At 45.8% G+C, this 144,179-nt stretch overlaps 4 protein-coding genes and 1 non-coding gene across 8 annotated transcripts; 3 read left to right on the plus strand and 2 right to left on the minus strand.

Annotated features, from left to right (window-relative positions):
- Nucleotides 1-1,698: 1,698 nt before the first annotated feature.
- Ppcs (phosphopantothenoylcysteine synthetase) lies at nt 1,699-21,129 on the minus strand. 2 transcript variants are annotated; one of them, XM_065432162.1, is made up of 7 exons: nt 20,331-21,129; nt 18,998-19,086; nt 17,082-17,218; nt 12,699-12,787; nt 6,078-6,197; nt 4,840-4,905; nt 1,699-2,826 (listed from the first exon to the last, which is right to left on the minus strand). In XM_065432162.1, the coding sequence occupies exons 1-7, from the start codon at nt 20,469-20,471 to the stop codon at nt 2,578-2,580; spliced, it is 891 nt and encodes a 296-aa protein (XP_065288234.1). In that variant the 5' UTR covers nt 20,472-21,129; the 3' UTR covers nt 1,699-2,577. The 2 variants fall into 2 exon arrangements, with proteins under 2 accessions (XP_065288234.1, XP_065288233.1); XM_065432161.1 differs by having other exon boundaries at nt 12,564-12,787.
- An 8,368-nt stretch (nt 21,130-29,497) lies between these two features.
- On the minus strand, nt 29,498-108,461 carry LOC135902193 (uncharacterized). 3 transcript variants are annotated; one of them, XM_065432164.1, is made up of 6 exons: nt 108,304-108,461; nt 43,662-43,745; nt 43,356-43,456; nt 34,569-34,664; nt 33,344-33,517; nt 29,498-32,008 (listed from the first exon to the last, which is right to left on the minus strand). In XM_065432164.1, the coding sequence occupies exons 1-6, from the start codon at nt 108,352-108,354 to the stop codon at nt 31,423-31,425; spliced, it is 1,092 nt and encodes a 363-aa protein (XP_065288236.1). In that variant the 5' UTR covers nt 108,355-108,461; the 3' UTR covers nt 29,498-31,422. The 3 variants fall into 3 exon arrangements, with proteins under 3 accessions (XP_065288236.1, XP_065288237.1, XP_065288235.1); XM_065432165.1 differs by lacking the exon at nt 108,304-108,461 and adding an exon at nt 58,855-59,289; XM_065432163.1 differs by lacking the exon at nt 108,304-108,461 and adding an exon at nt 47,166-47,704.
- Nucleotides 108,462-110,031: 1,570 nt separating this feature from the next.
- Nucleotides 110,032-113,667, plus strand: LOC135902207 (solute carrier family 2, facilitated glucose transporter member 8-like). The gene is made up of 4 exons (XM_065432184.1): nt 110,032-110,149; nt 111,113-111,910; nt 112,255-112,928; nt 113,084-113,667. Exons 1-4 carry the CDS (start codon nt 110,032-110,034, stop codon nt 113,612-113,614), a joined length of 2,121 nt encoding a protein of 706 aa, XP_065288256.1. The 3' UTR covers nt 113,615-113,667.
- Nucleotides 113,668-124,176: 10,509 nt separating this feature from the next.
- LOC135902194 (solute carrier family 2, facilitated glucose transporter member 8-like) lies at nt 124,177-141,590 on the plus strand. Its single transcript, XM_065432167.1, has 4 exons — nt 124,177-124,276; nt 131,844-132,656; nt 133,942-134,615; nt 140,966-141,590. Exons 1-4 carry the CDS (start codon nt 124,243-124,245, stop codon nt 141,494-141,496), a joined length of 2,052 nt encoding a protein of 683 aa, XP_065288239.1. The 5' UTR covers nt 124,177-124,242; the 3' UTR covers nt 141,497-141,590.
- On the plus strand, nt 130,600-130,674 carry TRNAS-GGA (transfer RNA serine (anticodon GGA)). The gene has a single exon. It is a non-coding gene; the product is annotated as a tRNA-Ser (tRNA).
- Nucleotides 141,591-144,179: the final 2,589 nt, after the last annotated feature.

Genomic DNA, 144,179 nt, shown 5'->3' on the forward strand with positions numbered 1-144,179 from the left:
TTTGGCATGTAAAACCCCAGTATGTTTTTTAGAATTGCCTCTCTGTTGTAAAGACCTACTGTGGTGGCTTGGTGGCTATGGCATTCTGCTGCTGTTCACGAGGTCGTGTGTTTGTTTCCCAGCCCGTGCAGCTGCATTCTGATGGCAGAATGCAGAAATCTCAGTGCACCGTGCTTTGCATGCATGTTAAGAAATGCCAGGTGGTAAAAATAAATCTATAATCCGCCATTACGGTGTTCCTCATTATGCAGTTGCACAGTTCCAAGCCATGGAAGGGACACTAAAGAGAAACACTCTATTTACGTTAGTTTTGCAGAAAGAGGTTGACTACCAGTAGAGAGGTTATACTTCACACCGTAGACAGCACAACATCATAGTTTTCAATGTACTTTCGTGGTGCACTGATTTTTTTCGACACTTGCTAGCTTATGGATGCTTTAGAATACTATGTTTTCCATTTTTACTGATAAACAGCAAACTAGGGCTGAGCAGATACTATGAAAATATGTGACGTCATGGCAAGCTGGGGTGGGAATTGCAAGGTGGCATCACCACCTGTTGTTTATTGTATACATTTATTGCATACATGTTTTATAGCTTATCAAGCCTCCACTCATAGTAAGAGTGGCTTTTTAGTATTTAGTTTTAGTATTTTTATTTTTAGTATTTTAGAAGCACAACCAACACAGCTCTACATATTTTATAATGTTTTACTCTGGTATATATTGGGGGACATTCTTTCTTTTCATACGGTTATAACTGAAAAACTGAAATCAAAGTTGATGAAATAATCAGTTGCATTAATGCTACAGATATCAATACATCAGGATGTTAATTTGGGTCAAATGTGCCTTAAGATCTTAAGTGATATTTACCACAGGAGTGATAAGTGTCAAGCTCTTTGCAATGTCAATGCAATTTACTTTTTGCACAGGGCTGTTGAGAGTCAGCCGGTGGTAATGTGAATAAAGTTCCTGAACATAGCTTTTATTCTAGGAGTGCAAGTCAAATAAATACCTTCAATGTATTTTAAAAATTATTTGTTGTGCACACGTGGCACTAAGCTGCATTGCATTTCAGCACAGTCTCCCCCATGCTCAATGTAAGTTTGCCAGCGCTTTCAACGTGTCTGAATTCCCACAGAAAAGAATTCATTTGGGAGTGTTCGTAACCACTCGTACACCATGCGGCTTACCTCTTCAGCTGCACGGGCACCCATCTTGCAGGCACATTGTGAAATCCGAGCACATCATGTACAATGTGGCAGCTGAACCATGACTGATGCTTACAGTTGCTGCAATGTTTTCCAGAGCTGCAACTCAATGTGCCCGACTTGAACGAGGAGCATCGGCCACAGATGTCACACCTTTTGCGAACTTGTTACGCTATTTGTAGACTTGCTGCTGAGACATACATGCATCACCTTACAAGACCTTCATTCTGTGATGAGTTTCGATAGGTTTCACACCTTCATTATGCAGAAACGGAATAACGAAACGCTGTTCCTCCCTGATGTAAGCTGCTAGTGAGGCGGCCATTTTTAAGCTGTTCCTGTGTGTGTGGTTCTACATGCGCATGATGCTGCCACCTAGTGAACGTCTGGAACACTGTTAGGAACATGTCTACCAACTTATATGCTACTGGCACTTACCTTTTCTTACGGTTTTCGTTTGGCTCACCCTTGTGTAAAGTAAATAATGAGCAAAAGCAACTCCTTTTTATTTGACATGTGTTGAACGTGATGTGCATGATGCACAACGAAAATTGAAAAAAAGAAAGCAGTCAGCAGCTACTGCGACATTTTTCTATACTTTCACTATGGGCTGTGAAAAGCACCCGGCTAGGACATATCTAATAATTTTTCGATATGAAAATCGAGCAGCTACTATTAAAAGTTGGAGAAAACCCTATTGTGGAATTGTTCGTCATTATAAACTAAATCGTGGAACATTATGTCATCATAGAGGTACATTATCACTTTTTTGCATAAAAAGGAGAGATGGTGCTAAGCAATGTCTGTATGAAGTGGATGAGTTCAATATTACAAAACTGCGTACATGTTAAGTCCATTGGCAAAGACTGTCAATAACTTTTAGCATAACCTATTAACCGAAATTACAAAACATGCTGGACATGACACAGATGCCACTAGCTTCAGGGGAAAATGCAGTTGGACAAAATGGGCATTGTATAACAAATGCTAAGCAGCAAAACATGTTTTTTGTTTCTACTATGCAAATCATTTCTTGCTAACTCGCTATAACATATTATGACACAGACCATAGCACGCTATGTTTCCTTTGTGGAAACGACCTGCTTTAGCACATACATGCAAGAAATTACAGCAAATTATGGTAGGCACAGTTTCTCTTGATTAGGCAGATCATAGCAGAACTTATGCAGGTAGCATGCAATAAAACAAAATGGGCATACCAGCCAGGGTATGGATCAAATGTCCTGTATACTATGTGCACATATATGGTAACTACAAAACACAACCTTTTTTTCTGCAACAGGGCATAATAAAATGCAGAAGTGGTGAAAAGTTTCTCGCTGAGCTGTTAGTAATGGCAATCACTATGCTTCTGTGCTGCTGCCACTAATACTTGCTCCGGTCGTGCTCACGGTGAGGTCGGTGCTGGATCGTCTCGCTGAGCTTTTGTGGATGTGTTCCATGTGATATTGCAGGAGCTTCTCCACAATGATCTGCTCAATTTCTATACCAGCTGCCACTTGCTGAGGGCTCAGGTTAATGACCTCATGATCCTCGCTGGTCACGAAGACGACCCTGTGCTTGCGGCTGTGCAGTTCGTTGCCAATCACAAGCTGTGGGAAACGAAGGTTGCAGTGAGTAGTGGACGCGACCACGTAGAAATTTCACAGGAAAAAGACTGTGGATGCTAGCATTCCTAAAGCCATGCCATAGCTGTTTTCACAGGCATCGATATATGCGAGAACCACCATTTTCAAACTGTGGAGTTAGGCAATCTGACCTAACATAAATTTTTAAGGAATTGTCGGATTTAACATCATGAAACTGCACAGTGGTTTGTCGTTTGACACATGACATGCACATGTGCTTATTGTAGAGCACAGGTCCAAACAAAAGAAGGTATGCAGCACCTTTTAAACACAGGTAGTTGCCTCAGCATTTGTGATTCCAAGATGTTATACAGGTGGGATGCAAATGTACATGGCACACTGACAAGAATTATCTGGTCATTTTTAAATAAAATTCAACCTCTATATAATAAAATGGTCGAAATTTCGTTGTATTAAAATTCGACCTTTTAAGCAATTAAGCACAGTTGTCGATCAATTTTTCTTACACGGAAAAGGGCCGCAGAATTTTCCGAATTATCGGGCAATCGAAAAAGGCAAATTCGAATGAGCAAAAAATTCATCTTGATGAATTTGGTAGTCGGTGACGAATGATACAGCTTCATACCGAGTCAACGATACCTTCACATCGACGGTACAAATTAAGCAAAGTCAGCCACATGTCGCCAGCATTGGGATGACACTATCATGAAAAGTGTGGGCAGCAGGGAGCAAATGCTTCATTTGCCTCTCGCGCCAATGAGTCACCGAAACTCGATTACACAACTTTCAATACTAAATGCACGGGAAGACACCTTACATGATGCCACGCCATCACGGCATGCCCACTCTTTGCACACGTGGCGGATTACTCTTAAATTAGGGTGCATGGCTGCTATGCGCTGAGCCGCACTTACAGCCATGCGCAGCCAGCGCCGAAACACGCGCCAGAAATCGTGACCACGCCAAACGCGTCTGCGAAAGTTTCCATTTATTGTCTTGGCATTCCTTTGTGGCAGAAGTGAAATTTTGTTACATTGAAATCGCATATAAACACACTTCCTTATATTGAGGTTCTAAATACATGGTGTTCTGTGGACAAGAGGTTATGAAAAGTTAAATACTTCGTTATACTGAAGTTTGTTATATCGAGGTTTAACTGTATCTAAAAGTTCGGAGTAGAATGCCATGCAAAAACATGCAGCAGAAGAGAGACAAAAGATACAATAAGTGCAAGCTTGCAAACAATTATATTGAAAAGCTCATGGTGCCTGTCAAATGCTCTGCTATGTGTGCCTGGCAGCCTATGTACCTTAGCTTCTGTCCCTCCCTCCCTCCCTCCCTCCCTCCCTCCCTCCCTCCCTCACTCTAACTCACTCACTCTAACTCACTCACTCACTCACTCACTCACTCACTCACTCACTCACTCACTCACTCAAGCATGCAATTCCCTCCCCCTTCAGGCTTTGAGGGACAGTTGTGTAGGGGGTCCTTGGCTTAATACCCACCCAAGTTCAATATGGCAACAACAAAAATTGAAGGTCTCTAAGAGTAAAAATAGTGTGCTTGCTCGAAATTATTTGGTATATAGTAAGCAAACTGAAATGAATTAGTAACAAGAAAAGAGAAAGTAAGCCTTCAAAAGTTTAGGAGGCGCTGCTTTGTAAAACTAACTGTACACGCTTGTTAAGCAGTGCATGTCCACGTACATAGCCAGATGCATGCTTGATTCAATTATGAATATGTCGGTAACGCTGTGGTTCCAAGTGAAAGCTCTAACGATGTGCAAGTGCTTAATTTTAGCCTAATAGTGCACCCGCTTAAGAGAACAAGTAGAGCACCACACTGAAACAAAGTTATAGTGTGTTTTAAGAAATGCATTTCAAGTCGGCACTTGTTCGATTTTTGCCTACTTTTGCCTAGAACAAAGTTGCTGTGTTTCTTATTTTGGTTGTGACACATCTCTGATGACTGTAGTAGCTAAGCTATGCTATCTCTAGTATTTCAAGAAACACTTGCCTTGTGCTTGTAGTTAGCCAAAGCCCTCCTTGCTTTGTCCAGCAGAATGTTGTCATCCGTTTCCAGCTGGGAACAAACAAGAGAACCTAATTTTCACTGTTCCATGGGGAACCCTGCTTGACTTTATTTACACTTCATGCCCGATATCAGAAGATAACTATGGCTTTATGCCTACTTTCAATGAAGCCAGCAATTCACAACATACATTTAATTACAGTGCATGAGCAAATTATCAAAAGAGACATACTCTGTAAACTAACTGAGCTTTCTAATCAGCAGCTCCAAATGGGAAATGTCTAAATGCGTGCAGTAAAGGAATACATGGAGATCAGTACTTCTGCTTTGGATCAAAAAAAATATTTCAGTAAGTTCAATTCGTTCTTGAAAATTTCAAGTTTTGATCAGAAACGTTCAGTGTTCAAGTATACAGGCAGCAAAACAGTGCCGACTATACTTGCAAATTTGGCAATGCACGAAGATTAATTTACCAGATGAAGATAGAAGTATAGAAAAAGCTCTAATAAAGAAAACACCGTAAAAATATTTGCAGGCTTCAGTGATTCAATGATTACTCTATCTCTGAAATGATTTACTGAGACTGCAGTTACTCCCCCCAACTACCTCTAATGCCCTCGACATTGTGCAAAACTCCTGCAAACCTGTACAATGTTCCAGAACTGTATGCAACACTCATCCATGCTGTATGAACTTATTGTAATGAGACCACATCAAAACTGTAGTCAAGCTTTCACGTGGAAAGCTCGGTATAAGCGAAATTGGTGGGTTAGGTATTACATGAAAAGAGAACCAGAGATGTGCATTGCCTTAGCTGCAGTGACATTAGTGGTGTCAAGTTACAAACCATGACATACAAGTCAGTCAATCTTCACCAAAGGGGGCCAATGCACAGTAACAGGCATTAAACGTTAGAAAAGACAAGGACAACAAAGGAGGACAGAACAAGAGTGCTTGTGTTGTCCTTCTTCTTTGTCCCCATATTTTCAAGTGCTTTATGACTGTAACTATATGCTATACCAAGAAAGCCGAACGTCAATCTTGGTCAATAGTCGGTACAGTATATATATATTGCACGTTATATTTATTCAAATTTTATTAAACTTGTCTAACCATTGTCTAACCACCTATGCTGCACCTGTTTCACCCATCTCATATGTGTGTTTGTTCATGCCTAAAGATAATTGAAGATAATTGAAATAAGTGTAAAGGCCAGTAAGTACCTTAAAAGAGACGACGTAGGCTACAGGATTCCAACAGCAGATGAGTGGCTTGAGCATCTTGGGAACCAGATGTAGTCGCAGCTGTAGAGGGCCAGCATCCGAATGGATCTTGTGCTCAGGCTGCATCAAGTCCGTCACGGAGTGATTGATCTTAGTTATGAAGGACACCATACTGAATGACCGCACATTATATTTGGCCACCTCAATTTTTTCAACATCCATTGTGTCTTGAGGCACAAAATGCTGCATTCTTTTTTTTTTTGCATTTCACTGTTGCTGGAACATGGCCTGACTTGGCTCAGTATTAAAATGTGTGACCCGAAAGCTATTTCGTTGATCTACCTTTGGTGGTGTGACACAACACAGCCAGAGTTAGCCTCAGACTTCTTGCATTTCAGAGGTTTCATAAAACAAGACTTGTGCACACCTTCATCATGCACACCTTTCATCAGAACTGATAAAGAAAAGTGATTTAAAGATGGTGCATAAAACACACTGCATCTTTCACAATAAGAATTGCCAAAGCAAAGGTGTTATCGAAGCCTTATTGAGATGCAATATTTCTTCCACAATGTGACTACCTTCTAGAAGCAATGCCAGTGATCATATTTCCAACAGAATGAATCACAAAAGTACTGCACATCTTTGGTTTCATGAGAAGCCATTTTCTACTGCCTTTATGTTCAAGCCTGACGGTGAAATTACTTTCAAAGCATCTTACAGTGTATACATCAAAAACATGGGGAAAATAACAACCAGAAAAACCTGCAATGTAGCCACACTAGTCTTGACACTCCCTCAAGGTTGCCTCAAACACATAAAGTTAATGTGTATAATCAACTCTAGAAAAGCTTCCCATAGCACCAATGCATTGAAATCGGTAACAGAAGGTGCCGCCATGTTGCTACTCTGTGCAGGCGTGCAAGAGCAGATGATGAGATGCAATTTAGATGAAACATGCAATCAACATGATCCTGAGCGTCTCTGTATCATGGCACCATCTTGTTCCGGGCGCCTGTACACCTTTTCATGAATCGTGAATTTTAGATCATGCTTTTTAAATGGCCATCCAATCTTTCTAAAAAATATATAGAATTGGACTTTTTCCATATGTACATGCTATTATGATGTGCAAAATCAGTGATGACGATGAGCCACAAAAAACAGGAGTATATTTTACTGAGCAGAAGGCCCTAGCTGACGGTCATTCTTTGGCAGACAAATCATCCGGTCATCTCGTGCCAGCCACTAGTTATCTGAGCCACACGCCCACTTTGCTTCCTAGGCCTTCCTTCCCTTGCCTGTCTCTAGCCAGCCACCACTCTTCTCATCTTCCTCGACGACCATGCTGCTACAGGAGGGCCCCTTCTAGTGACGGAGTCATGCAGGAAGCTGGAATGATACTTTGAGGAGTTTGGGTCGGGGTGTAGGGAGTTTAAGTGTGTTTGATGACTGCAGAGGACCAACTGGCTCTGGGCTAATTGGCTTATCTGGTGACTGAGGGAGCGGATCCTCAACCAGGGCGGGTTTGAGACGATCGATGGAGATGCTGCCCTGTCGGCCGTTTAAGTCTACCATGAAATGTTTGTCGGCATGATGATTGGCATGATATGGATCGTTGTAAGGGCGTTGCAGGGGCTTCCGTGTGGAGTCACAGCAGACGAAAATGTAAGAGGAAGTCACCAGCTCTTTGTCAATATGGGATGCAGCGTGGTGCTGGCAGTGTAGTTCAGAAGCACGAAGCGTTCAGAATGAAGCTCGCAGCCTGCTGATGTAGTTGGTGGGGTCAGGGCACGGCAATGAAACGGTAGGGTGGAAGAACTTCCCTGGAAGGCGCAGTGGTGCTCCAAAAGCGATCTTGGCAGGCATACAGTGCAGATCCTGCTTCAGTGTAGCCCGAAGACTCAGCATAACCAGCGGTAGTGATGTGGACGAGTGAGTGGTGTCAGATTGCGCTCTGAGTGAGGTATTGATGGAGCGGTGAAAATGTTGAACAAGACTATTGGCAATGGGTTGATATGCCATGGTGCATACGCGAGAAGTGCCTAGAAGGGTCAGCAGGTTATTGAATAGTGCCGATACAAACTGGCGTCCTCTATCAGTTTTAATTTTAATAGTAGATGGTATGCAGTATCGCAAAACCCAGCCTGCAACAAATGCGTTTGCAATGTTTCAGTACAGATGTCGGGTAGAGGGAAAGCTTCTGGCTATCGGGTAAAGTGATCTATGCAGGTTAGGTAGTAGGTGTTCCTGTGTGATGGTGGTCATGGCCCCGAAATGTCAATTTATACCTTGTCGAATTGTTCAGATGATGGAAAAAATGAGCCGATAGGTGCCCTTGTGTGTTGATGAACCTTCGATTGTCAGCATACCAGACAACCACGCGCCCGGGCGCATATGTCTTTGCTGAAGCCCAGCCAGACGAAACATTGTCACCAGATGTTGCGTGGCTCGGATTCCAGGGTGGGACAGTTTATGAAGGGCATCGAAAACGATGCACTGGAAATTGAGTAGAACGACTGGACGTGGGGTGAACATGGACATCACGCAGATGTAAGGTGCCAGGTCTTCTATGAAGCACAATTACCTCTGTGTCGTCTTGTTGCAGGGCAGCAAGTGCAGAGAAGTCGATGCTAACCCGGTTGTTATTCATTGTGATCAAACAGGCACAGCGCAAGACAGCATCTGCTGTGGCATTATCCTTTCTGAGCACGTGCCTTATGTCCGTTGTGAATTTCGCGATGAATGTGAGATGGCGTGTTTCTTGTGGTGAAAATTCGGTAGAATTTGACCGAATGGCGAAGGTCGAAGGTATGCGGTATGTCTTAATGTGGAACTCTCGACCCTCTAGGAAGTGTTTGAAGTGACGTACAGCCATGTACATTCCGAGGAGTTCTCTTCCGAATGTGCTGTAGCGAATCTCAGTGGATGAGAGTTTTCGAAAAAAGAAGGCAAAGGGCTGCCAGACATTATTTGCGAACAATTAAAGCACTGCTCCCATTGCAGCATTGGACGCATTGGTCATGAGGCAAAGTGGGGCTCCTGGTCTCAGATGGACGAGAAGGGTTGCCTGAGACAGCTTGATCTTCATGGTATCAAAAGCAGTTAGTCCTCTTGGGGACCAAATGAGTTCAGTTGCTTTAGATTTGTTGCCCTGGAGCATATCCGTTAGGGGCTGGAGAAAAGCGGCGCAGTGAGGGATGAAGTGGTTGTAGAAATTAACGTGGTTAAGAAACTCTCGCAGTTTGCTGGTGGAAGATGGCTGAGAAAGATCTTGTATGGCCTCGACTTTTAACGGCTAGGGACGGACGCCGTCCTTGTCGACACGGTGACTGATGAAGTCCAACTCGAGTGCACCGAATATGCACGGCGCCCTATTGATAGTAAGGCTGTATTCGGCGAGGCGTTGAAAGAGTTGGCCCACATGTTGGATGTGTTACTCTGCATCGTGACTAAAGACAAGCAAATTGTCGATGTACGCAAAACACAAAGGTAGTCATCTTGTTATTGATTCGATGAATAGTTGAAACATTTGTGCAGCACTGCAAAGGCCGAAAGGCATGCGCACATACTTGAAGAGTCCAAATGGTGTGATGATTGCCGAATTTGATAGTAAGCCTTCACCAAGTCTATCTTGGAGGATATCGTTGCTCTATGCAGTGGTGCAGGGAAAACTGCAATGTGCGGAAGTGGGTAACGGTCCGGCAGAGTAGCATTGTTGAGTATACGGTAATCTCCACACGGCTGCCAGTCTCCATAAGACAGCTCGGGCACCATATGCAGTGGAGATGCGTAAGGGCTTGAGGAAGGCCGTACAATCCCGTGTTCAAGCATGTGTTCTAATTCGATGCGTGCAATCTTGCAGTAATCAGGTGGTAAACTATGAGTTTTAGTGTGGATGGGCGGGCCAATTGCAATGACATGGTGAGTGACGTCATGTCTGATCAGCAAAAAGAAGTTGGCGTGTTGAAGAAAGAATAGGAACTACTCAAGAAGTTTTGTGTAGACTGACTTCGGCAATGCGTTGTTGACCACCAAAAGTGGTACTCGCGAGGCTATACCAATCACAGAAAGGTGTCATAGCATCAACGAGGTTCTTGCAGTGCATGTCAACTAAGAGATTGTAGTTGCACAGGAAATTCGCACCCAAGATGGGGTAGGCAACATTAGCAATTAGGAAAATCCATCGTAATGTCCTGTGGAGGCTGATGTTGTGGGACAGTGCTTGTTCCCCATAGGTGGCAATGGGGGTCTTATTGGTAGCTTGTAGTCTTGATTGGACTTGCCGGCACTTGGGAATCACAGCTGAGGATGGGATGACACTGACCTCAGCACCAGTATTCATAAAAAAGAGTAGACCTGTGATTTTGTCAGTCACAAAGAATAAGCGGCTGACTGGCTTGAGCACCGCTAGCCGCTTCTAGTGGTGCTGCGGGGAGTTTCTCTGAAAACTACAAGGTGCCGTGCACTTTTGCACTGCGTTAGCAAAGGTACGATAGTACCAGCATTCCCCTTACCATGATGAGGGACGGTGAGCGAATTGCACGAGAACAAGCATGGTGTCGAGGGGATAGAGCGGTGATCTGGGCTGACAGTTTGCAGATCTCCTCGTGGAATTCATCATGCAGGCATTGCAGGGAGGGTGAAGCTGGCACAGTGGATGCATCTGAATGTTCCACGAGTGAAACCGTGAGACTTGATGCATCCATGACGGAGTAGGCAAGTTGGGCTAGCTGGGACACGGACAAACTGCTAGAGGTCGCCAGAAGGAAACGTTGTAGGAACAACTCTCAAAGCAAATCTTGAATGAAAGTGGTTGCCTTGTCTCCAATGAGCTGTTGAAAACGCTGCAGGAGCTGTGAAGGTTTGTGATCCATGAGTTCTTCAGTTTGGAGAAACTGATGTAGCCGTTGCTGTTCCAACGCTGCCGTGTGTTTGCCGAGTTTGCTCGTGAGGATGTCGAAAGGGTCTGTCACCGGGGGTTGAAGGATCAGGTCGCAAAGCTCAGTGGCAATCTTGGGCGGCAGTGAGGATACTGAATGGTTGAATTCTGGAGTCTGCGATGTGACTTGCGCGATGGCAAACTGGTTGTTTTTACTTGAGCGATCCAGAGTTGTGGGTCCACTGGCCAGTAATGGGGTCACCTCAGCGAAAGAGTAACCACATTGTGCTGTGGTGCAGGGATTTTTCTATCACTGTCATCCGTGACGGTGGTTCCACGCTGATCATTGGAAGCGGTGCAGTTGTTGTCAGTCATGTCCACTGTCCGTGGTCACCAATCTAGTGGCATGCAAAATCAGTGATGACGACGGGCCACAATAAACAGGAATATATTTTTACTGAGCAGAAGGCTCTACCTAACGGTCATTCCTCGGTGGATTATTCTCCCCGGCCACCTTGCGCCGGCCGCACGTGACCTAAGCCATACGCCCGCTTTGTTTCCCAGGCAATTGCCTGTCCCTAGTCAGCCGCCGTTCTCCTCTTCTTCCTCAGCGTCGATGCTGCTACACTATGTATAAGTGCTTTTTTTTCCATCATATTTTGATTATTTCTTGTGCTTTGAAAATGAGAGTAGCAACATGGTGGTGCCTTTGTGGCTGCCACTTTTTTTGCTCAGTTTTTGCTCTAGAGTCAATATAATAACTCTTAAGCTCATACCTAAACCTAGCAGCAACACAGTGAGCTCTGCTAAGATCTCATGCCACAAGCAGGTCACGCGCTTGTGTATGGACAACCAGAAGAAAAGTTAACACAAGAGTTAATTTACAAATACCAAGTGTTGTACAAAAGGCTACACAGCAAGCATTAACAAATTTTCTGTATGCTCCGAAGTGTTAAGTGTGAACAATGCCACAGCACACTTAAAACATAGCATCACCAAATGTACATAGTCAATTAACGTACTTCATTGTCCCACCCAAAATTGCATAGTATAGGGGCTAAGACAGATGCAGTAGCAAAGGGCTCTGAACTACTTTTTCACCACCATGAGTTCTTTATTGTGCACTCTCAACTTCGGACGTGCACTCTTTTGCATGCTTCTCTTGTTAGAATGTAGATGCCGCAGCTGGGGAGTTCAACATACTTCTGTGTGTTCAAAATTTAGCAAAATTTTAAAATGAGCCAAAATTCATAAACTTTATGAAAAGTTCGAAGAGTTGGCAGGTATGCTAATGGTATTTTAGAGATAATGTATCTTGCTCATACTTTTAGGTTGTGAAGCTAAATATGAAATAAGTATAAAGCTAAAACCTTCTGCTGCTGAGCACAAGGTCACAAGTTGGATTCCCAACCATGGCTGCTACATTTCAAAGGGTGCTGAATGCAAAACTGTTGGTGCACTTAAATTGGGATGCATGTTAAAGAACTCCAGTTAAGGAACCTCAGAAGCATTTGTCATAGCCATACGGTTATTTCAGGACGTTAAAAGCTATCATTTTATTTTTTAAAAACAACTCGACTGTATAATGAGGTTATCTTTCTAACCATGTTTTCTGGGGGCACGTAGAAGTCTGACACAGCAGCAGCCAGGTATAGCAGAGCACGGGCTCCCAAAGGTCTCAGGGCAACAGCACACGCCTTTAACAAGAACAGGTAGTCAGTCAGCGTGGTGAAGCACACCTGCAGGAGGCGCCTGCCACTGCCCTCTGCTGTGGCCCGCTGGTAACCCTCAAGCACGGGTCGCACCTTGGAAGCTGCATCTGCACGCACTGCACAAAACAAGGGAACAGTAATATACTCACTCCCTGCAGATCATTGTTGCCACCAGCTAAATGAACTCCATCTAAGGCAGCAGCACAAGGAAGACGAGGACACAGGAAAACAGATATGGACGCCACGTGTGCTGGGCTAACCTTCCGTGCCCATGGTGTACATGTCTGCTTACTTGCATCCTCGTTTCCCTTGCGCCGCTACCTCAGTATATCGAACCAACTAGCCCATGAGCTAGTGCTCAGCAAAGGAGGCCACTGACTTTGGGGTGTCTATTAAAATAAAAATTATTTTCTCATCCTCGGTAACATAGCAGCTCCATAAATTTTTACCCCCATCTTGTACAAGTATAACATTTCCGACTCAAGCACAGAGACAACACTACATAAAATTCAGCAACTCAAGTGTTGGGTGTGAAGATGATCGAAAGTCATGATGAAGATCAACCTTACTTACTAATAAGTTCTACTACTGTGCCTGCACATACGACATGACAGCCTATACTTAGTCTTATTTTTTTTTTTACGTTTGACACTTCCATGCCACCTACTGCTTTGTGCACAATTCTTATTGCTGTTATCTCCTCTTTTATTAGCAATTGATACCTCTGTGGTACAGGTCAAAACAGCCTTTCTATTGTCTATTTTTTAGCCTAAACTAGAGTCTAGTCACTTTATATGTGTATTTGTCACTCACAGCTGCATCTACCATACTTTAATTCCCACCATTTTGCTTTAATGCAAAAACCGTACATGAGTACTTTTAAAATGACATTCCATGGTGTCAGGGTGACCACTTCATGCAGTGCAAGGGCTGCCCTATGATTCAGTCTCAAATGCGGTGTATTGGGTTGATATAATGATGTGACTCTCTTGAAGCGACACAGGGGTTATGAGAGACGGCATAGTGGGAAGTCGAGGAGTAATTCTGACCATATGGGGTTCTTGAAAGTGCATCCAAAGCTCAGCACATAAGCAATTTTACTTTCTAACACCATCAGAATACTAATGCCATGGCTGGGAATCGACACTGCAAACTTTTCTCAGCAGAAGAATGCCATAGCCACTGTGCCATTGCAGCAGGCATGTTGCTTGCAATAACCATTTAATTTGGGCACACCGTGTTCGAGATTCCAACTATCAGGACAGTAAGGTTATTGCAAGGTGCAAGATAAAGGTGCCATTACAAGATTGACACTGTGCTGAAAATATGTTATATGTTTCAACAAGCATTCTGATGCTATGGAAACAGGTGACATTGTCCATAGACAATGCTTTATTCCCAGCAGTGTCACCCATGCCACTGCAATGAGCATTATGAATTGTGTTCTCATCTACAGGCAAAAACAGCTAATAACCAACATACTGAAATTTCAAGTGTCAGAGAACGCATAACACCAACTACTTGTTTCGCCCATGCAAATGGGCCATGATAGAGCAGTGGCTATGCGTTACAGTGAACACAATACAACAAATGGTTTGCTAAAAATAAAAATGTTTGCAGGTTTCAACATGAATAGTCCTCTTGAATCGTCAGTTTTACCATGTGAACTTTTTGACACACAGCCATGGAACAGCAAGTAAACATCATTTGTATTGTTGACCTGAACCTTTTTCCTAATCCAGACGCCATGCCTTGAATAAGGCAATTGCACTGAGCAATAGTCAAAGTTCACAATGGGAGGAGTGGTAATTGACTGCATTTTACTTATGTTACAGTTTCATGTCCCTACAGAAAACAGCATTGTACAATCCATCAATGGCATAAAAATCATTGGTGAAGTCAGTTCTTTTGCCATTTTCGTAAAGGAGCTTTGGACACACTTGCTGGAAAATCCATTACTGACAAAACAGGAAAAATGATAGAGAGACCGCATTACCCTGTAGTAGAATAAATTACCTGAAGTTGCTATAAGCCTGATTGTATCGAGTACCACGATCATTGGATACATTTTCATTTTTGTGATGCGCTTATTTCAGTCATTATTATGGCTGATAGTTCTTTTCTTTTTTCCTTCTTCTTGTAGTCTCATCTCTGCAGGTCTAATTTAGGAAGGCTTAATTACTGTTGTTGCTTTTCAACCTAAACTTTTTTTATAACTATTCTTCTACTGCTTTGCCAGCTCATGTTGCAATGAACAAAGCACAGGTTTGATTATATTCTATGTGTTTCCAAATCTGAAATGATTAAATGCAAAGTACAAATGTACTAAATAAATTATATCAGCTAAAGGGTGAAAAAAAAAGAGTCAATACAGCAGAATGAACATGTCACAAATGGTAATATCAGCAGATTAAAAAGAATGTGTCTGAGATTTTATACTCTTGGGCAAACAGTCAACTTAATTGCTATTTTAACTTGCACATACATGCACATGTATGTGCATGTCTTGTTTAACGAAGTTTGTTTCTAGTGTACACAAATCATTCTCGGTCACTTGTCCCATCATATCAGCAACAACAGATGAGGGCAAAGATTGTAAATTTCTCACAGCTGCTCCTTCGTCACAATATATTCTATTCTCGAGCTAAAAAAAATAAATAAATAAGGTAAATCAACATGTGAAGAACCGACAGCTCCTTGGAACACAAAGATACTGGAGGAGCTTTGACAAGACATACACAACTTAGTTACGTCAACTTTAGTGATTATAACTTGGTTTCCATAATATCTCTGTTCCAGCTTAACACAATGCACTCCTTGAATGACGAAATATAGTTCTTTAGATTTTAAGAATTCCACAGCAGATACGCTAGCCCAAAAGGAAGACTTAGTTTTAAAAAATGAGGAAAGAAACCCATGTAGTAAAAGGAAGAACAAAGCAACCATGAAGGTCAAGCAGATGGACGACGAGGAAAAGAGGTACACAAGCGTGGCAACATTTACACAAGAAAAAATGCAACAAGGGCCAGCAATGTCCAAAATACAAGGAAAGAATATTTCCACATAATAGAGCTTTGTTGTAATAAAAGCCCTCCACTTCGTCTGTGACATTAAAGGGATGCTATATATAGAAACGTTACCTTAGTTAAAAGAAAGCTGTACCTCAGGAGCTCCTATCTAAACATAAGGCTATGGAGGAATGTTTTTCTTGGCATCCAGTGCACTGATATTTATAAGATATGCTGCATTTAAAAGTAAAGGTTCAACAACTCTTCTGAGGTTAGGAAGTAGTTTCTTGAGTTAGGCCAGTAACTGTTCTTTTACAATATTCTTGAAGGTTACAAATATCTTTAAGAACTGAAGAATCAAGTTGACAACTGTCTTAACTCTGCAATAAAAATGATGCAAAAATTCTGCAAACTGCATTTATTGAGGTGTCTCATGTGGACAAAACTGATGTCCTATACACTGCTCTGAAATATACAACTAATGAGTAGGACTTTCGCAAATCCCTTGTAAGCATTGCAATGATTTCAAAGAAGCTGAAGACATATATATCGCAACTGCCTGCTTTAAATACCCAAACACATTCAGTTTACAGAACTGTGATATCTTTTTTTTTAGTGTAGAGTTACGGATTTGTAAACTGTGTATCAGTCTTTTTTAACTCTACCAATTTATTTTAACTTTTGTAATATATTTAGAATTCTTAAATGAGAACTCTGCTTCCTCAGTTGGTAGGATTCAGACTTCTGTCTTAATTTTAACAAATCTAATTAACACCGGTCCAGCGGTTTTCTAATGACAGCATATCTGCATTTAGCATGTTCGGGAAATTGTATTTGGCCTTAATGTAAAGTTTTTTCTTAAGCTAGGCTGTTAGCTTACCGTGCTGAAATTATGAGTAGGTAAGTCCTACCATGACTTCCCTGTTACATGGCTTGCCACTCTAGATAAATACATAACTTACCAGTGTGAGCTTAAAAGGTCAACTGCAATGAAATTTCACACCACACAAAAATCCTACTTTCAGTTAACGTCAATATAGCACAGATGCAAAACTTTCGTTCGAAATATGAGTGGATGCATCACAGAAAGCTAGCAAAAATAGGCGTTTTTGATATTGAGACCCAGTACACCGCTGTAGCATGACCTGCAAGACCAAGCAGTGCCTGCAAGTGCGCTGAAAATGAAGGCCATTTTCTGAGATCTGCTGCATATCTGCTACAGGTGCTTGACAATTATCAATGCTGCGACTTTGACAACACTGTTACAAAAGTACATATTGATCATTTATAACCAATTTAGCCACAGTCAAATTTCATTGCAGTTGGCATTTAATGATACTATTGTTTATAAAAACAATTCATTTGAGCAGGTGAAAGCAATATGTCAAAGCTATTGGCTCACCTTGAATGCAATTGTTATCACCAGGTGCAAACTGGAGGTAGCTGAGCAGTTCACCAGGCTTGAACCGTCTAACAAATGGTTGCAGGCTCGTTGATCGGAACAGAAACAGCACAGCATAACCTTGATCCAGAAAGTACCTTGAGGTTTGAGCTTGGTCAAGGCAGTTTTCTTCTCACCAAGGAAGAAATGCTGTACCTACTGACACACCATGATGGGCTGTCTGGGTACAACAACAAATTGAGACACAAAGAAGATAAAAAAGGACATTGCAGTGCACAGAGTTAATAGTAGCACTGCAGTGCATGCAGACACACATGTAAAGTGCAATCTTAGTTCAAGAAGCTGTGGCTGAGCTTAGAGAGAAATCAGACTTCGTGCTGTTAGCTTCATAGTGGATTATTTCCTGGCCAGACAGTCCCAAAAGCCTGAAGAAATGGCTAAGAAAAAGAGCAATGAATGCCCATGTACAGCATATGATTAGTCTATAATTTGTTCACAAAGATGCATGTTTATACACAGGTGAAGAACTGCCAGAATGGAAACGGCGATACAAAGAAGCCAGCTGTTTATTTCTATAGTAGTTAATCATGAAATGGCAGGCTCGTCACAATGCAAGCCACACTGTACTGAAAAGAGTAGAAATAGAAAATGAAGTGAGCGCCGGAGATTGCAAGTGAAAATGCTGAAAGCGTGACAAAGCACACAAAAGTGGCCACAGTGAACAAGCGTGCACTGCATAGTTTGTTGACACCTCTCTACTGGTCAATGCTGCATGTAATTCGCCCCAGTGCTGCACTGAAAAAGTGAGTGGATTCAGTTATCAGTTGCATTTGTCAAAGATGTGCCATCATAGGCACTAGTGCATGGAACTTGGGCTCTACACAAATTGACCAACATAGAGTGAGCAAGGCATGGAGCAGAGTGAAACAGGAAAATTACAACTCAGCTTCAACGAGCCCTGCTGATACACAAGTATTACTGCAAAAACTGTTATTTCTCTTTTTTCATTCAACTTCTGTGTCTCGTAAACCTTTACAGAGCTCTGAACTGCAGGAAACAGCTAAATGTGCATGCCTTATTGTTTCTGTAGGGCATGACGGTAAATGCTTTCTTCATTGTAAACTATAAGGCAAGGCATAAGGAGCACATTTAAAACCTGTTTTCTTCAGATGACTAAGCTTTAAAAAGACTTTATTGCATTAGAGCACATGTGCCCTCACATTCGCATTATCACTAGCAGCAGCCATGAAAATAAAACTAAGTCAATGTACTCCTTAAATTAAATTATGGGGTTTTACGTGCCGAAACCATGTTCTGGTTATGAGGCACGCTGTAGTGGGGAACTCCAGAAATTTGGAACACCTGGGGTTCTTTAACGTGCACCTAAATCTAAGTACACGGGTGTTTTCGCATTTCGTCCCCACTGAAATGCAGCCGTCGTGGCCTGGATTCGATCCCGCGACGACCTCGTGCTTAGCAGCCCAACACCATAGTCACTAAGCAGCCACGGCAGCTGATATACTCCTTTCATAGCTAGTACAGCTAATACATGAGTTCTTATTTACTAAAACGCCAGGTTTCCCCAGCACAATATAAAATTATCAGTCTAAGTGTTATAAAGCCCAGTGTTTGTGCTAACTGAAATAATTTTCACTTGTGTGGTGTTATAATTTCCGAAGCACTCCATTAATTACCTGAACTAGGCTGTGAAAAATAACCTTCTGCTCATAAAAGGTTGTCATGTGGCAAAAAAAGCATTCCTATACTTTGCACCAACCCGAAAGGCCATTTAGTGCATTCACTTAATCTTTTAAGAGTTATTTCTTTCTCTCCTTCAAAAAGCAAAAGGCCCTTACAAATTCACACACACACATACACACACATGCCCACACACACAAGCACAGAAGAAAGGATACTCGGCTGATGCAGAGCCTCTGGTTCCTGCGCTAAAATTGTCAACAAATCGCACCGTGTTGTGTTCAAGGGGTACAGTTGTTCCTCCAGACTGCCAGGAAATGCAGACGGTTGGCAGGGCAAAATGACAAAACACATGAATAACAAAGAAACACAGCTTACACAACAACAAATACATCGAATAGAACTAGTGGTGCAAGATGCCCAGATGCCGAAAACTTGGTGTCAGTCATAAAAAGTGCACAAAAGCCACTTTTAAATGCTCGAATGCACCCCTGATTAGCTATTGCATAAAGTTGAGCTTGGGCTAGGTGACACCTCGCATCTCTACAAGACGTCAAGCATCTCACATTGTGCTACATCGATTGTGCACACTGGTTCTCGTTAGACAGTGGAGGTCAAGCCGCAAGTGTTTACTGTGAGCAAGGTCGTTACAGCACCCATGACATGTTTGCCTCACCCAAACCTTGACGAGCACTATTATTTATTATATTTTCCACAAGAAAAATAAATTTAGTGATACGTGCTACATGATTAACACATCTGAATGCTCTACTCCACAAAATGCTGCGTTGCTTTAAATTTGCATTATTAAAGGTGTAACCTCCAAGTGGCCAATTGCTGCTGCCACTTTTTGATGCACTATGCTGTTTCTCTGCCTATTAATGAAATAAGACAGTATATGTCTAGTTCCGCAAAAGCCTTACAGTATTCCCCGTTGGTGCAGTGCCACGAAAACATATGCAGTGGGACCTTTCTTTTACAGGAGATGAACCAGTCCAAAATTTGTGTGTACGTTGTGCTCTCACAAAAGAACTGTGCTGAACAGAGATGTTGAGTTATACATAAGTAATTAAGATGGCAATTTTGCAATAGCAGTTAGAGACAGCAATTAATAAATGCTAGAGAAACCAAGGCATCAGATTTGTTGAGTAGACTAAGTGCTAAATGTCTAAGCATATTTGCAGCGCTGTTAGATGCGTGCTTTGAACATGAAGTCGGCGCTACACGCAAGGTTAAATCAAAGAGCGCATGTGGTTAAGCTCTCGCACGGAGACACGATACAGAAACGAACACTTAATGATGTGCATTTGCCACGATGCGTCGACGAAAACGGTGGAAACACATGGCACATTTCACCCTAGGTTTGTGCTACGTACGCGTAATACGTATGCCGGAATTAAACGTTTTCCAGAAGTAACAAGATAAAACAAACGAAATCTGGCTGCACAAACGTGCTTTATCCGTCTATGGGAAATCGACGGCGGGTCGATGCACTGTTTCGATGCACACACATAAATAACCACAGGCGCGCATACATGTACGTACACCTACCGTGATCAGCACAACGCGCTCGTCGGTGTCCGCAAACGCGGAACAGAACTCATCGATATGCCGTTTCTGCTCGTCGTAATCTGCCGGCGGCTTGTTCGTGCAAAAAAAGGCGTCCCACTGCTCGGTCTCGTTCGATGCCATACTAGCTCGCAAGCACCTAGCGCAGCCGTAGTAGAATGTGCGCCCAACGACAGGGCGCAGCTGCAGCTGGTATCAAATGAATAGCTTTTTCCGCGTCGCACACGCCTCGCCGTCGCACGTCGCCGTTCGCGGTCCGACGTCTGAATTGCGGTCGACTTCCCCTTCATGTCGTCATATTACGATTTTTCTTTCCGGCGCTCGGCCAGCTGATTCGCCGCTTGGCGCGTTGAGTCAATCGAGGACTGCAGCCTCACACTAGTGCCTGTTCGTTTGCACGATGCGCACAAACAGTGATCGCTCTGCAGCGAGTGCGCCCCTGCGCTTTTTTTCTATATATTTTGACGATACCGCAAGCAAGCGCCAAGAGAGTCACACTTATCGAGACGCGCTATTTACACAGTTTGTGAACAAGGAAGGCGATCTCGCTGGCGAAGGCAGGTCACACTAGAAACAAGGCCGCGCGACACACGCTATCTTGGGGCGACCAAGTGTTGATTCAAGGACCAGTCATCGTAGTGGCTACCCTAGACTCCCCGGCGACTGGAGGAGGACTTCATAGGAAGCTGAAGTTCAAAAGGCGGTAGATTTGTAATCGAAATTCACACATACAATATAAACGAAACTAACCGCAGTAGCCGCAATAACCGCACAAAGCTACGGATTGGCTTGTCTGAACTTCTAAAGCAACCTTGGTGGCCAGCATATTAAAAAATTTGGCTTGTTACTTTAAATTTGCCCGGAATGCCGATCTCTTTGAAGAGAAATACCTAAACTTTTACATGCGCAGCTAAACGATACTTTTCCTGAATAAGTTTCATGCATTGTTTTCAGTTTGCCGAAATATAGATGAGGTAAATGCATTGTAATGCACCCTTGTTTCATGCCGCTTTGTACAAGACAAGCAACGCAGGGCTCGCAAGGTAACCGGTGTTACTAGATCTCGTCAACAAAAATAGCCCAAATGAATACTTTAGTCCTTAAAAATGTGCACTTAAAGTACAGTTTCATGTTAAGCAAGCAAAAAAGGTGAAGTGCAACCTCTAATTCTTTAATACATTGCGAGAAAACATCACTTATGTTCAATTCGCAACGCTTCAGAAAAGGAAGGCGAATGCATGTTGCTGAGATTAATTATGGTGTTCATCATGCTATAGGAGAGTCAGCAATAATGAGTTGGTCGCATTCGCGTGGTACTCATACCGCCACATTCACATTCCGCTCGTTCATATCACTACATACCGCATTCAGTACAGCCACGTGGTATCGTAAGCCTTTTTTCACGTCTAAGAACACGCCAAGAAAGAACTGTTTTCGTATGAAAGCGTCGCGAATACATGCTTCAATGCGATCGTCTCTTTCCATGCCAATTGGATGCCTCGTGTTGCCCAGATAATGTTGAAAGGAGACAACAGTTCCATCTGCGTGTCAGGATGAAGGACGTTTTACTATTACGTACATGACTCTATCAGTTCCTGGTGCATATGTCTCACCACCGTTCAAAGAAGCTCAGAACTTGGCATCATTGGAAGGATGGTTGCACGGTTCACTTCTACTACATTTACAGCTCAGTGCCTTACTTTCTGCTGTTAATGCTTCTGGAATGACTGTTAATATATTGAAGAGCTAGACACACTCTCGAAATGCTGTCCAAGTGTGTTGGCCTGGTCTTTAAGGCTGTTGCCTTGACCATTGACTAAAGACAAAAGATAAGTTTGCCGACTGATTAATTTTCGCCGCCTGTTCCATACTTTCGCCTCTTGAGTATAGGAATTTATGCTTGTGGTGTACGTTTCCCAGCTTTCTCTTTTATCAATACCATCGCGTTACAATTTCACGTGCTTGAAGTTTATTAGGCTTTCTGCCGTTGGGGACTGACGTAGTAAGTCCCAGGGTTTGTTTTTCTCCTTACTCGCATGGTGGTGCATTGTTCATTCCGCCATGACATGCGCATCTGTGTAGCCCCATTCGTTGCCTCCAGATCTTGAACTCCAGATTGAACACGGACGAGTAGAGAAAGACAACACGAACGCCGGACTTCAACTACCATTTGAAGTCCGGCATTCGTGTTGTCTTTCTCTTCTCGTCCGTGTTCAATTGTGCGCTAGAACGATGTTTCATGATACATTCAGCTGGTCTTCAAGTGAAGAGTGTTAGTAAAATGGTACGCATGTTTTCTAATCGATCAGATGATTTACCAGCTAGATTAAGGAATTGGTATCACGATGAAGTGTGTCGACTTTGGCGTCAGGCTAGCCGAGATCCAGATATCATATCAGACGTTGAAGCAACCGGTCTTGGCTCATATAACGGCAGGTGTTTAGGCGTGTTGAGGAAAGAATATTTCAGCAGCATTGAGCTGTAATTCTCTAGGTGTCTGGTTCATGCGTAACAGTACAATGGCTAGTGCATTCTCGATTTCGATACGTTCAAACATCGCTTTGTATATCCCCCAGAGCTTGTGCGCACCGATCCTTTCATTAAAAGAGGCGTATAGTGCTCGTACCAGCGTTGGCGGGTTAGTCTCCTCGCTTGTGCGGTACTGTGCCGTATTTTCAGAAGGTCGTCCTGTCTTTGGACGTTAGTGTTAAACGCTACAAAGCCCGTTCACTGGATTTCCATCGGTGCAGAAGATGCGGGCAGGAGTTTATAGAGTTGCTATTTCCAATGCTACCTCAGTTCGAAAGGTGGTTTGGAGTATGATTCCGAGTAGAGAAGTCCTGGGGTGCATTAGAACCTGTGTCCTGCCGCGGCTGTTTACATTACCATGGATGCGCTTTCAGTCGTGTTGCTTTTGACGACTTTCTCAATCCTAACTTTCGTTAGGCAGGTGTCGTCCGTGGAAAGGTGACCATTCTTCCTACAGTTAACGTAGTGGGGCGTCGCTGTGATGGGTTCTTCACTATTATCCCCGTCATCTTTTGACACGCTATGGGGCAGGGTGCGTTCTTATCATGAGCTCTACCGCAAATTGTGCAAGTGTAAGGGTGAGAATAAAATTTACGCAAAAACTCCTCTGGGAGTTACCTAAGTAAACGTATAGCATTGCACCACTTGCTCATCTCCCGCAGGGGCGTCTCATTCAGCAGGCGTTTGGTGAGTTGCGACACCACGTACCCGAGCACACGAGGCTTGGACCCTCCCGCGTCTAACCGTGCGCGGCTTAGCCGTGTTCAGGAAAAAGGGGATCCTGGGGCTTGAGCAAATACCGGGTGTTTGGACTTTTGCGGCCCCTCGGTTGGGGCAACACACCTCTTTGGCCTCCGCTTCACGTAGACGGCACCCCGGAGGCGCGCGAGCACCTGCGATTACGCTGGAATTTACGTCGACTGATGTATAAATAGCTGAAGCGCTAATTGATCCGCAGATAAGATTTTCGACGATCGTCGACTATGCTCACCATTATCGTTGTGCTTTGAGTAACTTGCTTTGCTGAGCACAGATTCGCCCAATAAAAAGTTCGTGACTCGCTGTCCAGTTCTTCACCCCCTCTACAACGAGACTGTATCTCCTACTAAGATCGGCTAACCCAATTTCCTGAAGTCATTATTATCGCTTCTAATACAATAAATGAATTCTTTATCCTGATCTCTGATATCGCTACCTGTTGTTAAGTAGGCCACGCCTATGTGTCCAGCCACCTCTTTCTTCCTTCCCGTGTGCCGCGAGTCCACAAATGCTCCTTACATGCCACTTTTATTCTCTGTTACATCATTTTCATACAAAATTGTCAATAAAGGGCGACTGGTACAAATCTCGCAGGTACGTTTCGGTCGAGCCATAAACGCTAATAACTTATGTCATTCAGCTGCGTTTAAATTTCCCGCCTTATATTCTACTTAAATACGATCACCATGCATGTTTATGAACCAATTTCTTACTGTCTCTATAATTACCCTTTGTGCGTCTTTTCTTAACTCCTCGTGTCTCAATTCTGCTCCTTGCTGGTGTGTCACTACATTCAATACTTAATCTACATTCGCGATTGTCGCCTAAGAATAAAAAAAAATTACCGACGATTACGTTACTTCCTAATGCGAAATTTGAGCGCAGCAAATAAGCTGTTTCACCTTTTCGATAGATTGAGGGAAAGAAATCGAGCAACACATGTATGCGCTATCACGGCGGCGATGAGCCTCCGCTTCGGCGGCGCGAACGGCAGGGTCTTCTCGGCGGCGGCGCTTAGCCTCTGCTTCGGCGACGCGTACTCCTGGATCCTCTCGACGGCGGCGACGGTAAGCTTCTGCTTCGGCGGCACGCACCTCTGGATTCTGACGGCGACGGCGCTGGGCCTCTGCTCTGGCAGCTCGTTTAGCAGCAGCAGCAGCAGCAGCAGCAGCAGCAGACGGAGGACTTCCATCGGTCGTCTCGCTCATGGCTCAGAAAGAACTGGCAGATAATTTCGCAGTGGCGAACGGCAGCGGCAATTTCGGCTCGGGCGGTGCACATATACAGATCCGCCGCCACCGATCTGGCTCTCTGATTGCCACCGCACAGGGCGAACGGCAGCGGCAATTTCGGCTCGGGCGGTGCACATATACAGATCCGCCGCCACCGATCTGGCTCTCTGATTGCCACCGCACAGGGGTTGCATTGGAGGAGGAGCGAAGAAAGGAATTAAGATCGAGCCGGCGCTTTGACAACCGGAGACTCGCAGGAAGAGGGGGGGAGGGGGGCGGCGTGTACACCCAGCGGCAAACGATGGGGGCAGAAGCGCGCGCAGCAAGCGGACAACACGATAAAGGGAGGAGGGAAGAGATAGCAGCGACTGACTGATGCCGCTGACGCCGATAGTGAGTCAGCCCCAGCTGCGGAGTTGGTTTCAGGGACAACGCCGCCGATGCCGACACAAACAATATGATACCCTCGCTTCCGCAGCGCTATAGCCAGGTCTAGCCGTGGGAAGGTGGTCACGTATTCGTCGACGTGCCGGGGCCTACATGAAATAACCGGCGCGTCGGCTACTGAAGAGCACCCTATCCGCTACACAAGAACAGGGGGGGGGGGACCCTTTCCTCCTCTTTCTGCATGGCGGCGACGGTGTTCTATGCAGTCACGTTATCTTGACTCTCTAGCGGCGTCAGCGGCATCCAGCGGTATCAGTCGGTCGCTGTTAGCGCTGGGGGGATGAAAGGGGGGCGGAGCTGTTTACGAGGCCGACGACAACGCCGACGACGACGCGAAACCCAGGAACGGACGCCAAAGAGCTGCGCTCTAAAACTACGCGTGCCGCGAGTCGACGTCGAACCGGTGCTGCTACACTGGCTAAGTGTATCCTATGACGCACAAAAGCGCTGTCGCGTCCTGCTCGGTGCACTTGCCAGTTGATGTCGATGATAGTAAAATGACAGTAGCTGCTTTCAGATCTTCGTTTTTACTCCCGTTCGATTTTCACACCCTGTTTTTCAGCCTCAGGCACCGTGCATTCAGCCACTTGCCCTATCCTAGAATTGTTCCTGAGATCGCTACAATCTTTAGCTATTTGCTTCATGATCCCTGCAGTGCGTCAATTAGTCTTCCTATTATTAAGGCGAACGCCTTAGGTGTCTATATTGGCAGGGCCCTTGGCGAAACTACTGCGTGAGTAAAAACATGTTAAAAATGCTCGGATTGGCGTCACATTCTTCAGGGGGGCTACTGTAAACACCAGGTAAATTAGTGACTTTGAAAAGAAAATTTGGTACATTTCGGTCTGGGTGGCGATCGGACCCTGTCCTCCGGGGTGCGAGACGAGCACGCTTCCCTAAACCCACGGCTGGTCCACGGCTCTCGCTCATTAAAGTTGTGCTTAGTGCGCGCCTGATTGGATACGTCACGTCAAAGCCACCTCACTGACTAGTGCGTGCGTCATTGGGCTCCACACATGACGGTGCCGAAGAGGTGGCGTCACGTCATGAATGTATAAAATGAGCGCGTTGATGACGTTCCGAGGTCTACAAAAGGTATAATGCTTTCGCACACGCACACGTAAGCAGTCTTAAGTGTCTGCCGAATTTTAAGTTTAGTAATTGCTGTCGTGTCAGGTGTTGTTGCGCAGAAAAGAGGGCGCCCGCGCTCTGCGCATTGACGTCACAGTCAGAGCGGCGGCAGCGTTTGTTGGCGAAGGCGATGGGGCCGCGTGCATGCTCTTGTGGCGCGCGAGGACGGCCGCGCAAGTACGCCAATGCGGAAAACGCGCGTGCCGCTGCGTCTTAGTGAGGAGGCCCCCTTAATGGAACACGTCTACTTCCTATTGCGGCTCATCATGTCTTGCAAGAAGTCTAACCCCGATTGTATAATTTAATGCATTACCAATATGTCTTACAAAGAAGTCTAACCCCGATTGTATGTGTTACGAATGTGCAGCAGGCTTTCGCCTTCCTGTGTTACAAGAGCGTAACACCTGCCGAACTTCTACCACTAGGTGCTGTTTCTTCAGTGTGTCCTACACTTGTTGCGTGACTTCGCTTTCAGTTGCCTGAGCAGTTTCCGTGGAAGCGTGCTGATCTGGACTCACTCGTCCGCATCTACTCTTTCTCTCTTATCACCGGTTCTATGTTACCCATGTTGGAATCCCCAGCCAAGACAACCTGACATTGTTTCTGCTCCTCGCTGCTGACAGTTACACCTGAGGCCGCGGTGAACCCTTTGGAGGGGGTCCTGGAGCCCTGCCATAGTCGGCGCCTATGATCACTAACATGTCCGCCACTGTTTTTCGGCGCGGCAGTTTCAGCTTTCTACGATATTCCCGCTTCGGAGCTAGCCCTGTTCGCGGTGCTCGCGCCGAAGCTTCCACCATTGCTTTGCAAAGTGGTGGCCCTCAATTTAATTTCTGCGTTGACTAGCTTATCTTCTACCACCTTCCTTTGCTTCCTCTTCAGTTCCTTTTCTAGCTTCCCGACCCGCTTCGCTAGCTTATCCTTCTCCTGCTCTAAACTGTCTAGTCGCGACAGCAGTACACTCATACTACAGACGAACTCCGTCCCCTATGTCTCGTCTACCGACTCAAACCGCGTTTCTTCCCACGGGATATACACACCCACACTACGTACAACGCCCACGCTAGGGCTACTCTTACCAACCATTACCATGTACTATAACACGGTGTCGTGTTGTTGAAAAATTTAATGAAAAATTAATTGTTACCTGTCTGCACTTAACTGAGAACGCGAGAAGAAATAACTAGATGGCTCGTCTAACAATTTTAAACCAAATGTGCGAGAACTCAACCTTATCGCTTTGGCGCGCTGAGAAGACATGCCCAGTAGGCACATCTGTCTCTTCCGAAGTCACGTCAGAGGAGTCACCTGGCGGCGAGGATACTCGTTTCTCTTCGTCAAGGCTAAGGCACACAAGGCAGCATGCTTCCCAGCGTAATCAGGGAAGTTTTGGAGCGCCCATTGTTTCTTTATCGGACCACGTTACACCTGCTGTGCCACGTATTCACTTAAATGTTACGCGTTTATCTGAACGTATTGAGAGATCGTACTTCTCCTGAATAAATGTACCACGCGTTTACTCAAATAGGGGCGGAAAAAATTTCGTGTGTGCGACTCTGTTCTAATTTCTTTGAAATGAATCAAGGATGACCTTACCAGTCTGTCTGGCAAAATACATTCCATATCAGTGTTAATGCATTGTGTTATTTTTCCTACTTGCTCTATGTAATTGTTAATTGCATGCTGTTGATTTCAGCAGGGAAGTCAGTCACTTGCATAACATTACACCCTTCCCCAACTTGCCTCATTTCCGCCGAGCAGTCGGCCCCTTGAATGCAAATGGCGTTGAGGTTTGCCGCGAGCCGCAATTAAAGGATCGACATGTATAGGCTTCTATGGGACTTTCATTACCATGCTACATATACCTGGTCGAGGCTGCGCCCAGGCTGCTTATTCAGAGTTCCGGAAAAGAGCGAGGATTGCGGAAGCATCTATGAACACAGACCTACGTATGAGATTGTTCGATATATCTAAAAATCCAGTGTGCGTGCCACAATTTCATTGCAAAAGCTACCTAAAATATTTCCATTGCTCGTAGTGCTATCTTCTACGCAGACGAAATAATTGTCAAAGCACAAGAGTATAACCCGAAAATTGAGTATTGAAAGCATGACATGAACACAGCGTATATAGTTTACGTGTCTGCGGGACGCGAAGTAACCTGCGGACGAAATATAAATAGGGGGAGAAAAAGAGCCTGAAAAAATATGCGGAGGCAGGTCAATAGACAGGACGGGTACCCGTAGTGCTAATATGGGCATTGTGAAATTCCGCCATATTGTCAACTCTGAACGGCATTGAAGGCAGGTGCTATTGGGTGCCACTGAGATTCCGCCGTCGATGAGTCGCCGCCGCTTTTGCTGAAAACTTGTACGAAGTTGCTTTAGATGACGCGGCCTCTCCGATTGTCTCAAGGTGCCGACATTACATATTTCTCAATATGGCGAATTGGACAATGTCCAGAATAGTACCCCGGAACTGGAGTCTTCCTTGTCTGCGTACTCTCCTTCGTGCTCATTCTTTTTTCACATTCGTGAACACGTAGGAACTCATTCAACACTTTGCTAAAATGTAACGTTTATGAGTGCCATACAAGCCTTACAACTGTCGGAATCTTGTGTACAACTCGGATGCAGCATTTAGTTGGGCTGGCTGAGAGTAGGAAAGGAGTTCCTCGCAAATCTCTTGAGGACATTGTTTTCCCGCGCGGGAAGCAGTTGTGTAGGAAGGTTACTCGCCTTCTAAATTACCTACAGGACACGGATTTGGCCTCCACATGGTGACCTTAGGAGTGACTATTTGTAATTGTGAGGTCTGTGTCTGATTTATGCGATTTATTTAAGTGTCGCTACGGTGGAGCAATTGCCGGCAGCAACTGCAAGGCTAATCCCACCAGTAGCCTACAACCACTTAACTCAACCAGGCGGTCTAGAAAACGATTGCCACGAGGTTGCTGCAAGGCGCTTCGCATCGACTTTTGTCGCACGAAGTTTCGTCGCACGAAGTGCCAGCTAAGTGTCCAGCGTGTAGGAAAGGAAACAACATAGGAAATTCTTGCACGCAGAGAACGTTTATTTGCATATGAAGTTTATAATAAATACATCAAGTCAATGCGAGTAATAGCATATGAGACCGAAAGAATGTTCTCGGTATAAAACATGGCGTGACAGTACAGCGACCATGAGAGGTAGGCAAGTTGCAGTGATGAAATTAAATTAGGGACTCCTTATGTGATATATGTACACGGATGGGAAACAATCTGGTACAAGCTCAAGGATGCGTAAACTCTTCTAAAAAACAAACAAAAACACGTAATCAGGGCGTCCCTACGCAATGGACGGCGTCATCCTTATTTAGAATGCGTTTATGCTAGTTCACATGCTCGAAAGCATTGTAGTTTCAATTGCTCATTAGAAATCAAAACTGACACAGAACAACGTCAATAAAATTGTGCAGAAGCCTCTTAACGAAAGCTGTCAGTAATGGCAGTCTATAAATAACAATCACGTGTAGCTCGCCAGAAGCCTTGTCAAAAAGTGGTATACATCAGTGTGACATACAAAAATATATGTAGATGATTTAAGAAGCTTGCTCTATAGCAAAATATTGCCATGTCCTCCAGCATACCACATAAAATAGTAAAGTATGACACAGATGTGAACTGTCCAGCTTAAAATATCACAGTGAAATCCACAAGTAACGAGGCTTCTGCATTGGCGCGCACAAGTTTTTGTTTTGCTTGAGCCTCACACAAAGTCCATTGGTCCATAAGAAAAACGAGGACCACACTAATGCATGCAACACAAGCAGACTCCTAATGAACGTCCAGGTCAAACAGCCGCTACCAACCAATATTCAAACGTGTAACACACGTGTGTCCTGGGCGTGAAGCACAACCTTTAAAGATCTGTTATGCATTCTCACAATGCAAAGGTGCACAAGCTACCGACAGCTGCTTCGGCATGTGATCGTTACGTGTAACCTGCAGAGTAATAGGATAATCCATAAGTATGGAGGTCACGTGAGCCCCCATTAAACATCACCGCTTTTTGATGGCATGCGAGTTGTTTTCCGTGTCATGAGGCGAAACTCAAGGCATCGCAGCGTGCCCTTGAACGCTTCTACGTGGCGTTCGAACGGCACATGGGAAACGTGATACAGACACTATTAATGAAGAGTCATGGGGCGCAAAACAATTCTCGACGAGAAAGCTGTACGAGAAAGTCAAGGGAGTCCATCGGTGCAACGCACGTCGCCAACTACAATAGCGCTATGAAGATCTACGTCTCGTTTACAAACACACGTGCCAGTTGTGGGCGCTGAGTATGCGCAGTCCAGGCCCCAGATTCAAGTGCGAGCTGTTAGGACTTAGTATTGCCTGTCAAGCTGGGAGCGTTGCGACAACTCCAGACGAGCCATTCACCACAATAAATCTATTCCCCCAACGCAGGAAATTTCGCATGAAGGAAAATTCAACCTAAGTTCTTAACTTAATTCAACTTAAGTTTTGTGACCTTAATTCCCTGCAAATTTTGCTGCCGCATGTAGCTTCTGCACAACAATCTTCGCTGTAAATGCCGCGCATCGCAAGACGACACGAAACGCCCCGTTTGTTAGTGCTTATACAGAAGCACTTCATGAACACGCTGCAGCAAGCATTCGTCACGTTTCGGCTGCTCCTTACACGCCCTTTGTTTTCACTCAGTGCCTGAACTGATGTCATATGCTCTGAACCGTCGAAGAGGCTGCGGGCTACGCAGCTCACCTATGTCCACACGCATTATATAAACGGCTTCGCGTTATCAAACGATAATGTCAAGTGATGAGTATTCTATGACTAGAACGGCGCTTCGCGCGGCTAACCAGACCCACTACGCACTCTCAGCGCTCCCGATTGGCCCGCGTGTTTGCAAACGAGGCCTAGACCCACACAATGTTCTGTGAAAAGTGACGCTACGTGTGTGCTTTTCCTCGTTTCAGGAAGGGGACATATGTTCACTAGGAGAAGAGGAGCGAAAATAAAGGGATGGCTCGACGCCGCCGAAGGCAGGAGGAACCGACTGCCACAGTGTCACGCTACGGTGTCCGTGCTTCTCCCTGTCAAAGATTTCGACATCGCCCGAGAAGGACACGTGCTTCTTTATGCCGCTGCCCATTGTCTCCAAGCACGAGTCGCTGGCGCTCGCTCGCAGCCTCGATATTCTGGCACGAAGATCAGGGCTGGCGCCTCCGCTGTGGAAAACAATGTTGGCGCCTCCTGTGCCCGTGGTGGCATCCGAAGCCATCCCGTTCGGTATGGGCGTGCTGGTGGTGGGCAGCGGACAGGACAGGATCTGAAGCATGCCGCTGTCGTGGCTACTGTCCCAGGACGGCGGCAAGAGCGTCGGCGTGCAGACGCAGATGCTGGAGCCGATGCGGAGGTGACAGTGGCCGTCGCCGCGGCAGCACTTGGAACTGTGAAGCATGGTGACGCTGCTATTCTTACGCAGGATTCCTCGCGGTGCGGCCGTGACGCTGCCGTTTTTGGAGAGTTCCTCGGCTGCGGACTCGTATGCGCTGTCGCTGTTTTGCAAAAGATAGAAAGAAAGCCAGAAAGAAAGGTTAGGTAGATGTTATTCTCGCCGTTCGTCGTCGACAATGTCTAGCTGTGAGAACAAGATCAAGTTATAAGGCCACGCTGAAAGTCCGGGCACTTCTGCAGAACAAACGAAAAATATAAAAGACAGTGCTCAGCCAATGGCATAATGGATATATCCTATCGCTGAAGATGTGATAGTGTCCTTGCATTTGCAATGCATTGCCTCAAAATTGGCGCCTGGCCTTTTTATTGTGCCCACACTGGATTTGCAGTTTCATGTCAAGTGATGCTTCAAATATTTTTTAGATTTATTCTACGAGGAACTGAAAACATGGCACCCAAAAAAAACCATTCACCTCACGCATGTGTTATTTTTACTTAAATCGTATAGTTTCAGCATTGCAATAGGTTGATGTCATGAGTTTGGATACTTGATTTTAATGACTACCGTATTTGAATGAATATGGTGCTCTATTTTCATCCGCCTCTTTGCCAGAATAAACATGATATAGCATTGGCAAACCTGACCGGAGAACAAGAGAATCTTACGTAATTTCCCATATGAAAGTGCAAAACCATGAACAAGATAGCGAGCAAATTTTATTCCGCTGAGTATTTACACAAGAGTCCAAAATAATAAAACACGATCCCTTTTTGTACCTTAGAGACAATCAGGTTAGCCACCAAACACTTGCATATAAAGCCCGTCGACATGCCTAGAACTAGTGGATTTGGATGTTTAAGTCGAATGGTTTGTCCTGCAGCATATGCGAGTACCTTATTGGTAACAAAACTAGTTGGGCAAGTTGGTTCAGTATTGCAAGCGTGTAAACGCGCTTTACAGCTTTTCACGTGCGAACGAGCAGGTGCTCGTCTTTGTCTAGAGTTTGGTGTGGATGACACTATTGAGTGGTCACACTGCTTACCTTTAATTTTGGATGAAACCAACATTTGGCGTACTTTCGGTATAACGACCACAGACTAACATGCCACAGTAGCAGTTACTAGACGAAAAACAAACAAAAACGCCGCGTACCGCAGTCTCACAGACGCACACATTGTTGCCGGCAGTGAAGCCAAAAGTTGCCTCAAGCAGACTTTCTGGCACTATGATCTCACAGTAGCTTTGGCTGCTCGCGTTGTCGTTTCTGTGTCAAGGGCGTTGTGATCATCTTGCGCAGAAAAGCCTGCGCTCTCACTACAGCACATATCCTCCATGCAGCTAGATTAAGTGCACACAATTCAGTTCCTAACTGGTCTGGATTCGTAGCTGGTACTCGGCAGACATTTGGATCCGCGAAGACGTTGGGTCCACCTACCCAACCTCGTCGAAGACTTCGTCGTGCAGTGCAAGCACAATGGGTGGTTTAGACTCCGGGATGTAGGTGCCTTCTGTTCCTTTGACGACGTCTTCGATTTCCTTCATGGTCAAGCTGGTCTGGATAAAGAGGTGCAGACTCTTGTTGGAGAGGTAGAGTGGTTCTGTCAGGACACTGCGGCAAATAACGAAATGGACGATATTTAGTATTTATACTAACCCACGGGAGGAGCGCAAAAGTGCTTAACAGACAATGGCGGGAAAGATTATTTGGATTTTCCATTGAACATCTAACGACAAGCAAGTGAGCAGGGCCCATTTATGTGGTGTAATTAAGAGGACAAAATTAAGTGGGGAAAACGATTCAACGCTGTCCTGTTTGTTAGTGCTGTATGATGATGTTTGCAACGGGATCTAAAGCACTTCTATTTCGCAAGTTCTTTGGTGAAACAATGGACAGGAAGAGACAGTTGCGTCGTAGCACATTACGTTGCGTTCAGGGCTCCTCGATTAAATTTCTTTTCGTGACTGTTTTCTCGGCACATACGCAAGTGGAATGCTTATATACCTGTGGTGTTCTCGCCCATTAAAACAATCAGTCGCATAAATATACGAATGCACGCTGCCCACAGGTGCCTGGAGATAATATTTGAAGCTCTATACATGTGACCTATTTAACAATGTTGTACTGAACTCGAAGAATAGCGAAAGCGTACGGGGCACTAAAAGGTGCACTAAAACAGACAACAGGACTGCTTGTTAAAGCAGCAGAAGCACACATTACGCAATTACGCTTTAATTCAGGAACGACCATGATTAAGAAATGCTCACAATAATAAGGCACCGATGTTGCGGCTAGTTTGTTGGACAGCTTTTTTGGTTTCGCGTAGTGTTATCACTATTTCTGTCTGCGTTCATTGTGTCATATCGGTCGCGATAATGAGCCTATACCGACTGACCAACATTGAAGCCATTCTGAAAGCGGCGCATCTGCCTCGGCCGCCATACGTATACTGTCCTTCCCGACACTCAGTTGATTGATTTTTGTACATATTAAGTGGAAAATAAAGCGCTGCCGCTATAGCGTCTGTGTTAAACTCCAATAAGGCAGCTGACGAGAAACTGAATAATGCTCGAAAGTAAGATTGTCAAGGTCTACCAAACAATCGGAGACCTACTGGGTGCGATGTAGAGACGTTTCTAGAAAGATGAAACTACAAGCTTACTTTCTCAAGAAAGACTCGAGGCCAGCACGTCGGTCTTCTATAAACTTGTCGTCAAATCTTTTCATCAGCGTCTTCGATGGAAGGCGGGGTGGAGCCCTGGGCAAAACGAAAGAGAGCATTAATAGCAGTCTCCATGAGAAATTTTGGCTGGACGGTGTGGTCATTATCTTGCTCTTCATTAAGACATTTAGCCTCCAAGCAAATTAACTACGTATCTGTGTTGCTCACTCAGCATAATTACAAAGCCAGAAGCTGAACGGGACGTCGTAGCAGCCATACATTATTTGCAGTTCTTAGACGCCCTTATCGCGTGATGTAAAATCACCAATCACCAGCGACGTCAGAAATAATGACGTCTTAAATTGCATCGCTGTTAGGTAGCCCTTGGGTGAAGCTGCGCACACTAAGACTTACATGAAGCAGCGCGCAATAAGAAAATGCATTCCGCACGCTTTCTGGCAACACAAATTTCCGAGAATAAATAACTTAGAGCAGACGCTTGCTGACAAGTCAGTCCTGCGAGCCAATGTAGTTAACACAAACGGTCTGGCATGCATGAGAGACGAAAGCAGCGGCTGCTACAAAAAGTGCATTACTTCACCATTCGCGAGCCGCACTGCTAGCACGAGCTGAAAGATCAGCAGAGGGTCAGAGAAACTTTCGCAATTCGTCGCAGCTGACCTCATGTGCCACTCGGTCTTCGAAGGCGGATTACCATCTAATTAAATGATATCGCTCCATTTGCAACGTCATGTGCGAAAGGCGCCTATGAGAAATGGAGCACTAATTTGTGTTACAATGTTCTGGAGCACTAGCCGTAAAACTATACAATGCGTTGCACATTAGCTACAATTTTGTTGCGGTATGCGTTAAAAAATTCGTAGTAAGGTGCGATATATAGTTGCACGGTCCCCACGCATTTTTCTTTTTCTTTAATTCACATGGTCGTTATATTAAATGTCCTGTTTCGTTTCTAGATGTTTCTCGCTGCCAGCTAGGCGTTGCCAGTCAAGCCTAATGTAGCTTTGATATGCTTAGTTTGAGCAGTCATTTCCGCGCAATTATTGTTAGCCGCCTACTACTATCACATACCTACTCAGTTCAGAGTGGCACCAACTTCCTGGGCGTTAATAAAACTATGTTTGATCGCTTTTTACTCGCGCAAAAAGCGTGTCAACGCGTCTTGTAAAGAACGGCGGGTTGCACAACAAGATTGTCACCTTGCCACCCGATTACGACAAGGGGTGCAAGACGCGCACCTTCCGCTCTCCGCCGCTGCAGCTGCGAGGCGTTCAAAGAAGCGACCTTTGCGCTGGAATCCGCCGCCTTCCTCCAGCCCGCTTCGACATTGTGACAAGACGAGTTTGGTGTGTGGACAATGATTCCAGAGTTCCTCAACGCGGCGCTGATTTGACACGCCTGAAGAAGCTACCGCGGGAACGTCTCAATTTTGCGCTCTCACGGTTCCGCATGTTGCCAAACAACGAGCGTCCCCCGAGCGGCGTCGATTTTCCGGAACGGCACCACCTTCAACGCCGTCGCTTGGGCTTCGGAATGTGTGTGCCTTTGTGTCTGTAAACTGGTCTTCAGAGCAGCTGCGAGTTGGTGATGTGTAAACGAACAGCCGCCGCGTCGTAGGACCAGCGGATCGAGTGTATAAAAACTGTGGTTGTGCGATTGTTGGACACACTTCTCTTGAGCAGTCCTGTTAGACTGGTTCACTTCTCTCATGCAGTCCTGTTGGACTAATACTATTTTTCTCAAGCAGTCATGTTAGACTGAGTTAATTTCTGTAAATAAACCCCTTTTTCCTCGTTCTCGATGAGAAGCAGTTCTTCACTTCATCAACGATCTCAGCGTAAATAAGTTGGACGACGGCATGGGCCAGCTACCTTCGAATTCATGCCGTACTCCAATCTTGGCAAAGGACCACGGACGAAGGGATTGAGCCCCCAGTCCTGACAACTGGCTGACAGCGGTGGGATGGACTTTGCGACATGGTGCTGTATCTGCGGTGAGTGCTTGGTTTTTGCTTTGACTCTCTAGGCTTCATTTTGTGGTTGTTCTGTTTAGAACAGTAGGGAAGCTAGATTGTTGTGTGTTAGCTAGGTTGTGTTTTCCTAGCTAGATTTAGAGAGCAGAATCAAGGCAGTAAAGCAGCAGTCATGGAGTTAAGGACATTGCTGAGAGACGAGTTGTTGATTGTTGGTGAGGAACTGGGCCTAGATGTACGCAAGGAAATGCTCAAATCGGAATTATTGGAGCTAATTTCCAATCAGGCCAGTGAGCAAGATATTGAAATGGGATTGGAACTTCTCAAAAAGAGAGAGAAACGGGAAAAAGAAAGAGAAGAACGAGAGAGAGAGGAACGGGATAGAGAGAGAGAGGAACGCGATAAAGATCGCGAGATAACAAAAATGCAACTTGAACTTGAAAACAGACGTTTGGAGTTGTCTCAAGGAAGTGAAGGCGCTCTGGGACGATCAAGTGAGGCAGAATCGTACCGCATGGACAGGCTATTAAAGCCATTTGAGGTCGGGACCGACATAGGCTTGTTCCTAAGCAATTTTGAAAGGACTTGCGAAAAGATGAACTTCGGCCCGAGTACATGGCCACAGCGGTTGCTGTCTATGTTGCCGTGTGAGGCGGCGGAAGTAATCGCCAGATTGAGTGTTCAGGATGCATATGATTATGCAAAAGTTAAGGCTAGTCTCCTGAAGAAATACCGCCTTTCAGCCGAAGCTTTTCGGCAAAGGTTTAGGAGCACAGGCAAGAAAGATAGCGAGGGCTATCCGGAGTTTGCATATAGCTTAAAGGCCAACCTAGTCGAGTGGCTTAAAAGCGCGGAAGCGTACGACAGCAGAGACATGATCATTGAATGCATGTGTCTAGAGCAGTTTTACAAAACCATCCCCCAAGCTGTGAAACTGTGGGTGCAAGACAGAGGTAATGTAAACACTGTGGAAAGGGCGGCTGAATTAGCCGAAGAGTACGCAACCCGTAGAATGTTGAACGCCGAGGAGGGAAACTGGGACGGTCGAAATGGACCGCGGAAACCATTTCCGTTCAAAAAGGGTGCGCAAACTAGACGATCAGAGCCTGTAGACCTGGCGGAAAAGCCCACAGAAAAGAGCGAGGAGAAACTTAACGGAGAAACCGCACAAAAAGAACAGAAAAGAAAATTCGAATCTGTTAGACCAATTCGCTGTTACAAATGCCACAAACTGGGACATATAGCTGTAAACTGCGAGAAGCCTAGCGTAGTTTTTTCCTACGTGGAGGAAAAAGATGAGAATATGGAACTTTTAAGTCCGTATCTCCACAACCTGCAAGTTAATGGAAAACCATGCCGAGTGCTAAGAGACAGTGCCGCCACGCTGGACATTGTCCATCCGTCTTACGTGATGGTAGAGGACTTCACCGGAGAAGTAGCATGGATAAAACAGGTTGTAGAAGAACACAGCGTATGTCTGCCCATGGCCAAAGTCAAAATCAGTGGACCATTCGGGGAGCTAGAGACTGAGGCTGCAGTTTCCAAATTTTTGTCACTGCAGTATCCCTACATCTTTTCGAATCGTTCGAATCAGTTACTGCGTGACAGAGGGCTCAAACTGGGAGAGGGCATAGTACAGGCATTGACCCGAGGCCAAGCTCGTAAGATCGCGGCGCTTTCGGCTGAAAATGCTCAAGCTCCTCCAGCTGAAGGAGAAAAGGGGATAGCTTCAATCCCCGAATCCGAGCTAGGCCCGAGGGACAAAAGAACAGTTGAGGAGAGCCTGCCAGTTGACCAGCTCAATGAGAGCGTAGCACTAGAGTGTCAGAGTTCTAGCCTGCAGGAAGAGCATGCAGACGCGCTCCCAAGCGAGACAGGGTCGTTATTATCACCGGCCTCAAAGAACTTTGATCAACTCTTACGCGTGGATAGAGAGTCACTGGCAGCTGAGCAAAAGAATGATGAGAGCTTAGCTAAATTACGTGACACAGCTAAAGAACGCATTGCTAGGCGCAACGTAACGATACATGAGAAAGGAGGTTTGTTGTATCGGCATTACAGAGATCGAAAGGGCAGGATTTTAGATCAGTTAGTCATACCTACTAAGTATAGGGAGGACCTTTTGAGTCTTTGTCATGGAAATGGGTGGTCCGGCCACCTAGGCATAAACAAATCAAAGGAAAGATTGCTTATGGAATACTACTGGCCTGGCTGTTTCAAAGATGTAGAAAACTTTGTAAGATCATGCGACGCCTGCCAGCGTTCTGGTAAACCAGGAGAGACTTGGAAAGCTCCACTGAAGGTAGTGCCCTTAATAACAGAGCCTTTCAGACGACTTGTAATAGACACGGTAGGGCCTCTTCCAAAAACAAAATCAGGCTACAGGTACTTGTTTACCATGCTGTGTCCGGCCACCAAGTTTCCAGAAGCAATCCCTTTGAAAGAGCTCAGCTCCACCGAAGTAGTAGACGCGCTTTTGACAGTGTTCGCACGAGTTGGGTTTCCAGCCGAAATTCAGGCAGATCAAGGGTCAGTATTCACGAGCGCACTGACTTCCACATTCTTGCAAAAGTGCGGGGTAAAGTTAATTCACAGTTCTGTCTATCACCCTCAGTCAAACAGTGTAGAGAGGTGGCATTCGGTGCTTAAGCGAGTTTTGCGTGCGCTCTGTTACGAGCACAAGGAGGACTGGGAGAACTGTCTGCCGGCAACTTTGTTTGCTTTGCGAACGGTTCCACATGAAGCGACAGGGTTCTCTCCAGCAGAACTAGTGTATGAGAGGACACTCCGTTCTCCACTGAGAATGTTAAGAGAGATGTGGGAGGAAAGAGGGGAGAGTCCAACCGTGGTTGAATACGTGCTAAATTTACTGGAACGGCTAAGCGCAACCCAAGAACTAGTCGGAAAGAACATGGCACTAGCGCAAAAGAACGCCAAATTCTATTACGACAGGAATGCGAGGCTTCGTACGTTTAACGCCGGAGACCAGGTAATGATCCTCAAACCTTCAAGAAAGAACAAGCTTGAAGTTCACTGGGACGGGCCCGTTAAAGTGTTGCACAAACTTTCAGAAACTAACTATGCTTTGAGAATGCCCGGTCGCAGGAAGGAAGTGAGGATATATCATTGTAATTTGATGAAGCCGTATGTAGAGCGGAGCGGAGTCGTTAACTATACTGTCAAAGAGCCGGATGGCATTGGTACCAAGTTTAAGGAGTATAGGGCAACCTCCAACTCTGAAATCGGCCTAGAAGAAGTAGTGGAACACTCGGTAAGCTCTCATGCTCTAAGACCCGAGCAGCTAGATGAGCTAAAAGGGGTGTTAGGGGAATATCTCGACAGATTCAGCGATCGGCCGGGTAGAACCGAACTGATAACGCATGAAATTGAGCTGACCTCTACCGAACCAGTAAGATCAAAACCTTACAGGGTGTCTCCAAGACAGAGAGAGATTATGGAGGCAGAGATACAGCGCATGCTAGAGTTGGGAGTTATTGAGCCCGCTGAGAGTGACTACACGTCACCGCTAATACTCGTAGAAACCCCTAACAAGGACCCTCGTCCGTGTGTTGACTACAGGAAGTTAAATGCGATCACTAGGGATCAGCTGTACCCGATACCCAACATTGAGGAACGAATTGAAAGAGTTAGCGCTGCTAAATACATTTCAACTATAGATCTCGTGCGGGGGTACTGGCAAGTTCCCCTTTCAGAAAGTGCCAGCCGCTATGCTGCATTCATCTCGCCTGTAGGCACTTTTCGCCCTCTCGCCCTCAGCTTCGGGCTGAAGAACGCGCCGTTTAGCTTCTCTAAGTTAATGGATATTGTCCTAAAGGACTTGCAGGAGTTCGCCTTACCTTATCTTGATGATGTAGCCATTTTTTCGGACAGCTGGGAACAACACGTATCGCACCTCAAACAGGTGTTCTCACGGTTGAGGGAAGCCGGCTTAACGATGAAAGCGGAAAAGTGTAGGTTTGGTTGTTCGCAGGTTACTTATCTGGGCCATGTTGTTGGTCAGGGCATGAGACGGCCGGCTGAGCTGAAAATAGCTACGATTGGAGATTTTTCTCAGCCGCGCACGAAAACGGACGTTCGTTCATTTTTGGGACTTGTGGGGTACTATCAACGGTACATTCCGAATTACTCGCAATTGGCAAGTCCATTAACAGACGCCCTTCGAAAGGGAGCACCGAGTAACGTACACTGGGATAAGGACAAAGAGAACGCTTTTCAAAGTTTGAAAACGCTATTGGTTTCTCGCCCTGTGCTTCGCGCGCCAGACTACACAAAGGAATTCATAGTTCAATGCGACGCAAGCGACAGAGGTATGGGCGTGGTACTTAGTCAAGTCGGCGACGATAACGAGGAGCATCCTATCCTCTACGCCAGCCGTAAACTAAATGTAAGAGAGGAAGCCTACAGCGCTTCAGAGAAGGAATGCGCTTGTTTGGTTTGGGCCGCCCAGAAGTTGTCGTGTTATTTGTACGGAGCGAAGTTCATCTTCGAGACCGACCACTGTCCTCTGACGTGGCTCAATCAAATGTCACACAAAAACGGCCGCTTGCTCCGATGGAGCCTCACTCTCCAAGAGTACAACTTCTCCGTTAGATATAAGAAGGGAAAGTTGCATAGCAATGCGGATGGTTTGAGCAGGCTAATTTGAATTCTGCGTTTGAGGGTCCCGCCTAAATTTTAGGGTTACTAGTGTTAAATTTATTAAGCGAAGAAGATCCCCTCTCATTTAGCAGGATTCCCTCCATGATTGCTGAATTTGTCAGCAGGAATTTGCTTCAGAAATTGGCATAGTGAAATGCAGCATTTTTTTTTGTTTCTGCACTTATGTTGTTGTTTTTTTTGAAGCCTAGCGAGTCTAAAGTGAGAGCCAATGCACGTCATCTCGACGCAGAGCCGTGTTGTGGGGTTCATTTTGCAGTTGCCTGTCCGTGTTGGATGTTTTGGGGCGGTGACATCAATGCACAAGTGGTCGCTGCGAGCCAAGACATCAATCCCCCCCTGACCAGCAGCCGTTCTCTTCCTGCCTAGCGGTTGTCAGCGCTAGACAGTCGAGACTTTTGGGGCCATGGAGGCGCTGTAAAGAACGGCGGGTTGCACAACAAGATTGTCACCTTGCCACCCGATTACGACAAGGGGTGCAAGACGCGCACCTTCCGCTCTCCGCCGCTGCAGCTGCGAGGCGTTCAAAGAAGCGACCTTTGCGCTGGAATCCGCCGCCTTCCTCCAGCCCGCTTCGACATTGTGACAAGACGAGTTTGGTGTGTGGACAATGATTCCAGAGTTCCTCAACGCGGCGCTGATTTGACACGCCTGAAGAAGCTACCGCGGGAACGTCTCAATTTTGCGCTCTCACGGTTCCGCATGTTGCCAAACAACGAGCGTCCCCCGAGCGGCGTCGATTTTCCGGAACGGCACCACCTTCAACGCCGTCGCTTGGGCTTCGGAATGTGTGTGCCTTTGTGTCTGTAAACTGGTCTTCAGAGCAGCTGCGAGTTGGTGATGTGTAAACGAACAGCCGCCGCGTCGTAGGACCAGCGGATCGAGTGTATAAAAACTGTGGTTGTGCGATTGTTGGACACACTTCTCTTGAGCAGTCCTGTTAGACTGGTTCACTTCTCTCATGCAGTCCTGTTGGACTAATACTATTTTTCTCAAGCAGTCATGTTAGACTGAGTTAATTTCTGTAAATAAACCCCTTTTTCCTCGTTCTCGATGAGAAGCAGTTCTTCACTTCATCAACGATCTCAGCGTAAATAAGTTGGACGACGGCATGGGCCAGCTACCTTCGAATTCATGCCGTACTCCAATCTTGGCAAAGGACCACGGACGAAGGGATTGAGCCCCCAATCCTGACAGTCTCAGGCAGGAAACAGTGATGAAGTCAGCAGCTTCTGAAGGCACGCAGAACACTACAGCGCGCAGAACAGTGCATGCAACGGAAAGAACTCTCTTCCTAATCCGCTCTTCCGAATCGTATTGTGTTTCTACTCCCCCACTTTGGAGGCAGAGCACTGACGCAATGCGGAGAAGTGGCCACTCGACCAACGCAAGTACGTGTAGACGGAGTGATATCACATTCGGCTGACGTCATGTGGTCTTCATACAAGGCCCAATGGAACCCCAATCAGCTCTCATATGACGATCTACGGCAGGTGCACTTTGATCTATGTGCCACCGCACTCTTTGATGACATTGGCACGGTGACCTGCACGTCAGACCGCGCACATTATCTCTATTGACCACCTGCGGTTCAGATAAGGCAACAAAGCCCGATCGCAAGGTCTGTATGAAATCCTTGTCGCGCGTGACTGGGAGCTATGCGGCTTATCCGAACGATTGTCTGTCTCGCCGAAATCAGATGTTTGAATTCTAAGAAAGAAGTTCTCTCCTTATCATTTGTCACCTCTATTGAACGACAAGTATCGCTACGCTGCAGCCGTTTTAGAACTTATCCTTAGCTTTTTTTGCAACGCTGGCAACTTTAAATCGAAATATTGTTTGCAGAGCACGCTTTGCAACAACGCTTCGAAACAACGTGACTCACTGTCGCAAGTTAACCGACGCTTTTGTGTAGAGGCGATAAGCCACCAATCTGCGATGAACAATAAGCCCAGGTAGAAAAAAAGAAAAGAAAAAAAGAAAAAGTTGTATTGAGCTGCACAAGACACGAAATTTCAATTGCACAGGCAGCATGCTTTTTGGTGAAATAAATAAATCTAGGAAGCTCAAAGTGAGCGTTCTGGTGAGTTAGCATTGAATACAACTTTCAAACTTACAAAGAAGGCTGCAGTTCCTTGAGAAGGCTCTTTAGGTAAACGAACTCGGAATACCTCCTGCGGACCGTCGACCGGGGCATTGTGAAGCTGCTGTTGTTCGTCTGCAAGAGCGACAGATTGCAGTCATTGCAAGTCTTGCAATCACTGCCTGATTACCATGCAATAACATCAGAAAACACGAGTGTCGGATTGATGTTGCCACCCGTATATTGGTTCACTGGTAGCATCAGTTAAACCATTGCTTTTGCAATGACTCGATGAAGGGTCACTTCATTCCAGGTTGACAAAGTTGCTTTGACTGCTTACCTCAATGGAAATGTCATATGACGTGTGAACATCTCCTTTTACTTGGTGGACGATCGGGTTCCTCACGTTCACATCCAGAAAAGTCTGGTGAGAAAACAAAACAAAAAGATAATAATATTGAATTAGGAGTTCAATGTAACCCATGAGATTCGTTGTCACATCACGTACAAAAGAACGAGACAACAGAAGCGGAACTAACGATGAAAAAGGTTGATAGCTTCACCGACCAGACGTGTTTCTATCTAGACGCGAACATATTTAACGTTATTTGTTCATTCACTATGTGAAACGAACACTTACACAACTTTCTGAAAACAGTGTCTCGTCTGGCACTGCTGCGTTTTTTTTTCTTTGAGGTCAAAAGACTGCTCAAGTCAAAGCCGCTTATACGACATACTCCTAGGGTGTGAAATACCTTAGAAAAGTTTCGTTGAAGTGGCACAATTCTGAAAGAGAAATGGACTGTATACCTGCGTTTATGATTGCTTAGCGGATGCTCACCCGTTTGCGTGCAGTCATTTACTTTCTGCCATTTCTACTTGTTTTTCGGTACCTTCTCAGTCCTCTAGTGTGGGGGTGGAAAACGCAGTTCTGATTAACCACCGTGACTTTATCCTTGTCTCATTTCTCGAGTACTATCGTCTATATATCTACCAACACGATGCTATATATTACCACTGCCCGGAACGCCGCCTGACAGTAGTTTTGGAAATATTTTTACTCGAACTTGCAAAAGGTAATACATGATAAAGGAAGCCATAAATGTACTGTGCAGGGATGCACAAAAGACGAGGACTGGGTGAGGCACCCAAATACACATACGGGAGTTTTTTTGTGTGTATGTACTCTACATGTACTCCCAGGAAGACGACACCCAAAGATTACAATCAAGTTCTAAGCTTTGAACGCACATATATATGGGAGCATGTCTTTTGTCATTCTTTTATAAAACATTGAAAAATCAACGTGGATTCTGCACATTTGTTTTCTCGCTACTAGATGATCGTGCTCACTCTAAACTGAGCTCGCACACGTACCGACTCTTCTGTGCCGATTTAAAGTGACTGCAGGCCTATATCACTGTTTCAACACTATCTGGAGGCAGCAGTATAGAACGTTTAGATTGACAAAGAAATTCCTTGGCAAAAGTGACAAGTGTAAGCAAATTAGGCGTACGTCGTTCGAATAATTTCATGGGTCGACTGCAGTGTCAGCTTCATTTAAGAGATATTGTTGCCCATCCCGCTTCTCTCCCCGCTTCGCGCAAGGATTAAGTAGGGTTACTGTATAAACTCCCTATAAAGTAACTCTAGGAAAAAGTTAGATGCACTTAAGTCTCCTTACGTGAATTGTATGCGAAAGCAGTACGACTTTTCCGCGCGATGCTTTTCACTTGGTCACATGCTCGAATTGGGCCATCTCACTTTTTTTAGTGGGCCAAGTCAATTTGGGAGTGGGCCAGGTTGATTTTGAACGTGGGTCAACTCAAGCACACATCGTAGAGCCGGTCAGTTGAGGTCATGCTACTACATAATGTTAAATAGAATAAATGTCTGAGCTACAAAACGAATGCTCGAGTAAGACACGCATGGAAACGCAGGTCTTAACACTAAATCTTAGTACTATGTTTATCATGGGGTGATGACCGGCCAGAAATGACATAGTTCGTAAAGTTTTTAAAAATATTCGTATCACTTGGGAGTAAACTTTAAGGTTTAAGAGGTTTAAGGTTCCTATTTCATATCTGACAGCTTAACGAGGGCTTCACAAGAACAAAAACAAGAAAATGATGGCTTGCCTTCGCCTTCCGTGTGTGCATAAGGTGTTATCAAGCACAAAAAACACGAAAAAATAGAATGCGGCGTGGTTGCGTGGCAAGATGTGAGAGCTCCTCAGCAAACAGCGCGGGTATCATATCGAGTGTATATAAAGCATTATCAGCGCTCTCATAACGCGCATACTGAGACGTGCCTGCTGGGAGCTATGGGGACGGACACTTCGAAGGGAAAGCCCATCCCTCCTTGACACTTGTCATTGCACGGACACACGCCTGACAACGATTATATACTGGTCTTCAGGATTTCTCTGAATCGCGCTGGAAAAAGATATATATTTTTCCCGTGTATTTGTGCGTTATGCCGCCGGCGAGTGTTACCAGCTTGTTCGCAAATGAGATGGAAGAACATAATGCTGCGTAACAGCCCACATCCGGAGGCGTTCGCACAACTGATGTTATACTGTGGACTTGCAAGTACGGGCTGGTGACAGTGAAGAGTGATAGCGCTGGCTCTTCACGCATTTGCAATTGTCCACAGACCACTAATTTTATGTGCTGTGTAAAACAGTGGAAGGCCCCACATCACAATATGAAGGAGAGGAGGGTACTGAATGCTCAATATTTCGGGCAGCAGCTACATGTGCATAGGATCTGAGTCACACATTTAACATGAGCACCATTAGGTGGGCCAATTGGGAGGTGCGATATAAATTAAGGTTACACCTATTTCCAAAGTTGCCAAAGCGAGTAGCGTGACATGAACATATCACTAAGGTCAGGCAAAACAGTGAAACTGCTAACGACGATTCCTCAGAGGGCTGACGGGTTCCAAGAAGGAGCAAGCAAGAGTTTCGGATTGCCCTGGAGTGCGCTTGAGATCAATTACACGCACGGCAACTCGATCTAGCTCTAGTTCGCGACCCAGTTCGCTTGACGTTTCACCGCACACGGAGAGAATGTGAGAGGGTGTGCGCTCGTGACCCCCGGATACGATCGGGTTTTCTCGGCGCGAGAGTCAGCGTCAAACGGTAGCCGATAGCCTGGAAACTAAACTGCATGGCAGAACAACTGCTCATTCGGTCTTCAGAAATCAACTCCAACTGAGCTTCAGTAGGCCAGGCTTTCCGGCATCGCAATGGCTAATGAACTTCCTCGGCCGACAAGACGCAATAGCATCTTGTATCCCACAGTATGTAACAATTTTACGTGAAAAGAAGCAGCCAGCGTCACTTGGAGGTACCAGCTCCCAATGGTCGCACAGTAAATGCGTTGCTTGAGGTGGATCTAGTGTACGCAAAATATTAGAAAACATGTTGGTGTCTTATGATACTTACTGGCGACCACTAGAGCAGAGCGAATAGCAGCCTCGGTGTTCCGGCCCGTAAGTAGGATAGAAAACTGACGCTAAAACTGCTCGCGCATCTCTACATTGCCTCTTTCTCTAAAAAAGCAAAGTCTACCCATAATCTGTTAGCTTTCCTTAGCAGTTCTACCAATTTACTAAATATACTCGGGCTAGACTGCATTAGCCGAGCTGCGTGCACAGAAACAAGGTGAAAGGCGAAAGAATTCGTGGGCGCTGCGACTACAGGTGCTAATGCAATGCTACGAAGGAAACCATGACGTTCCGGCGAAGCTTTTCCCGTTACAGAACGATAGGCAGTCCAAAGATTCCCTTCAGCGTGTCGAAACAGAACCAACGCCACATTATCCCCTTGTCCTCCTACCTGTCCGTCGTAAAGTATGACGCTGGACGAGTCGCTCGCCTCGCTCCCGATTCTGGACGAGATGCTGGCATCGTCGCTGATGCTAAGAGTGATACTGTTGCTGCTGCTGTCATCGCTGAAGTCGCTCGACGAATGGCGTGCTGCCTTGAGGATGCCCTTGCGGCGTTGAATCGTTGCGGTTGTCGATACTTCGCACATGTTGGAAGGTGTTGGGAAGCGCATCTTCGCAAAAAAGGGTTCTTAAAGGAAATTAAATGTTTGTCCTTTACAAGCTTGACGTCCACGGTCTTCAGGGCTGTTTAAGGCTTCCGACATGCGAGTCTTGCTGCCGCAGACCTAACACCTTAGGCACGCTTCTTCGTAAGCAGCTGTTCTTATATATAAAAACTGCGAACTTGACACGAAAGCTTGGAAATTCAACCAAGGTGCAGACTCGACAACGTCTTCCCGGAAGGCGGCACAAATGCGATCTTCTAAGTGGAAGAGCCGACCTTCTTTCCAGGCGGGAGATGCGCTCCCTGCCCGACGATCCAACGTCCTGTAGGTTTTGTACGGCAGCCGTCCGCCTTTTACGCCAATCGAGAGTCCGTGGAATGGGGAGAGGGGTAGCAGAGGATGAGGAGAACAAAGAAGTCGCAGTTCACGGAGAGCGAAACTCGGGAGGTCGAAACCTTATCTAGTCAGCACGTGGAAGGGCGGAGGAGGCACCGTGCGAGAGGGGAAGGGCTGTAATCGAGAAGCGATAATCGCAAGGCGGCACGGCCCATTGTTTTGGGAGGACGTCACGAGCCCGAATGCTCAGAGCTTCTGCGAGGCTGAGAGATGCGGGCTTTTCCGCGCGTGGTAGATGGCTTGAAAGTCCAGATCTCATTCTTTTTGCTTCCATGGCTGAACAGATGGCGCACTTAACACTCCAGAGTGTTAGATGCGTTCAAGGACCAACGGACTAAATTATGTCGTGCCTGCGTTAGGTCTAACTTTTGGTTTTTCCCAAAGCAATTCATTCACGCATGGAGAAGGATGGGTTGACTGCTCTTTCATCTTGAGTTGGAAAGAAGCTGCAGGCGTAATTACAAAAATAGAAAGGACGCCTGAAGAATCAGTGCGGTTCCTTTATGTGCGCAGTTCACAATAGTTACCTTACTGCGAGCATGGAACCAAATAAAGTGAACGGATTCAAGAGTACATTATAGCTCGCATAACTGCGTTATATGAAGACAGAATCTGTTTTACCATGGAGTCAAGCCGCAGGGCCGTGGACTATAAATGCCAGAAGCGGCCCGACTTCGACAAACGAAAGATCAAACGAACAAATAAGAAGTGCTTGTTGAATTTTCGATTCACGCGTGCTTGATGGTCTTGCCTTACGCGTATATTTGCGGTATTGCGTGACCGGGCAGTGTGTCAGCACTTGGGAGGCAAATGGAACAGCATCGATTTGGGATAGCGGCGTTGGCGGAAAGAAGGCGCAAGCTTGTGTTAAAGTCTTTGTCAATGCTCCATTCACTGCTTCCAGTTAAGTGCAGATGTTCTTTCTTAAAGTGAAGGTTTCGTTCGCTTTAAAAAGCGGTCGTGGCGTCTGTTTTACGTTTATTAATATGGAAACATTGTGTTTTCCGTGAGGCAGAAAAGCCGGTGTTTTCCCCAACGAGTGGTAATAAAGATCATCATCAGGGACGTCATCCGCGTCTTGGTGCAAATTAAATCGAGGAGGATTAAGGTAGAGTGGCGAAGGGCACGCGTGACAACGTATGACGTCACGTGTTAGGGAAGTAACCAATTAATGAGAGAAATGCTTGCGCATTCAAATCACGTTAGGATACTTAAGTGACTTCATTTTTTAGGTCCTCGTCTTTTCTGCGCTGCTAATTTAGTTTCCCTAGCTTTAATACAAAACCCCAATATAAGCATCGCATTTATCTATAATGCATTTAATTAACTATTTCACTAGTTTCCCTTCACAAGACTTCCGACAGGCGCACTGGGTCAGTAGTTTGTTTTAGTAGTGCACGCACTGTCTTGATGTATGCAAACACCAGTTATGTAGAGTGGAAAGCGTGCTTAAATTTAGGTGCCTATAAAGGAACCCTAGATAGTCGAAATGAATCCAGAGCCCCACACTATACAGCGTCTCATAGCCAGTGTCCCTTTCGGTCGTTAAACCTCGCAATTTGATTTCTTCTAAAGCTTGAAATCTGAGCTGCGCGCTAGCTTCTTGACCAAACAGGAAATTTAGTGGAATGCCAAGATGTCTTACCGATGCGTGAAACTAGCTGAATGACGAAAACGTTAGCATGTATTAGTATTGTTTGATCTTGTGTGCTTTTTAAGGTTGATAAATCGAAATACAATGTAGACATAAGGTACATGGAGCACTGGTAAAGGTGTTTCTTTGCAAAAACGCCTAATTTAGTTGAAGTTATAATTGGACATTAACGAGAATCGGAATATAAAAGTATAGTCCAGGAAAGAGCAGACCGACAACTTGCGAACTCAGTAGATATGGAAAGAACACGAATGCGGGAGAGGATCATTGATGTGAAAGCGGCTTCTTGCTAAGAAACACGTGATTGCCGAACAGAGCATATGCTTTAGCGAACGTACAGCGCACTTGCCTGCTTTTTCAGTGAACTTAAACTCCTGAGGTATAGCGCTTCCCCGCATGACGACGTCGATGGGGTCCTTCGGGACAGACATTTGCTGAACCACCCCAAATTCCCGGTACTCTCTCTTCACTCCAATTGTAAAACTGATGGAAATAAAACTTAGCCATAGAATTAGTTCATTTTTCAAGAAAACTAAATCGGGAAATATGTAAATCGGGAAAGAAATGTTTTAAAGGCTATATTACAGCCGCTGTCCAGAAGGTATCAGAAACAATCGAACAGTTTCGTTTGCTCCTGTCGAACTTTCCAAAGCGGATCACTTTGCGCTACCCCCACCTCCTTTTTCCAACTCTTTTTTCCACTGCTATCTGAAAATAATATCTCATGGCTATCAGTAGGGTATCTATAAGCCTGGTGTACAATTCCGAACTTCATTATGAAGCGCAGCTACCATGTGTCAGTGCTGAAATCACGAGCTTCTGTTCGCTGGTGTCCTGCTCGGGCTATACTGCGCTTCAATAGACACGCTCAGGTTGTAAGATTATATATAAAAAAAGAACGAGGCCTCAACATGGTACGAAGCTACACGCAACGGGGATTCCGACAAGCACCGACAGGAAGCTCACTATTTCGCGCAGCTGGTTATATCGGTTTTAGCTCCCTGTCGTCCGGTGTCATTCATCGATTTGCCTATGTGGCGGAAACATCACAAAGGGTTAAAAAAAATGCCACGCATTTTTACCTGAGGCCACATCACTAACTCAGAAGCCATGAAACCTATTCGAGCGAAGCGTTGTCTTTTCTCCCCCAATGATGAAACAACATTGCGATCGTGCCAGTACCCAGTAATTGAGTATTACAAGCTTTCTACACGTTAACTAACGCGCTGCATTATGTATCATTGTGTGCTCTGCTTACGTAATACAGATAATCCATGTGAGGAAATTCGACCTGCATGCTCATGTGGGAAAGCAATTCAGGTTTTTACAAAGGACACTTTGCTTTTTCGCGTAAGTGCCCAACATTCCACTTTGTTTGACAGGGAAATTATTCTTTTAGCAAGAGGGAAAAAAAGTCTTTTGCGCTGCCCTGGTGTAGCATATGGTGAATTTCATGAAATGTATTGTCCCAGCCTAGCGCTTTGTACGCCCCTCAGCTACCCTACCTAACACCGTATAAATACTGGTTTTATATGCAATTTTATTGCGTCTTTTCTGTAGGAAATTATAGGGCATATTTCTCTTGACAGCAGTGAGGCTTATGTGCGCAAATTTGCTTGACCGCAACCTAACTTTGCTGCTCCCACTGAGGCAGGGAGCACTGCCCTTGGGAACGTGTACTTGGGCCGCATCGCAAACTGATAGTGTGGATCAGCCTGATCGCTTATCCACGGAAAGCACATGCACTTGGTGGCCTCTCGAGTCCACTGGACGGGTTTGCGAGATCAAACACAGAGCAGATCATTCAGCGATATGATACATTGATTCAATTGTTTTCCACCGCCTGTTAGGCTTTTTTTTTCGCTAGGACATCTTCGAAATATTCTGAGGCTTGCACAATATTTGTTAAATGTTGCTTGGGGCAATGAATTGAGATCTATTATTAATTATTTAGGGAGCTTTTTTGCTACTGTTGATTTATTTTAGGGAATGTAAACTGTCAGACCTGGGCTTTCTTTCCCAATTTCCTCAGCCATATGGCCGATGTAATAGCAGAAAGCACAATAGTACTTAAATTACATGTCTGGAATTCAAGAAAAAAATGCAGAAGAAGAGACATAGAAAGATCGAGAAAAAAAGTTGCATAATAGCTGAAAGAGGTCTGGTATCTGCATGGAAGGGCAAATGGCAACACCCTAATCGGGCAGCTGAAGTAGGCTGCCATTCGCCTTATCAATTGCCAACGCAAAAAATGTGCCTGTAAAAACCTTATCAAACCATTCCTCCTCTCCGTAACTCTACTTTCCTTTTACGTGCAACAAGAGCCCGCGGTTATTTCCTTATGTTTTGAAAACATACATACATTAGGCAGGAAAGGGGAAAGGGCAAGCGAGAAGCAGGCTGGCAGCTACCACCAGATGGGGCACAAAGCCTGCTTACTTTTCATAAAGGCGCTCATCCGATTATTAGCATCAGGCTATCTAACTTTAGGAGTCAAATTGATTTTACAGGACACTAGTGGTACTCGTAGGCAACCTCATTTTAACCATGCGACATGAGAAAGGCCCCTGTACTTCGATCTACTCTTTCTCATTCAACAACGTCCTGACACATTAATGCAAGGGTAATCGAACATAAATTTCACTTCACTTATCTGTTCAATGCCCTGCTGGTCAGGACTTTACAGTAAAATTACAGTACCCATTACAGTAAAATTAGCCCATGTAACTCACCTGATAGGTTATTCCGAATAGAATATGCTAGCGCGCTGAGCGACCTTAGATATATAAATGGCTACAATTTCATTGCAAGTTGTATTGCTACAGTTCCTTAACAAAGCCCACAATAGTTTTGTTTTGCGAGTTCCTTAAGGTCTGTAGAGTGTCAAACAGGTAGTGGTGAAACGCGGCTGTCGGCAGAAATTTCTGGAATATGCCAATTTCAGTTTAGTTTGTGGCTTTCCACTCCCGGGTTCCATGCGTATGAAGTCACGACGTTCTATTTTTCAGCTTATCTTGGTGGCGCTAGATTTCGTCAGAGCTCGTGAGCCACAGATTGCCTGTGAACTTTGGCATCGACGTACCGCGCTCCAGCCGATGAAGGAAGCAGCAGATAATGATATCGCGCAAGCGAAAGTGGCTTAATTCCTATGCTCGTATTTCAATATCGCCAATACACACCTGTAAATTCCCAACCTTCGGTTGTAGCACGTAATTCGACTGCGGTATTCTAAATAAAGCTCTCCAATTAGCTCGCCAGCACACATGCCTTGTTAGCAACTTTGAATGGAAGCAGCGACTATGCCATGACAACTCTTTCACTACCGTTTGGAAACGTGATCGTTATTACACATACAGCTTTTCATGAAAATTCGCAAGTGCGAAAGTCTTCCGAATGTTATCCGCAAGTTATTTAGGCTCCTACAGCATATTGCGAAAAATCTCCTGTAGTTTACCATGTCGAAAACGCGTCGGGAAACTGTCGACAGCGTAGCAAGTGGAATATATATTTCTGTAAGATTTTATTTTTGCCCTAGTATGCACGTAATGGCTACTTCTTCATTACTTTGCGAATTATATTCTTGTATTTACGCACTAGTACATTCGTGATCCAATTTTAATGTTCCACTCAGAAAGTTCCGCAAGCAGGCTCTTGCGAACCATAATTTGCTAGAAGTGCATACATATCTACGCAGCGGCTATTAAGCATGTGATTCTACTGCGGGCGTTCATTTGAAAGCACTTGAGCAGTCTGCATGAAATAAACAGGTTGTCAAACTCAAATCGTCCACTATTAGAACAACGTTCCAGTGATACCAAAGTAACGCCACTTAGAAGGCAAAATCTGCGCTGCCAATGTTCCACAGGCCTACCTAATAGGCTGCAGCCACTGGATGGCGTAGGGGGTTTACCCATTTCTGCTCATCTTTCTTTTCCCTTAACCCTTTTCACCGTACAGGGTAGTCAGAGCTACATCTGGTTAACCTCCCTGCTTTTTTATACATCCTTTCTTTGCCAAGCACAGCTAACTTTCTCAATCTTCTCAATATTTCGTTTATTTACTCGAGCATGTATTCTATAATCTATCTGTTCACTTTCGATAATTTACTGGTCTTCAAGAAGCATGGTGAGCGGTAATTTGAATGATTTTAATGCTGTCATTACATTGAAATAAATACGGTCGACACCACGAAACACCAGATAGCAACCAGTGGCACAGTCGTAAAAGACGTTATGAACCCCAAGCCGCGCTCTAATCAGCGTAGATATTAGCTATCGATAATCTTAACTCCATAAGCCGTAGAAATGCATCAGGAACCTTGTATGCATGGACAGCTAACATCATACAGATGTACAGTGCCTGTAGGTATTCTTTTGAAATCCTGTTAAAACAACGATCCCAACATCCCTAGAGCCAGAATGTTATACGAAACCGGTTACCCGTGGTCTTGTTCGAAGCGACGACCAGGATGCGTAGGACGATAAAACCGTGCCTTCTTGGCCGGTGCCTTTGCGAATGCTGTCACCCGAGCGACACGGCTGCGTGAAGAGCGCGAGTTGCCCCGTTGCCATTTCCGACGTGCAATACTCGGCGCTGATCCCACCGAGTTGGCGGCGTCGCTGCATTTCCTACGCCCTATCACTTCCTTTTATACGACCTATAGTTGGAAGTCCCCAGTGCCCACTTAACTGCGGTTGGCAGGTTGCGATATGACATCGTTGTGGAGCTCTTATTTAGAAACGCGCGAAGGAAGTCAGACACAGTGAGGTTTTGCATGTTTCCGGCGATAAAAAGCTGCCCGACACGGCTGCAGATGGGAGTGCTCGCAAACTGTCCACATACTGCTGAGATTCGAGTTGTAACAAATTAATATGACGCTGAGTGGCGTGTAGCCGAAAGGAGCTGGTGTTCGTGTGTGTTTGCATTTCGTTGTGAAAACTCCGTAAAATCTCTTGGAACTTGCTAAATGCAGTCTTTGGGCCTTGTAGGATACAGTGTCACCCATCTTTGGCGATAAAAGAGTAACTAGGCCCTGCTGAGCATACGCCGTCAAAATCCATGAAGTCACTACTTGCTGGTGCGGAAACTTTCTTTTTGTATTTTCTTGCTTAGAAAGCCTCTTCACTGCAAGACTGGCTGTTTTGGTATTGCAGGAGTGGTATGGCGATAATGTTGCCGTTCCCATTCAAATGCCTTATTCGAGTAGAACAGTTCGGCAACGCTAGCCGAACAAGGAATTGGATATGTGGTTTCAAATCCGGTGCTCTACTGAGTAGATGCCGAGCCGGTGTGCACAGAAATGAGCTCATGCTTTTAGCGTAGAACTTGGTAAATACTCTATTTTCATGATAGAAAAAAAGCTGAGACAGTAAACATACGATAAAAAGGCAGAGCTATGGGGATGAAATATAAAGTCAAAGAAAAGGGCGAAATGAGGATTCTGAGTTTGCTGCCATAAGGAGCAGACATACGTTTTTTTTTTTTAACTCACGGATGCGGAAGCCAATTTTGTTCTTTTGCTATAAAACTGACAACTGAACGAATTGGTGCTCGTAGCGCCTGGTTTGTTCAATCTGAGTGTTCGTATTTCGTGCGCGCAATATGGTTAACCTTTTTTTTTTGCTATAAAGGTCGTTTATTTGTACACTTAATTTGCTTATCTCAATGGTTACTGAAAACTGAACACCCCGTGCAGATGCTTTCGGCGCAAGGATAACATGCTAATGAATTGCCTTGGTCTATGTTCGTAGAATAGCACATGATTTCCGTTATATCAATTAGCTCTTTAGATAACAAGGGTCAAGCGAGCCTCCATTGTTTGCTGAACCCGCACAGGGCTTTAACATGGTGACAATAGCACACAAATGTAGTTTTTTCCTGCCGTAATCCTTGCGAAATTTATTTTATTCTCTGCAGTTACGTACGTCACATGCGCTGATGCAGTTTTGTTATTTCTCAGTGGCACCGAAACAAATTTCATGAGTGCTAAAACAAACGGAGTACATCTTAGCGTCAGCTCTAAGTTCTTCCTCCCGATTTTAGTTGAAGGCGCAAAGATGCGGCTTTCATAATGAAGGCCGATGTAAGGCGTTCAGGTGCTGACGAGCGCATGACATCTACACAGCTATAGAACAAGTAGGCCAAGAGTTCGTTAACTAGAGACAACGATCGGCATCAAAACGAAGGCAGTATTAGTTCATACTTCTAAGTGACTGAACACATTCCATCAAAGCTCCGTTTCTTCAAACATAAGGTGTTACTCTTAACCCTTTATTGACGAGTGTTGCCTACAGGCAACACACCAAAAAAGAATTTTTTTCTTGTCGAGTTTAAGTATCGAGTACGAAGTTTCTAGCTAAATGTCTTCGGCCAACACTGAATGACAAGCAGCAAGCGTTGTTGGTTGTCAATTTGTTAGTTTAGAGCAGGAACACTGGACGAGGAAGAAGAAGTTTGGCACGTGACTCACTGTCTTGTGCAAGCAAGTTCAGAGGAGACAGGCCAATGCAACGTATGCAGCTGCATTGGTGTCGCACATCTGATGTAAAGCAAATGAAATGGGCACCTCTGGTTCACATATGATAAGAGCTGTCTATACAAATGGAAAATAAAGCTAGGTGGCTTCAATGGGGTGAAGCCCACTTCCAGTTTCCTGCCTGGGGTTTTCCCTCTATTGCTGAAAAATTTCTGCAAAATATTTTTTCTTTTTGTTGATTATGCTTACTCTTGACGTGTTTTGCATATTTAGATAGAACAATAAACATGTTTTCTCGGTATTTATATGTCTCGTCATTAAAGGGTTAACAACGGGGAAGTTGATTTACCCCAAAGAGGCATGACAGCAGTGCTTCTCAACGGTGATTCCTTAAACTACAGTGCCAGATTTACTAAGCTTAAAAATAAAGCATTATCGATCTTAAGAGGGGTGCATGTGATATGAAGGCTTAGCACAGATATAAAACTAGGCAGAACACGGGGAAATGAGAACGACGCGTCGGCGCTGAGATAAAAACGTAGTGACAGAGTGTTCCAATGCATTGGGTAACTGCGCATGCTTGAAGCCTATCAAGCCACTCTGCAGAGGGTTTGTTCTTTTGTAAACGTTTCTTTTAGTGACCGCGCAGGCTTGTGAAGTTGGCAGACAAATGAAATAGAGCTTTTGAACAAAAAAAAAAGAGATAACGAAGGGCGGCCTCTCATAAAAAGTCCATTTGTAGTGTGAATGCTGGGCATCTGTTCTTGGCACTTCCTGAAATTAAGTGATCTATAATTCACAAGAAAGGCCTTTGTCCACTGAACGAAAGAGTGCCCGAGCATTCGAGACTAACATGTGCACGACATTCCTTTGACGCAATATGGAAGGTTTATTTGATTACACATTTATAGAGCGGTTCTGACAGTTTCAATAGTCATGACTGCTGATATGGCTTGTAATTGCGAAAGGGAACTTCGGATGCAGCTGTAGCTAGAGGCTCGAGTAATGAACATCGCAATCGGAGAACTAACTGTATAAATAATTTAACTATTCGAGCCAGCTTTATCAGCAGCATAGCAATTATTAAAATGAGAAAGATGATAAATGGAGCTTTATTTTGGCTCAACAGCCGAACTAAAGAGGAAGAATAAAAAAGTTGAAAATGATAATTCTTTCAAAACACCTTATTTTCAGTAATAGACACGATATCATAAGAGAAAAATGAAGATTAAAGTTAAATTTTGCGCTGATACCCTTCCGTCGTTACGTAAGTGTGACGTCAAGGATTTCAACTGATTTTCTCGTACTTAGGTCGCTGTGGCGGAACAAAAGTTCTTGAAGCTTGCCAAGTATTTGGCTCTTTTACAGTACAATGCAGTCGATCTTTACGGATAAAAAGTTCATTAGGCGCGAGCAAACGCCTTCAAAATCAGTGACGTCACGGCTTGCTGGCGCGAAAAATTCAAGGCGGCGTCGCTGCCAGACATTTGTGTTTTCTGGCTGTGCAAAGCCTCTTCTAGCGGCAAGAGTGGCTTTTGTGGTATGAATACAGTTCCAACTGTTTTTCCCCTTGCTGCCTCTTGAAAAGTTCTAGCATATTCTGGCGTCGTTTTACTGCCGGCACATCTTGAGCAAATGTTTGAGCAAATTTCGTTAACTGCATGGTGCGTCCGTCGCATAAAGTGGGGAAAATCTTAAACTGGTCTTTTCCTTTGCGGCCGCATGAGACAAGCGATAGATGCGCTAGAATTTCGACTCGAAAGTTGCAGGAGCTACATCGATGTAGCGAAAGATGAACTAAAATAAAGAAAAAGAAAAGACAATACGTGGCGTTTATCCGATAACGCCGACCAACTGAGTCACCGTAGACGGCAAGTAGAAAGTCGCCTAGTCCGCACTGTGTCGACCTTTCCCAGGACAGGTGCGTTGCCACCCCACTAACACGCCCCCTTTGCTCTCCCGAGCATGCATTTTTTTTTTCATGGCGGAAGTTCTACCCGGTGCCCAGTCGGTGTCGTACGCAAGCCTCTTTGAGGCTCCACTTAACTTATCTCTGCGCTTGCAATAATAGCTGCATGCGGGCAAAGCCTTTGTGCCCGCGGTAGTTTTACTTTAAGCAAACTACTCTTTTTGTGGTCCCTCGCCGTCCCGGGAACAAGAGAACGCTTGGAGGGATAATCCACTGCCTGCCAATATGTGTATAGCTGCCCAAGTTGGGCGTTGATGCGTTTGATTGACGTCCTGATGATGCTCTTCACTGAAACCGTCCTCTTGTACGTGTTTAAGTGCCACGCGTATTGTTTGGAATAATATTCCGCGTTAAAGAGAAACGGTGCGCATGCTAAGCAGAAATGATGCGGAGTCAACAAGGGAGGAGGCGTGGAGACTTAAAACAGAGCGCCTCCTCTGTTAACAGCTGCTTTCGCATCTAGTGGGTCGGCGAAGACGCTACTCGCATCTACGATGGGAACTGTTGGCGACGTGTCAGTCAGGCTTCAAACCCGTTGCGCGGTGGCAGGAATCAATCACGTGACACGCGACGTCTCGCTCAGAACGTTGCAGGCGTATGCACGCTTGCCAGAGCCTGTGGTACAGTACGAACAGCGCAGAAAGTTCCACTACAAAGTGCCACGTTAGTGCACTTTTCATTAACTATTTGAATTTAAGAATGCGTAAATGAGCCGTAAAATTTCACGTCAGTAATACAACTTCAGGCTTTACACATCGCTAATTAGCTGGCGCTAGAAAACGCCCTTGAAAATTTATACTTCACGAAACGAAAATACGAGTTCACGTGCGAACGCAGGCGAAGGAAATCCCATGGCTGAAGGTCTGCACGGCCGGGAGTAAGATATAATGCCTGACGAGATGCGGTGTTTATACACGACGAACTTATGTTAAAATGTAAGAAGAGAGCGGTAACAGCGGCGTTCTATAAATCTACTTACCATGTCGTTGACGTTTCGCTCGTTCCCAGCCAGAACGAAGGTGTCGAGCAGCTGCGAACACTTAAGCAGAACGGCCGTAACTCACACAGCACGCGGCCTTGGCTTGCCGTCTTTTATGCTTGTCGGAGGGCGCCCGAGATAAGACGAAGAACGACGACAGCAGCAGCTGTGCACTTGAGTAGTTCGGAAAAGACGGGACCCGCGAAGAGCGAAAACCAGCGGCCGCACTCGCTCGTGAACGCGGCGTTTCAATCCGGGGGCTACTATGTCGATTGCAAACGCGGGGTTTCCCCGCGACGTGTCTTTGTTGGGGTGCTCTCTCCAACTGACGCGCGCGCTTCCCGCCAGCTGCGCGCGACCGCTTGCGTAGTACGCTCAGCGCAGCAGTGCGCGCGCGTGCCTTTGGATCTCACTTTGCTCGACCGGCTTAACGCGCACGTGTGTCCCAGGGAATGCGCAGAGCCAGCCGCCGGACAATGATGACTGGGAGAGGGTGAGCGCGCCCGCCAAAGTTCACTGGAAACTGGCTATTCGGAGTATTTTCGCTTTTGTCGACACCCACGCCTTGGCATCTTCACGCCTGGGCGCCAGTGGTGTAGCCAGAAATTTCGTTCGGGGGTGGGGGGGGAGGGGGGGGCTCACCTTGCTGCTCGGCCTCCTCCTTATAGAATTTGTTGAGGGATCAAACGCATTAATAATAGCTGCATTGCCATTGCAAAAGATGCTGCAACCGAATTCGTGAACGCTAGGCACCGTCAAGACAAGTAAAATATGTATTCTTTCATAAAGTAATATGTGGCAAAAATTGTGCTCTAAATACCTTACATCAATGCTTCCACGTTTTCTGTCTAGTTAATACGTAAAGAAAATATCACACGAACTTTAGAACTATATCAGTTTGAAATCAGCAAAGCAGTGCATGCCGCTAATATGAGAAATGTAAAGACCATGAAATGAACAAGTTGGGGGCAAATATTTTAATGAAACTTTGTTAACCTCCCTGCCTTTCTCTCATTTGCACCTCTCTCTGTCATTCAAGAACCTTGTTTACATTTTTGTGCATATGCAACGACCAGAGGAAATCTTGATGACGCTGTCCTTTGTCAGAATGTACTGCGCAGGAGCAGCTGTCATCGGTCGTGTATTGTGAATAATTGCACCGAAATTATAGTCGCAACAGAGAGCACATATAAAAAGCAGGAGTTCTGCAAGATATGCTACGGTGATTTAAATTTTAAACTAGTATCCATGAGCATTTAGACATTTGTCGCACTGACTAACGTATCGCGTGATTCCCGTTTCATAAAAATTCTTGGGCTGCTGCTTCAAAAAGTCTCTAACTGACTCTTTCACGTCATTGTCCGACACGAATCTGGTTCCCTTGAGCTGTATTTTTTTCAAATGCTCCAAAAAGGGGAAGTCACAAGGCGACAGGTCTGGGCTGGATGGCAGATATTGCAGCCTTTCCCACTTGAACTTTGCCAATTTTGTGTTAACCACATCAGCGACGTGGGTACGGGCATTGTCGTGGAGTAAGATGACCCCATTCCTCAATTTTCCACGCCGTTTGTTCTTGATTGGGACACGCAGCCGATTCGCTGTTTTACAATATCAGAAACGATAGATAGTCTCTCCAGGTTGAGCAAATTCGATCAATAATGGCCGCTGATAACGGAAAAAAAAAGTCAACAACACCTTTCCGGTGGAAATGACGGCCTTTGCTTTTCTTAGGGGTGGGGAATTCAGATGTTTCTACTGCAAGCTTTGCCGTCGTATTTCAGGTTCGTAGTAGTGGCACAATGATTCGTCCCCGCTCACAACTGCAGACAAAATGTCGTCACCCTCATTGTGATACTGGATTAGATCAGTCAAGGTAGCGCCGAACCTCTCCGTCTTCTGGCGGTGGTTCAAAATCTTGGGCATCAATTGCGCACACAAGGGCCGATAACCGAGATATTCACGGATTATAGTGTGACCCGAACCATGACTCATGTTTCACACGCTCTGCCAATTCATCGATGCTTATCCTCCGTTCTTGTCTAATCAGCCTTTGCAATTGTGTTGGGGTGATTGCACGGTGACTCTGGCCCGGTCTTGGATCGTCTTTGCAACGTTCACGTCCTTCGAACCGTTTTTTCCCAACGCTTCACAGTGGCCAACGAAATGCAATGTTGAACGTACATGGCAGCCATACGGCGACTCATTTCTTTTTGGAAAACATCTTCAGCTGTAAAAAACCTCACAACACCACGCTGTTAAACTTTAGGAGTGTCCATTCTGCCACGACACCAAGTTCAAACCAGCGTACGAGAGCATTAAAGAAATTTGATCCTTCCACCTGCGTGTCACTTTTGTAAATAAGAGATGCCTCTGTGCCACGTGCATGCCTCGCAGATAATGAATCGAACCATTACTGCGCAGGGTGGGTTGGCTCACTTTCATTTGACTCGCCCTCGTGTATTAGATATGCGAAGATACAATGGAATATACAAATGCGAAGATACAGCTTGATAAAGGGCAAAAAAAGGTGTCATTGGAAATAAAGTTCACTGCCCGTATATACAAAACCTCGCAACAAGATATTTAAATATACGTATAAGTCTCCAATAAATCTACTTATCTAAGAATTAGTCACTGTATATAATGCGTCAAACAAGACAAATAAACATCTTGCGCAACAACAGGTTCACAGATTCACAGTTCCGGATTTGAAAATCTAAAGCACGACTTTGGAAATGTCAATGCATGTTTCGCATCAGAAGTTTATGAAAACTTTATACCCATAAAATTTCAGAATTGAAATTCATGCGCTCCGTAGATTCCGCGGCCTTCGCGAGATGCCGCAAAGAGCCCGCTCGACATCAAAACGCCCTTGAAACTTCGTGCTCGGATGGGGCTCCTTGTGTTAAGGTATGTGACTCCCAGTGCATGGGCGTTGCCGCAAAATCCAGCCCGATTTCGTAATGTTCGCGCTGAAATGTTTTTTCAAACGTGAAAAGGACATTCTAGACAAAATCCAGCATGATTTCCGGCACCGGTGGTTGTTTTGGTCAACGGCGCACGACAGCACGAAAAAATTTTGGGGGGGGGGGGGTTAGGCTGAAGCCCCGTAAGCCTACAGCCCCCCCCCCCCCCCCCCCCCCCTGGTTACGCCTCTGCTGGGCGCCCATTCTTCCCATCGCTCCCCTGCATGAGCACAGACGAGAGCGTGACAATGTACCCAGCTTTGGAAAACTTCGTGGCGACAGTCAAACCTCCCTAAAACTGAAAAGGGAAAGTGTTCGGCTGAGTTACCGTGCCGAAGATGAGAAAGCTGTGAGTACACGTTCGGAGGTATTGACCTGCGAGACGGTCAGAACATTTGGTTATGGGTATTTATTGTGTTTTTTTTTAAAACCCAGGTAGGACATTGGGCAGTATAATAGCAAGAGCTTGTTGGCACAATCCACCGCCTTGTTCCAAAGGGGACGCTCATAACATCCATCCATCCATCGACAGGATTTGTGGTGCGAGCGAACTCGCAGCTCATCTGTCACCGCAGCAAACGTTTCTCACAATCGCAAGCTATGTTTAGCCACGTTGACTAGGGAGATCCAGTGTTTTGCAAATTGACACTGCAGATGCTTATCGACAGCGATGGTGTCTGCAACAGGGTATTTCTGCAGCACATACAGTAACTCTAGGTATTTCACTTTCCGCTTTTAGCAAACACTTCTTTCTAATATTTGAAGAAACATACTGGGTACTCTGCGAATGAGAACGAGGGTGGGTAAAAAAAAGAAACGAGTAAATCAGTCAGCTTTGCACCGAGGCTTCCTCTTTGGTCCACCTCCTGTATAATACTTTCAAGCACCATGATTTATAATAGAGGCGGTCTGAACTGAAAATCGAAGTTCTTGTGTTCAACTTATACAGCATCCAAATCGCGGTGTTGACTGATTTTGTGAGGTCTCAGATGTGGTTCTTCTTTCGCAGAATCGGGTCTTTTTCCACGTCGAAAAGTTTACAGAAGTCATCTAGTGGAATTTGCAATTACCGCGCAGTTCTCGGTTTTTAGTGAACCAGAAATAACTCGGCCTGGTCAGGGTTACAGTCCGGGACATTAGAAGTGTCTCTGCTTCAGGAATACGAAGGTGGCGTCGGCCCCCTTTGTGCCGACGCCATCCGCTTTTGGTAAACTTTTGGTAAACGCTGTAAATTCGCTATTCCAGAACCGCAAAATATCGATATTTCTTGGTTTAGTAGATTACTAAAGATATCTGTTCTTGTCGTCGACGGAAAGCACTATAGTTGAAGTTAGTGAGAAAATTGTTTGTAACTACATTTCCTCCTTCATGCTTTATCGTTCCACCACATGTGTGCCTTTCGCAGTCCAGAGGCTTTCACGCCGAGCCCATTGGTCAAGTCCGATTTTCCGTGACTCCATGAATTGAAGCGCACCAAATCTGCCTCTCTTCCTGTGCTTCGCGGAGTTCCATTAACACCATGTTTCTAGTCTTCATAACATTGTCCTCTACCAGCTCGATTTGCTCATTTCATCAGTATTCTCCCAAGTAATCTAGCTTTGTCATTAGCTTTGTCAGCCTGCTTTGGATCAACAGGATTGGACCAGCAAAAGCTGAAACGCATTTCTGTCCCTCCGTGTGCTGCATAGAACTTGCGGAATTCATGCTTATAACACCGGAACAGTGATTGAATTCACTAGTTTTCTTGCGATGAGCCTTCTGCGCACTTTAGCTTTCGAAGGCGTAAAGAAAATCAAAAGGTAGAATGTAACCAGAAACCACCGCATTACATTGATAACATGAATCATTCTAAACAGTTAGTCTTTGATTGGCAAATAATGAAAACCGGGCTTGTCTTTTGTCTCTTCATAATCCTCGGTTATCGTACGGGCGTGTATAGGAACGTATGTAATTAATAAAGGGAAAATGAGATATCCACCCAATATCTCAAAGGAAGTTTCCTTTGAGCAATTGCTCAAAGGAAACTTCCCTCCATCTTGCGGGTTTCCGCAGAACTATTACGTCAAGAACGTATGTCTTTGAAACACCGTTAACGGATGATGGCGGAATAGAGTGCCTTTGGCGAGTTGATGTGGAAAAGACGTGAAACAGCGCACAATATGCCAACATTCATATGTACTCTTTTTCACTGTTCCGTACTGCGTCGTTACATCATGTTTACCGAGGATGTTGATATAATTTGCTATCTGGTCACGGTATTTCCGCCCAATTCCGCAAAACCAAGGTTGCGAAGGCTGAAGGATAATGCTATTTGTGCAGCTATAAATCAGACGCTCCAATGTTTGCGTGATGCTTTACGAGAGTCACCTGACAGGTATCGTGTACGAGCCCTAACGGCGACGTGCGAGCCCTAACGGCGAGTTACGCGTCGTCGTCATTCTGTATTGTGCGGCGTACTACGCCACTTTTCGCGTTGTGATGAATATGGTCGTGATAAGACATGCGGGAAGATAGTGGCACTTGTTGCGGGAATTGCTCGTCGTAAGCCCGATAGCGACTACACGAAGAAGACTACACGAAAAAGCGAGCTCGGTGCTTTTATGTCTTGCATGCTCATTAGGTATCTGTGGCAGCAAACTGCTCAGCGGAGGAGTGGCCACTTTACTTCAGCATGCGCAAGAAAGATAGCAGTATGAGAAAGTTCGTTTGCGAAATGTTTGCTCCTTTGAGCAATAAGGGAAACACGGGGGCACGCGCATGCGCGGGAGCGGAACAGCGCACAGGAAATTTGCTTGTGTATGTAGGGCTTCGTGCCAATTTGGCTACTTGTTTTTTAGCCATGGAATGCGCTGTACGTGGCACAGGCAATAAGCCGACTACGGTGAAAGGCGGGAGCGTGGAAGATGAAAGAGAGAGAGAGAGAGAGAGAGAGAGAGAGAGAGAGAGAGAGAGAGTAAACTTTTATTCTGAGCAAGTGAGTCTGCGCTCTAGGTGGGTGGCCTCCTTAATCCAGGTAGCCACGGGCGATGACAATCTACGATACCTGTTCGATGAGGCTGCGCTGTATCTTCGGGTCCTGAGCTGATAGCTTGACCTCCCACTGCTCTTCGGTTGGTGTTTTGGTCTCTACGGTGCCATTTTTTTCTGACACATTCCCGTACCATATGGCACAGGGTGTCTGAGACATGACAGTAGGTGTTTAGAAGACATGACAGTATGAACTCTGAGTAGGTGAGATTCGGTGCAATGTGATACCGTGGACGTAGCTGTTGGTTTGTAATTTTCTGAGGTCAACTGCCTTTTCCCTAGTTAGACTGGGGTGAGGTGGCGAGTAAGTTCTTCTGTAGAATGTAGCTGTACTTTTGCTGGACTTCATCCGTTGTCCTTGGCGCGTCCTGTGGTAAAGCCCGGTGAACGTGAGCTCGGGCGAGGGCGTCGGCTGCCTCATTTCCCAGCAGGGACTCGGGCCCCGGAGTCCAAACGACGTGTATTTCTCGTAGGTTCTTCTTTGCCGTTAGCATGAGGACTGGCAGGGCTTGCCTGGAGATTCTTCCTGTCTGAAAATTCTGGCAAGCTGCTTGTGAATCTGAGTATTATTACTCCCTCCCCGCAGGTTGTTGAGTAGGCCGAGGTTTTTACTCTTTCTTCTGCCGTATCTATTTCTCTTGCTAAGATGCTAGCTGCCGTTCTCTCTTTACCTTTGCTGTCGACCACGCTGATCGCATGGGCTGGAGTTCCTGTATATTTCGCTACATCGTGTATAACGTGTGTCCGGATTTCAGCCATAGGTTTTTCGGAGAGCCTCCATTCTGGCTTTTCCCGTCATGGTGGGTTGGATTAAAGATATTGCATGCAAGATGCGAATTATAGTTATTGAGTTGGTGGTTAGCGTAAATAGAGCAAGTACTGCGGAAGTGGACCATAGTTGTTAGGCGGCTTTTCTTTCTATCTAGAGCATAGTGCACTTCTGTAGCCAGTAATTATTTATGCGCGATATGGGTGTTTGTGCTGACGTCAGAGCCCAAGGTCGACACCTCTGCGAAAAGCACACCGGCCGTGATTTCCGTTAGTAAAAATATTTAATAATGCTTCTGAAGCAGGACCGATCGCCATAATATAAGGCAAGAACAATACAATGTTGCGTGAGAAAATTGAAAACATGCTTCGTTAGTGCATGCGCCTTACTGCGGCATTTCAGACCTTGGTCACGCGGTCTGTGGCAGTGAAACTTTCGTCGTCGTTGGAATCTTCATGCATACCATATTGGTATCAAATGTGCAAGGAGTGGTCTCAACATACGCTGCCGGGTTTAGAGTGGGACATCAAAGTATATTAAGGGCTTTATTGCGTGAATTCCAGAATTGGTTGTGTGGTTACACTGCAGGGCACTTCACTGGCATATGAAATTGGTTCCGGCTAGCACACACACATTTCATAGAGGTGTAAAACTTTCATGTGCAGTAGATCTCCATGAGACCTCACGTCTATGGTATCTCCATCTGCTGAATATTTGATTAACTATGATACGACAACCGGGATGTGGTGTCATATTCTGTGGTTGCATATGAGAACTACCTAATGTGCAAATGGATAAGGATGCATAATTCTTGTTACGTCACAGTGTTTTGTGTGATTTTGAATCTATTTCTAACTACTAGCACGAAGTCGATAGCAAAGATGGTCATTAGGGGACGTCGGATAGCGCCGTTGCATGGCCTATGCTTTCTTGCTACCAATATATTTGTTTACATGTAGTGATGCTAAGCAGGAAGTCGTCAGTATACGACGCCTTAATTCTGTGCTGATGTTCTAATGACATTTATGGCTTGCTTTTAGATGCTGCATGCATTGTGTTGTGCTTTCACATGCCGCTTTCAACGGCCAGTGACGCACGATTTAGAGATAAAACAAATAACTGAGGACTTGAAACGGCAGGGTTAATAGCCGGCTCGAAAATGAATATGACTAACAACTTGGCTAAAACACATTGACGGGCTAGTTGGTGTGAATCTACAATAGAATATGTAAGCGCAACTGAACGAGGCCGTAGAAAAAAAAAGTGGAAGTAAAAGCGCTGTCTCTGTGTATCTGTTTCTTTCTACGTCGTCATTCAGTCGCACTTACACATTCTATCTTGGATGACTAATAAATAAAGCAAGAACCAGTAGCTTCATGAAAGAATAACAATATAAGGTTGCTAATCAGCTCCTGGAATGACTGGGAAGACGCTGGTCACAGATGTCACTAGTTTGTGACAAAATAAATATGCAAGATATAACAAATAATGTTTTAATACATTTTGTAGACGCTTCCCAATAGTGTGCAGTGGCTTATGAATGCCCCCCGAAGAAAAAAGAAGAAAGATCGACATATAATCGTTGCATGCTGCCAGTTATCTACGAAGCTGAATTTGTTGGCTAAGGAGAGTGTAAATAAGGAGCGAGATGAATATGCAGGAGTAACGCTGTGTGGTGGTTAGACGTTGCTTTAGTCGGGTACAACTTTATAAAAAAGAGGCGTTCACTCCTCCAAGGCGGATGCATAAGAGCCTCCACCAATGGGCACGCACTCTAGACTGAAGTCATGAGCCGGACGGCCGGTGACCCCCCCGGTGGAGAAGATGGCCGCACGAGTTTCGAACTGGGCCGAATCGCGTCAGTCGTGTGCGTCTGCCCCTCGTCAGAGTGAATTACCAAACTGTTTGTGGTGGTCTACCATATCGGAAATATTGTTGCGAGCTTACGATGCACCATTTGTGCCGCGTGCATTTATTCTGAGCCGTGATCCGTCGACGAAAGATTGCAGCAAGCATCACTGACGCTGCGCTACGCTTCGTCTGAATATAGGATCCCGCGGCGTGTTTGTTCCACGGTGTTTTGTGTTGCTCCAAAGTGAAGCTACGACGAGGAAAGTTTGCCAAAGTCTGGTGCCTACTGTTAGCGGTGGGTGTTTTCGCGTAGTGTGTCACTGTATTAGAAAAAAGAAGTAGAAAATAACATCAGAAAGAAAGACCTATCACATTCTTGAAAGTGAGTTTGTGAAAAAAAATCTTATGCTATTTAAAACCAATAGTATCTATTTAAAACGATGAATGAATCATTTTGTGCCTTTCCTGCCTCGATCGTCTTCTCGTCCCAGGTTTGCAATGGTTTCGATAAATGCATTGCTTTTTCAAATGCTTGTTAAACAGCAACTCATTCCTTTTAAGCTCGGAAAACGAGTAGTAAATGTGCCGCGTAAATGTAAATCAGCGATAACGCTATGCAGGCCTGCTCTTTTTACTTTTGCCCCTGGCAATGAAGCTAAAAAGCAGACGACGCGCAGCGTTGTAGAAGGCAGGAGGTTATTTTACTCTCGTGATCCGGCATATGCTGTAGCATTTCAATCACGACAGCTCTATCAAAGCAGTCATCAAAATACTAAAGTATTTATTTGTACCGAGAATTTAGCGTTTTAGAAGCACGGTTTTTTAAGTGGGACTATTTTAGTCGCGGAGGCAACCAGCTGTCGCGCTTCAATCATGTGAGCCGGGCCTCCCCTTTTTTCTAAAGTTGTACCCGACTATAGATGGCGTTCTAGATGAGAATAAAAGGGAGCAGTTTCATTAGGTTCATTCATTAATGCGAAAGCTTTATATGTCCCATGAAGCAGAAAATACGGCGTTGTAGGCAACAGATGGTACCAAAGCTCATGATCATCAGTCAGGTCATCAGCGTCTTGCATGACATCAGTTGTAATGCAGAATTAAGTTAGAACAAGTTACAGTAAAGTACCTTAAGGTGGAGCAGAGTGAATCAAGACGAAGTAAAGTGAATGAAGGCGAATTTAAGTTGATTAATGAGAATTAAGGTTGGTACAAATCACAGCAAGGTGGATTAATGGTAGCGCAAATCTGAGCAAGGTAGATTAACGTTGGTACAAATTAGAGCAATGTGGATCAAGGTGGATTAAAGGGGATTAAGGTCGATTAATGTCGGTACAAATTAGCGCAAGGTGCATTAGGATGTAGTTGTGAACGACACGTGACAATTTATGACGTCACGCATCACGGGCGTAACCCATTTATTAGAGAAGTCACAATTATTTCGCATTCAAATCACTAAGGACACTTGACTCAATTTTTTTTTCGTTTGGCATTTGGGCAAGTCATGTATTACGTACTACGCTGAACTGGTCAAAGAATAAGACGGAGTGACGAATGTGAGAAATCCGTCGGTGTATGATGGACTTGGTTGGTGAAGAACAGTGGTAATTCGGTGCCTTTAGGCTATTGTCCTATTCATGGAATTGCATGGGCTGGTTGTGAGAATGTTGCTCTCTGTAGTAGCCTGTAAAAATTGCATCGCTTTAGTTTTTGACTTATGAGGAACCACCACCGCTTTCATGCGTGATGAGTATTTAACGTGATTCTTCGAGCACCTCTGTTTTACCACTGCATAAAAGTCCAGTGGGTAGCTGACTAGTCGTCAGTGAGCTCCACGGGTACTTTTCCACGAGAGAGGAGGGCGCGGGGCAAGGTTTATAGATTGGCACCAATAACGACAAAAGAACGAGAGAGTAAAGGCGACAAGGACTCTGAGCCGCTGCAAGCAGGCGACACGTTCGGTTAGCAATCGCGTGGAAGAAAGCGCGGGAACAGTTGGCACCCCAGCTGCTGGCATGGCCTGACAACAGAGACCGATGCGTGGCCCGACAGATAACGCGGCCGCTCATGAGGAGTTCCCGTGATCGACTCGTAGTGCATCGCCCCCGATGGATACGCATGAGGAAGGGAGTCGTTCAAGTTACAACGTAGCTACGGTGCGAAACTACAGCTTCAGAAAAAAAAAAGAGAACTGGCCCGCGGCCTAAAGCGATCAGACCGCTAAAATAGTAGTTGCTGGCATGTATGGTAGATATTCCACTTTTTTCCCCTTATAAAGTGAGATAATTAATTGTCGATGGAGTGGCTGGTTGAATGAATGAACGGCTGAATCATTGAGTAATGAATGGACGACTGTGTAGCTTATTGAATTAAAATTAGCATATCGGAAACCTCTAGCACGAGATTGCTTTCACGCCCTACAAAGAAGCAAAATCAGGAAGATCGAGTCAAGGAGTTGTTCATGTCACAGATGAAATGCTATTTCATATTGCGAGTGACGGTACCGTTCAGTAACAGGCTGAAAAACGTGCTTTATAACCGTCTAATAGCCGAGGAATTATGAAATATATAACTGCTTTAGTCTATGATCGGTAGGCTCTTTCGCTCCGAGAGTCTCGACGCTATTTTACTGATTCTATAGAAAAAGAAAGCGCTTGGTCGCACTGATAACTGAATGAAAGGCGAATTTAATTTCTACACCAGAAACAAATGCATGAGTAATTCGCCGCTTTGTTTCTTCTTATTACTCTCGTAGTCAGTGAATATCTCGCGGTGACAACGCTGTGGTGAACTTCTCACCACACAGATAAAGGCTCGAGGCGCATGTATGGTTCTCGTGATGCGCGTGGATAGTAGCTAGGAAAGATAAACTGAGGCTACTGCGCGGGGGACCCCGGTCACAAGGCTTCCCATAAGGAGGGCGCGTGGAGGACAAAGATCGTGATGGGTCACCATGAATGCAAGCAAGCGGGTGATAAGAGCAACGAAGATCACTATGTTGCATTGCGCGCATGTTCTTACGAAGTGATCTCTCTCTCTCTCTCTCTCTCTTTTTTTTTTGTCCTTACGAAAGGATTTGTTGTGTCCTGTTTGTCAATGTGATAATGCTTGATGGCAGAACCGCATCTTCAGGAGGTACAAAGCACAACTGCGCAGTCCCTATCGCATATTTCATCTGGGACTCACAAATGGTGTGCGCCAAACTCCTGTGGCGACATATATTTGTAACTTAGGCTAGAAATGCAAGTCATTCTTAGCCCTAAACCAGGTACAGCGCTGTTTCTGCCGTGAACCACTGTTCACAGTTCTTTTTTCGAGATACTGCGAGAACTCGCAGCCATCGTAGCTCTCGTATTTTAATACATGGTGGTTAGACACAGTCGATTAGATTTATGTAGTGCAAACGCCCAATGCCGCACTGTGGCTATAAGTGGTGCCGTAGTAGACGGCTCTGAACTGACTGCAGCCACTTGCGATTATTTAACGTGAACCAGAAATCCTACACGCGAGAGTTTCGGCATTCCGCGCACATCGGAATGCAGCTTCTGCTGGTTCATATTCGAACTCGTGACCTCTTGCTCAAAAGCAGAACAGCATAGTCAGTGAAAAACTGTGGCTGGTATTAAATATGCCGCTGGGTTAGGCCTGTGGCGAAGTAACCAGGGTAGCGCAGCTATCCTGATTATTATTGAAAGATCAGCGATGTCAAAGCTGAGTCCGAGAGAAACTTGAGAAACTGAACATGGCTAAGATATTTATTAGTGTTGCGTATTTCAGATAGGAACCTTGAAAAAAGAACAGACGTGGGCATGCCATCAAATATGCGATTACAGTCGTGATGAACCAACGTGGTTGTCACTGCTTTTTTCACGTTAGCCTACGTGCGAAAGCAGCACGCTGAAAACAAACTGTGACTGTTAAAGTACAAAGTGAGCCGGCCACGGTCAATGCCTTCCGCTTATCGCGAAATTATGTCTAAGGAGTTACCAGGAAGCAGCTGGGATTGCACCAATTGCACCTTATGCTGACACAAATGTCAGCTACCACGCAAGCATGAGAGTTACATAGGTATTGATAGCGATGTTGTTGCAGCTGTAGCCTGTCCACGACAAATCTACTTTTGGAAAAGCGCGCAGACAGAAACGATCATAAAAAAAGCCAAGATCCCACGCTGCACACGCAGCACAGTCACAGAGTAAGCTGGAGAAGCGCCTCGATAGGAGTCCCCAGTAAATTGAGGGAAGATGTTAACTGCCAGTATTGAGTATATAAAAATGCATGCAGGAATCACATAAACGTTAATCACTGGGATAATTATGGCTTTATGCGCACCACAATATGCATTTTTTTAATGCGAGGGTAAATGCCTCAGGGCATACAGGGGTATGGGATGGGGGTGAATAAGGATGACTAAATGAATGAAAAAAGATTTGCTGATCTAATGAAGTCCAAGAGGGATCGATAATGTGGTCCCTGCGTCCAAGCAGTGTAATCACTCGGATTATGCGGCGAGAGTCCCGCTGCTGCGAGGTGCCGGAGCCTGGTCGGTTTCAGTGCAGGGCAAACCCACAGCAGGTGGTGGATGTCGGCTTCAACATTTCGCGACTTGCAGAGTGGACACTCAGGACGAGGATATAGCGGGCGAAAGTGCGGCCACTTCCTAGTCACGGCAGGAGTGAGGGCTACCCTGACACGGATCCTCCGAAGCGCAACCTCCTCTGCACGGGTAAGACCGCGGGGGAGGTTTACCGCACACGGAGGTATGAGAGCGCTTGTGCGGCGCCGGAGGGGTTCCTTTCTTGTTAAAAGGAGGGTGGCATCATCTAGGTGAAAGAGTTGAGGCAGTGACGATGGAGAGGTCGCTAGATGGGTCGCAGAATCCGCACGGCTTTGGAAGCTTAGAAGGTCGCGTGGGATCCACTCTACAAATATTGGCTGCGGGATGCGTGCCGCCAGAAGATGGATCTGTTGGCATATGTCAGGGCTGCGACTGACGCGTCGCAGAAGCCGCGTCGCCTGGAGGGCATCAGTGCGGATGACGATGCGGGCCGTAGGGACCATGGGAAAGGCGGCCACAGAGCACAACGCTTCTCGGACAGCAAGGAGCTCAGCACAAAAGGAGGCTCTTGGATTTGAAACCGGTCGTCTTACTAAGGGCAGGTGCGCATGGGCAATAAATTGCAGTGGTTGTTTCACAGTCCTGAATGCTTGCATCAACGTAAAGGACGATAGAGCCAAGCGGCAGGTGGGCATCTTGGGCTATAATTCGGTCACGAAGCGACGCCGCCGCGTGAGTTGATGTAGAGCGACGTATATCAGTTGGCTTGTTATCACTCAGCTGTACAAAACTCCAGGGAGGAAGAACTTGCGATGGTGGTGGTAGATGGGAGTACGAGAAAGCGTAAGCCCTGAGAGCACACGTTGCATGTGAAAGGCTGGCCTTAAGCCTGCGAGCATCACGTCGCTGCTGCACCAGCTCATCTAGTGTGTTCAGCTGTGCATTTTCTTGGAGAGCCACGATCGGGGGGATGCGGGGAAGGCAAGTGATGACCCTCATTGCCTCGCGATTAACAGCCTCATGACGATCCCATTGTGTTCTCGTCAAATGCTGGAATTGGGCTTGATAAACAAGGCGTGGTTGCACTACCGCCTTCACCAATTGTCGCGCAACATATGAGCGGGCGCCGCCCGTTTTAAGAGCAACGCGCCTAATCAGACCCAACGTCTGAATTGCCTGGTTTTTAGTGCTTGAGATCCAAGCAGTTCCGGTTCCCGACTCGTGTACCATCAGACCCAGAATTTGTATAGTTGAAAATTGTTGAAGAGGGGCTCCGCATAGATGAAGACGAATGGGTGTTGCAGTGAGTTTACGCCGGCCCCAGTGATTGGCGACTGACATGTATGCAGTTTTGCTGACGGAAAGCCTAAGGCCGAGCGAAAAAGCGTAAGTCGCCGTGATATCTAAAGCTGACTGAAGGGCAGCGGCTTGAGTCTGCAGGTCATGATGAGTGCTCCACACCGTGATGTCATCAGCGTACAACAAGAACTTTATGTCGGGTACATCGTGTAAGCGCGATGCAAGTGGGATGAAAACAACATCGAATAATGTGGGTGACAATACAGATCCCTGGGGTGCGCCGCGAAGAGGGACAAATGAGCCGACGGCGTCACCACTGAGGCGAATTGCAAAATGCCGATCTTCAAGGAAAGATTTGACAAAATTCCGTACTCTAGGGGGGAAATTCAGCATGTCAATTGAAGCCAAGATGGCAGCATGACTGATGTTATCCTACGCCTTTTCGACGTCCATAGCGAGGACAGTACGGACACTGTGGCTACGAGTTGACGATAAAACCGAGGATGCCAAGACAGCCAACCCATCTTCAGTACCTATGGAGGGACGGAAGCCAATTTGAGCAGGGTGGTAGAAACCGTGGTGCTCTAGCCACCACGATAGTCGTGTAACCAAGACTTCTTGAAGACCCCTTGCTGATAAGACACGCAGAAGAAATTGTAGTCTTCCTAACCGAAAATAATGCTTTTAAATACGCAGGTGACTTACCTGGTGTTTTGTTCTTGCGATAACTACACCGAGAAAGTTACGGATATTTTAAAAGTTTTTAGGGAATGTGGTGGGGGTTTTGGTTTCACGCTTGAGCTTATCCAGAACAACAAATTACAGTGTTTAGATCTGTGCTTAACGTTCCAGGAGGAGCACATCTGTTGGCACTATTCGCCTAGGGCAAAGAAACCACTGCTTGAATTTTCTTCTTGTCATTCCAAACTTGTTAAACAGGGGATAGCATACTGAGCTCCTAGGTCTGCCATTGCAAAGTCATGTCCCCACAATATGCAACAAAGTTTTTCACAATAGATAGATAGGCTCGAGAAGGCTGGTTATCCTGTGCATTTGTTATCACTAACCTGCGAAAAATTTTCGAAATGGGTAAAAAGCCCCGCTAAGAAACAAGAAAAGCAGAAAAAGGAAAACAAAGGTTTGCTGTGGTGCCCTATGTACATAGGTTATTGCAAGGTTTACGGAACGTGGCCAATTGATATGACGTCAATACAGTGTTCACGGCCCCCCCGCAAATTGTCTATAATGTGCCCTATGATAAACAGGAAATTCGAACAGGGTGGCAAAAAAAGAAAAGATGATTGCGGCGTCAGACATGTGTCCCCTTTTGTGCCTTGTAAGACTGGTATAGTTTATCAGATTCCACCTAAGTGCGGGAATACTTAAGTGCGGATTACGAGGCGCGCCGTAGTGGAGGACTCCGGGAATTTCGACCACCTGGGGTTCTTTAACGTGGACCTAAGTCTAAGTACATGGGCGTTTTCGCATTTCGCCCCCATTGAAATGCGGCCGCGACCATCGACCTCCCGTGACCTTGTGCTCAGCAGACCTCAGCGACCTTGTGCTTCGATCCCGCGACCTTGTGCTCAGCAGCCTAACACCATAGCCACCGAGCAACCACGGCAGGTTGGCTGTAAAACAGTTTCGCCCTTTAGGTGGAGCAGTGATGCTATAGCTGGCAAAATATAATGCACAATGAGCTTTAGGCTGTCTCGTGAGGCGTTTGTTGAAAGGAACATTTGCTGGTGGGAATGAGCTGTCTTCTTTCAAGGATTAAAAGAAGTATGAGTCGTATTGGTTTGTGTAAATTGCACCTCCCGTTCGTGAAGTGCAAAGGCTCAGCTTTTTATTATCCTCTTAGCTATCCGGACTTAGCTACTGCTCTCTACTAAAGCAAACATCTGATTCGTTACTGCTGTTAAATTTATGATCCAAAATAACGTACAGCGCGAAGCGCAAGGACAGCGATAGACGACATACACAGCGCTGACTTCCAACAATATAGTATTGCGTTGCCACATTGTGTGTATATATACAAGAAGAGGCATGCGCAGAAAATGTACGACATGCGCATGGGTTGTCGTACATTTTCTGCGCATGCATCTTCTTGTATATATACACACGATGTGGCAACGCAATACTATATTGTTGGAAGTCAGCGCTGTGTATGTCCTCTATCGCTGTCCTTGTCCTTCGCGCTGTACGTTATTTTTGATCACGAATTACCAACTAGCCCAAGCAACCACCCTAGTTAAATTTATGTTCGGGCTACCCACTTTAGGAATGTAGTACAGATCGAGGGGGGGGGGGGGGAGGGGGGGCTACCCATCAATAAGGCTCCGCGCTGTCATTGAAGAAAGTAACACGACGTCAGCGTCATCTCGTAAAGCCGAGAACAAGCCGAGCGCTATAGAAGAAGACTAATGAGGCCGAAGCAGACGCCCTCAATAGTGGTCATTGCATGTAAAAAAAAAAAAAAACTTGATATATGACAACCTCTACAACTGGGAAGGCGACGTGCTAGAATACGAAGAAGGCGCGGACGTCAGCTTTGTCCAATACACATACCTTGAGAAATCTTGGCAATTGTTGGCGCGATTGAGCTCTCGATGATCAGTATTCTGCACTGTTTCGACTGTTGTAGCGTCGGCAGAATGACTGAGAGCTCGTTCTTTAATTTAGAAAATTAAACATGGTATTTATTGCAGTGAGTTACCATTGTATAGAAGCTGCACAACCAAAGGCGACCAATGCCACTTTAGGAAGAACTAAATAGTATGATTTGGATGAGTACCGATAAAGAGAACGATCATAGTTGCCACTAAAAGGGGAAACGACACGCACTTAAGCAATTGAGGGTACGGACCCAGTTGAAATTGTTTGGCCATAGATGTCCTTCACGTGTACAATCATTCTGCTATATAGCATTGACGAAAAAACAACGGGCTCAGCATTGCGGTCCATCATTCTCGCCTTTCATAAAATGTGTAGTCATCACTAAAGAGAGAGAGCAAATGATAAATGAAAGGCAGGGAGGCTAACCAGGACTGAGCCTGGTTGGCTACACTACACTTGGGAAAGGCAAATGGGAGGGAAAGAATAGGAGAACGTCCACTGGGGGTATCGATCGATCACTCAGTCCGGATCACAGACGGTGACTCAATCCGGTAGCTTTCGAATATCGTAGCAGGGCTTTCGTGGCCTTGTCATTAGTAAAGACATACCAATGGGAATACAATATTCATCAAGCACAATAAAAATGGAACGGTATGCATAGTTAAATCAAAGTTTTTTTTTTTATCAGATCTCCTTGCCGCAAGTCAGAAAACAGTATTGCATCTTTACTACTGATAAAACAACGTTATATCGTTTCCGGTACATCGCAAAGACGGCAATGAACAGAGACCACAAAAGTACCATTTTTATGTAGCCAGGTATTAACAAAAACAATGAAAAAAAGAGAATAGCTGGAATTTAGACTCCTTCACTGCCAATCTCCTGGCCGTAGGTTTGAATACTCAAGGCACAAGCGAACTTTTCTTTCTTTATAATTCTCTCGCCAAGGGTTTTGTGCAGGGTTAACACGGCGATCGAAGCCCACAATCGCGCTGCATGAGCACTCTTGCATTGTAATTCGGATGAGTATACCACACGTCATGCTGGAAACACGAGAGAGATTTTATTTACAGGAGAGGCAGACAGGTCGACCTGCTACTCTGAAAACATAAGGGGCCGCAGGCAGGCACGTAGGAGTTCCTTTCTTTGTAGGTTCTCAAGAATATCTCTTTCATCATGGCAGTTTGGATAATACCACAGTAAGTGCTCGATGTCTCGTCACATGCAGTGCAGTCCGGAGTCTCTCCTCTGCCACATGCATTACTAAATATGTTTACCTTCTGGCAACACTAAGATGGATTCACACTGACACCTTCAAAACTGAACAGTGCAATTTTAACGAATGACATAGATGGAAGGGGCACGGCGCTGCCTCCCTGTCTTTCGCGCAGCTTGTTTACGCTACTCCGTTCTTTATACGCTTACTTAATTGGCTTATTAAAGATAATGTCTTTCTTAACGAGCTACCCCACTTTCCCGTGCATGTTTGCAGCCTTTTTCGTGGGCCGATCTCGAAGATAGTGCAGTCGAAGAATGTGGGCGGATACGTGCTGCCGCGTTTGTGTCACTGTGTGTGTGTGCCACACAAACACACACACAACACACACAGCACACACACAACACACACACACACACATACACAACACACACACACAACACACACAACACACACACACACACACACACGTGCGCGCGCGCACACACGCACACACACGCTTAACCCTCAACATTTAAGAGTCACTAAGGCAAAACACTAATTTACGGATGCAGAAGAAATCACCTTTCTATTTAGTGTCCGTTTAGGATACACTTCTGAGAAAGTGCATTTTAGATGCTTTGCGTCATACGCCGGCAGTCATAGTGCTGTAATATCTGACATTCTAGCGCACTTTTAAAGCATTATACGTTCTTCCCCTGTTAGCCTGGTGCCATGTATCACATGCATGTTCCCTGAGCCACCGTAACAACATATGATTCACATTTTCGAAGGCATAGAGAACAATTTAAACTTTTATGCATCAAATAACAGTGTGCCTACGTACATAGCCTGACGTTAGGTTTCCTAACAGGGAAGCGGTCAGTATGAAAAAAAAAATAGATTAAAGCATGCTATCCTCTTAACTATACAAAGTAGTCCCCTTTCATATGTATTTATTAAAGCTGTCAATCTAACGGACTACTAAACCGGTTTAGGAAATCCCTCGCTGGAAGACTCAAGTTCAGTTGTCATGGTCGGCTTAACATTCTTTAAGAGCGCACTATTCTTTGAGGAATAATTTTACACTAAAAAAAGAGAAAAGAACTGGAATACCTTTTCATTTTATCGTGCAGGAGAACTGCGGCATCATATATATATTTTTTGGAGCTCTACTACGCTGTACGGTGCTTCGCGGTCGTACCCACATGCGGGTTTCCTTCATGGTGTGGTTAGTCTTGGCAGCGCTGTTCGTTCACAGTGGCACATGACACGAAGTGAAGTTATTACACGGTAGAGAGTAATAAGACACAAACACATTAACACACGAGCCAAAAAGAATAAAAATAATATAATATAGAGCAATAGAGTCAATGATATAATAAATGACCGTATAAGACAATTATAAGCCACCAGACCCTTAGTGCTTATTAATGTATACTTCTAGCTGCAGGAGCAAATAAGAGTTGTTCATTTGCGCACAGTGAAACATCAAAGCCTGAGCGGGGAAAGGCTATGGATGGCGATATTTTCAGGAAAAAAAACACAGGTGCGAAAATGGTGTTTTGTTAGTATAGTACGCTGAGGCGGCAGTGACACTGCACAGGGGCGCATAACGAGCGTAGAGTGCACACGTGCGAAAAACAGAGCAATGACGTCCCTTCTCTGAAGAAGAAAAAAAGTAAGCACACAAAAGTAATCAACAATGGACACTGTCTTGGTATCTGTGCATGAATAGCTCCGGGAACATTGTATTGTGAACTATGGATAAAATAAAGAGCTTTTTTTGTCCCTTGGACGGCGTTTCAACGTCGATTGTCAATGGGCATGTTGAATGGTGAAACTTGAAGAGCACTTGCAAAATACAACTATATACTTATAGAAATACTAACAAGGCGCTCGTGCTGGCGAGGACGGCTTAATCTGTAATTGTTCTTTCAGCATGCCGTGTATGTCGCTTTCTACACGGACTGCGAGGCAAACGGCCGCTGTCCTCACGTGCGCGGTGCCCTTGAGTCTCATCCCGTGCGTCATCACGCCTCTCTGATGCCCAGTGTCACAAAGTGACCCTCAGAATTCAACACAGTTGACAGCTGTCATGCTTCTCAGTCTATTGAAATAAAGCAGTCACGGCGAATTTGGCACATTCATCGCATTTCCTATGCGTGCACAGACGACTTGCTGTCTGTGATTACGTGACTCCCATTATACTACTGCGACGTGGGTGAACTCATAAGTCAGCCAAATTGATAACCGTTGAGGCACACAAGCGTGAGCTGCGCTGCTGATACACGGCACGTTTCATCCAAACCGCAAAAGTTTTCGTAGCTCGAAATCTTAAAAAAAAAATCAAATTTCCGTCGGTGCGAATGCATTTGCCTTCGAATCGAAAGCTGCATTGCATACTTCCCAGTGCATCCAGTATAATACTAACCAGAATTACAGGATCGTGGTGGAGTTGCAGCAAGCGGGGTTCGCTGGCATGCTTGGCGAGGAAATTATTTGCCGTCAGGCTCTGTTCGGCGCTTAGTAGCGACATATTGAAGAATTTACCTTTTTTTTTATTGAAATCCCGCGCTAGGAAAACTTCTGTGGCCGGCTGTACATAATTTTATAATCTACATTCCTTACTGTTGTCCGCGTGTTTTGAACGAACGACAACACCATAGTAATAGTTTGAAAATTAAGGAAAACGTTAACATATATGCCAGACAAGGCTACGCGACGCCTGTCACAATACGCGAATCCAGCAGTACAGGCGTCGATGGTTACAATAAACGAAACGACCTGCGGACGGAATGCCGTGGGCGGCACGAGCAACAGGCGTGCTTCAACGTGGCGTTCGTAGAAGTGACACCTCGAAGGAGCGGTGAGGCCTCAATTGGAGTGCGCGCCGCGGACTACTACTCTGCCGAGTCACGGGACCGACGGATACGGTGGAGCTACGTCACGACGAATGGGGTTGTTTTGTGCCGTGCCTTGAGCATGACTTTCGCTCGGGAAAACCGTGGAGGAACTTAGAGAAGACCCCGTGCAGGGACGGGGCGTGGGTGGATTAAGGAGACTTTAGGGAACGGTCTGGAGAGATGGATTGCGGAACCCGCCGGGTGCTCATCGTGCAATAATCGGGCTCCATTTAGCCCAGTGTCAGTCTCCTCTCATCAGCGATATATCAGTGCTGACTTACTCAGTAGCGGTCTCCCTGTGTGCGTACTTTACAGTTAAATGTACCTCAATGTTTAGAAAACCAATTAGTGAGAACCTTGGCGGATTGCTCCAATTTGCACTAAATACTCTTTTATGCGCATAAGGTCACACACTTATATTTAATAGTTGTGCACACATACTTGCTATAGTGTGATCTGTATCTTTAGAATCATGGTCTTTCTTGTTTAAAAGAAATTTAAGAAGAAAAGTAAGCAATGTAACTGGCTTCGTTCGAATGCTAGTACTCTCTGTTTGCGCTGCGAGAAGGCCGTTGGACCCATCCGATCGTGTTGAGGAGCACGGAGGTTGCTCTCGTGAGATGTATTTTAAATTTTAACTATGTATTAAGAGCAAATGAAGCACTAATGTGACTACATATATATATATATATATATATATATATATATATATATATATATATATATATATATATATATTATAAAGGAGCGGTGGTCGGAGCCCCTCAGTCCAGGGCCCCACTGGCCTCAACCGTTTGCCTGACCTGGCTACTTAAGGAATTTCGTCTTGCCTGGTCGGAGCGGGTGAGCTGTGCTTCCCACTGTTCCAATGTTACTGTTATTTTGCCTATGAGGGTACTTATTGCACTCCTAGGTCACATGTATCAGCGTGGGTATGCCACAGCATTAGGGGCGGTAGGCCCTATAGTGTATACATAATACTGATTGACTGATTTATTTATTCCTACAAAATACCCATAAAGGCCCTCATGGCTGAAGGTATTACATAGGGGGGAGGAGCACAGGCAATTGATAAAAAATAGAATACACCACACATCATGTAACATTAGAATATAAGTACCAAATACTGTTGATTCCGCCAGGCACAAAGAAAATCCAAAGAGGCAATAGCATGAACAAGGCAGTAGTAAAAAATTATGCCAATTATGCACCTTCCAAACAACACCATGAACTGAAACGAAACAACAAGATCTACATTATTAGAAATACAATATAAGAAGAAACAGTTCAGAGGTAAATAATATACACATCATGTTAAGCAGTAGTTAAGGCAGACAGATTGCAAAACTTATCGGGATCTGTGGCAGTGGAGGCAGAGCATTCGAGTAAGTTATGGTGCGTAGTATGAAAGATTGTGCGTAGGTAAATGTACGACATGACAAGCGCTCAACTTTAAACGGATGTATACTTTATGAACTCTAAACGGAATAGTATACAGTCACCATCTAAAACTGCGGCTTTATGCTATTCAGTTTACTCATTACCAAGTTATACTAGGCAAGCACATGACCTTTTATGCTGCCAAATGATTTTTCCCTCAGGTGCTATTTCGAGCCGCAACGGAATCGTTCAACTAAAACAAAATGTACCTACGCACTCGGTGATTGTGTACCTTGCTATCATCACCCAGTCGTCAGCTTTAAAGGCAGCAGTTGCAAAAATGAAAGTAAGTAACTATAAATTGAGTGTTGCTGTCGTAGATTGCTAAGCGTCGCTGTCACTAGCTTGAAATAGAAGTACTTTGCTAGCACAGAAAGGGATATCTGTATTGCGAAAATGTGCGATATATTTCGGCCATGTCAGCTAAATGCTTCGAATATATTGCGGAGAACACACGACCTGCCCGCTTTTTCTCGATCGTGCACAGAACGTCGCTTCACCTAGGCTCTTTCAACATCTATCCGCCACAGCGGCTCAGTGGCTGAGACGTGATTCGGAGCGCAATGTTTCGGGTTCGAATCCTGACTGCGCAAAGACCCAGGCACCGTGTATTTGGTGCATGCTCAAGAGCTTCAGCTGTTCGAAATCAATCCGAAGCCCTAAAGTACGGCATCTTCCACAGCTCGTGTGCTGCTTTGGGACATTTAAACTCCGTACATTCTATCAAATCAATCTTCCCACACAAAAGGAGGGAACTTGGATTCTATACCGCGCTTGTTTTTGTCGTAGTGATAAAGAGTGACAGTGGCGCATAGAATACGTGAGCGCGTCGTTGACCTCGTCACTTCTCTGCAGTGTTGCCGATGCTCTACTGCCCGGAAAGTAACGAAGATCAGGGTGTTTTTACTAGCGGAAGAAATGTACTTGATGGCATTTTTATTGTTCTTTAGTTCTTGGCTAGGATACTCAATGCATTCCATTGCAGTAAGAATTAAAAACAACAAAACACGTGGATCTTCCGGTCTCTGTTAATAATTTGCTATTGTGAAAGTAATGCGCGCCTTGAAAAAAAAAGAAAACAAGATTCCATCTCTGTATGCAGCGACTGCATTTTTTCTTTTCAGCAAGCGAGCCTGTTTGCCCGATCGCTATGCGGTTATCGACAGCGCTCCGCTGTCAGACAATACGGGCCAAAGAAACGCGACATGCGATCTGCATTCACGCCTCCCTGGGCTCACGTGCGTGCCCAGACAGGGAGAGAAGGATAAAGGAGAGAACTTCGTACGCAACCCTCGCGCGACCAGCTTACTCTGCTCTGGTCGGAGAAATTGAGAGAGTCACTGCTTGAGTTAGTGAAATTGACGCCCTGATCGAGTGGGCCTTCCAGAATGCGGTACACAACACCGGTCTTAAGGCGCACGACACCTTTCTAACTCTAAGCTGTCACCAGCAGCAATAGTGAATATTTGGTTTCTGAATCCAGTACGCGAATATAAGTAGGATTGGAGTTTCGCAAGTAATACGAAGCAGTGACGCGATAGCTGGCTCAATATGATGATGATGAAGACAACGATCCACATTTCTGGCACGTACCCAACAGGGGTATTTGTAGATATAGAAGTATTTGCCAAGAATGTGGCGGCACTATGTAGCTTAAGAGAAATGTTCTTATTCCAAGAGGGAAAACGAAAGAAAGAAGGCCGGAACAAAAGGAAATAAAAAAGCAAAGCAAAAATATAACATGCGAGTAAGCATGTCAGATTAAATGAAACAAAATTATGAGAGATGTATTTATGAAGAGAGATGAAAGACCGCATTGAGAAATGATTCTGAGAATCAATTTCAGTGAACTGAATAGTGAACAGAGAGGAGTAAAGTTACAGCACGTTTGCACGGTAATCGTTTTATGTCGCTTAAGAATTCAAACGTAGTGCAACAAACATCAGTGCGGATATATCGTAGTGTTCGGACTCTAAATGATAGCAATAATTAAATATTTAATTCTAATCAAATTTTTCAAATTGGAGCTTCGAGTAACCATTATACGCAGTAAGTCTTGCACTTGATATATAGGATAGAGTAAACGTTCGGAGGTGTATGCTAGCAATCTGATTTCGAGAAGATGAATGCCACCTTAGTTGGCGGAGGCGGCGCTCCTCCTTTGTGTAGAACAGACAGAACTTGTCTTTGAATGCAATTAGCCTTCTTAGAATAATTCAAACAATTTTCAGCGCCTATTTATGTCCGGCTCAAACCGTTTTCTTTTCACGCTAACTTGGGTTACTGGGCATGTGCCAATGGTTATGTGCCACTGGGTAAATGCCGCTCTTCACAATAATCATCATAACATACAAAAATTAGGTCGTCACCTATTTAACACACGCATAATAGGAAAAATGGCTAATGTCATTAAAGTAGCCAGTTATCCCCAAAGAATGAATGTGCCACCATTTTTTTCCTACTTTGAATTTTTCTTACCTTTGGACTCTTAACCTCTTTCCCTTCGGTGATGGTTTATAGATCAACTGCAGGGCGCTGTGTGAGTCAGTCATAGCTCTCAGTGCGCGTTCTTCTTTTTGCTGTAGCATCCGCAAAAGGGCAATATTATGCACAGTAAGTTTTGCACAGTTGCGTGCGGTATCGGTTTTGGTAAATTATGGCTGATGCACGCGAAGCAATCTGCTGATGCGAAGAAAAAGAAAAGCTCAATCATTGTGGAGGTGACGTACCCCAGTGGTGAAGTGGAGAGACACGGCTATTTCTTCCTGCTCTCTCTTATCTTTTCTTCCCATATCACCGCTAGCTTCGCTTAGGTTAATTCACTTCGGGGCTGGTTTATAGGCAAGCTACGAAGCGTGGTGTCAATCGAAGCCAATCATAGCATGCGGCAGCTACCGGCGTGAGCGTGCTCTCTAGGCACAGTATCTTTCTCTGCTATGGCATAGGCGGAGTCGTTGAGATGTAATTTGATTAAAATGAACATCGCGCTATAGCACAGTCCTAAGGATAAGTATCTAAGTAAGATGGGGTACCAGTCTGGTCGAATGTATCCTTCGTAATAAAAATTATGTCCTACGTGTACAGCCATTTGAGTGAAATGCAACATTGAAGGATCGATCAGTTCAGCGTTGCGGTCTGTCATTTGCGCTTTTCACAAATTGTATTCGCATGCGAAAAAATGTCGAACGGTACATTTGCACCAGAGCTTGGCAGCAGGTATGGTGCTGTATGAGGATTGGTGTCGAAGCATTTCTGTGCAACACGAAGTGGAAAATCCCGAAACAAGTTATTATTACTCGAAGTATGAGCCGTATGTATGGTGGAACGCCTTCTGTATACGCGACTGACATAGTGACTGCCATTCTGAAGTACGCCTATGCACATCTGATGATTGTTTTATTGTGTTCTGTCCATCATTGGTGTCACTGGTTTGCTAAGAGGTGCTGGTATTTACATGTTACTGTAATCATTACAATGAAAGAGAAAAGAAAGACTGAGTGGATGAGAGGTAAAGCCTCCAACTGCTACTCTCTGGTATTGGAGTTTTAATGCACTGGAGTCAATGCGCATTTATTTTTACAACGAAGCTGTTAAAGGCTAGTCGCCCCATGATTGTGTCCGTGTAGACACAAAACTATCATTATCAAGGTTGGTTCCAGCGTCGTCTCTTTCCCCAGCTGGCTCTTTGGCGGCCTTAGGCGCTACCACGTGAACGCGCACGTGCTCCTGCTCCCGCGTTCGGCGTTACAGCTAATTAATTGATTATTCATTTAATTATTTATTTTACGTAATTAATTAATTACTTAAGCAACACGAAAGCGTAAAACTTTCTTCAGAAAGACTTTCATGAACCGTCGGGATTTACCTAGTGATAAACACCGGGGCCGCACGTTTCATCTTCGCTGATGAAGCTTCGCGGAGGTGAAGCAGGCGTCAAGCACTCCCCATACGTGAGCCTATCCCGAAGATAGTGCTATACCGGGTCGACCCGGGGCGTAGGTGCTGTTCACCATTAAGGGGCCTACATACACAGTTTGGCTGGTCATCCTTCTTCACGGAGTGGAAAGGCACTGAGTTTTTTTTTATAAACTTCTCGCAAAGCACTCGGGGATTCTTGCAACGGACGCCGTTGGACACCAGCGCAAAAATGACTAGGGGAATGAGCGCACCATAGCTATCGCTGTAAGGAAGTGAGGCTGCTTAACCTTTCCAGAGCACCTCACAAGTTAATTAGAGTATGTCAAACTTTGAGAGAACCACGACTGAACAGGGGTCGCCCAAAACACCTCTAGCATCTCCCGTCTTCCCGCGTAATAGAATTCGTGGCACGCAGGATCACATGGACGGACAGCAAGTGTCGAGGCTGCAAGGTTGGCGTGTTGCGCTAAGAGTTGCGTAACGGGTCAGAAAATGGAGAGCAGTAATTTTGTTTTTCTCATACACTGGTTCCGCATCGTGAGACTTCGACAAAACCCTAAAAGTGATACAGTTCTGCATGATCCTCGCGATTGCGTTGCGCGCAGTTTTCCGTCGAATGCGCAACAAGACATCATCTGTGGTCTCCACCATCATTTCCTACGCTCTTAATGGACCACAGTAACGCCAACACGCAACTTTCTCAAAACAAAATGCGTAATGAGACTTCAAGAGCCCAACATATTGATATGATTTCAACTGTGTATTGCTGCTACTAGCATGCCTACAGACGCAGGACAATTCTCAATGGACATTTACAAGAAAAAAGGAGAAGAAATAATTTAGGCGCAAATGTTATCGGGAGTAAAGCCGCATAGTGGCCGGACAATTCTGGTTTAAGGCGAGACGAGAGGCGGCGAAAAAGAGACAAAAGCCGGTTCGTGACGCTGTTATCTATGAATTGTTGCTTTCTATGGGGCATAATAGACGCACTGAATGTGCTGCAGCGAGTTCAATCTCGCATTCACCTGCATGAACAGCTGGGAAGTTGACGCATGCCAGAAAACTGGGACAAAGTCACTGCTGCCGATTTTGTGAAGCCATGTACAAGGAAATTAATCCTCGGAGGTGTTCTTAAAAGCACTTTTTTCATCGTATACACAAATACGATTATTTTTTGTAGAAGATCCTCAGATGTACAGCGAAATGCCCATTTAGCGGCCCACTTTGGATGTATGAGCTCAGGGTACTGTTGTTTGTCAAGTTCTATATATAGAATACCAGCTTCGGTCAACGTGGAAATGCATCGTTGATTGAACTGTAGTGGCAGTTCGGCGAAACTGCATTTTTAATTTTAGTGTTTCAATGTGGTGGCCAGTGGTACAAGACAGAATGTGTAGCTGAAGAGATAGATGAAGACATTACTGCGAAGGCTGAAGCTCTAGCTACTTCAGAGATGCTACTTCAGCTTCTGGATGATAATTATGGCATGTACAGTGACCATAAAACACACAGTCTGCACGAAAACTTGCCGAACACGCACATACGCATTACAGCTATTCAATTAAGTGCAGCAGTTTGCAGTTGTTAGTAGAAAATGCCTACAAAAAGTTAGTGAGAAGTGCCCGCCTCTCCATAGCACTTTAATATGGGGCTCTCCCGCTCTTCTTTATAAGCTATGTGCCACAGGAAGTGGACATCGACATGAGTTTTTTCTCATTGTAGAGCCAGGGACATTCCAGCGTTCGCTTTGTAATTAACAATTTTCTAAAAAGCCTCGTCATTTTTTTTCATTAAAAGTATCAAGCGATATGACGTGGGATTTTGCTCATACTCACGTAATTAAACAGCACCAATATCAAAATTTTCAGTGACGACTATCAACAGTGATCTAATTCACGCTTCGTGGCGTCGGTTGCCGAAATTGGCACCATATTTATTATCGCGCCTCCGTGAAAGAAATGGTCTGAAAAGGCCACTTGATTTATCGTTGACCGGGATTCAATCCCCGGTGCATGATGTCTTTGCCATTGTGCCGTTATTTTGTCCTTTAGATTTTCCTCATTGATATTGTGGTCGTTACAGCCATCATTATTTTCCCCACTAGGCAATCATTTTCTTTGTCGTTACAATAATGTTGATGATAATCTTAAAGTCATTGACGCAAACCCTTTCAGGGGATTGGTCAAGAGTCGCGCAGATTTTAGATATGTGTTACGTGAATAAATTTAGAAAATTTTGGCAAATAAATTAAAGCGATCATTCTCGTCATCTGTTATTGTCGTCTTTATAATGTTCACAATGGTGTTGTCATTTTTGTCATTTCGAACGTACGTACGCATGCACGAAGCGAAATAGAGCGGTGGCCTCTGCAGTATACGTTCCTAGTTCTAACTTCTGGAGCAACGTGTGCGCTGCTATTGGCAAAACGATTCTGATATCGGCATTAGTATATACGGATTACATATGAATTATTGAACATCTCTTGGTTTTATGCAGAACAGCTGTATTGATCTGTGTTGCGGGATCTGTATGTATTAATGTGACTTGAATCACTATATGACTTGGCAGAAAGTGCCCAAACCGTTGAATGTTATTATTTGATTTTAAAACGCACATTCTCTTGAAAGAGAGAAAAAATAAGTTAAGGAGCAAGCTAGCAGCTGCCACTGGAGGGCGCACAATGCCTGCCTACTTTTCAGGAATTATGGGGTCAAAAGGAGGAAGGAAAGGAATGAGAAATGAAACAACAAGGTGAGAAGTCTCAGACTAAAGTTGTAGACTTTTCTTTCTTTTCTCGTTTTCTTATCAGAATGATAGCTATAGAATAATTCTCTATATTCTACTCACTTTAATTTATTTATCAGAACTAGACATTTATAAATTCAAACATATTACGCATTTTTAACATCCGTCCGATCGTTTGCCAGTCCCCCTGATTGGGTAGGTGCCACTTTCTTTAAGATCATCATCATTATAATCATCATCATCGTCATCGCTACTGTACGCGAGTCCACTGCAATCTGTCGTCTATCGTCTTGTGCGGCGAGTTGTATTTGGGAAAGATACTTTCCTCTTTTTAAATAGGGCAGTGTATACCGACCACTGAGCGTAAGAACTATCCGAACAGGTAACGGATATTATTGTATGTCAAATGAATGACGCAGTTCAATCTAGAGTGAATCCGAGTGCATGCCCAGCTGGCGAAAGTTATTTAATTATCTAATGTTGATCAACGACTTTCGCTCGATTGTCGTTGTTCGGATGAAAGAACAAGTGCTGGCAGTTCAACTCCCCGTATGAGCACGCTTATGAGTGGATATTGGGCTTCTCGTTATCGCAACCGCCCTTTGTACAACTCAGTTGCTGGTAAAAATCTCACTGACCGATTATGAAATCACAGCCAGGCAAATACTGGGGCGACGGTTAGGTCAATCATTTGGGTGCGCAACTTTCTGCTGTTGTAAATTAACAGCGTAATGCATGAGCACTAATGTGTGCTCTCGTGTAAGGACTTCGGCCCTTCAAGGTGATAATAAACGAAATGATAACACGAAGGCAATATCTCCAACGCAAATGTTTTCTTAAACAAACAAACAAACAAACAAACAAACAAACAAACAAACAAACAAACAAACAAACAAACAAACAAACAAACAAACAAACAAACAAACAAACAAACAAACAAACAAACAAACGAACAAACAAACAAACAAACAAACAATGCAGTTCGTATCACGAGCATCGTGTGTCAGCATGTTAGCACTCGATACCTTACGGTCTACTCGAGCGCACCCGATGCTACTCGACTCAGGTGGTGGGTGTCATTTACCGCAAACAAATCAAACAGGTTACTCATATGCATACAGTTATCGTAGTTAGCGTAGTTGGGTGTCCCGGGTAAAGCAAACGGACTGCCGCTTCGGTATAACTCTACGTGAGCGCGTCTCCTGCAATCACGAAGTGTGACTTCCCGACTCCACACTGTGCTTGGGGCGCCAGATGATGGACTTTCGCCCGCGTTTACTGAATCAGGGACACATGGTGTAGTAGCTCTACATGAAACCATCCTGACCAGTCTCTTTCATCGCTAACGTTGACACAATTCTAGAGAATTAGCCAACAGTGTCGTGTCGAGTATATAAACGGAGAGCGTGCGTGTAAGAAGAACCCGCCAATGTCGTGCCACGCTAAAATCTTCGAAGCCACAGTGAAAAAAAAAAAGATCTTTTTTCCCGCCCGTGACCTGAACAGACTTCTCTGAGTGCCTGTCATGGTGCCGTAGTGACCATGACGTTGCGCTTAAGCCCGAGGGCGTGGGATCAAATCCCAGCCGCGGCGGCCGCATTTCGAGGGGGGCGAAATGCGAAAATGCCTCCGTACAGTGCAGTGAGTGCACATTACAGAATTGCAGGTGGTCGAAACTATTCCACAGAACCACGCCGTTGTTTTGGCACTTAAGCGTCCAGAATTAAATTTAAATTTCCATGAGCGAATGTAATAAGTTAACTTGTCTCCACGGTGATTGTCTCCAGTCTACCTGCTAGACTTGTCCTACCACTGGCTTTACGGAAAGCTAGCTTTCCCGTAAACAGCTAACTGGTATCAGAGTCGGAAATTCAAGGTGCCAGCACGGTTATGATCAGTTATATGTGCGCCGCCTTAGATGGAAAACTCAGTAAAAGTAGAGACACAGGACGTGGCTCGATGATCTGCCTGTCCCATCTCGGCACTCTGTCCTGATACCCACAACTGCTCCCTCTAGGCAATTGGCGAATGAATGAGGCGTTTTACCCCTGCATTCTTGCGGAATTTTAGTTGCAGTCCGAGTGACTTTCACGGGGCTTAAGTTCCGTCCTATCCCCACCCGAAACCTGGGAGAATCGGTCGAAAAAACACAAAAAGCACTTAGACTTTTTATTTAGAATAAATGCCGAGAAGTCAAATTCACACGTTGCTCCTGTGGCTTCATCGCGACATGCATTGTTGACAAATAGACGTGTCGATGACGCAACAGCCATTGTCTGCCGCGCAGCGCATGGAAGAGAACGTAGAGCGTTCTTGTGCTCCAGTGGCCCACTTTTCATGTCGACAGCGAAACCGGCTGGGAGCCGGAATATATCGCGCGGTGACCGCGAGCTCGCGCATCGGGAATCGCTGACAGGCTTCCGCGCTGGGGCTTAGCTGTCGGTGCTAGGCACTCAGGGAAGTCTGGACGGCACGTGGCGGTATTCAGAGTACGGTAGAGGACTATGGTTACTTTGCTTTGTTTGGTGCTCGCGCGTGGACACGCGTTTGAGTGGGTGTTTGGCCATGTGCGGTGCTCGCGCGTGTTGATTACATTATGCGGCGAACCCCAGCTTAACAACAAGCATTTGTTCTTGTTCTTGGACAAAACGCACAGGCATGTGAGAGCAAGTGGTGAGATCGTGTGGCGTCCCTAGAGCGTACAAGTATTGCAAGCTGCTTGTTTTCCCCTCATATCACTATTAAGCAGAACTGTAGCGAAACAAAGCACTAGTTATTCCGCGGTGATAGTTTCATTCGTATAGCAGGTCCCGAGCAGCATTAATCTATTAATAGTGTATTTTTTTCTGGCAACCGGTAACTTCCTAATGCCATTTGTTACTTCGAATGAAAAAAAAAAACATACCGTTTTGCGTATTAGCGAAAGCAAGCTAAAATACATAGGCAGTAGATACAGAGAATATATGTCTTAATAACAAAAAGAAGAGAGAGAATTCGGTGCCGCCCTCCTGACGCTTGCATGCGGCGGTAGTAAATATCAAATAAAGCAATGTGTGAGAAATGGCAAGGTAATGTTTCAGCTGTAATTTTTAAGACCTTGGCCTAACGAGAAGTAGATTACAGCCTGGAGGGCCATTCTACAAGATATACTTTGTAACAATGCCGCTGACAGATGGTATGCAGCAAGTCGGCTGTCGCACGGTATCGCTGCTGCCATTGTTCGTCTTTATACCCTGAGCCAGCGCACTGAGTCATCTTCCCGCTCTTTCACTGCATGACTCCGCGCAGGCTCGTGCTGACCGCAGGACGTTTGCACCACCCACAGACCGAGTTCGGGCCATCCAAGTTTTCTTTTTCTTGGGTTAAGACAAGTCCTGGCAAAAGTGCTAATGCCATCGTTCGAATGGGTGGACTGAATAGCACTACAAAGCTCAATTTCCGAATGGTAATGCTCTTATTGCACCGCTGCAGCTGTTTAAGGCGATTTGCAATGCCACCGACAGAGCGAGTTTTATTATGTGCGGAAAGGAGCTAGATGTTTTGCTTTCACTGCTTAGCACTTCAGACTAAACGGAGATGTTTTTTTTGTGCATCACAACAGCAACAAGTGCTTCGAAATGTTAGCATCTCTACAGTTCAGTTTTAAACCAGGCCAGTTACAGGTGCCCTTCTTATGAAGACTTTCGTCTGCAAACAAGTTTCTGAATGCAGCCAGAGCGATGAACAATATTATACTGATATATATTTGCCATGATACACTTGTACGGCACGCTTTTAGACTTCGGCGAGCACATGCGACTGAAGCAATGCGGTTAAAGAGCTGCCCTGAGCTGTTACACTCGAGGCCGCCTGACTACGAGTGCGGCATACTTCAGCGCGAATTGCTGGTGCTGGCCTGAACACGCATAGTCAGTCAATTAAGGCAGCAAACCTATACAGCGCGGTTGGCATTGACCGCGTGTAATGAGCACCTGGCGATTGCCACCACTTGCGCATGGAGCGAAGTTCCACTCTAAGGGCCTTGCTCCGCTTCCACTGTGAACGGAATAAGCCGGTGGGATCACAGGGCACCTGCGATACGCGAGAGCACGTGAAGACACGTTGCTCGCTGAAGGCCATAGCTGCAGTCTCTGGCCTTTTCTCCCGCAAGAAGCGCAGTCTTCATCGCGGAGGAAAGCTGCCTTGACGTAAGATAAGTGTTACCAGGCAGCGTGCCCTGCAGCCTGCGCTGAATGCACTTGTTCCTGGCACAGCATCGAAGATGGGGAAATTTAAGGGAAGCGAACAAAATATAGATGCTCATAAGAAAGCAAACATTTAGACAGGTTTTCAGAATTGAGGTCACAAGCTGATCATGAATTAATGTTAGAACTAACAGGGGCATGAATTATGTTGGATAGTTGGAAAGTTAGCATGCATTAATGTTGGAAAGACAAGCTAAACAGTTGACAATCAAAACAGTTGTGTCGTTCAGTTCCTTCTTGTGTCTGTCTCTTCATTCTCTGCGTTGTATTTCCATGATGTTCCCTAGGTTAGATTATTCCGTGGGCAGTATTTATTTGTTTGAGTTCCTGAACACTTTATTGCGATTGCGTTTGCAAAGAGACATTCAATTTTTAAAGTATTAATAAATATACACATACTTTAAGGTAAACGTATATATAGACATATCTATACATTTAAGGCATGGTAAATATGTACAGATGTAGGAATTCTACATGGGCATAGGTAATATGGTGCCAGTCGTTCCGTGTTATTTAGGAAGTTGCACCAATGATGTTGCCGAACAAAAAGAAAATAGGAATGGTGTTAGAATATTAACTCTGTTGCCTGTTAACCGCTTTTAGCAGCTCTGCATTAGAAAAATGGGGACAAAATGAAAAGCTCGAACACTCTCAAGGGCACAACGTGCATTGATAGTAATGTAACCGGGCAAGTGGCGGCAAATTTTTCCCCCAAGAAATAGCGAGGTCAGGAACATAAAATAACTTTTTCTTCGAGCAAGATACACATGTGATATACGTATTTTTTCACCCTATGACTATATTTTGCACCATATGACTTTTGCTCCCCTAAGCTCCAAATAATATTTTACAAGATTTGTAACTGCGTATTGACACTTTCTTTATCTGGATTTCTTTTTCGTTTTATTTAGCCTTTCCTGCAATAGTCCTCATTGGGACTGACCGTAATAAATAAATAAATAAATAAATAAATAAATAAATAAATAAATAAATAAATAAATAAATAAATAAATAAATAAATAAAAATGGCTGTGGCTTAGCTAAGGTTAAGCCCAGGATGCGAAGCATACTAGCCTTTATTTTAACGCGAGAGCGTTAAGGAGCTCGTGTCGCAGAAAAGCCGGTGTCGTCGGCGTCGGCTCAGGCGTGCGGCGCTTGCTCAGGCGCACATTTCGTTGTCGCGCCGAACGCTGCGTTGCTCGACGCTCACCGCGTCCGATGCGGGGCGCGTAGTCGCTGCGCCGTAGCAACGCCACCTAGAAACAGTCTCTGTAGCACGCCGCAACCTTCGCTTCTCATTCCAACGAGCAGCTCTGTCTCCAGGAGGCATGTCACCTCGTGAGTGCCTAGCAGAGGCAAGCCCAGCTGCTTATATACCACCGCGACGCCGCGAGCGACGGCGCGAGTTGGAGCCCCGTTTCTCCTCTGTCGTGACGTCACGGTGTCACGTGGTATTGAAGGCGACACCGCCGCGCCTGAGGAGCTGGGTTGAGCTCTAGTAATATGCTTCGCATAATAAATAAAACGTTGAAGGACAGCAACGTTGATAGCTTAGTGGGCAATGCATGGTACTAAGACTGACCTAAATGTATAGAAGCGGTCGTATACTGTACGTAACCGAGCTCGTCAATCTCCAAGCGCTCGTGCTACCCTTTGCTGCGCTGAAGCGAGATGAAATATTTGTATTACAACATCAGAATACGGCGTCGATAACTCGCCAATGGGAAGCACAGTTCCGAGAAGCCCTGTTTATGCGTTCTCAAAAACTTGGGTTTTCATGTTCTTTTCTGCATACTGACTTTGCGGAGAACTCCTATTGAGAGTACTCGACACACACACACACACACACACACACACACACACACACACACACACACACACACACACACACACACACACACACACACACACACACACACACACACACACACACACGCACACGCACACGCACACGCACACGCGCGCACACGCGCGCACACGCGCACACGCGCACACGCACACACGCGCACACGCACACACGCACACGCACACGCACACGCACACGCACACATGCACACGCACACGCACACGCACACGCACACACACACACACACGCACACACACACACACACGCACACGCACACGCACACCTGTGTCTGGAGACCTGTGTCTTGGAGGTAGGTTTCGACTATCTGTCGTGAGTATGATCTCGCTTTCTGTTGCCTAATTGACCTGTTCAAGGCATCCGGTGCGTAGAATGAGGTGCTCGGCTTTTGCAGCATACGGATAGCAGTTGGACAGCGCGCAAACGTGCGTGTAATGAGATTTGAGCGAGTAACTGCAGAATCTAGAAGCCACGTGTAGCTCAATTAAATAAAAAAAATTGTGAATCAGACAATCAAAGCCAGAGAAAGTGTAAGGGGAGTTAATTCCTATGTTTCATTGAAATGTAGGAATACTAGAGTAGAACTAAATGGAATTGGATGAAAATGTAACATGCTGCCGGTTGGAGTCGAACACGTACCTTCCGCCGGTTAGACCTGCGGTGCTTTACCAACTAGGTTACCATGGCCGTGATCCGCTAGTTCGATCACTTTCTTGTGTATTCTCGTATCGTCTGCCGCTCGCGCCGCCGGACCAAGCCTATAGCCGAATCGCGCCAATGTGACGACATAATCCTCTATACGCAAGACGGCTCGTGCATTCCCCGAGTCCCGAAGATACGCATCCTAGGCATGCATATAACAGCCAACGGGTCAAACATAGAAGCTATTCGCAAAATCGAAGGCAAGGTTACAGCGGCTACCCGCCTGATCAAACGCATTACAAACAAGCACACGGACATGAAGGAGGACAGTGTCATGCGCCTCATACACTCTTTCGCAATCAGTCACATCACTTATGTGGCTGCCTTCCACAACTGGAATGTCACTGAAAGGGAGAAAATCAACACCCTTATACGCAAGACTTACAAGATCGCCCTTGGCCTGCCGGAGTCCACAAGCACTGCTCGTCTGCTACAGCTGGGGGTATACAACACGCTTGAGGAAATCGTGGATGCGCAAAGAACCTCTCAACTCGAACGCATGTCTCTGACAGCCAAGGGCCCGTACATCCTGGCTTCAACTACCACGTCCAACACGGTCAGAAACAGGTCATTCCACCTGACCTCAGCGACACGCTGATTGTCACCCCTATACCTCGAAACATGCACCCCGAATTTAATCGGGGCCGACGCCAGGCCCGTGCCAAGGCACTGCTGCGCTCCTTGGGTGGGAAGAGGACTACGCGCTTTGTAGACGCCGCAGAATACACACGAGAACACCGGTTCACGGCGGTAGTCGTAGACGTTAGCTCCCGGCTTACGCACGCGTGTAGTGTCGCAACGGAATACCCCGAAACAGCAGAAGAGGTAGCGATTGCGCTTGCGCTTACCGACCCCCTCTGCGAGGTAGTTTTTAGCGACTCACAATCCGCAGTTCGCAACTACGCGCGGGGGCGCATTTCCTCCGCAGCTCTCCAGATTCTAAGGAAAGCTGGTCGACAGCACTTCGATAACACCGCCATCATATGGTTTCCAGCGCACGTCGCCACCCCCACCGATGAGGGCCTCATTAACTTGAACGAGGTAGCACACCGCTATGCGCGAGAACTGACCCACCGCGCAAAATCGGCGACCGCCTCTTCGAGTTCGGAACTGCTGGCTCAAAACACGTGAGAACGCCTGGTCAGGTACAATGACATCACCAAGCACTACCAGCTAGGCAGGCGGTTGCTGCCCCCACCTCACCCCGTGCTGAAACGTCGCCAGGCAGTCATCTGGCGACAATTGCAAACACAAACATTCCCCAGTCCGGTGCGATTGCAGCACATTTTCCCCGCGCAATACCCGACTGCTCTTTGCAAATTATGTCAGGAAAATAGAGCGACGCTGTCACACATGTTGTGGGAGTGTCGGGTTACATCAGCTACAATGGCAGTAGCTCCGGAGGCTCTTGCGTCGAAGTGGGCCGCCGCTCTGCGCAGCTCCAACCTCAAGACACAAGAGTGGGCTGTCCAGCAAGCCCGAGAGTAGGCGACGAGGCAAGGCCTCGAAGTCCCCTCATGGGAGACCTGAGCCCGGGTCGTCAAATTTGCCGGATTTAGAATAAAGTTGTTTCCATCCATCCTACTCACGACAGTTACTTTCTCATGTACAAGCTTGTGACTCCATGACCGCGACTTAACTACGTGTGTTGGGCAATGCGATTGAATACCTTAAGGCCAGAATAGATGGAGCGAATATGCGACGAATAGTCGGCGTTCGACGCCCGGCGGCGTACGCGCGACGCGTGGCGGCGGAGAAATCGTCGTTCGCCGCCGATCTAGCTGGCGCAGAAAAGTTCGCCGGGCGTCGACGATACCGGAAGCGGCAAACGAGCGGCGCCCCAAAGCGAGCCAATCTGGGGCCGAATCTTATAACGGTTCGGAATACGAACCGTTCGCTTCGCCGCTTACGTCACTATATGTGCCACTCCCAAGCCGGCGGTGGAAGAAGGGGAGGACGCGACCAATAGATGAGAGGGTGCCACCTCTAAAGCGTACGTCATTATATGACGAGCTAATCGAGGAATTGCAGAATGTTTCCGCTTGCTAAATAAATGTAAAATATAAATTTAATATTATACGCCAAGTTCTGAAGTATAAACGTGTGGTGCCGGGCGTTTACGCAATGCAGAAGTAATTTATTAATGTCATTCTTTTTTATTCTCAGCCGACAGGCGGTATCGCAAGCGTAAGTGAGTTGGCAGAGCGCAGCGCTATGTCGTCTGCTACCAGGAGCTCGCAGGATGCACGCAACAGGAACGCACTGCCGGCACTTCTCAAGTAGCGAGCGCGACAAAACCGTGAACTGGTTCTTAGGGACACCTTTACTAGCCGACTATATCAATTTTCCATCTTTTTTCGCCCTTCGTCATCGGCTCGGACATGACTCGCTCGCAGCCGCGCTGCCGCTGTCCCTGCGATAAGCCACACGGCGCGTCGCGTGATAAAAACAATGGAACTTGAAATCGAACATTACGATACACGGGCCCTGCATTGCCTGCGCGAAGTCAAATCAAATAGTGTGGTGCTGACTGTGCGCGCTGTGCCGTAAAATTGAGTAACAAAGTGCGGCACTCCCGAACCAGAGAAAAAAAGGCAGCCAAATAAGAGATCTCCACAATATCTTTCCGTCCTGACTGTATAGTTTTATCAGCCGAACGATGGAAGTGCTGAACTAGCTTAGGTTGAACCCTTCTGACTGCTGAACGGCGATCTGCAAGCTATTCACGCTGGCGATAGTGAGAATTCGATCTCACCATGCAAATATCTCCTTGGCATTGGCTTTGAAGCTGAGGCCACGGGAAAGCTGACCCAGCCCTTCAACCGGCCAACACAGTAATTGCGAGAGCAACTTTGTGGACGGTGTCGGCAGCAGAGATCTAGGTCATTCCGATGAATGCTTCACGTCCGACCGACCTCTGGGAGCTGCAGGCCAGTGGCGATGAACCGCAGCGCGCAATATTCCTTCCTCTGCGTGGAATGGCCACTCGTACGCTTGCACCTGAGTCCCCTACATTTGATAGCGTAGCCTGCAAAAGGTTTACTTAGAAAGCCAGCAAGGGTGGTGCAACTCATTATCCGTCACTTCTTCGAACGCGTATCGCGCTTCCAGCCGTGGTCGACACCGAAAGAGGAACGCCAAGCAGACGACGAAGGCAAGTAATAGCCTCCGAAGCAACCAACGCACGCGCGCGCGACGCCCGCGTGTCTCCGGGGTCGCGCGACCGGCGCGCGCGGCCAGGGTCACAAGCCAAAGCCAAGCCACAGCAACGGACCCCAAAGCGGACTACCCCTTCGCCGGTTCTTACGGCCGGTTCGCTTTGAAGATGATTGACAGATGCGTGACGTATTCGAAAATTGCGATACCGCCCCGCTGCCTCTGACGACCTGTGACGTAATAAAAATTTTGGCCAATCAAGTGAGGCCAAAGGAACGGTTCCCCAACCGAACCGTTATAAGATTCGGCCCCAGGCCCCACTATCCGCCCCGACTTCCGACTAGGCTTCCCGCCCAGTGTTGCCACAACGCATAGCATCGCCGCTTTCTTTACACTACATCGGCACATGAATGCCTCAAACACATAAAAAATACTAGAAATCATTTCTAAACAAAATTTTACGCGTTTTAGAGTGTTCTGCAATTCAAAAGCGATAATAGTTGTCGTTAAAGTTTTTTTTTTGTGTCATGTGTTTCACTACAGCGCATTTGCCTCGTCTCACCACACTGATAACAACGCCGCGAATCGCCGGCTGCGGCCGCCGTGTCTTCGCTCCATGTAGCGCAGCCCGACGAACATACGGCGTCACGCCGCGGCAGATTTTCTGCCGGCCGAACTTCGTCGTGAAAGTTCGCTCCATGTATTCTGGCCTTTAACCGGAAATGCGAAGACAAAGGGCTAACACTGAAGATATTCGCCGATTACTATCAAGTAGGCCTTTAGACTGTACTCGAGAAGGATAAGTACAGGTTACGAGCAATTGCGGGCATGTTCTTTCTTTCTTTTTATGCGAAGCATATTACGAGGACTCAACCCAGCTCCTCAGGCGCGGCGGTGACCATGAAATCACGTGACACCGTGACGTCACGACAGAGGAGAAGTGGCTTTGGCTCAACTCTTGCAAGACGGGCTGGGTGGGAATCGAACCAGGGTCTCCGGAGTGTGGGACGGAGACGCTACCACTGAGCCACGAGTACAACGCTTCAAAGCGGTACAAAAGCGCCTCTAGTGAATGCGGTGTTGCCTTAGAAACGCGCTGTTTCTAAGGCGTGCGTCTCTTGCTCAGGCGCACATTTCGTTGCCGCGCCGAACGCTGCTTTGCTCGACGCTCACCGCGTCCAATGCGGGGCGCGTAGTCGCTGCCCTGTAGCCCATTGTCTTACACCCCTTGGCGGGTCGACGGGAACGCTGTCGCGTTCCACTCTTGAAGGCGAAGAAGTAATGCATGAGTTGTTTCTTCGTCTAGCCGAACCAAATATAGCCAAGCAACAGCAGTTCACCAGGCTAAACAGTGGTTCAACAACTAAAATAAAGGCTAGTATGCTTCGCATCCTGGGCTTAACCTTACCTAAGCCACAGCCATTTTTTTCTTTATACATTGTATACAAACGTGGCGATAAAAATGGACGGTAACTTGAGGAGTAGAGCACCTCAGGGACATTCGACCTTTGCTATTCTAATCATCCTGGAAGTCTTCCTTGTGGAAGGCTTCCATAACAGTTTCCGTGCGTTCCCACTTACATCAGCGTTCTTATCTCGGGCCGATGCGATAAGCTCAAACAAGCAGAACTTTGCGACCATGGTGTCCTTACTTTTTCATCTCGCCTCTTAACCAAGGCTCCTGTACGCGGTAAAACGCTTTGTTCGCTGGAACATTTGCGTTAAATGAGGACACGTTAATATGTTTGCCCTAGAGGTGATTCCGAGTGCGCTACCTCTGTGCGCTAATTGGTGGAGCATTCCGAGGCAAGAGTTTAAGCAGCATGCCAGAAACTTTTGCTCGAAATCTAGCTATACTTGATCAGAGAGTAAGGAAAGTGGCAGGAAAGCCAAGGAGGTTAGCCAGTGTAAGTTCCGGCTGGCTACCCTGTGCTGGGAAAAGGGGCAAAGGGAATAAAAGATGATATAAAGGTGGCCTTTAACGTGGATGAACTGTTAGTTGCGGAGTTGAATTTCGGTTATGTTCTTCATTAGAAATAAAGGTCAACACAGATCCCCCCTTTATTTTTGTAGTAAACATGCAAACCTATTTATTGCTACCTGCTCAAAAAGCCTCAGGAACTATTCAGTTCCTGATCGGCTAGCTATAGTTAAGCGAAAGGGCTTCATTGAAAGCATTTTGAGGACGACATATATCCGTTTATTATGCCAGCGATGCAGTGGTGACCATTGCATGGTGGGGGCCTTCAACATAGGGCACTTATTGAGGCAAAATATTTTTTTTTGTGACTCGGTGAACAAATTGAAATCTGGGGTTTTACTTGTCAAAAGCACGATTTGATTATGAGGCGCCCCGTAGTGTGGCACTCTGGAACAATTTCGACGAACTGGGTTTATTTAACGGGCCTCTAACGGCGTTTTTGCATTTCGTGTGCGACCTCGTGCGCGACCTCGTGCTTAGCAGCGCCACACCAAAGCCACTAAACCACCACAGCGGCTGCTGTGACTCGGGAACGTGGTCAGCTTGAACATTCATTCACTCAATTTGTAATTTGTTTAGCCTGTATAGTTGTTTTTGTTGATGCCTAGGTTTGTTTCCTGAAAAGCAAAATATAGTGTTGATTTCCATTTAAATTTAACATATGCCTATCGGTACTATTCCATCGACAGGCCATTGCTTATCGGTTTAATTGAATTATCTTTATGCCTGATTGGTGGGTTCAGATCCTCAAAATGTGCTTTAAGCCATATCCGGTGGTGAATAACAGGATAACGTCACATGATAACTGAGGGTTGCTGATGTACTGACCTTTTGCCAAACTTTCTCATGTATTCACCTATTTGCCGAAGTATTAATGTGTTGAAGTACAGCTGCGTGTTGGGAAATGTACTTGGGAAATATTTTAGCGGAGGCAGACAGGGATAGGAGGAAGTGCATCGCGGTGTCAAGTCTTCCTCCTGTTCCTGTGTGTCTGGGCTAAAATTCTTTCCAGTTAAATAAGATCAGCCTGTATGAGGGCCATATGTTTTATTATTCCACTACATAAACTCATATTAACTCGTTCTTTGATTCACATGTGCTCCTTCAACCGATCTTGTTTTCAATGAACCTTTGAGAAACGTGAAGACGAAAACCTGCTTGAACTTCAGACATGTTTCCCCTTGGAACAATTTGGGAAATTGCATACAATTTACCAAAGAAGACATCCGTCGAAGTCTAGTTGGTATGGTCATGATAATAAGAAAAAAAATTAACGATCGAATAGGCTATTTGGGTTGTCTGCAATCTTGTTCTTCATTTGCCTACGTTTTTTGAGCAAATTTCATTTTTCATCTTGAGCAAATTAGATTTTTTCATCTTGAGCAAATTAGCGTAGCGTTCTACATTATTTGTGGACGAGCTTGCCCACCCCATTTTTTTTTCGCCCATAGCCTCTGCCCTGTAAAACGTAAATAAGAAAGAATGGATAAATAGAATGAACACACACGCATACACGGCGACGAGGACTGTCAGCGCTCATTAGACCCTGCGTCTATCTTTATGTCCTAGAATGACTAACAAGAATTCAAGTAAGGCTGATGCATTGTTGAAGTCAGATTCGAGCAGGAAAAAAACAGAGAAATATAAGAAACAAAACAACCGAAGGAGGGTGGAAGTGCGACTGCAGGTAGTGTAGCTATTAACAACGAATATTTTATTTCTATCAAGAGCCCCCTGACGCTCTTGGCAGTAATTCTGGGTTAAATTTGCAAGATTCCGTGAAACAGCATGAAAATTGCGTAGTGAAAACAGCGGATGAACAATCAGAATTCACCACATTTATTCGACCTCCATATAGCGCGCGCGCACACACACAAACACACACAAACACACACACGAACACACACGAACACACAAACACACAAACACACGCACACACACACGCACACACACACGAGGTGTGTTCCTTGCGGGCTTGCGCCGGTGTAGACAACGTGCGTTTTGTCGTCTTGTAGGGCGCCTTTATATACGCGCTTATGCTCTGAGCGTGTGTGTGACGACTCCCTATCGGATGGATGGATGGATGGATGGATGGATGGATGAATGATATGAGCGTTCCCTTTGGAAAGGAGTGGTGGGTTCCGCCACCAAGCTCTAGTTATTATGTTACCTAATGTCCTACCTATGTTAAAGAAAGCAAAAAAAAAGGAAAGGAAAAAGAAGTCCCGCGATGTATTCCCATAACCAAACTTTCTGAATCCTCATTGTTAACTTTGTTTTTGCATGCCTCCATTGTTTGTCGTTTCCCCACTTTTCTTCCACCAATCGTCCAATCGCTGCTTACTAATCTCTCCTGCGGACATGTTTACTTTCCCCCTGCTCTCACTGAACCCAAGGGCTTCAAGGAGGCCAGAGATGCCGAAATTGACTGATGGGCAGATATCTTCACATTCTAATGAACATGCTCCATCGTTTCCCTAGCTTTACCGCAGCAAGCACATGCTTCTTCCTTCTTATATCTCACTCTATAATTGCGTTTTTTAAGACACCCTGATCTCGCTTCGAAAGGTAATGAGCTTCCCTTTGAGATATCATAAATTGTTTCTTTGCTCTATTTCATTTTTTCATTTTAAGTAGTTACTCATGGCAGGTTTCTTTTCCATTGTCGCCACCCATGAGATTATCTCAGCTTCACCGACTTCCCGCTTGACCTTTGTTGCGGTTCCTGCGTGCCGCTGCCCTCTCTGGGCGCAATATTGGACTTCACCACGTTCCTCGCTTAGGCGGCAGATGGCGGCACGGGCCCGGCATGCAAATGATTACCGCCTATAGATGTTGGGACGCCAGCATCGAGAAACTCGTTAGTATATGAGCCGTCTCAGCTAACCTTAGCTAAGCTGTTACTAAGCTGAGTTACTAAGCTGTAACTCAGCTAACGCGGCGCAAGGTATGATCTTAAGACCTATACAGTGTTTGGTCGTCATACCTCTGACGGCCGAACATCGCAGGTTGTATGATTGTACCTTGAACTAGTATTTTTATGTATATATATTTTTAGTTAAACAGGTTGGCTAACGTTACCTGGGACACACGGTAGAAAATTCATCTGTAAACTATGGCATCGGTTACGGTGGTACGTCGGCTCACACTGCTGTGGTTTCCATCGTGATTTTATAGCGAGAACTGTCATAACCTGTAATGTGCAGTTTAATTCACGCCGTCGCCGGGATAAGCCCCATATAGCTCCTTCTCGTCATTCTGTACTTCTGGTTCAGCAACAAATATGGATTCGGCCGTCAAGTTGCCCGACTGTAACAAGGTGCACAAAGTGTATAGTAGAAATAATAAAGTAGAGATAAATGGTACCGCAGGTTTTCGATATGGGCGAAACCACAGAACACATTTTCATGTGACAATTGCGCTAAATGAAGCTGCTGGCGTTAGCCTGTGTAAAGATAAAATTATTTTCTCACGGAAAATCACATACTGGAACGAAAGGAAAAGAAAGAACAGAAAACACTGGCTTTTAGGCTTATCATATCAATTTTTTACCAATCAAATTGTAGTGTATTGTTCTTGGCGAACACTGGAATTGACCATATGAGCATACCCGAGTCCGAACTTCATGCCTTAGTTCACCGAGAAGAGAAATACAAATGATCGAGGAGATCATTTGTATTTGCGTACGCACGCACGCACACACACACGCGCGCACGAACACACACACACACACGCGCGCACGAACACACACACACACACGCGCGCACGAACACACACACACACACGCGCGCACGAACACACGCACGAACACACACGCGCGCACGAACACACGCACGAACACACACGCGCGCACGAACACACGCACGAACACACACGCGCGCACGAACACACGCACGAACACACACGCGCGCACGAACACACGCACGAACACACACACACACACGCGCGCACGAACACACGCACACACACACACACACACACACACACACACACACACACACACACACACACACACACACACACACACACACACACACACACACACACACACACACACACACACACACACACACACACACACACACACACACACACACACACACACACACACACACACACACACACACACACACACACACACACACACACACACACACACACACACACACACACACACACACACACACACACACACACACACACACACACACACACACACACACACACACACACACACACACACACACACACACACACACACACACACACACACACACACACACACACACACACACACACACACACACACACACACACACACACACACACACACACACACACACACACACACACACACACACACACACACACACACACACACACACACACACACACACACACACACACACACACACACACACACACACACACACACACACACACACACACACACACACACACACACACACACACACACACACACACACACACACACACACACACACACACACACACACACACACACACACACACACACACACACACACACACACACACACACACACACACACACACACACACACACACACACACACACACACACACACACACACACACACACACACACACACACACACACACACACACACACACACACACACACACACACACACACACACACACACACACACACACACACACACACACACACACAAAACCTATACGAAACTTCAAAAATCAATATCCTTGAATAAAGACAAAAATTTAAATCTTGTTTTAGGAATAGGTGGGGTGAATTGTTTTTGTTGGCAAGAAATGTATAGCAGCAGGCTAAGTACGGGTATATGTATATGGTTGCGTTTATTCCTGAGTAGTACCATTACAGTAAACTACCACCAGATGAAGCTTGGTCAAGCAGAATTACTGAATATGATGAACAATACAAAAACGTTTGTTAGGTTTTCCTGCAATCCCAAATGGGGAACCAGCGCTGGCCAGGAGGCGCTACGACATTTTTCATGTGTAACTAAAATGTGCTGAAACGGTCCGATAGGGAGGCTACGAAGATGGCACGACATATTTAGCGATAAGAAACGTGCGCCTGTATCAATGTTTGCCTAGCCCGATGCGGCAAGCCAAGTTCTGTCCATGGCCATGCGCGCTGCGTAGAGCGCATGCGCTGCTACGTCCTAGCACGTCGGTTCCCTGCCGTTTGAGGAGCCGTGAAAAGTGTGACTCAAGACAATCGGCGAATTTGCTGACACGAAATCACTGCGTGTGCTACTGGAAACTGTGTCTACCGCTCGCTAGGCTGGGTGTTACGGCGCTGCTGTCGGCACGCGAAGCTTCAGCGCTGGTTGCCCATAACACGAAACTTCGGCTGCATGAATTGCTACGCTGGCATCGTTCGATTCGGCCGAACTTCCGCAGCGACCATCAACAATCTACGAGCGTTTGCGTATACCGTGCTGGGTGAGTACACGCGCGCATGCGCCTAAAGCGACATCGCTGCCATGATAGCACAATTTTGTCGCCGCGCTACGCTCGTAAATCACGGACTCTGCTCGGTGGCGTTCGAGGGCGGTACCACTTGGGCAGCGCAGCTAATTGAAGAAACATAACACGCAAAGCATCCAAGGCTGGCGACTATACACTTTCGAATATCGAAAAGAGCAACAGCCCCAAGAAAGAGAAAACGAGGTGCCTTTATATTTGGGAAGGGACGAACACACTAAGGAAGTGTCAATTATTATCGCTGAAGAGTTTCTGAGCTCTTCTAAGTATTTAGGAGAAATGAGGTAACAGACCAGGTTTCTCAGCGGATTCAGACAAAAATTATGGTATGACTTAAAACTGTTTCACTAGATGTCATTGGACAACGAGTATTTGAGCACACTTGGAATTTTTTATTTCATTTTGCAAGTAACTTTTGTCAGGAGGAAACTTTAGCTCGATAGCGCCAATCTAATCACATAAGAACTGAGAAATCATTTTCACCAGCAATAATTGCGCCATATTTGATAAGGTTTGTTGCATTTCAAGTAAAGAGATAAAATCTAGTAACTATAGGAAGCGTACTGTATTTAGGTCGTAAATGTATTGCGAAAGATTTTTAAAAATAACAGAAAAGAAGACACCTCAAGCCTCAAGTGTACATCTTTGTTAGTGACCAATATAAGACTACACTGTAAAAACTACAACTGTAAACTGCACTTGATATATACCGCTCTAAAGTATACAATTAATTTCTGAATATGATTTCTGCGATACCCTCATAAACATAACTTCACGTAAGCTGTAAATTCATATATCAAGTTTGTCCGCTTGAGATGTTCTAACAGATACACCTTACGGAATTTCGATACCCGTTATGGTGCTGAGTTTTGAATGTGGAAACTTCGTGAAATGAAATATGAAAATGAAATAAGTTCTTTGAAACAAATTTGTTTCAAAGCTGTTGAGAGGTTGTCTAATAAAAGCATTTCTGTTAATCCCCAAACTAAAGCTTCTTCTTAAGTTGAAGTTATGATAAGAGGAACATATGTTCGGGGTCACGTAGAATGCATCTTAAGTAGAGTGTGCTTAGAATGTAGTTTGACTTGGCAGTTTCGACATCAATGCGGGCGCGCGTACGCATTCTTTCCATAAAGAAATCGATGGGCCCCGCTATGTTCGTAATCTGACAGTGGTTGGCACTTTTGGTTCTATGGAGATAGGCTGAAAGAAGCGGATTCATAGATGCATCGAAGCACAAGCCACCGCATTCCGATGGGGGCGGAATGCAAACACGCCCCGGTAACCACGCATTCGGTGCACGGAAATAACCCCAGGTGATCAAAATTAATCAAGAGCCGCCCCACTGCAGATTGTTCGTAATCAAATAAGTTGTTTGGCGCGTAAAACTTCGATATAATTATCGTTTTATTAGCATTAAAAAGCAGACAGACTATAATAATAAAGTGGAAACGCACTGTCTTTTTCATCGTCTTACGCTGCATGCGCAGCCCAGCAGGCATATATCTATGAATCCGCAAGTTGCCCACTATTCAGCCATTCGGAAGGAACCAGGCGCATGGCGCCCACACGAACCCACATGCCACCGTCGAAAGAACTGCTGTCTGTGATACCATGCAATATCTGTTCATACGGAAGGACAAAAGTCCAACAATAGACATGCTGTAACGATATTAATTAATGAAATTCTGGGCTTTTACTTGCCAAAACAACGACGTGATCATAAGGCACGCCGTATATAGGGATTGTCTCCGGAATAATTTTGACAACTTGGGGATCCTTGACGTGCACCCAAGTAACAGTACACGGGTGTCTTTGTATTTCGCCCCCGTCGAAATGCGGATACCGCAGCAAGGATTTCATTCCGCAACCTCGTGCTTAGCCACGCAACACCAAAGCCCACTAAACCACCACGGCGGATTTGTAACGATATCTCTGAACGTCTCAGCAGCGTCATATTAAGGTGAATAAAACGTTTGTTGATATCGCTAGTGTCCATGGTTCGGTGATTTTACGCGTGTTTAGTGTCCACCACATTCTTTCATAGTGTTAGCGTAGAGATACGGAAAATATATATCTTATAGCTACGCCAACAGGGGCATTGCTACGGCATTGTTTCGATGTTGAGGGCTTGCGATAACAAAAAAACAAAAAACAAAGATAAGAAGCTCTTGCAATGCGAATGTTATAATCAGTAGCGTACAAGAAATTAGAATGTTTTGTTCACTGAATTCCACTTTGTGCGCTACAGATACTTTCATTTTCTATAAGCATGATAATGCGAAATCGACCAGTTTCCAAGTCATTGCACGTATATTATGGGCGTCAAATTTTTACGCAACAGGCTGCGGAAAATGTGCAAAATCAAGGTTAAAAATATATTGTTAAGCGCAGCTTTCCTGCTGTGGCGTCGAATTGCAAAGCCATCCCCAGGAGAGATCACAGACTGGGAAGGATTTAAAACACACCCGAATCACAAGAGCATAATTGAAAGCTCTGGCAAGAAACCGCGGTAACTTGTTGCCGTGATTATTGAGGTTGTCGCAGGTCCTGTCGAGCTATATGTAATTTTCTGCAACCATCAGAAATGTATGACGGCAATTAAATCAAAATAAGCAAATGAAGAACGTGTTTCTAATACCGCACACATCGAGTTAAGATGGCAAGATGCTCTCTTGCAGTGACGATGTCATCCACTCACCGTCTCTCCTAGCCCGTCGCGGCTCGGAAGGCTCGTACTTTCGTACAACATCGTCTCGGAAGCTTTCTAAAGCACAGAGTGCCCACCGAACACGGCACCACAAAATTTCAGACTTCCCTGCGAACGAGCACGCACCAAGCACGAGGAACACTTCTTCGAAAAGCAATCGTATAGAGGAGAGGAGGATGTCTTTAACTATTCGCTCCGCGTGACTGCATAGTGGGGCGCTAGAATTTACGTCAGGTTCAAACTGCGCTCGCTATCGGCTGCTTGCTCTCGATATCAGAACGCCTGACGGACGAACAATGGTCCAGTCAGCTGACTATCGAGGCCACCCCAGATAACGCCCGATTGATGGGTGTGTCCGATAATGAGATTGAATGCCTTCAAGAAAAACCTAAATGCTCTAGATAAGAGGCAGCGTCGCCGTATATACGCCTAATGACTAGCTTCGGGTTACTGTAGAGTGAAGTAACGATATCCATTTAGTCACCGTTTAGCCCAAACTCGGCTCCAGGGTTTCCATGATCTGATATCGCTGGCGCGGAGTGGTTATTTTACGAGTTCTTGTAATGAATTGCATTTTATTCAAATACAGCAATGTTGCCTTTGCTCCTCAATCCAAGGGACTGAGAATGTTAGTATCGTGCCTGGATAATGTGACTGATGCTCGAGAAAGATGCTTTTTTAGAAGCGGTGAGGCTGATTGGAGATATTCATCAGAAGAGAATGTAAAACATTAAATTATGGGGTTTTGCGAGCCAAAACGACTTTCTGAGTATGAGGCACGCCGTAGAGGAGGACTCCGCAAATTTCGACCACCTGGGGATCTTTAACGTGCACCTAAATCTAAGTGCACGGGTTTTTTCGCATTTCGCACCCATCGAAATGCGGCCGCCGTGGCCGGGATTCGATCCCGCGACCTCGTGCTCAGCAGCCCAATACCATAGCTACTGAGCAACCATGGCGGGTGGAAGAGAATGTAGTCATCATAGACGCCGCTATTAAGCTAGCGCAATTCCTATATATCCCCCCCCCCCCCCCCACCCCCAACATCGCTCGGAAGAAAAAGAACACAATTAGTTAGAATTATAATTAAAATCAAGGAAGTTGCTTTCGGACAAACGCAAAAGCACTCTTATGGTCGCTGAAATCTTGGCGCGGTAGTCTGCACGAATGGGAATTCGCTCGCTGCTGTTGCATGCTTCTCTTCATCCCGCCAGCGTTCGACAGCGAGTGTCCGCGGTCATCGATTGAGACGTGTTCATGCTCTCCTGTGCGCGCGTGATACAGTACTTGGTAATGTAGTTAGCGAATATTTACAACAGCTTTACAGCTGATAAAACTACGAACCTAACTGCGTGTAGCTGTATAATAACTTTCAAACCCAATTAATTCTTGGCTTTTTGCGCGAAACTGCGACTTCTTTTTTTAATGCACCGCAATTGCCATAGTAAAAGCCGATACTAGAGAACGCCGTGACGGTGATCGCCGATCGGGGCCATTTAGTAGGTGCGCTGCAAACAAAAAGAAATGAAGAAGAAGAACTCGAGCCCCGCGGTTGGCCGCCCCGTGCGAGCGTGTAGCGACGCTGAGAAATTCGATCGGCTCGTTTGACCAAACGGCCTGTACAGACCGCTTCCGCCACGGTGTCCTTACGTCTGAACTGTGACTGTAACGCTCAGTTCTTCAAGGACTCGCCGTCGCAACTTCAAGCCGGGACTCAGTATGTCGTCAACGAGCAACCACGCATCTTTAAAGGAGGGACAACGCAGAGGGGACCACGGCGCTGTCGCCACAAGCCTATGCCATGTTCCTGAAGATCAGCGGAAAGCCAGCCCACAAGGTAAGCTTGCTGGAGACTTGAACGTTACACTTAAGCTGCGCAACCAAAAATCCTGTATGCGCAGAGATTGCTCGAACTTGTCGCTTGCAAGTCTTGTTGAAGGTGAACTTTTCGGCATCTTGTTAGCGTTGTCATTATTCTGCGCAACCTTTTCAATCTACCACTATCTCGGACGCTGTAAATAGTATCTTAAAATGAAGTGCTTAACGCCTCGCTAAGGCGTGCCATTGTAACGTGCAATGGTAACCGCGTGAGAGAAATGTTGGTGTGCTTCGAGCTTCTAGCATGCAAAATATTTCATTTAAACGAACTTTCAGACTCGCGTTCAGGCAACTGCGTTTCAAGGAGCTGGGAACCATCAAAACGTTTATGTGCAATTTTTGTAGCCCTCAGGTGTTATATAGATCCTAGAAGCTTTGTGGTTTCTCGTGTTTATAGAAACTGTTCAGTGTAGCAGCAGTGTCTTACCCACAGTCCTGTCAAATATTGTGCGCAGTGTTCGTCCTTTCCCTTCTGCTAAAGTTTACACGCTGTAGTAGATAGTCGCAAGGGAGAATAATAATCGAGTTTCCCAACAGCCTCTCTAATGAAAAGAGCACAGGGCCCCTAGAAGGGTGCTCAACAGTGACACGAATATGCATAGGACTGGCACTGACTTTCACGTGGTTTATCGGAGCATCAAAGCAAACTTCGTGTGTTTGGTAAATAACTATATATAGAATAAATATAGCTACAGATGTCTTACTGCACTCATTCTATTTCCAGCAATATCAGCTATCCCAACCAGATTAGTGTCTTTACTTTCTTGGGTGTTATCAGAGTTAATCAAACTCTTGTAAGTTCTTCATGTCACGCTTTGAAAAAAAAAGGAATATTATCCCTTGTTTACGTACAGATCTCTTGTTAGTTTTCAGCATTCTGTCTGCAATAAAGTGCAATTAATTTGCGTAACGCATTTCGCAGTTTCGACCGTGGCTGCACTGGGTGCCGCAGCTGTGAAAGCGCCGCCGATGGAAGCGGGCACCGCATCATCGATCGCACCCTCCGCCCAGACCGCCGAACCACTTAGCGAGGCTAGAGCGGCTTCTGCTGCGCCAACTGGCCCCACAGAAATGAACTCAATCAAGAGCGGTGACCCAGAGAAGGCTGGTGTAGCGCACTGTCGGCCCGTTATCTCCGCCACTATGCGGGCTTCTCCGACGAGCGAGTTTACCTGCAGTCGTGCGAAAGCAGCGCACGAAACTTTTGCGATGGCTTGTGCTCTGCATGCAGGCGCCTCCGCTACAGACACCTTCGTGTCGATGCCTGCGCACGTGACCGCTGCTGAAAGCTCAGTTGCTACGCCGGAGGCCATGGGCGTGTATTTCAGCTCGGACGCAATGGGCCAAAGCTTTGCCGTTGAACAGGCGAAAAAGCCCACATGGGAAGCTCCACACGCGAACAGGGCGACCACATGTGCCACAGTTCCTGTCGTCGCGGATGTGCACTTGGCAGCAACTCCGAGCACCGCAACACTGTCTGGCGGTGAAACCGCTGTTATCGTTGCGCCGGACAATGTGGGTACAGCGACGGAAGCCCGCAGGCGGCTGTACTTGAGCGTGGCGGTAACCTACTTGGCGGCACTGTCGTTCGGCCTGGCCATTGCTTACTCGTCGCCAGCGCTTCCGGGCATACGAAAGGCCATGGAGTTCAGCGACAGTGACAGCGGCTGGTTCGGCTCCCTTGTTACTCTTGGTGCGGTCATCGGCGGTTTAAGTGGGGGTGAGCGACTGAAGCGCTACCAGCACATTTAATTTCTAGTTTTATTTCGTTTGGAGCATGCACGGTTGAAAGTTCTTGCGCGTCGTGAAGCGACACATCCATACAAAAACGCGCCGTGCGTGGCACTTTGCGTATGGAACTGCTTTTATAATTAGGGCACAAGCTGAGACAGCGCCTTCAGTACTCCAATTATGTGCTGAATGCTGTGTACACTGTTTTTGTTGCTTTGTCCCAAAGTCTACAGTTACTCAATTCAATTCAGTTCGAGTGGTTATGTAAAGAAAAAGTCGAGAATGTGGCCGTCACTGCGCTTCACACTTTTCTGCCTTCCGGGCACACGCCAGGACGCCAGCTGAGCAAGATCGGACGGCGCGGCACCCTGATCGCCTCGTCTCTCTGGTACATGGGTGGTTGGGCCTGCCTGGCGGTGGCCACTCCCAAGGCGGCGCTGTTCGTCGGCCGCCTGCTCACGGGCGTCGGCACCGGCATGGTGGCGCTCGCCATTACCGTCTTCATATCGGAGATCTCGCCCGCCGAGCTGCGCGGCTTGCTCAACACGGGTGCCAACCTGGTACTCTGCTCCGGCACACTGCTCGTATTCGTGCTGGGCAAGGTTTTTAGCTTCTGGGTGCTTGCCGTCTGCTGCATGCTGCCGGCGGCCACCATGAGCGTCTCGCTCCTCTGGTGCCACGAGTCACCCCGCTGGCTGCTCAAGAACGGTTGGAGAGATCGTGCGGCAGCGGCCCTGCGTTTCTATGTGGGTCCCTTCGCCGCGGCCGAGCTGGCCGCCATGGAGCAGGCCGTCGCGCGACGTGGCGGGGACGCGGTGACGAGTTTCACGATACAAGACCTGACCTCACCGCATGTCTACCGGTCCATCTTGTGCGTCCTGCTGGCCATGAGCATGCAACAACTGTCGGCCATAAGCGTGATCATCACGTTCGCCCAGGACATCTTCGAGGAGGCCGGCACGTCCGTGTCGGCGGAAAACGCAGCGATTGCTGTGGCGGCTATCCAAGTAAGGAGTTGATTCAGGTAGAAGGCGTGGCATTCTAGCTTTCCTAACTGTGTTGTAGCGTACACTGCGCAAATATGTTTTTCACGCTGTTCCTCATCATCAAATATTTGTTTTGATAGCAGCGTTACTTTAAGCGCTGTATGTGTACTGCTCAGGTGGTCATGGTGGCCGTGGCGACAGTGCTCGCCGATCGCCTAGGCCGGAAAGTGCTGCTCCTCTTCTCATCAGCAGTGTCTTCGGTAAGCCTTGCAGTGCTTGGCCTGTCCTTCCACATCAAAACGGCAGTCGGCGACAAGTTCGTGGAGGCCTTCGGCTGGTTGCCGTTGACCAGCCTCTGCACCTTCTTCGTCGGCTACTCCGTTGGTCTGGGCCCTTTGCCTTGGGTACTGCTGGGCGAGATGATCCCGCTGAAGGCCAAGGGATTCGCGACAGGGGCCTGCACCGCCATTTTGTTCGCCGAAGGATTCATCCTCACTATAAGCTACAACAGCATCCGTTCAATCCTGGGCACTGCGGCGACCTACTGGATGTTCAGCGCCTCTCTCGCTGTCAGCTTTGTCCTAGTTTTCATTTTTGTTCCCGAGACAAAAGGAAAGGACTTGGAACAAATTGAGCGCCTTTTCGGACGCACCATGTCTTCACCTCTTGGATCGCTAGTGAAGAGTGACGCTTCTAATGCTAAATGATTGCATTAATATCGCTCTTTTACGTTTTGAATTGTGATGTAAATTCCTCCCACCTGACCATCGTCTTGCGAGAGTGTGAGGTGATTTGTTAACTTCCGTTATGTATATATTTTTATTTTACGTACGGTGCTATATTAACGAAGCAGCGATGATAAAGGAAAAATAAATAGATGCGGCTGTACAAGTTCTCTGCACTAAGTAGGCACCGCCTCTTTCGGCAATTTTTCTCATTTCAGTTTAATAGAACGTCAGATAGTGTTAATAGTCGCTTGGGAGAATCTACTTACGTATGCACCAGTAAGGATAAAGTGGTCTTGCAACCATGTGGCTTGGAGAGAAAAGGGAAGGAAAAGCGGTGAAAGTAACCGAGCGTATATGTCTGGTTTGCTGTCCTACGCAGAGGGAAGGGTTTTAAAATATGAAAAAACCGGAGGGGGCTCCTACCCCCGCCGAAGTTTCAAGGGACCGAGGGAGGATGAAACCCCCGGCGACACCGAATACAACCCCCGGTTCCCCCCCCCCCCCCCTAACGTGTAATTGCCAGAGTTTTGTCGCCCACATTATTTGAGGTTTCTTTTCACTTGCCTTTACCTTTTCACGTAAAACTTGTGAAATTGTTGGCGGGGACGTGCACGAATTTTAATTCATACTTTATTTCTGCAAATCCTGACATTAGGAGAACGAGCGCATTAGAAGTACCAGTGGCGGCTGCCTTATCCGTATTTTCGCGCTTCAACATTGCTTTAAATTTCCACTGTAAACATCATGCACATACACAATATATTTAATTATATACACAGGAAATGTTTACTACATTTTCAAAGAGAAGGAGATAGACAGTTAGGTATGGATAGCTTATGCTTATAGAATGAATATGTTCACTTTGTTTCAAAATGCTTTGCGCGCTAAGTTGACCCTCAAGAATACCCGTAGATTTTAGTGACGCCTTAGGCAGAGTCTTTCGTTAACGGCGTGTGAAATGCACGTGAATGATATGTGTCTCAATATCGGTTCTCTTTCCAGTAAGCAAAGCTAACGACTCATTAAAAAAATACACTTCTAGTATTTATAGCATTTATTAGGGATGGAAACGTCGTCACTTGCATGCAGAGGTCATGATAGTATATATGGTGTCATAATTAACTATCATGCAGCAAGATTTAAAAAAAGCAATGCGTTAATCGAAGAAGTCCTAGTGCATATTGCTTCTAGTACAGTGGAGTAGCGCCTGTGATTTTTTCGTTACTGATATTTATTATGTAAATGTAATTATTTATCTAATTCGAGACGTAGTATAATAGTTATCAAAGTGTGAATGAGGCATTTGTAGGCACAGCCAAGGGACATCTAAGTGCGGTATTTTCAGCGACGTACCAATTGCGTACTAACGTTTTCTAACTGATCAATAAACCCTGCGAAAAATGGCGGATATCACGTGACTGCGTCCCACCTGCATTATAAACCAGCGCCGTCGAACAGGCTTCTTCTGGGTTAGCCAGAACGAAATGAAGGAAATAAAGAAATAAAATCACCGCCCGAGTACTCCGTGCAGATGGTTAACCAGCGAAGCTGAAACGTGGGTCCCCTGTGTTTATCACTGAATTAATCCAGACGGTTCATTAAGCAACGGCTTGGTAGATTGCCGGATCCTCGGTACGCAATTGCTGCTTGCGCTCGGCTGCACGAGCCTGCTCTTGTGCCCGGGCTGCAGTATCGGGACGGCGTAGACGAGTTCGTTCCCGGTTCCGCTCTCGGCGTTGCTGATGGGAAGATGCCTGCTCTTGAGGAGTACATATATGATGCGTGGGTTATCCATTTCGGAGCCGGAGAGAAACTGCTGCGCACCCGCTCGTCTGCGACAGAGAGCAACGACGTCACTACTGGCGCAGCCAATCGCGCGCCTCTCTCTCGCTTTTTTTTTCGTGCATTCGCATGTGGTTGCTCCGGAGGAGTTTTCGGCGTGCAGGCGACCGACGGACGGATGGCCAACTCAGCTATTCATATACAGCTTCGCTGTAAAACAGCGTCATCCAGCTAGTGCCTTATACATGTCACGCCTCTGCCAAAATAACATGTCGCATTTGGTGTTAGTTGGAAATAAGCTGTGATAGCTGTTGTTTTAGCGTAGATAAAGTGCACGGATAGTTCTTTGTTTTGCCACAATACGTATCACCACAAAAGCGACTTGACAACGTTAGTGTAAACGTGTAAACGTGCGTTTTGTTTCGTCCCAGTCGCCACGCCTTTCTCTCATAAACAGACGGAAAACGTGAACTTTGCCTTCGCAGCTGCAAATGACAGCAAGAGGAAGGCCGCGAATATACATCAGTCACGGAAGTGTGGCGGTAGACCAAACATGTCGAGTATCATCAGAAATGATGAAAACCTGAGACAAACAGGCAGCTTAAAGAAACAGTGGCAGAGGACTCCATCTTTCAGTCCTGGCCTACTCAGAAGTGTTCTAGCATTTATGGCCTGAAACCCCCATGCTATAGCATGCAGGACGTGGCTGCCCAAGTACCAACTTCCAAGTCATCACTATGGAGGATTTTAAACGAAGGCCTTTCACCAGTACGACCTTAACCAGCACCAATGCTTGGAAGATAGGGACTATAGGATAATCCAGATTTGTCGAATGGGGTCCTCACAAAAGCCGATGAGTCACCGGACTTCTTGACCAACGTCATGTGCACCGATGAAGCCAGTTTTCACAGAAACGCTCAGGTAAATTTGCATAATGCACGCCATTGGAGTGACTACAATGCATGCTGAGTAAAGTGCAATTGGCACTAGTGCCAGCGGTCGTTCAATGTGGGTTGCGGAATTTACGCTGGTGCTATAATCAGTCCCATCTTCTTGGATCACACACTGAGTAGACAGCGTTACGTGGACGAAATACTTCAAGGAGTGGTGGATGAGTTTCTCAGTGAAGTCCCGCTAACACGTCTTCCACTTCTGTGGTACCAGCAAGATGGCGCAACAGCACACAGCAGCAGCCGAGAACGATACCGGCTGGATGTAACTTTTCATACGCAATAGATTGGAAGGCACGGGCGTGCGAATTGGGGGGCACCTCTCTCCACTCGATTCTTCTTTGGGGTTATGTGAAAGATCGTGCTTACAGGATCGAGACGGACGTCAAATTAGCTCAAGACAAGGATAACGGATTTCTGTCGTAGAATTCGAGCGTCAGTCGTCAAGAAATCCACTGAAGATGTGATAAAGCGGACTCAGTACTGTGTAGCTGCAGAATAAGACCTGTTCGAACACGTCCTCTAGGCAGCAGCTAGTGTCCAAGGGAGCTTACAAATTCATAGATAAAAATGGCACACTGAAATACGATCTATTTTTTTTTGTGTGCATGATTGGCAATTCGGCTCATTTAGAAATGGTTATTTACTTTCTTGAACGCATCATTTATGCCTTTTCTCAACACGTGGGTCGCTTTGCGGTCTGTTTATTTCGCGTTTATTTTAAGCCATGAACCTGTTTTTGCAGCACGTATACAGTCTTATGAAAACTAAAACCGTCACTTTAATTTGGCTTTGGTCCGAAGCAAGTTTCTGGCGCGAAATATAGCTGCGCGCGCATTCTGTCGATGTGGTCAGAGCAAAGCCGGAATTTTGAAGCATGCTGTGCCTATTACATTGTTTTTCGCGTTTCGTGCGTATTCAGAGCGGCGCTTCGGGCGTGTTATTAAGGGGCTTTTATTATCAATCTGATCAGTGGGCCTTGAGAGACGGATAATAATTGTGACGTAGAGAGGAAGGAAAAGCTGCAAAACCACGAAACATGCTGTTGGTGCTCCTTCCGTACCATTATCAAGGTGATGCGCTGTCTCTTCGGGTTTGCGACAGGCAATGCAGTTGATTTCAATCAGCTTATTTGAGGGCGCTGCTTGATAATGCGGGTGCGAGCGCTGTCATGTGCTATTTTTTCATATTTCGTGAGGTTTGTTTGCCAGTCGGAAAAATATTGCGCGCAGTTAGTACGTCGCTGAAAAACACAGCAGTTACATATCATTTGAGGGTGCCTGGATGAGTCTAGAAATGCCTCATAGACACTTCGATAATTAGGACAGTACTTGTCTAATTAGATAATTTTTGTGATTGTCGAATAAAATTTCAGCAACGAAAGAATTAGTGGCAGCTACTCCACAGTAATGGAAGCAATACGCGCTACGTTTTCTTCGAGTAACGCAACTGCTCTTTTTTTAAGTCTTGGTGCATGATAGTTGGGGCCCCCTGTATAATTCACTCAGTAACCGAAATGAGGCCAAGCCGGATTCACTCGAAATCAGAATCAACAGCAGTCATGCGGAGGAGCGCTTATACTCGGACTCGGAGGAAAAAGAAAGACAGAGAGAGTCTGCAGTTTCGCCGGACAGATGAAGCAATACTAGTGATAGCGAAGTATAGGACTGAGGCCGGGAAATTGAACTGTCTCCTACTATGAGGTTTTGTAAATTCTCATGCAATTCAGTGTAAAATTCTTCGAGGTCACACGAAGTTTCTTGAAGTCGAAAATATATATATATATGGGGTTCGGAATACCAGTCGGGCCTCAGCCCCCCCCCCCCCCCCTCTCCCTTCGGAAAAAAATGGAAACTTTCCGCCAAAGGATCAGGGTCACGCATAATAAGCATGGAATTATGTAATCAGCCTCGAAATGCTGGGCCTCTACCTTGAGAACTTGGCTGGAGAACCTTTAGCTACGCTCATTCATCATAATTTACGCGCATTTTCGTCATGGTCTTCTACACATTCGCAGAGGCTTACCGCCGTTAGGATAATCATCTGATTGGCCTCCTTAGTTGTCCTCCTCTTGCTTTCTTTCTCTACTTTTGGCTCCTTGCTCCGTTAATTTCGCGGAGACGCTCGCGCTTGTAGCGATGACAGCGAACTACAAGTTATGTCAAATGCGCCTTACTTTCCGTGGACGGTCTCGCGTATTATTTACCGATTTTTGTGAAAGTTGGGCAAGCGCCTGACGTGACCTTAGCCAGCATTTTTGGCCTGTTTGGCTTCGCACACTGTTTATGACACCCTAAGCAACTTGCCACTGACACCTTCACGATCACCGGCTGTATGCAGAACACTGATGCGAACCAAGCAGAACAAGAAATCAATATTTTGTCTTTCGCTTCTTTTATCTGCCTCTCGCATGTTCCGGTGGCCTTTGCATGAGCACCCCGGAACGATTACTGCATGGTGAATCATATCCCTCCTATTTTTTAAATGTTCATCTACGATAACAAGTTATGCTTTGTATTTGCCCTAGTTCATGCTTGCTCTTTTGGATTATCTTGTTTGCCATCACCAGTCTCTCTCTCTCTCTCTCTCTCACACACACACACACACACACACACACACACACACACACACACTCACACACACACACACACACACACACACACACACGCACGTACGCACGCACGCGCGCACACACACACACACACAAACACACACAAACACACGTACACACGCACGCACACACGCACACGCACACACGCACACACACGCACACACACGCACACACGCACACACACGCACACACACGCACACACGCACACACACACACACGCACACACACGCACACACACACACACACACGCACGCACACACACACACACACAGGCACGCACAAAGGAAAACAAAAGGGCACATTAGAGACATTCCTTCGGCGCTTAACTCATTCACTCGGACAGCAGCATTCTCTCACAGTGAACACCAGTATCGTATTCTCGCTTGCCTCCTTTTATAAATCCGTTTACCGAATAAGGGAAACGGGACAAAAAAGGGAAGAAGGTTGCGGTCGTATACAAATGAATGAAGGCAAAGTAAGAATTTGCGAATTTGATATATATATATATATATATATATATATATATATATATATATATATATATATATTGTAGATATATTATATATGTACAGCGGGGAGGTTTATATCGCGCATTTACTACGGTGAGGGCGCCCCTCATGATAGTGTGTACGCTATTTTTGTTTGACAGGCCCCCTCACCACTAATTTAAGGGGGCCCTCTTTTTCTTTCATGGCATGTTATGTGCGCACACTTTTGCCAGTCAGTAGATGGGGAGGGGGTGCTGCATTCTCACTAGGGGGCGCACAGTGACAAGACAACGTAATAATGCGTCATTATTTGTTGGTCTGGGACCTCTAAAGTGACATCTACCTAAGGCCCTCCACCCCCCTCACCCTGGGCTACTCAATGGGTCGCTTCGCTCCTCTTGGCAGGAGCCCTACGTGTCATGCGTGGTGGTGAAGTATAGGACAAAAGCACACGTACAGAATGTATCAAGGGTGAAAAAAATATAATAATACAGCAACGTTTAAAAAAAGATCCCATAACGAGATTCGAAACCAGGCCCCCGAAATCACGATCCCGAAGCTTTCCCGCGACGCCATGAACGGCGCAGCCAATGGGTAGTAGGTGGCGCCACGTCATAACCGTATAAAGTGAATGTAAAAAAAAACCCTAATGTCCAACTCAATGCCGCGTAGTTGTCCTTTGAGTTATTCATTCCTCGCAGGCAAGTGAGCGAGTTGAGACGCTTGGCGCATTTTCATTTGGCCTCGCCGAGGCGCGCCCAAAACCCAGGCAAGAGCTTGCGCGAACCAGGAACGCAAAGCAAAAAAAAAAAAAAACATTTAACCAAAGCGACCATAATGCTTTCGCAATCCAACACGTGAGCAGTCTTAAGTGTCTCTACCGAATTTTCGGGTCATGTCTATGCGACAAACGTACTATACGCGAGAAACGTTGCATACCATCCGATACTTGATTGTATCCCGCGGAGAAGACGTGCTATTTGACATGTTTCTCATAACTGGATTACATGACTTATGGAAGACACGCATGTTGGACAGAAACGATGATCCCATTATTTCCTTGAAATCTCGGTATGCTTAAATGATTGGTCACTTGATGACATATATGACTTAACAGAGTTTCAACCAGACTGGTACCACCTTTTAATAGATTGCTTGTCGTTGCCACTTTTTAAAGTTGAGAACTACTTGTAGTTTTTCTGTCGTGCATCCTGCACACAGCGTGACTTATAGGTGCTTTCTAGGCCATGAACATGAGATTTTGTTGGCTAGTGCTTGCTCGTAGCTTTCTGGTAGAAACGCAGCCTATTGCGTGAGCCGCAGATGCGTGGAGGCGAGCTTCATCTGGTTGGTGCTGTTGTAAGGAATCGAGTGCAGCGCGCCACTCTATATGAATGGTAGAAGCGCTTGAAGAAGTGTTTATGTTTGAGTTTTCGCATAACAGAATTACCATTTCTAGTATATACAAATTACAGTCAATCGCTATCATGTCTGTAGGTTGTATTTAGGTTGCACTTTAGGATTTTTCTGACGCACCGTACTTTGAGGTAATTCAATTAATTCAGTAACACCTCTGCGCAACGTGGAGGGCCTGCGTGGTTGTGGTTCGGAATGATTTTTTGCCAAACGATGTCCGACGCAAGACGCCGACACCAGATGTTATGTGATACGAGGCCCTTAACGCTTGCGCGTTAAAACACGCATGCTTGTACGACTTGCAAACGTACATGCAAGGTCAGCAAGGTAGTACTTTACATAAGTGTGATATACGTATTTTCGAGATGTGTTCCGGCAACAAAGTGAGCTGCCCGAATGGATATCTATGCTTGATGACTTGGCTTCCATGGAGGCTTACTAATTACCTTTCATAGCCGAAATTCTGGCTTTTAAGTGTCCTTTGAATGCTTCTGACTATCTACTCATGTATTCAATGCGCCGCCATGAGACCCTATGGCAAAAAAATCATTATTACACAGGTTCTGCATCGCCTGCTCTTACCCGTCAATATTGCGTTATGGATATAGTGAGGGGCGTCCCTCACTAAAGTCAGTTCCTTATTCGGGGATTTTTGAGTGGCAGCCAGAAACGCAGCGGCAGCACCGAGAGCTGGAAGGGCGAATTGGCCTCTAGAGAGGTGATGGCGGCGGGCTTTCTAGCGTACCAATCTTTGCCTTTACATTAGTATAGTATCTAAAAGGCAGTTATCATTATGTTATACCACAAAAAAGAATAGCGTGGATTAGGTGGATAAGTTCTCTTTCTTTCGTGATGTACGCGACTTCATTTCTGTATGACATAGTAATGCATGTTGTGGATGACCTTAGTAGGTCATTATCTGTAGTAGAAGCTTTGGCCTTGCTGTTTAATCCCGAGGCGGGACGTTCAAAACGAACCATCGAGCCTGAAAAGCAAGAAGCGATTACTACAGCGACTGCTTTTTCATCTGTGGGCCAATTATTGATAGACACAAAAACTTAATTTAAAAAATGGTGTAAGGAGAGTTCAAATTTGAACGCTTAAATGCGACGCCACTGTCACGTCGGGCAGTTAGGTGTTTAGATATTGTCCTACTGAACAACGAAAAAAAAATGACTGTTTTACGCAAGTTCTCGAAGCTTGTTACACTGACCACAACGCAACCTCAACTTGATAGCGCACGAAGGAAACGAAAATAAACATAATGGACCAAGATTATCAGAAACAAATCTATTCGAACAGTTAAATGTTGAACCGCCTCGAACAAAGAATAAAGGATTAGCATAAGCCTTTGGCCACACAGCTGCGACTAAAGGGTTCCGTAAAGCTGTATATTTTCACTATTTCTGTCTAGCCTACTTAGACAAGGGGAGTCTGAGAGTGCTAAAGTCCGTCGATGTGCGTAGTTAAAATTCCACGGCATGCTTGACTATGTCATACTGAAATAATGCGTGCATCACAAGGAAGGAAAACTTACGACAGAAGCCATCTGAGCACTACTGTCGACGTTAGTCCGATTAGCATTGATGCAATTTACGACACACAATACCACCGCCATCGAAGTGCGTCGTTTAGGGGACATGCACTGCTGAAGGGCTCCTCTATCCCTCTTCCCGATGATGATGATGATTTATTGGCATCCCCTTTGAAACGGGGCGATGGCAAATAGTCAGCTAGCCAGCTTGAGTTACCCAGTGTACTGAGCGTGTCCCTTGTCGACCCATTGCGCCATGTAGCGACCTGTCGGAAATGCAGCATCCAAGGCATTTGAGATCGTTTTCAAATTTAAAACTTTTCACACCACTTTTAAAATTTAGTTTTCGTGTAAATCACCATGCAAGCCGCAGGAGATGTGGTAGTTGCTGTGCTGAATGCGTATTGCTGTTAACGTTCGATGACACGTTCTGAAGGAATCAACTCTGAGGCCAATACGGTACTTCTACTACAGATGGGGTCATTACAGAAGTGACGCCATGCCACCTACAAGATTTGAGCGATTTAATTTTCCCTGTACATTTGCAGTGCTGCTACATAGGTCACTGGGCGGCTAAGAATCCTGTAAGCTACATTGTAAAATACGTCGCGTTTTCGCTGTGACGTCGCTGTTGGCATTGATTTCTACGTTGTCCACCAACAATCTTATACGCATCTACAATGGTGGGACCTTTGTAAACGTTCTTGACCGCAGCCTCGGCTGCCTAATCGCGCACTTGATTAGAGAAAACTCGGTCTGGTCGACAGCGGCCCGCGAATATGCTACTGTGGACCTGAGACACGCGACGCGAAGTAAGGCACAAGCGTACACTCGCCCCAAGTGGTTCCCACGCAAAAGGGCGCCTCGCGAAATTGGGGGAGGAAACAGAAACACAACATTCCTCCTTGAAACGCAGTTTTACTCTCTGAACGACACAGGCTATCGCCCACAGCTAGGGTCGTAAACGCCGGGCTAGAGGTGGAGGGAGATGCTTGCGGTCAGCGAAGTGGGTTGGACTGGGGGTGGCGGTGAGGCTGTAGGGTTGCAGACCGCCCCTTGTGGGACTGTCTCTGCAATGTTTTTTAGTCGCTTCGTTTTCTCAAAAAACAAGGCCTGTCGGGAACGGCGTTCGTTGCCTGCACTTGTAAATATCGGTACATTGCACTGAAGATACGCTCGTTGGTGATTGCCGTTGTTTCTGCTGCTTGCTTTCAGATAGGAGATCTGATATTACAAAAGAACAGCGCAAGTCTTCTTTTCATCTTGCGAGAATTCTATAATTTACGTATAGAGGATCGTCATCATTGTTGCAAAAAAGTTTTTATATGAAAGCAGGTGTATCAAGTAGAATTAGCAGGAACCGAAAATGTCTGTTTTTTTTCTACAACGACACTTGCACGGGATTTATTTTAGGCGCGTGCACTTGGATAGCATCGAGACGAAGAAGAAGAACTCGTGCCAGTCACCACAATCTTCAGGTCCAGTAATTTCACTAGAGAACAAGAACAAGAGCAAGGTCCAGTCTGCTCCGAGGCAAAGGTAACTGAACTCCGTCAGAGGTTCGTCATTTTCGGAACTCGGCTTGCCTTCTCAGCTGTGGCGTAACGAAGAGTCTATAGGTGAACAAACGCGTCCTTTGATGTTGTGTTCCACATCCCGACCACCAACGTACGCCGTCGTTGCAAAATGCAACCAACTACATCTTTAAATATTGCAGGCCCAGCTTGTAGCCGGGAATGTCGATTTCATCACAGAGGGGCCATGCCTCTTCACGGGATGAACCTCGCCTGGAGGTTACCGGATCTGCCGTTCCAAACTCAATTCACATGCCGGTAGACGAGCAGGAGGCGCACCCACAAGGTAGGCATCATGAGCGCATTATTAATAAATATGGCTTAGGACGAACACGCATGTGTAGGAACACATTTTAAGGCACGCTACCCAGATGCTGTGGTTGGCCGTGAAACTAAACATGGAAGGTGCTTCAGCCCTTGTAACTTGGACATTTTTATTCGCTTCCGTTGTTTTGTGACAGGAATTACATCGACCAGACCAGTCGATGCTTTAATGTTAGGCTTTGTGAGCATGCGAATAAAATGGGCATAACGTCGCAGCCTCTCACCCTAGTTTTCAATCTAGGAATTACGGTTGCGTGCTGTTCCTTTACGAGTGCAATTCCAACGCAGGGCATCATGCATTTGACTAAATAGATTATCGTAGCAGCAGCAATTGCAGCGCTGGGTGACGCGTGTGTCAGTTTACCTCCCGCTGAGCTGTCAGAGAGGTCCCTCGGCATTTTGAGCTATGTGCAGAGGCGGGTTTGATAGGGTGGTGGTAATTCACAAAAGGCTTAATGCGTCGTTCCTTGTTTCATTGTCGCTGTCATATCTGATTTGTTCTCTTTCTTTTGTCTGTTTTCATCTACTGTGTGTTATGACGCAGCTGATCAACGAGCTGCACTAGTTTGTGTGTATATATTCAAACCGGCTTGTTATAAAATGTTGTAGAAAGTCAGCAGTCCGTCGTCGTGACGGATCATTCCTCATCTTCTCTGTACACTGCAGATTTATTCAGTATTGATTACCAACATGCCCATTGGAATAAGCGCAGTGCACGCCGATTTACGCATCGCTGGTGGCGGTGTTGCTAAATGCACTCGGCTAAAGAGGCAGCCGTCTGCCGTAATTTCTTGCGTCGTTGCTGGTGCTTCTCTGTTTGATGAACGTTTTTGGAGCAAAAACACACACACACACACACACACACACACACACACACACACACACACACACACACACACACGCACACACACACACACACCCTACGCATGTGTTTGGTGGCCGAAGCTTCGAGGCACGTTGAAGAAAAATTGTTGCGCGGTGGGGTACTCATATACATGGAACGATCGTGCAAGTGAGGCGATTCTAATCATTCTCCGCGAGGCCTCGTTAGCGGGGAAAACGGCAGCAATGGAGGACCGCAGTTCGGCGGGAAGTTTCTCGCTCTTACGCTTTCTTTTGCCGACTCGGTGTTACACTGGGTCATGTTTACATGGATGAGCAATGAAATTGCCACGTCCTACCCAAGTTATGGCTGAGCAAGTAAATTAACGCAATGAAAGACACAGACACAAGAAAGGGAGACTTTCTTCTGTCTGTGCCTTTTATTGCTCTAATTTACTTGTTCAGCCATGGAAAACCAACTAGCCCTACTCCTAGTACCCATGGTATGGTTTGGTTTGACAGAAAGACATTTCACTGCCATTGCCGCTTCTTTACCATTTTGTTATTTATAGTACAACTGTACGAGTGCATCATGCATGTCATGATGCGCTCATGATCATCAGGCTTGCAAGGACTGATTTTGTTTCATGTGGTCCGTCAAATTGCCAGATGTCACGCAGTTAATCCTTTTGTATCTATTTTATATATGCGTGGCTTCGCGCATGTTGAGCTGGTGCTAGTTGCTTCATGCAGAGCTCATTATCTTTTTTTAAGTTCGAAGTTTTCGCCTCGCCTCATTTGTAAGGGGCCTAAATCATCGGAATGTTTATAAGCTAGTGCTTCTTTAGCAGCTTTATTTTTTTCGCCCAAGGACATCTGCGATATTGGGGTTGCTTGGGAAATGTGTTAGAGAAGAGGTAGCTCAGGGCGAAGATTGATGTTAGCTGTTGCATATGGTATAACTGTTTGAATTTCTCAGAAAAAATTCGTGTCATATTTGTAAAGTCAGTACATGCTGTCTGAGCAAACATACCACGCAGACTGCTTTCTTTGTTTCACAGCTGAGTGCCTTTCTTTGGTGATGCGCATTTTGTATTCTATTCCTTCTCATTTATTTATGTATGCATTTATTTATTTACTTATTTATTTATTTATTTATTTGTTTCATCACTCATCATTAGTACAGGAGGAGGTCCAGGAGTTACAAAAGCTGTGCGGGAGACCTCCTATTAGTAATCTAACAACATACTAATTAATACATTATAGCAACATAGCAGCGACAGACATCAGATTACACGAAGTTAGCGAAGTAAATAATCAAGTACAAGGAAGGCGCTTACAATAATTGAAGTTCAAATCAAACAAGTAAATGAAATAAACACTGCGTGTCAGTAAATAAAAATGTGGTATTTGACACATTAAGGAAACATAGGAATGACATATATCAAAGAACACAAGGTTAACGTAGCTGATAATTAGAAACAGAAATATGCTTACAATATGCGAGGTACAAGTCAAATATATGGTATGCAGCAAGATACCTAACATTTCCAAGAAAAAAAATAAGGAAGACGTTTTACAACGTTTTACAAGACGGAATACTTTGGAACCGGCTGAAAAAAATAGTAGGCCAACAACGTTACCTCCTGCCTTTGGTCGTTGTCCAAGGCAGTAACCTTGAAGACCAGGCTAACGCCCTTGGACAGCATTTCGAGCATGTGTCCAGCTCCAAACATTATTCGTGATCATTCATTAAACTAAAACAATCAGCAGAAAGCAAGCCGTTGAATACGAAGCGTAGTGAAAATCTTACAACCGTCCATTTGGTGTTGCGAAGTTCAGGGAATCATTAAACAGTTGTCAAAGCTCTGCTCCCGGAGCCGCCAGAATTATGTATGAGATGATAAGGCATCTTCACCCTGACGCTCAAATGGCACTTCTGTCCCTCTTTAACGCTACTTGGGTAACTGGGTACCTTTCACTGGTACGGAGAGAAGACATCGTAGTACCCATTCTAAAACAAGGTAAATATCCATTGTCAGAGGAAAGTTACCGAACCATTGCATTAACAAGTTGTCGTTCCAAACTTTATGAAAAAAATGATAAACCACAGGTATTTGCACCTCCTTGAAGTAAACACCGCCTTGAGGTAAGATGGATTGCAGCCGCATTTGCAACCATATTTTAAAGATGTGACCTTCTTGTCAAACTGCCACGATGACCGCGCACGTCTTATTTCTGAAGCTTTTCACATCCATAATAGCGGCGACACATGTGTAAGCCTCCCTACCATTTCGCTCTTTCCGAAGGAGATAGGCTTCCTGTGGCATTGATTACAATTTATTGCCCCAGCCATGCTGAATTTTCGCCGCTTTTCTTGTACTTCGCAATAGTGGCAGTGTATACGCCATGCTCAAAACACCGATAACGCCGCCTGTCGCCAAGGCCGCGAAGCGTACGTGGGCTCGGGCGAGTACTGTTCCCGTCCGCGCCTATGCGCGTGATGTCATGTTTACGTTCTCGATCGTGATTTAACGCTTCTGTAAGCCTTCAGAGATGTCTTGAAATAAATGTTGCGTAGTTGGGTGCCTTAGAGCGCACAAAGACTCTCCAGGTACACACTTAGTTTCCGGTGCTGCTTCACGAGCAAGAGCGACGGCAGCAGTTATTCAACGGAGAAGATAAGCAATCGCGCTTCGTTTACCACAGTTTTAGAGCGATTACTATGTTGTTATCTTTTGATTGATACCGCTGCACTTTTAGTGAACGCCACCACGTTTAAAATTTGATTAGATTATTAGATTATGGGGTTTTACGCACCAAAACCGTGATATGATTATGAGGCAGGCCGTAGTGGGGGACTCCGGAAAATTGAACTACCTGGGGTTCTTTATTGGGCACCTAAATCTACGTACATGGGTGTTTTCGCCTTTCGCCCCCATCGAAATGCAGCCGCCGGTTTGCTACGCTGCACTGGGCTGGGGGTATAGGGATTGTAAAGACGACAAAAACCGACAGAAGAAAAAAAAAGTAAAAAAAAGTAGAAGAAAAAGAGAAAACAGGTAGCAGAAAAGGCTTTCCAATCACAGGCGTTCACACAGACCGCTCGATCTCAAGAAGCGCAGTAACTTTTTCACCGCCTTCTGATGCGTTGTTAAAGGGCTACTCCGGCTATCTTTCGATGTCCACAGATTTTAACAACATTTTAAATAAATGTTCTCTTCTGAACCAAACTATATGGCTGAAAGTCATTTAGATTTCCTGAAAATGAATCTTAAAAATTGGTTGCGTTCCCGACACATGAATTGCTGCTGGCCACCCTGTGTTTGCGCCGTCAGAGACTACACCCCACTGTCGCTGAAATCGTGGCTTAAATTGCCGCTGTCTAGATCGGAATCTCTGTAAAAGCTCCCTGTGTTGTCACGAGATATCATCAGCTTCGCTTCCTTGACGTTAGATCCACGTGTACTGCGTGTTTACATTATGGTAGTGTAGGAGCTGACGTCCTTGACTCATTGTGACGTCACACTAAGCAGCTACCCGTTTCAGCTTCGGTATCTCGTTTATTGCTCATTTAAAGTTATTGATAAATTTCTAAGCAAATTGAGCCACCCTAGCGGTGACAGGAATGTAAATACCATTTGAAAATGACAATATCCTAATATGGTAATAAAAAAATAACCGCCGGAGTTGCCTTTAAGTCGCGTCGACGTCGTAATATTCTTTCTTCCGACAGAGGCAGGCCGTCCAACTGGTTCAGCACGACGGAAAGCGATTCTCTCTGCAGAATGTACTGTGGGCACTGGCACGGAACATCACGAATGGCGAACATAGCGAAACTGTGAAGCGCTCATTGTGTTTAGATGCTTTGAACAAAGGGCTCCGTATTAAAAAGCAAGTGATGGCGCCTTCAAAAAAGCGTCACGGAATCTTCCATGCGTCGCACGGAATCGGCTGTTGGTCTACCTATCGATGGCACTGAAATGCGACATGCGGCGTAAACCGTTCGGTGTACGCTTGCGTCGGCTATCTGCATGTTGACTGTACAGCCAGGCGTCTGTAGCATTACAGGCTTTCGACAGGGCATTCAACGTCGTTTTGAATGCCTCTAATTATAAATTCGTGGTAATGGAAAACGCCTTCAACTTCGAAGCCCTGATGTGCGCAACCAATGCAGATTCAATTTATGCCAGCTGAATCATTCGTTGTGGCCAATTCTGAAACCTTTATGTTTCCTTTTTTGTTTCCTTGCTAGTAGTGCTAGCGAGTGCTTGTTCTATTTTACTTCTTTTGCACGAAATGGGTCAATATATGTTCATGTTGTTTCACTGTAGTTGTCTCTGCTTTGAAGGTGATTTCAATGTAGCACGTGGTTTACAAGAATCATTTATTTCCATGCTTTGTATTTGCTTTCAAACTGTTCATATTGTGTCAACGTACTCTTTTAACTAATTAAAAAGCGCTGCGTTGGCTATTCAGACTCGCGGCACTGCAACAGGCGATACAACATACGGTTTAATTCTGTATTTGGGTGCGAGGGTGATGCTAGTAAAAATGGTGGTGACATCAAAAAATAACAAAATATAAAAGCAATATGCTCTGGACTGACCAGCGAGGCAAATTTTCAGCTATGGCGTCTTCTGATATCTCACTCGCGTGCTCCTGTGAAATCATCGAAACGCTGTGCTTGTTTAACGATGGAACATGTGAAATCTATGCTGTGCAGTGGTAAGGCACAAGGAAAAAAACAATCAACCCTTACTTATCGCCGGAGTGCTATATGTACAATTTCTCTCAAGCTCATCGTGCTGGTTTGCAAGCTTTACCGTCGCTGGCTATTCACGTGGCCGCACCTGTACGAACCCTTCGCAGGCGCGATGGTGCTCCCTCAACCTGCTAGAAAAATACACGGCATGTAAACTAAGCAACTGTGTGCATAAAGAACGTTGGTTCATGGGCCAACAAATGAAGCCATCAGCGGCCGCAGCGTTATAATGAAAGCGGCATACTGGCGATGAGCTCCATTTCGTAGGCAATGATCCATGATCTTGTCCATGATCTTGTCCATGATCACCTGCGGCAAACACTCGGCGCGTAAGGAGGCAATGTCGTCCCAGAAAGCCGTGAAGTTGGACACATTTCCACTATCGTACAGAGCGATTTCCTTGCGCACACTGCCACCGCAGAATTAACAATCTGGGACACGCACAAGCGGCAAATCGCACGTACACAGTTCAGTCATGCCTGCAGTGGAAGCAGGTGTCTACCGCACGAGGCCGGCCTGCGGTTGCAACGGTCGCCGCTACGTCGATTTCAGTGGCGCCCCTGTAGGCGCTGCGCATGGTGTATATATAATTAATTACCTCTCTCCACCTTGCGGGTTTCCGCAGAACTATTATGTCAAACTCTTGCCTTTGCTTCGAGTAGTTGAGAAATTCGACTTCGCCCTACCATCTGCTTGCCGCCTGGTTAGCTCAGATGGTAGAGCGGCTGCCCCGGAAAGGCGGTGGCCCCGGGTTCGAGTCCCGGACCAGGACAAATTTTTCTTCAACTGCGAGGCTTTTCTTTCGAGGAACCCGTATGGGTTTCCTTCGTAGCAGTTGCTACGAACGGGTGGATGTCTGATTTTCTCTTCATTAATATACAGGGTGTTTCAGTGAACACTCCCAAAAATTAATAAAGGTTGCCTGTGGCAGATAGCACAATTCTAGTTCATGAGGTGGTCGACTCGAAGCGGCTGACACTACTTGCGCCAAAAATTGATATCTATAATCCAATAATTAGCAAAAATTTACTAATGAACTTGTAAAATAATAAACTTTGGAAATTCTGACCATGGAGTTCGCAAGGCGGATCCACTTGGAACGAATTCTCAGAATGACACCAGTTCCGGGATATGAACTCCCAAACTTTGTGGAGAAATGCGTTAACGTTTGAGTTACTTCCTTAACAAAACGTTTTATGTAGCCAAGCACAAAACTAACCGGAACGCCAATGCATGGTGAAACTGGTGCCATCCTGAGAATTTGTTCCAAGTATATCCGCCTTGCGAACTCCATGGCTAGAATTTGTAAATTGCATATGGGCCACAGGGTAATTAGTTTAAAGGTCGATTAGCGAAATGTTGTTAATTAGTCGATTAAGCATTTGAATTTTTTTATAGGTAGTACCCGCCGCTTAGTGTAGACCACCTCATGAACAAGAATTGTGCTATCTGCCGCAGGCAACGTTCAAAAAATGTTGAAAGTGTTCATTGAAACAACCGGTATATGCTGTCTGAAAGAATAAAGGCACTTGGTTGTTAGTCAGCGCAGTGGTCTGTGTCCCCCTTTCCGTCCTGTCGTTTAGCGCTCTTTTCTGCTCGTAATCATAGACGAACCAGCCCAAATGTGTACCCTTCTGCAGTTATATGAGCACGCTTCTCTTTTGTTGTCTTTCACGTTTATCCAGTGTACGTGGAGTGGACAAAATAAAAGGTGCTGGACAGCGTGACTAGTTACAGTCGAGGAATATGGAAGTATCTCCGCAGCTGTTTAATGTATTCAAGAACAATGACAACACACCTATTGATCAGATATACTGTCTACGTGCAAGCAGAAAGAAAAAGAATAATTTACATTTAATTTCAGGGACTGCTGCTGTCACAGTCTGATTGATGTATATTATTCTTCATTTACCTTTTGGCGAAACCGATTCTCTACTCGCAGTGACAACAGTGCCTACGGCAAACGCAGCACCTTCGACCGGGGCACTGGAGCGAGCCAGCGCCGCACCGCATGTTGCAGATAATAGCGGATCTGAAAATGCGGCCGCCGAGCAAGAAGCCACAACAACGAATGAGGCGACGAATAAGCCTACTGAAGTGACGGGTGGCACTGTATTAATGTCACCCATGAAGAAGATTGCCGCGGATTCCATCACGGTTGCTGAGATCCAGTCCAGCGTTGCGGCAGCTTCGGCAGCACTCTCAGCAAACAAGCCAGCTAACATCCAAGACCACAGGAATGAGAGTGCAGCACAAGACGTCGTTGCGGTAGCGTGTGACTCTCATGGTGACGCCACAGAAAGGAGTGTGACCCCGTCGATTCCACCTCATGCAGCCTTTGCGAAACGTCAGGTCATCGCTACAGGGGCAGTGCCTGAGAATACGAATGCCGCGACGACGGGCGAAAGCTTTGCAGGTGATACTGGGAATGTGGACTCTGCGGCCGCGAACTCTGCGGTCCCGCTTGCCGCAGACCCAAATGTGGCAGCATGTCCGTTACCACCGGCACTGCCACAACTCGAATGCGCACTTGTCGCTGCGCCGGACGATGTAGGTACAGAGGCAGAAGCCCGCATGCGGCTGTATCTGACCGTAGCCATAACATATTTGGCATCGCTGTCATTTGGGTTATCCGTGGGTTACTCGTCGCCAGCGCTTCCAAGCATACGGGAGGCGATGGAGTTCAGCGAAACTGACAGTGACTGGTTCGGCGCTCTTGTCATGCTTGGTGCAGCCATAGGAGGCCTAAGTGGCGGTAAGCTGGCGAACATTTAGTGCGAACATTCCACGAAATCATTGCAATGAAGCACGTGGTTTTGGGACTACTTGTATAGCTCAGCTATGATGAGACGAGATGCTGGGAAAGTGTTAGACCAACCGTAGGGAAGGTGAAGTAGGAATCCCGGAATGTTTAGAACCGATAAAATGCGTAACGATAGAATGCGACCGATAGAATGCGTAAGGTTCCGCATGTTGAATGAATCTCGGGTGTAAAAGGGGTGTTCAGTGCGCCTTGGTTTGGCCGCTAATATTCTTAAGCATGTTAGGTTCCCCAGGAATTATGTTATGAAATTTAACGAAAATTCGTCGCTACTTCGTGGTGTGGCAAAGACGCTGCAGAAGTGTCTGCCAGGTGCTTTTGAGTTTCTTGGAAAGATGAAAGTTATGCTAACTGCAAAAGACGAAGCAATGCAGCAACGCGAGTTTGGTGGAGAACCAATGTGCGAAGTGTATGTTTGTGCAACGAGGCTACTCTTAGCAGTCGTATACTTCATCTGTAAGTCGTATTTGTGCCCGCCTTTCTTGATGCTTAAAAATGTTCATGAGCGCGTTGAACTCCAGTCTTCGCTTTTTCTAAATGACAACGAGTTTGCGCTGGCTATTTAGTATTTTTCTTTGTTTAACATTGCTTACATGATTATTTGTTCTATACAGTAGCACAAGTCGAATACTCATATTTAATCAGTTCAATTAAATTCGCTCATGAGGTACATTCTGACTGGCATATTGAGCTAAAAGCCCTAAAAAAGAGCTGCATGACGTCCAAAAGGTGGTACAAGGCAACCTGTGACAATCACATAACTAAAGCTTCAAATAAGTAGATCAAATTGGCGCGTGTCTACGAAGAATAAGAGATTCGGTAATTACGGAATAATGACCTCGAACAACACATAAAACTAATAAGCACTTGCACAAACACGCCCACACACAATATATATATATACAGATAGAATGTGTAATGAAGAAATAGGCAACAGCACATAAGCCCTGTATGTCGTGTAATCTTACACATCGTTACAAATCTTTCAAACTACAACGAGTAGAGATGAACACGCTACCAACCCTGTTGAGTAAATCACAGAAATGTAACCGTAGGAGAGAAAGTGGTATTAGTGAGCATATTAGAATAGCTTCTCAATTTCGCCCTTTCCCGCGTCTTATGTTTGCCATAAGATTTCGTCAACTAATCACGAATTCAGTCATTCTGTTTTCCATATAAGCACCGCTTTGTTTTTCTTCATTATTACGCACTGCTGCAGGTCGTCAAGTGAACACGATCGGCCGTCGCAACACTCTGATCGCCTCGTCGCTCTGGTTCATGTTCGGTTGGCTATGCCTGGCGGTGGCCACTCCCAAGGCGGCGCTGTTCGTCGGCCGCCTGCTCACGGGCGTCGGCACCGGCACGGTGGCACTCGCCGTCAGCGTCTTCATCTCGGAGATCTCTCCAGCCAACTACCGGGGCCTGCTGAGCACGGGAGCCAACTGTGTTCTGGGTTGCGGTGTTTTGCTCGTCTTCGTGCTCGGCAAATACCTCGGCTTCTGGCTCCTGGCGGTCTGCTGCCTGCTGCCGGCGGCGGCCATGAGCGTCTTGTTGTTCTCGTGTCCCGAGTCGCCCCGCTGGCTGCTGAAGCACAATCGACGCGACAGTGCGGCTAGAGCGCTGCGCTTTTACTTCGGCCCCGGCGCCGCGAGCGAACTGACCATCTTGGAGGCCGCGGTGTCGCGCAAGGGCGGCGCGGCTGCTGCGGCCTTCTCGTTGCGAGACATGGCATCGCCGCGCGTCTACCGGTCTTTCCTGTGCGTCCTGCTCACCATGACGATGCAGCAGCTGTCAGCCATTAGCTTGATCATCACGTTTACCCAAGACATCTTCGAACAGGCCGGCACAACCATATCGCCAGAGAACTCTGCTATTATTGTGGCATTTATACAGGTGAGGCCCCATCAGGTATGTAGCCTAGAAGTCGCTGCTTTTATGGGCGCGCATTAAACGGAATGATTAATTCAATACGTCTCGAAGGTATGGATACCTAGGAGGGTTATTGCTGCTGCTTATACATAGTTTGCACGTGATGTCACATCCGTCGTCGGTTCTCACCGCCTGTCGTTGCAGGCTACCTCGCTGTTCGTTCGCCGTTCGTTTCGACACACGTTTACGGTCCTATAAACGGTGCGATGGCAAAAGTACGATCCCCGAATTTGGCCCTTCGTATATGGACGAACTTGTGCGGCCAATGCAGGCTTGCTATAACGAAAAGGTCGAAACGTGCGATTGCGTGGGCCCGTATAACTGCGGTTTGGTGGGGCTGCGATTTTATACCCCGAGGTGTTGCCAGCCACGACGTGCTTGGATATGATTATAATTATCTGCTGATGTCTGCGAACTACGTCACTCTGCAAGAAAAGAAGTTCTGGAAACTTTGCTAGGTTGATGTATAATTGGGCGAGAAACATATCGGCGTAGCGCCTGACGGCGGGTCTTCGTCATTAGCGAAACCAATACAAAGAAGTTCCTTCGCGTGCGGCAGTGAAACTTTTTTCCCCTCCTTATGCTTTGAGTCGCTCTGTTCCCGGACTGCCCTGCTTGTCACACAGGCTCAATCATGAGTGCACAATTTTTCTTTAGTCGGTTCGAAACGCAAGCGGGTAAAATGCAAAACAGGTGGTCGCTACATTCTTTGAGCTTCCATTTTAATGCGTAAGCATTCTATGGGGAGTTCCCCAGTAAAATCTGTCCGTAACGTGCGATGTTGCACACCCTTTATCTGCAAAATAAATGCATATTTGACGAATACATTTAATAGTTATAATAGGGTAAATGCAGGTGATCCCCGTAGCTTTAGAATCAAGTTTCAAGAATCAAGAAGCGCAAAAGTCGAAGAAGCAAAAACAGCTTCGCTTTAAACTTGGCGACCTCGCTGCCGCCGCTTCAAAGTCGTAACTAAAAAAGGAAAACAAAGAAGAAATCTGTGGTGTGGCAAAAAAAAAGAAAGTTGTGACGGCGTTTCCGCTCAGTTGATACAATATATCCGCAAAATAAATGCATAATTGGTCTAGTTAACATATGCCATCGTTATAGTGGTATAATAGAAGATGGTTGGCAGCGGTGGGTAGACATACATAAGCTACCTAAATAAGTAAGCGAGAGCACAGTAGCAACTGAACCAAAGAATGCTTATGTATAAGTAGACGGTTATCAGAACTTCTGCAGCATCTTTCTAGGTGGCAGGTGCTCCTAGACCGTAAACATTTTGTTTCGTAAAAACCAGTTCAAAATTTAGGCATGCGGCGATCATTTGTCCTTACCGTGTGTTTGAACATAACAGCAGCGGCTGGACATGAGTTGCTTCAAATAAGTTTTGGTTTGACATCTTAATGTGCTTAGGGGAGGAGAAACTCGGCGCATCGTTTTGATTCGTCGTCATTAAAAGCGCAAGCGACGAAGGAAACGAGACAACATGGTGCATGCACAGTTTTTGTCGCCTCGCTTGCTTATTACTTTCTTATTTTTAATTTTTTTGTCTTCATTGCTGGCACTGCCTCCAGCCATGAATCCATCACTAAAGTCTGGATATGGACCATTCGTGATCTGAACATGATTCCCATTTACCCGGGTTACCGGGGTAACAACAGACATTTACTTATTCCCATCAGCAGGGAGTGTTCGCGGTGCCCTGTTATCACTTTCGGTAAACGGTGCAGACTTATACATGCCTCTTTCTGCTTACTTTGGCTTCTTTTGGCGGTGTTACTCTCTGCGCGGAAAGTTAAAATGGCGTATGTCGGCAAGGTCACGACGCGAGAAGGAACCTCGGATCAACAACGACACAGCAGCCGAGTACGCCGCAGGTACCCAGTGATGACGGATATACTCGCGGAGCGGACTGGAAGTGAAGCACGTGCAAATTATGTATAGACTAGAATTTACAGCGCTTCTAGGGGGCAGCCATCTTTTGCTAGGGACTACGGGAATGGACCTCACCCTTTCGTAGACAGCGTGACTTCATGGGTCGTGCGCAAAACGAAGTTCCAGCCTTGTGCAAAGAGCTGGTAGACAAAACATTCGCCTCGTGAAATGGCATCTGCTGCGATGAATTTCGCCGGGTATGTAAGTTCGCTCCCAGGAGCTGCCCGTCAGCGGTACGCCGAACTGTTCGTCAGGGTACTGCGGCAAGCAGTACCCCGATTTTTTTTTCTTAGACGGTCGGAAAAAGGATCTGAAGTGCTCGTTGAACGTGCATTTTGGCGACATATATTTTTACCTCGTGAACAAAACTGGATCACACACTAAATGGGAGCAATGAAATGGTACCTCTCGCTTAAGGCCTACGGCCTTGCTATGGAGGGACAAGCATGGGCGTTTGGCTTAGTTCACTGACCTTTGAGGATGCGGGTGATTGACATATCCGATCATGATCAAAAAGCTAGATCACGATTGAATGGATCCAGTTAGAGCAAAATCTCAATCGGAAATGCACATGTAGCAGCACTGCATTAGGATCTGGCTCGGTCGTGATCGAAAGTGCCCGTGTGACATCAGTCGATGTCCTGCGGTCATTTCTCCCACGGTCGCCTCCCGTGTTCGCTCTCTAGTTTAACATCACCCAGCATGAGAACAGCCGGACACTGCCAAGGCAGGAGCAGCTTAGTTGAAGTTTTAGAGAAAAGTGCAAGTACATACTGCAGAATATGTCGGTGTCTGACAGCTGCCATTGGTCAAGGCGCATTACCAGCCCTCGCTTTTCTCGCCGTTTCTCATCTTTTGCGAATCGGAAAAAGCCGATCCCACTGCCTTCTGTCGCCGCTATTTACGCATCAAACTACGCAGCAAATTTCTGGCATGACGAACCAGCTCTGTGGACGGACACAAAGCGCACACACACACACACAAAAAAAAGAACTGCTGGCTCTCCCGTAATCGATAGTAGATGCAAGCACGAAATGGCAACCGGCGAAGCAGATTGGTAGGAGATGATACTAGCCACAATATTAAGATGGATATAGTACATGTGCGCAACGGCACACTCCACCACACCACACTGCATAACACCGCACCCTGCCATACTGTGCACTGGTCCATATAGACGCTGCCCAGCAACACGAAGAAAACCGGCTGAAGGCGGCTCGACAGGCAGGGGAGGACACCAGGGAGAGAAAAAAAAAATTACTTGCATCTTTCCAGGTGACGCAAAACCCGCGCCGCTGAACTTACGGACCACTGGTTTTCATAAGAGCACAGGCAAACCTGTCTCAGCGCCAAAAGATGACATTGAAGTGCATGGTGCCCTGTATCCGGCCTTTTCATTTTCAACATTGCTGTTGGAAATGCAGATACAACTTCAGCGTACTAGAAGTTACAGCTTGAATGACATTGTGCACAAACATTTAGAAACAACTCGGAAGCAATATTTTTTGTAACTTGTTTGGGCCGTAACTAGCGTATGTAATGCGGTCTTGTACATGGAGTTGTGGGCCACAGGGCGCATTTTAGTAAGTTTGGACTGGTTTCCCGGATGATCTCGTTTTATTCTTATCTTGCCCGGAAAACCGCTCTGACTTTTGGCTCAAGGTCAGTTGAAGGTCGGCGACAACAGGAGCTGAAAGCATTTCGTGCTTAAAGAGAACACTCGCAATGTAATGCGTGTGGGGTGAGTTCTTTGCGCACGAAACACTCCCGCGTGTACCCGAAGGTCTCGTGATCGACATGTCGTGCCGTTGGCTTCGAGAGGTCTGTTGGTAGAAGGAGCTAAAGAACAACAGCGGTAACGTTCAGCCGGTTCTCATCACTTGACTGCCGCTTATTATTCTATCCTGTCTTCAGCGGCGCCGTTATCAAACCAGTAGCCATGCGTGGCTGCGCCGACAGCTGGCGATGCAGGTCGAAATTTGGTGCGCTTGCTCTAAATGGGTGTGCTAGAGTGAATGATCATGTCGATACTTCAGCACATGTAAGAAAAGTTAAGCCGTGCAAACGACCGCTTTTTACAGCGAAGCTGTATGCCTCTACCGTCCAAGGAAATTTTTGGTCGTTGTAAGAAAAAAAAAAAAAAACTCCCCATACGTGCGCCGATCCCGGAGATAGTACAATACCTGCCCGACCTGCAGCAGAGGTGCAGCAGGCGTTAAACACTCCCTGTAAGATCCCGCGGTGGAGGTGAAGCAGGCGTTAAGCACTCCCTGTAAGTGGACCGATCCCGAAGATATCGATGTCGGGTCAACATAGGCGGAGGTGAAGCAGGCATTAAGCACTCCACATACGTGGGCCGGTCCCGAAGATAGTCCAATGCCAGGCCGACAGCGGCGGAGGTGAAGCAGGCGTTAAACACTCCCCATACATGGGCCGATCCCAAAGATAGTGCAATGCCGGGCCGATCCACGGCGGAGGTGAAGCAGGCGTTAAGGACTCTCCATGCGTGGGCCGATCCCGAATGTAGTGCAGTGCCGGACTGAAGCAGGCGCAAAGCACTCCCCCATATGTGGGCCCATACCGAGTTAGTGCAATGCCGGAGCGGCGGAGATGCAGTTCGCCATTAAAGGGTCCACATACACAGCTTGCAAATAGAATTGCAAATAGAATCAGGAACACCTTAGACTTCTGTCAACCAAAGGACCAGGCAGGATTCCGTAAAGGCTACTCAACAATAGACCATATTCACACTATCAATCAAGTGATAGAGAAATGTGCAGAATATATAACCAACCCTTATATATAGCTTTCATTGATTACGAGAAAGCGTTTGATTCTGTCGAAACCTGAGCAGTCATGGAGGCATTACGGAATCAGGGTGTAGATGAGCCATATGTAAAAATACTGGAAGATATCTATTGCGGCTCCACAGCCGCCGTAGTCCTCCATAAAGCAAGCAACAAAATCCCAATAAAGAAAGGCGTCAGGCAGGGAGATACGATATCTCCAATGCTATTCACAGCGTGTTTACAGGAGGTATTCAAAGACCTGGATTGGGAAGAATTGGGGATAAAAGTTAATGGAGAATACCTTAGTAACTTGCGATTCGCTGATGATATTGCCTTGCTTAGTAACTCAGGGGACCAATTGCAATGCATGCTCACTGACCTGGAGAGGCAAAGCAGAAGAGTGGGTCTAAAAATTAATCTGCAGAAAACTAAAGTAATGCTTAACAGTCTCGGGAGAGAACAGCAATTTACAATAGGCAGCGAGGCACTGGAAGTCGTAAGGGAATACATCTACTTAGGGCAGGTAGTGACGGCGGATCCGGATCATGAGACGGAAATAATCCGAAGAATAAGAATGGGCTGGGGTGCGTTTGGCAGGCATTCCCAAATCATGAACAGCAGGTTGCCATTATCCCTCAAGAGAAAAGTATATAATAGCTGTGTCTTACCAGTACTCACCTACGGGGCAGAAACCTGGAGACTTACGAAAAGGGTTCTACTCAAATTGAGGACGACACAACGAGCTATGGAAAGAAGAATGATAGGTGTAACGTTAAGTGATAAGAAAAGAGCAGATTGGGTGAGGGAACAAACGCGAGTTAATGACATCTTAGTTGAAATCAAGAAAAAGAAATGGGCATGGGCAGGACATGTAATGAGGAGGGAAGATAACCGATGGTCATTAAGGGTTACGGACTGGATCCCAAGGGAAGGGAAGCGTAGCAGGGGGCGGCAGAAAGTTAGGTGGGCGGATGAGATTAAGAAGTTTGCAGGCACGGCATGGCCACAATTAGTACATGACCGGGGTTGTTGGAGAAGCATGGGAGAGGCCTTTGCCCTGCAGTGGGCGCAACTAGGCTGATGATGATTATGATGATGATGATGATGATGATACACAGCTTCGCTGGTCATCCTTCGTGAGAGTCGAAGGGCACAGATTTTTTTACTGGCTTAAATTGCCGCCTTAAGTCATTCACTGAATATTCAGATATATTACTCTTGATGGCAACCTTCTTCCAGGCCAGCAATAAGGCAACTAGTCTCTTTTCTTTAAATTTGTCACTTTGTCTTTAAAGCAAGACAAGGTGGAGCTTTATAAACTTTTGATTAAGCCGATTGATTGGTTCATTCATACAATGGTTGCTTGTTACGCCATTCGCATTTTTATTTGTATCTCGTTCGTGTGTGAGAGATGAGCGCATCGCAGTGCTGGGACTCATTCTCTCCATTCCCGATGTGTTGCACGAATCGCTGTTAATAATTTTTAGAGAGTTACAATCGCTAGGTATGAAGCTTTCATGCAATGTATGGAAAAAAATTCATATGATAATGTCTGTCCACTATAACGTCCCCGGCTCTACATTTCAGGTGGTCATGGTAGGAGTAGCCACGTTTCTCGCCGACCGCCTTGGCCGCAAAATTCTGGTGCTGTTTTCGTCGGCAGTGTCATCAGTCTGTCTTGGCGCACTTGGCCTGTACTTCTACTACAAGTCAAACGGGGGCGACAACTTCACGGAGACCTACGGTTGGCTACCTTTGACCAGCCTCTGCATCTATTTTGTCGGCTACTCTGTGGGCCTGGGCCCATTGCCTTGGGTAATTCTGGGCGAAATGATTCCCCTGAAGGCTAGGGCGTTTGCGACCGGAACTTGCACCGCGATTGTATTTACCGAGGGGTTCGCGGTCATCATAAGCTACAACGGTATGCGTGCTGCCCTGGGAATGGCTGGAACCTTCTGGCTGTTTGGCGCCGCTCTTGCTATTAGTTTTGTTCTTTTTTTGCTATTCGTCCCTGAGACAGGAGGGAAGAGCCTAGAAGACATCGAGAAGCTCTTTGGCCGCAGTACACCGTCACAACACGAATCACTGGTGAAGAACGAAGCTCAGAATGTGAACTAGTTTGGTTCGTTTTTGCTTTCGCGCATCATCGTCATGACAGTGCATTCGCGCACTCGACATGCGTAAGATGTTATCATAAATGTGGTAATTTAAATGGCTGTGCTATGGTTTTGGTAAGAGTGACTTGAATAAGGTGAGTAAGTGGTGCTTGGCAGTGGATTACTTCCGCATGTTTCAAAAGAAACTGGAAGAAAATGTCTCTGATGCGCAAAAATGGCATGGGACTTCGATGATGGTCGCGCGCGTGCTGCGCAACTTCTGCAATGACGAATAGCAAATTCAAGCTTAAGAGGATGCTTTAGCTGTGGCTCGGGCCCAACTCCAACGCCGCCAATTCAAATAAAGGTAAAACGCAAAAACGTTTTTCTGAGATAACCCGTGGGCCGATTTTAATGAAATTTGTTGTATTTGAGAGAGAAAGTCAAATTATAGTGGATGTTGCAAGCGAAATTCCGATTTAGAGCCTAACGTTTGTTTAAAAATTTTTCAAAGATTCGAAGGTTTGAAAAAAAAAAGAAGCACGATGTTTACAAATTCATAGCTCTGCATCAAGAAAAGATATCGCGGTTCCGTAAACGGCATCCATTATATCATTGAAAGCGGGCAAATTCGATATGTCATTTTACAGCTTACGTGACTTTGTTACGTTGTGTACGAAGGTTCTGCAAAAGCTGTATTTCCATATTACTAATGTTTTTTAAATTGATGTGTAACATATCGATTTTGTGTGCTTTAGATGTACTATTAGATGCAATTCACAGAATTGTATTATCGCTGTTCGTTGCTGAGTTACAGAGTTGTAAACTTGATAGTTTCTTTTCTTCTCGAAAAATTTTGATTTTTGCCAATTGTTATTAAAAGAATGAGGACCTAAATCAAAAATTAGAAACTGACAGTCACTAGATTTTAAGTGTTTCTTTTAAATGCAACAAGCCTCGTCACATTTAGTGCCATGGTTGCCGAGAAAAACGAATTCTCCTTTTACATGTATTTAGATAGGAGCACCCGAGCTAAAGCTTCCTCTTAAGAGCAACTCTGTAGCGTTGGAGATGATAATTCTCTGTCATGTTCTTATTTCAGATAGGTTTGGCCAATCTGTTAAGCGCCAGCGGTGTACGATTGCATAGTTGCGCTGCCGAGGACGAGTGTGACTACGCCGGAGCTGCCGCCTTCGCTGATTATTGTTTTTGTCTCGTTTACTGAGGAGGATTTTACCTTTCAATTACGTTGTAGTTCATTTAGCATGCAATGAGTGCCTTTAAGGTTTAGGAGTGTTGTTACATAAGGGTGAGTGCAGTGTTTCGAACAGGTGCTCCACTCCTTAGCGTTCCTTCCCGCCTTTAACGACGCAAGTGGTGCGCAATCTATTTAATCCTTTGCTATCGGATCTCGCTGTACCTATAGAGAGCCAATGTTCTAGCTTTTTAGGTTGCGCGAGGTAGACGCGTAGCGTCGCAAGTTCCCATGGCAGGGTAAAGTTCGCCCTGTGTGCTGAGATATTCGTCATATGTCAGGTACCGTGGGCACCTCACAATCCGAGTCTTTCCATGCCCCGCGCTTGGAGTCCAGCCAAGTAGTTTTACGAGTGGTGACAGGAGAAAGCAAGTTATTGCAGGAAGCACTTGGGGCGTTTTCGGAGAAGCTTCTCGTGCTTCACAGATTTCTTGGCTCCCGTGCACGCCAGTCGCGACTCTCCACGGATATTCTTTTTTTTTTCGTAACGCCGCAGGAGACGAATTTCCATGTCTTGCCCCGCCAAACTGGCGCCTTCTCCATTAGGAGGCACAATATTACCGCTGATCATTCATTGCCTGCGTTTCTTTCTGCCGGTTTTGGGGTAACACACGGGATTATGTTGCAGAAATCGAGTGAAATCCGACAATAAGGAATTGAAGCACAAAGCTACGCTCTGTTTTCAACATACGCAATTTCACATACGTGATCAGCAGAAAAGTTGCCACTTATGTCTAATATGAACATGTCCAACTCGGAAAGCGTACCGTCACTGCCGAAACGCCCTTGCTTTTGCATGCACGGGCCCCGTCTGTACTGATCATACATCACAACAAATGTAAGTCAAAAACGCTGAGAGTGAGTGTGACTGAACAGGGCCGTTAAAAAAGGCAGATGTTTCTTCTGCATACTCCGTAGTTCGTTTGCAGCTGTGAGTATAGGATACAGTAATGTATTTTATGAAAACTTGGTTTTACTGTACGGCTTCCAGCAAGCACATCTAAATCGCGCGACTGGTATGGTTCGGTTAACGATAGTACCTCCAACCGCATGGGCATGGAGGGTTGAGGAATGAGGTGCCAGTGAGCAGGAACCTCTATGCGCGCAACGAAAAAGTTGACGGCCGCAGCGGTGACTAAAAGGGCACACATAGCGATAAGATTTCGTGTGGCTGTCTAGCTGGTCACAGGGCTCCGTTGCGATATAGAATAGCCTTGCTGATAAGTTCGAGTTACACAAAGCAGTGCAATGCAGGACATGCGAGTGCAGATGCAGTAGTTTTCGAACGAGGCACCTTTTACATGAATGCGCTAAAATTGAATACATAAATTCTGGGGTTTCGCGCGCCAGAACCACTGTACGATTTTAAGGCCCGTTAATATGGTGGACCCCAAATTAACTCTGGCCACCTAGGGTCAATTACCGTGCACCGAATGCGCGGTACACGTGC

Source organism: Dermacentor albipictus, chromosome 4 (assembly GCF_038994185.2).
Source record: "Dermacentor albipictus isolate Rhodes 1998 colony chromosome 4, USDA_Dalb.pri_finalv2, whole genome shotgun sequence".
In the NCBI taxonomy this organism is placed as follows: domain Eukaryota; kingdom Metazoa; phylum Arthropoda; class Arachnida; order Ixodida; family Ixodidae; genus Dermacentor; species Dermacentor albipictus.

What these genes read in the sequence shown, in the direction of transcription:
- Ppcs (XM_065432161.1), bottom strand. Translation starts at nt 20,471, where the DNA reads ATGGCATCGAACGAGACCGAGCAGTGGGACGCCTTTTTTTGCACGAAC. An exon ending in AGAGGCTCTGCATCAGCCGA is followed by an intron (nt 17,219 to 18,997) that starts GTATCCTTTCTT and finishes TCAAACCTCAAG; the next exon opens with GTACTTTCTGGATCAAGGTT. An exon ending in TGGCTAACTACAAGCACAAG is followed by an intron (nt 2,827 to 4,839) that starts GCAAGTGTTTCT and finishes CGTTTCCCACAG; the next exon opens with CTTGTGATTGGCAACGAACT.
- LOC135902193 (XM_065432163.1), bottom strand. Translation starts at nt 47,387, where the DNA reads ATGCGCTTCCCAACACCTTCCAACATGTGCGAAGTATCGACAACCGCA. An exon ending in AAGGAACTGCAGCCTTCTTT is followed by an intron (nt 34,665 to 43,355) that starts GTAAGTTTGAAA and finishes CGTTTTGCCCAG; the next exon opens with GGCTCCACCCCGCCTTCCAT. An exon ending in GAAGTCTTCGACGAGGTTGG is followed by an intron (nt 32,009 to 33,343) that starts GTAGGTGGACCC and finishes TTTGCAAAACAG; the next exon opens with CGACAGCGCATACGAGTCCG.
- LOC135902207 (XM_065432184.1), top strand. Translation starts at nt 110,032, where the DNA reads ATGTCGTCAACGAGCAACCACGCATCTTTAAAGGAGGGACAACGCAGA. An exon ending in GCGGAAAGCCAGCCCACAAG is followed by an intron (nt 110,150 to 111,112) that starts GTAAGCTTGCTG and finishes CGCATTTCGCAG; the next exon opens with TTTCGACCGTGGCTGCACTG. An exon ending in TTGCTGTGGCGGCTATCCAA is followed by an intron (nt 112,929 to 113,083) that starts GTAAGGAGTTGA and finishes TGTACTGCTCAG; the next exon opens with GTGGTCATGGTGGCCGTGGC.
- LOC135902194 (XM_065432167.1), top strand. Translation starts at nt 124,243, where the DNA reads ATGCCGGTAGACGAGCAGGAGGCGCACCCACAAG. An exon ending in GCAGGAGGCGCACCCACAAG is followed by an intron (nt 124,277 to 131,843) that starts GTAGGCATCATG and finishes CTCTACTCGCAG; the next exon opens with TGACAACAGTGCCTACGGCA. An exon ending in TTATTGTGGCATTTATACAG is followed by an intron (nt 134,616 to 140,965) that starts GTGAGGCCCCAT and finishes TCTACATTTCAG; the next exon opens with GTGGTCATGGTAGGAGTAGC.